Here is a 125,183-nt window from a genome sequence, read left to right as displayed (position 1 = left end):
TGTTGTGCTCTTTCTGAGAGATGCCATCACCTTTTTTGGAGGGGGATATGACTTTACCCAGATGAGCACCACATTCCATAGAAGCCTTTTAGTAGCGCCGGCACATCTAAACAAATCAGCTGTTAAGGCTGTCATGAGAGGCTAGTATGGAGGAGGATGGAGGAGATACAGGCCAGAGGAGGATGGAGGGGGATACAGGCCAGAGGAGGATGGAGGAGATACAGGCCAGAGGAGGATAGAGGGGATACAGGCCAGAGGAGGATGGAGGAGATACAGGCCAGAGGAGGATAGAGGGGGATACAGACCAGGACAGAGGAAAAGTCCACAATTTGTGGTTTGTCTTGAACTATCAGCCTTGGGGTCCCATTCTATGAAAACTGGTAACCAGGTTTCCAACACACTAGGGAGAAAGTCTTTAGATCAGGGCTCTCCAACCCTGTTCCTGGAAAGCTACCGTCCTGTAGGTTAACTCCAACCCTGTTCCTGGAAAGCTACCGTCCTGTAGGCTTTAACTCCAACCCTGTTCCTGGAGAGCTACCGTCCTGTAGGTTTTAACTCCAACCCTGTTCTTGGAGATCTACCGTCCTGTAGGTTTTCACTCCAACCCTAATCTAGCACACCTGATTCTAATAATTAGCTGGTTGATAAGCTGAATCAGGTTAGTTCCAACTGGTATTGGAGTGAAAACCTACAGGACGGTAGCGCTCCAGGTAAAGGGTTGGAGAGCCCTGCTCTAGATTCTAGAATCAGTACTAAAATGACTAGAGCTTTTGTAGCATCACACAAAGAAGCACTAGGACAGAGTTTGGCTTTTTCAGTCACAATAGATATGATTATCTGTTTTAAGGTCATCAGCAGAGCCATAGATTTAGATACATGGCTCTGGTCATCAGAGACATGTGGCAGTTAATGTCTCATACTGCCGTCTGATGCGTGAACGAGTCACACTGTCATTTTCAGGAATAACGCACACAATCACTTTCGAGAGTGGAACATACACTACATGACCAAAAGTATGTGGACACCTGCTCGTCGAACATCTCATTCCAAAATCATGGGCATTAATATGGAGTTGGTTCCCCCCTTTGCTGCTATAACAGCCTCCACTCTGCTGGGAAGGCTTTCCACTATATGTTGGAACATTGCTGCGGGGACTTCCTTCCATTCAACCACAAGCATTAAAGAGATCGGGCACTGATGTTGGGCGATTAGGCCTGGCTCGCAGTCGGAATTCCAATTCATCCCAAAGGTGTTCGATGGGGTTGAGGTCAGGGCTCTTTGCAGGCCAGTCAAATCTCGATCTCGACAAACCATTTCTATATGGACCTCGCTTTGTGCACGGGGGCATTGTCATGCTGGAACAGGAAAGGGCCTTCCCCAAACTGTTGCCACAAAGTTGGAAGCACAGAATCGTCTAGAATGTAATTGTATGCTGTAGCGTTAAGATTTCCCTTCACTGGAACTAAGGGGCCTAGCCCAAACCAAGAAAAACAGCCCCAGACCATTATTCCTCCTCCACCAAACTTTACAGTTGGCACTATGCACTGGGGCAGGTAGCGTTCTCAAGGCATCTGCCAAACCCAGATTCACGCTAGTCGGACTGCCAGATGGTGAATGCGTTTCTACTGCTCCAGAGAATGCGTTTCCACTGCTCCAGAGTCCAATGGCAGCTAGCTTTACACCACTCTAGACGACATTGTGCATGGTGATCTTAGACTTTTGTATATATAGTGTATTTTTGCCTCCCTGACAACAGAACAAGAGCAAAGTGTGGCTTGTTTGTTCACACTTCAGTAGCGATTTCCACCTGTGATGTCATCAGAGAGAGACATGCGTGAGCTGGTCTGTTTGGAGCTTAATCAGCCAAGAGATCAGAACCCTAATAGCTCCATAACATTTCCACATGGTCAGAGTAGGGACTTAGCCAACACAACACTGACACCCACACATCTCTACAACCTTCAACCTCAATCATATGAGACAGTCACCAACTCCTTTGTGTGAGCCGACATCACACAACTGTAGCCATTCTCATTTTATACAGTATGTTTTCATGGGAACTGGACTAAACAGACGTGCCTGATCATTCACATAAGTGCTTATGGTTGTGAGAGCTGAGGTTGAATCCACTCCTGAGATATGAGTACTTAGTATAAAATCTTGACTTGTGGAATGTAAAGTGGATATGACCATTCCCCATGGTCGTTCTTGGTGCCCCAGGCAATCATGGTTGGTACTAAGTTGTTTCAGGGGCCCTTTGGAGAGGATCCAGAAACAAGGCCCATGAGAGAGAGAGTGGTGCTTGACCTGCCTAGACCAGTATTAACACATCATTTTATAACATCAATTTGAGCATTTAATAGTAGAAATATTGTCGAAAGAGGGAAAAAATATACCCTGGATTCTCTCAATAGTGGATTTTCCATCTAGGAATAACAATCTTTTGGAATCAAATGCTGTCCTCCCGTAACTATACGTAATGGAAGAAGCTCATACATCCACTGAGATATGTGCAGGTGCCAACATGAAATAATCCAAAAGCTTTAACTGAAATATTCAAGTGAATAAAGTGGCTCTTAACTTTTAATGTACACTTTAGCATAGTAACTATATTCTCCTTTTGATAACGTCAATATGCAGGTGTCTCTCTTTTCTTTCCAACAAAAAAAGCCAATAAAAAATGTTTGTTGTACCTCTGGAAGGACGCAACATCCCTTTTCTCAGTTTTCAAAAGAATGTGTGGAGTTTTAGAAGCCACTGTGCACTTCAGAATGTTGACCTTTCAAGATAATGATTGTTATTTATGTACAGTACAATAAGCAGGGACAGACCAGCCATATCAAACACTTAGAAAAGTCCAACAATTGACTTTCTGTTCCAGCAGTTCTCAATTGCCTTGCCTGGTAACGAATAGAAAAAGGAATAAAACAACACAAATAAATTGATGAAATCAGTGACCGGGCTACAGGTCTTCCATACTTGTAGATAACTCCACAGAGGCTTGTGATCTAAACCATATTTCAGATGATTACTGACTGTAGGATCAGGAAAGGATTGTTTTCCAGTGAGCAGCTTTTTGAATTAACCAGACCGTGATAAGACTCTGCAACCAGCTGTTTATGGTCATCTTATTGATTACTACATTGTTGGGTTTAGAGCTTGCGAGAAAGGCATTTCACTTTACTTGTGCACGTGACATTAAAACTTGACAACCACAGAAACTTCCTGGAGCCATAATGAAAATGTACTCTGTTCCCCTGATGATAAAGCTCTGCTGATCCCTTATCAGGCAAATGTTTACTTGGTGTATGAGGTATGTACACGAGAGTACTGACTGGCTTGCAGGGAGCCAGAGAATGTCACTCCATCTAGGGAGCGAGGCAAACAAGGAGACACAACCATGTTGCAACAGTAGCTGACGTGGAGCTAGAGGCAGAAGCCTTGCCGGCTGCTGCAAGTCTGCAGCTGCAACCACTTAAAGTCCCAGTCTAATCATCATCATCAGTCGGTTACACATTGGAGTGATTGGTGTGTGTGTGTATATATATATGTATATATATACAGTGGCTTGCGAAAGTATTCACCCCCCTTGGCATTTTTCCTATTTTGTTGCCTTACAACCTGGAATCATCATTCCTTCAATTGTGATCAGTTTCCCAGTCCCTGCCAATGAAAAACATCCCCACAGCATGATGCTGCCACCACCATGCTTCACTGTGGGGATGGTGTTCTCGGGTGATGAGAGGTGTTGGGTTTGCGCCAGACATAGTCTCCTCCCCTGTACTGATTGAAGTGGATTTAACAAGTGATCCTCTGTAGCTCAGCTGGTAGAGCACGGCGCTTGTAACGTCAAGGTAGTGGGTTCGATCCCCGGGACCACCCATACACAAAAAATGTATGCACGCATGACTGTAAGTCGCTTTGGATAAAAGCGTCTGCTAAATGGCATATTACATTTTTTTTATTACAATAAGTGATCAGAGCTTTCACCTGGATTTACCTGGTCACCTTGTGTTCCTTATGTTTTGTACAGTCAGTGTATATAAATGTGTGTGTGTGTGTGTGTGTGTGTGTGTGTGTGTGTGTGTGTGTGTGTGTGTGTGTGTGTGTGTGTGTGTGTGTGTGTGTGCATGTGCTGAAATGTCTCAGGATTTCTCCAATGCTCCAAGCACCACGTCGTAAGCCCACCTGCCAGTTAGGATTACAAACACACACTTCACCTTATTTTGAAGTGTGTAAACCTAATCAACTCAATCCCTTGAGGAACTGTTGTCAGGCTGTGGCTTCATCACCATCATCCCCCTAGACAGCGCGAGTGTACGAGGTGACTAAACTATGCCTTCTCAATACAGGCTCATCTAAGACCTAAGCACTTCCACATATCACTCTAAGACAATAATTGTTGTTCCTGTGGTGACAGATGTCTTTGTAACGCACATTGTTGAACACTTGACTTACAGCAGCCAGTTGAGAGATGAGCATCATCCTCCTCTCACAGAGACTAAATACACTCCTATTTCTGTCACACCAACCCAGACTGGGAGACTTGGAGGGAAGTATTGTAATATTTCAGTCATAGGATGTAACAGTTTTTTTGTTTTTTACCAGATCCAATGCATTATTTATATTTATTTCCACTGTCTCAGCTGCAGTTTTGTCTGTTTTTTCTGAATCAATTGCAGACTATACACTACCACAGAGAATAGTAATTGAAAAGCATATTTAGTAGGCAGTTTTCAGCCACAGTTTCCAGTTAGCCGATACATGGAAAAACTATATGTCCTGTACCTCTCTTCCTCTCTCTCTATTCTGCACCCCCCCCCCACCCACCCACCCACCCACCCATACACACATACACACACCCCCTCTATCTCTCTCCTGGACAACATGAGGTAATATCACCTAAGCTGCCTTGTGCAATAAATAAATAATGGTTCCCTCCAAATGGTCCACGTAGCCAAACATCCACGTCCGATATGCCTGGAATCTGACCTGTCAACATTGAGTCTCAATTTCTCAAACTCAGGAAGGGAAAACATTCCTATGGTCCCTCTGTCCCACCCCTAGCCCTTAGAAATAATTACGTAATCGGTGACAATAATTTGCATGTTGGAATATTTATTAAAGCTGAATATAAAAAGTTGTATTGATATTGATAAGAACTTCCAGGAAATAAAACAGATTGAGGTCCCATTACCAACAACACAAAACATTTATCGTAATACCTTTAACAGAATCAGAACAAAACACATCAGTCAGTAGGAGCCTACGTTCGGTAGAACAGCCACGATTATTCATCAATTAAAACTTTAGAGACTGGGGCTAACTGGCATGTATATGGCTTGTATTACCCTGATGAAGTTGCCATTAACTAACCTCTCCAAGGTTGTATTACAGTGACATCTAGTGGCATTATAACAGAGAGTAGAAGGCACAATAATGGGCCAAGCACACTTTGCTCGAGGAGAGAGGTCAGGGGTTGCAAGTTTAAAGCTATCCTTTCAGACATCTCGGGACACGTCAATCAAACGGCTGTGTGCTTATGTAGGCTATTACACAGTAGGCCTACTCCACAACAGCATTTTGGATTTATCACAGTTTTAGGGGTTGGGTTCATTATTAATAGCATAAAGCTGAGCTTGAAGGGCATGAGAAACTGACAGCCTGTTCTTCAAATGATCATGTTGGAAACCGCACTGCAGCAACATCGAATCTAAGGGTGTTTTCACACGGTCCCTTTCAGGAAATGTTTGTGACCTCAGTGCGATTCGCTTAATTATTTGTGCAGTGTGAACTCTCCAAAGGAACTCAGTCCTCTCAAAAGAGCCGAACCTGCATTCACATTGTCCTAAAAAAGGGAACCGGACCGCGACATTCAGGCGAACCGAACTCAGACCACCTCTGGAGATTCAGTTCAGTTCGCTTCGGGGGCTCTTTTGAAGGGTCTGAGTTCATTTGGAGTGTTCTCACTTCACACAAAAAATTAAGCGAGTTCACATTTATTTTATTTTTTACCCGTGTTCACTTTAAAGAGGACTGAGATCAGTTATTTTAAAAACCCCTTCAGTCAATTGACGCAATTGTGAGAGATTTATTATTTTTATAATTGATGGGATGACTAACTTAGAAAGAATGCATTCTTGACTGGGCTAATATAGGTTGTGTCACCTGGCAAGCTGTGATTGATGTGAAGAGCTGTTTTAGGGGGTAAAATGAGATAAGGATTTGTGTCTCCAAATGCTAGACTATACTGGTTCTTTGTGATCTGTGAACCTTCCTTGGACGTAGGAATGGTGTCTAAGGGAGCTGGCTCTTCTCACTATGACAGGTTGTTATGATAAACGTATGCCTGGTAACGAGCAACGGTGCGCCAACGGATAGGCTGAGTAAGTCTAAACCACGCTCAAGTCTCTACTCTGATTGGCCAGCAGAGAGGTGGGAAACTCTCTCTGTAAGAGTATTTGAAGAACAATCTGAAACAATGGATTTAGTTCTCTGAAGTGCCCTGCGGGGTATTTCGGAGAGCCCGTATATACGAAACATAATATTTACCATTGAAGGTTTTTGCATTAATTAAAATAACTAGTATATCTTAGAAGTCGTGTTGACCTCTTTTGTTCCTAATGCCAGATTTGAATTGACGCAACTTTGACACAATCTAAGTCACATAATAAAAAAATCCCCATCAAAATCCATCAGTTTAAGCTAGAGATATCTGTTTTTGCATTGCATCAATCCACCGCATCCGCCGATGTCGCATTTCCGCATCTGCGGTGAAAGGTGGCAGAGCTAGAGCGGTGTTTGTCAGACCATGAGACATCCCGAAAATTGGTCTTCTCACGAAAACATCTGTAGCGTCCGAACGGTTTGACCTGCAAACTATTATGACCTACAAACCACTCTATGGAAAGGGGCGATTTTCACTAACACGATGGTCTTAAGTCGTTGAAATTTGGAGCTATTGACATTTAAAAATATTGTCCCATAGGGATATCGAATGTGCTATGGGCATGATTGCAAGTACACCCAACCCAATGAAAACTGTTACGGTAACCTACCCTTCATTCCGTGACATACTATTTTTTCCTATCATCTCGCAAATCTGAGTTTTGGATGAGGCTGACTTTATGACCAAAATTATCCTATTTACACTTTGTAGTCAACTTTGACACTAGAATAAATGTTTCTGACTCATATCAATGCCACATAGGCTGTTTTCAAAACGAGAAGTCACTCTTTAAGATTATAGCAGGAAACATCAAGATAACACCTGTTGACATCAATGATGTACAATTGAAGTCGGAAGGTTACATACACTTAGGTTGGAGTCATTAAAACTCGTTCTTCAACCACTCCACACATTTCTTATTAACGAACTATAGTTTTGGCAAGTCGGTTAGGACATCTACTTTGTGCATGACACAAGTAATTTTTCCAACAATTGTTTACAGACAGATTATTTCACTTATAATTCACTGTATCACAATTCCAGTGGGTCAGAAGTTTACATAAACTAAGTTGAATGTGCCTTTAAACAGCTTGGAAAATTCCAGAAAATGATGTCATGGCTTTAGAAGCTTCTGATAGGCTAATTGACATCATTTGAGTCAATTGGAGGTGTACCTGTGGATGTATTTCAAGGCCTACCTTCAAACTCAGTACCTCTTTGCTTGACATCATGGGAAAATCAAAAGAAATCAGCCAAGACCTCAGAAAAAAATGGTAGACCTCCACAAGTCTGGTTCATCCTTGGGAGCAATTTCCAAACGTCTGAAGGTACCACGTTCATCTGTACAAACAATAGTACGCAAGTATAAACACCATGGGACCACGCAGCCGTCATACCGCTCAGGAAGGAGACATCTTCTGTCTCCTAGAGATGAACGTACTTTGGTGCGAAAAGTGCAAATCAATCCCAGAACAACAGCAAAGGACCTTGTGAAGATGCTGGAGGAAACAGGGAAACAGGTACAAAAGTATCTATATTCACAGTAAAACGAGTCCTATATCGGCATGACCTGAAAGGCCGCTCAGCAAGGAAGAAGCCACTGCTCCAAAACCACCATAAAAAAGCCAGACTATGGTTTGCAACTCTGGTCTGATGAAACAAAAATAGAACTGTTTGGCCATAATGAACATCATTATGTTTGGAGGAAAAAGGGGGCTGCTTGCAAGCCGAAGAACACCATCCCAACCGTGAAGCACGGGGTGGCAGCATGCTGTGGGGGTGCTTTGCTGCAGGAGGGACTGGTGCACTTCATCAAATAGATGGCATCACGAGGAAGGAAAATTATGTGGATATATTGAAGCAACATCTCAAGACATTAGTCAGGAAGTTAAAGCTTGGTCGCAAATGGGTCTTCCAAATGGACAATGACCCCAAGCATACTTCCAAAGTTGTGTCAAAATGGCTTAAGGACAACAAAGTCAAGGTATTGGAGTGGCCATCACAATGCCCTGACCTCAATCCTATAGAAAATGTGTGGGCAGAACTGAAAAGCGTGTGCGAGCAAGGAGGCCTACAAACCTGACTCAGTTACACCAGCTCTGTCAGGAGGAATGGGCCAAAATTCACCCAAATGATTGTGGGAAGCTTGTGGCAGGCTACCCGAAACGTTTGACCCAAGTTAAACCATTTAAAGGCAATGCTACCAAATACTAATTGAGTGTATGTAAACTTCTGACCCACTGGGAATGTGATGAAAGAAATAAAAGCAGAAATAAACCATTCTCTCTACTATTATTCTGACATTTCACATTCTTAAAATAAAGTGGTGAACCTAACTGACCTAAAACAGGGAATATTTACTAGGATTAAATGTCAGGAATTGTGAAAAACTGAGTTTAAATGTATTTGGCTAAGGTGTATGTAAACTTCAGACTTCAACTGTATATAAATAAACCCTGGATTGCTGATGTTATGTATTGATCAATGAAAGGCGTTGAAGCCACTGGTCGGCCATATTGGCACTCCCAAGAAAAATAAGTTCTCCATAGGAATGAATGGAATTCTACAATATTTCAATGAAATGTTTCAAGGACAAAATTACATGTATTTAAGTATGTTTTTGTTGTAGTGGGGACCGTAACATTAGAACTTTCAAAAAAGTATACTTTAAGGAAAATCTTTTTATATATTTTTATGTTTAGCTCACATAATATAATTTAAATGTATGCATTTAAGTTTCTGTAATAGAATAAACGTGGCAAAAACCCATGTAGACATTAATAAATGCATTTCCATAACTTCCAAAATATTTTTTACAACGGTGGGGGAGTGCCAAGATTGGGGTGCGGTGGCTTCAAAACAGCTCCCCTGATTGTCTCTAGTGCATATATAAACTGTTGGTTGACATCAGGTCATTTCATAACGGATTAATAGGTTCTCGGAACGTTCGGAATTTCAATTAGAAAGTCTTCCGGATTATTGAAAAGGACGGACCAGAAGTGTGCAACGGCGTTTACACTCCGTCACGAAATCGAAGCATTTGTACAGTTATCTGTTAAACAGTTGGTTTTTATTTAGCTAGATAGCTAATGCCCTTAAGTAATTGTTTTATCAATGGAAGACATGGAGCATAATAAGGCACCCTCTGTTATCGATCGGTATTACACTCGATGGTATAAAACAGGTAACTTATTAGCTAACTATCCATCTTTTAGCTAACGTTACAGTGTTGACCACTAACCTTGGGTGTCGACATGAGACCAACACGTGTGTTTTGGCTTTGGGTATGGTAGCTAGCCTGACAGCCTTTGCTATGTAATTTAACAGAATGTGCAGTTGACTAATTTCTGTAAGAGCTGGGCTGGTCCAAAAACATCAAACCTGTATCCCTCCGTGGACGTGGTTGCGGACCACTGGCTTATTTTTCTTAACGAATGAACAAAGTTGTAACTAAAGTGGTATTATTCTTTGTGCTTAGATATCAAGGGCAAGGATTGTGAAGACCAGTGCGTTCTTCAGCATTCAAACAGGTAACTTGCTAAGAGAAGGTGTTCATTTCCTACTTCAAATTGACAATGTGCAGCTCATCAACAAAACAGTTACTCATCAACGCGTTGCTTTGGGACACAACATCGGGAATCAATACAGACTCCTGATGTTGTCCCAAAACTGATCAACGCTTTGCTACCTCCACAGACTACATTATTTATTTTCAGTAAATTTAAACATGGCGTTAATGTGTTCCTGTGGATCTCTTTTGACAGAATCTGTGTCATCACCCTGGCAGAGAGTCACCCAATCCTTCAGAACGGGAGGGCAATCAAGAGCATCAACTATCAGATCAGTGCTGGCTGCAGTCGCCTGCACAACAGAGTGTCTGGGAAGTCAAAGAGAGTATGTACTAATGATGTATATAAATCCTGGATTGTTGATGCTATGTTTTGGCCATGTAGAGGCTTTAAAGCCACGGGTCGGCCATATTGGCACTCCTCAGAAAAGCAGTCCTCCAAATTTCATTTAAATGTTTCATTTAAAAAAAACATTTTAGTCATTTTAGACATTTACATTTTAGTCATTTAGCAGACGCTCTTCTCCAGAGCGACTTACAGATAGTGAGTGTATACATTTTCATACTTTCAAGGACAAAGTTACATGTAGGCTATTTAAGTATTTTTTGTGTTGTAGTGGGGACGGTAACATTAGTACCCAAAAACATACTTTAAGGAAAACATTTTAATATACAGTATTATTTCATTAATGTTTTGTTTGTCGCACATAATATAATTTAAAAGTATGCAATAGAATAAACGTGGCCAAAAAAAAGTGCTGAGCAATTAGTGCATCTTGAGGTAGGTTCGGTTTCGATTATTTGGGTTGAATGCTGTAACACAGAATAAAACAATTAACTGCTTATCACTTAACCATAATTTATTCACATTACTTTTATAAAATATTTCAGTTGTGTATATTACATTTGTTTTATTTGATGACTTTACTATTTCATTCCAAGTCATCATCTCATCTCTATAGAGCTGCTGACTGACATAATCACTGTTTTGTAGTTCTTCAAAGTAAATAAGGCATACTTTTATGACTGCTGAATACCAACTATCAATCACTTAGATAATGTATTTTCTGGTAGAGATACTTCGCGAAGCAACAGCTGCTCTCTATATCCCCTCACGATCGCGCATTCTTCTCTCCGTGTCTGCACCACACTAACCTAATGTAGCAGGCTAAAAGAAACAGACCGGACAAGTAGATGTGCAGTGGATTATCGTCATTGTAGTTAATTATCAAGTTTTAAGCGTTAAACTACAACTCCCTACTACATCTCACAGTTCAGGCTGGATCTTTTTTTATTTTTTTTGTTGTAATTTTTTAAGTTTTTATTTATTTAACAGTAACATGTAAAACACAAAAAACAGAACAGCCAGAGGGAGTACACACAAAAATAAGGAAGAGAAGAAAAAAAAAATACAAATCCACATTATATCAAATCAAATAAAGACATGTAACGAATACATTTTTTTGACATTTTGTTTTGTATGCATTTTAGATGATAGAGCATGATAGAGCATGGCGTTTGCAACGCCAGGGTTGTGGGTTCGATTCCCATGGGGGGCCAGTATAAAAAAAATAATAATAATAATATTCACTAACTGTAAGTTGCTCTGGATAAGAGCGTCTGCTAAATGACTAAAATGTAAATGTAAATGTAAATAGTCCCACTAATGCTAACTAATTGTCTGACAAGGACAATGTTTTTCGAGAACCAGTTACAGTAAAATAACCTCTTGTTTCTATGTAATATCGACCCATTATTCCATATAAACATCTGAGGTGAAAAGTTGTGTTTATACAGCAAAGCCCAGCCCATTAAAGCCTGCTTGTGAAAAGCCACCAATTTCACAGGAAGTTTTCCCACAATATAGGGACATTGTAGTAAAAAATTAAGCCCTCTGAGCTTCTGAAAAACAAAATGAGGTATAATATTCCAGAAACTGAGGATTTTTTAAGTACCTTTTTAACCCAGTTGACTTTTGATATCTGATTAAAGAGAAAGTGAAGTCTAAGACATTTAGACCGCCATCACAAACCCTGTTGGTGATAACATCTCTTTTTATCTTATGTGGCTTGTTTTTCTTTTCCATATGAAGTTGGACAATAGCCTATCTAAGGTACAGCAAGTGGGTTTGGGAATGTCAATAGATAGCCCCTCAGCTTTGGATAAAAGCACCCTCCCTTGAAGACTTAAATCCCTCCCTAACCATGAGGAAAATATATTTTTAATAGATTCAGTTACAGGATTCAAATGAAGATCATTCACAGCCTTAAGATTTTTGGTGATCTTTACACCGAGGTATGTTACAGTATCTTTAACAGAGATGTTACAATCTGCTGGATTGAAATTTTGGAGAACTGCTTCACAATATCCAATGCTAATCTAGCTTGTGACACATTATTCAAAAAAAGTGAGGTGTCATCCGCCAGTTGGACTATCTTGATCTCTCTGGCCTGGAATGTAATGCCTTCAAATTGACTTTGATAAACTAATGAGCATAAGGTTTGAGAAACTAAAAAAAAAAAAAAAAAAAAGGTGAGATTGGACAACCTTGTCGTATTCCTTTGTAAATGTTAAACCTTGAGGATGTTCCATGACAGAGTTTGGTACAGCTATTGCCACCATTATACAGAGTTCTAATAGTGTCAACAGAAAATATTACCAAACTTAAAATGCTTAAGACAATCAAAGATAAAATTGTGACTTACAGTATCAAATGCTTTCTGAAAATCCAAAAATAAGATAACAGGGGAGTCATCCAATGGCTAACAATACTCAACCAAATCTAACACCAGCCTCAGATTATTAGATATATGGCACCCTTTCATAAATCCTGATTGACATTCATCAATTAGATCATTCAAGCACAACTTTAACCTTTTCGCAAAGATTGAGGCTATAATTTTGTAGTCGTTTATTTAGGAGTGTGATTGGACGCCAATTATCAATAATTAAGAGATCCTTTTGTGGTTTAGGTATAAGACTAATAACCTCTTGTTTCAGAGAGGCAGGTAGTTCTCCCTTCTTTATAGCCTCTTTAAGGGTTTCAAGTAAGAATTGTGCTATTTCTTCAGAGAAGGTTTTGTAAAATTCAGAGGTTAATCTATCACAACCTGGAGACTTGTTATTTTTTAACTGATCAACCTCATATTGGATGTCCATAATGGATAAATATTCACAAGACTGATTTAAATTCTTCACTAACAGAGTTAACATTCTCTATAGAATCAAGGAGATCCTTAGTCACTCAAACTGTCATTCAATTTAGCTTTTTCATTAAGATCAAGATGCTCGATCTTTGTGACATCAGCAATTTTCTTAGAGAGCTCAGCTACATTCCAGTAAACAGAAATTAGATTCTTAATCACATTTTTAAAATCATCATGCAATAACAATGAGTTATTCAATTTCCAATAACCACCAGAATATTTCTTGTCATCATTACTGCACATTCTCACAGTCAGCCATATGACTTCATGATCCGTCAGGACTACAGGCAGTATTTTTACCTCTACAGTGTTGGGCTCAAGACTAGAGGTTATCACCCACAAGTCAATTCTTGATTGTAGTGAATGATCTCTAATACTCCGTGTACTGTTTCTCTCCAGGGTTTTTAACTCTCCATATGTCAATTAAGTCCAGGCTTTGGCAGAAATTCATCAATTTGTTTACACCAATGTTAGGCCTATGGGGCAATCTATCAGTCTCATTATACTAAACCATGTTAAAATCCCCACCAACTATAATCTGACTGGATGGATATTTTCTCAGACTTTTAAGAATTTCCTCAATTTCCTCTAGAAGTAAGTTATTTGGAGACTAGAACAGTATCCAAATAACATTTTATTGGCCACATGCGCCGAATACAACAGGTGCAGACATTACAGTGAAATGCTTACTTACAGCCCTTAACCAACAGTGCATTTATTTTTAATAAAAAAGTAAAATAAAACAACAACAGTGTTGAGATTAAATAAAATAACAATAACAATATACATTACACAATATGTCCATGTGGTTGATGACCGCTACTAGCCAATGTCCATTTGAGTAAACAAAAATGTCCCTTTGAAATTGTGTGCTAAAATTGCAACCCCAGCTGAATGATTAGTTCCGTGGGCCAAGAAAATGTCACTGCGCCACTGATTTTTCAAAAAATTATAATCCTCTTTGCATGAATGTGTTTCTTGAACGAATACATGATCTGTGTATTCAGGCTGGATCTGATTTGTCTCTAGAGAAATTGTGCAATGTGCACATTGAGCTCACAGAAAAAAACGGGGAAGAAACGACAAATGGAATTCAAATAATTGAACCTACGTCTCATAACTGAAATGTTGGTTAATCGCTAAGCACTACTAAAAACAAAAGTAGACGTTAGTAAATACATTTCTATAGTTACAAAAATATTTTTTACAATCGCGTGGGAGTGCCAAGATGACGGCGCGGTGTCGTCAAAACAAATCATTGGTATGTACTGCTAAAACTGAAGTTATTTTTTTGTTAATGTAGTCTGGTATATTATTACATTTTAGTCATATCAAATCAAACTTTATTTGTCACATGTGCCGAATACAACAGGTGTAGACCTTACCGTGAAATGCTTACTTACAAGCCCTTAACCAACAATGCAATTCAAGAAAGAGTTAAGAAAATATTTACCAAATAAACTAAAGTATAAATAATAAAAAGTAACACAATAACAATAACGAGGCTATCTACAGGGGGTATCGGTACCGAGTCAATGTGCGGGGGTACTGGTTAGTCGAGGTAATTTGTTCATGTAGGTAGGGGTATAGTGACTATACATAGATGATAGACAGCGTGTAGCAGCAGTGTAAAAACAAATGGAGGGGGGGTGTAAATGTAAATAGTCCGGGTGGCCATTTGATTAATTGTTCAGCAGTCTTATGGCTTGGGGGTAGAAGCTGTTAAGGAGCCTTTTGGTCCTAGACTTGGCGCTCTGGGACCGCTTGCCGTGCGGTAGCAGAGAGAACAGTCTATGACTTGGGTGACTTTGACAATTTTTGGGGCTTTCCTCTGACACTGCCTAGTATATAGGTCCTGGATGGCAGGAAGCTTGGCCCCAGTGATGTACTGGGCCGTACGCACTACCCTCTGTAGAAAAGGTGTGCCCTCTTCACGACTGTCTTGGTGTGTTTGGATTATGATAGTTCGTTGGTGATGTGGACACCAAGGAACTTGAAACTCTCGACCCGCTCCACTACAGCCCTGTCAATGTTAATGGGGGCCTGTTCGGCCCGCCTGTTCCTGTACTCCACGATCAGCTCCTTTTGACTTGCTCACATTGAGGGAGAGGTTGTTGTCCTGGCACCACACTGCCAGATCTCTGACCTCCCTACAGGCCTACCACTGTTGTTTAATCAGCAAACGTAATGATGGTGTAGGAGTCGTGTTTGGCCACACAGTCGTAGGTGAACAGGGAGTACCGGAGGGGACTAAGCACGCACCCCTGAGGGGCCCCAGTCTTGAGGATCAGCGTGGCAGACGTGTTGTTGCCTACCCTTACCACCTGGGGGCGGCCCGTCAGGATGTCCAGGATCCAGTTGCAGATGGAGGTGTTTAGTCCCAGGGTCCTTAGCTTAGTGATGAGCTTTGTGGGCAGCAGACACTCTGCTACTTACAGAAGCAATTAGGGTTAAGTGCCTTGCTCAAGGGCACAGACTTTTCCCCTAGTCTGCTCCAGGATTCGAGGCAGCGACCTTTCGGTTACTGGCCCAACGATCTTAACCGCTAGGCTACCTGCCGTAAGGATACTCTGGCATATTAGGACTAATATTATATGTTACACTACTATTATATGCTATGGTATTGACATCCTTTGATCTGACTTGTGACTGTCAAAGTAACACGTCTTCCTCTTTTCCAGGGAGGACAGTTCCTCACAGAGTTCGCTCCTTTGTGTAGAATAACATGTACAGACGGTGAGGAGTACACCATTTACAGGTGACTACAACCTTTGCTGCTCTTGTATCATTATTTTCACCTCTGCAGATAATCCACCCTTTATGGTTAGTGCCATTCATTACTCTCATGTCTTTTTAAATTAGCCTGAAATGTAAACCTGGTTGATCTTTTCAGCTGCATAAGGGGGCGGCTATTGGAGGTCAATGAGGATATTCTTGAAAGGCCTGACATTTTACTGGGAAAGGTGAGGAGCATTTCCATAAACTTCATACCAGTTAAAACACATTTTTGGTCAATCTAATGTTCCTCAATTACATGTACCCCATTGAGATGGTAAATCACATCACCATTAGTATGGCTAACTCTCCTACCTGTCTTTCATGTGTATTTGACCAGCCTTCCACTGAGGGATACATTGCTGTCATCCTCCCTAAAATAGAGGAGAGCAAGACAGTCACTAATGGTCTCCTGAGCAGAGAGGAGTACGAGAGCGTCATCTCTAAACGGACCAGCAGCACCCAGCCAGAGCCACAGCCAGAGGCTGAGCCATGCTGAGGAATGAGGAGGTCACAGGGACTCATCACACTCTCCTCAGCCCAGCTGGAGTGACCTTTCCTGGGGCAGCTTTGTTGGAGGGGGTCCCTCGCCTCCTCAGGCCCAGCCAGACCTAGGTACTTACATCAAAGCATAGTGCATACCCCTGTCCAGATATGGACTTATGCCCGTGGTGGATGACAGTGCAGATATCTGGGGTGCTGGAGGTAATGCACTGTGCCTTTTAAGTTCTCTACCTTACCTATTGTTTGCTTTGATGTAACATGAAGAAATTCAGAGCCAGTTAAGTTTTATGAGAACTTTTTTTTTTAGCTCTTTATTATGATTGTTGATGGAACGTGAGATCTATTTTCAAAGGAGGAAGTCTAAGATATTTCCATTATGTCAGTTATGAAGTGACTATGTACCAAACAAGCCCAAGTTTTTGTTCCGAAGACTTAAATATGAATTTTCTGTGTACTGTACATACCTTAATAAATGACACAATCGACCCTGTTTTAAGAAAAATAATGTTTATTTAGATTTGTGTTCTGTTAATCAATCATTCAACTGTCAAAAGGATAGATGGTCTAAATCTGTTTCTGCACAACTGTGGTTTCTTTACTCAACAGCAGCCGACATTAGCTACACCCATACACAATCAACTCTACAGCTTTATATGGTTATTCAGTCTTCACACTAACCATTCAGGTTTAGTAGTACCAAAATCGTCACCTCTGTGGATATAGCTACAGGTAACTGCCAAAATAAAGGAAACACCAACATAGTGTCTTAATAGGGTGTTGGGCCACCACGAGCCGCCAGAACAGCTTTAATGTGCCTTGGCATAGATTCTACAAGTGTCTGGAATTCTATTGGAGGTATGCCACACCATCTTTCCATTAGAAATTCCATCATTTTGTGTTTTGTTGATGGTGGTGGAAAACGCTGTCTCAGGCGTCGCTCCAGAATCTCCCAGAAGTGTTCAACTGAGTTGAGATCTGGTGACTGAGACACACACACCCTTTAAACCCCTTATGCTCCTTTGAGACTCCTCTTTCAAAGTCACCGAGCTCTCTTCTAGCTATGGTAGGCAAAATAATGGGCAACTGGGCATTTTTATACATGATGAGATATTCATTCCTTAATTAACTTAGAAACCACACCTGTGTGGAAGCACCTGCTTTCAATATACTTTGTATCTGTTATTTACTCAAGTGTTTCCTTTATTTTGGCAGTTACCTGTATATGTTTCAAGTACCATAATAATACACAATAGCCCACAAGGCAGTCTTAGCCTGCGTCCCAAATGACACCCGTTTCCAGTGTTTCCCAAACTAGGGGTCGTGACCATTTTGAAAATGGGGTCACGAGAGAAACTGAATTAAAAAATATAAAAAATAATCATGCTTGGTTCATAGAACAGGGGTTACGTCAGTAACCTGCGGTAGCCGCTAGATGCAGTTGTAATAAACAGAGCATCTGTTATCTTCCTACAAATGTGGCTCTATCTATAGAACAGTTTAAGCTACAAAATATTTTGACCCCGTCACTGAAAGATGAGACTCTCAGGAACACCTACAATGCCCACAAGCCGCACAGAACACCCAGACCAGGCACTAAATCAGACTGGGGGGAAAATTACATCGATGATGTTCTTTTCTACACAGAAGGTCATACAAAATGATTGCCTGATAATCTTCCGAATTTCCCAATATCTTTGATGCATTTGTCACTTCAAACCATACTTTAGATTGAAATACTGTCAGACTGATTTGTAATACTGTCATAGCCCCAATTAAAAAAGTAAACATTGTCCATTGATTACATAACTTTTTTTCCCCCATGATGGGGTTGTGAAGAAAACAAATCATACCAAAATGGGGTCGCGGGCCAAAAAAATGTGGGAACCCCTGTATAGTGAATAGGATGCCATTTGGGACACACCCTTAATTACAAGTATACTTATAAGGAACAGCTATAAAACCACAGTTCATTTGATTTGACTCATGCGCTAGGCCAGCAATCTTTTAGATGTCTTCTGAAAAATGGATAAAACAGTATACCACAAACACTGAATAGGATTCAATACTCTACAGACAGTAGAAAGTCAACTGGATAAAATTGTCTCCGCCTCTGCTTAAATGGAGCAATAATAAGAGCCTTATGTTTCAGTCTATTAGCAAGCCAAGTGTCATAATGATTAAACCATCCATTTACTCTCTTATTTGGCATCAAAGTGAGAGAGCATTAATTTCACTCAATTACTAAACCATGATGGGATTTGGTTGATGTACAACAGTGAGAGAAACATCAGAAAGCTGATCTGCTACCAGATCTGTTTGGGCTGTCTTGCCAACTCCTCACGACAATAGCCATAGGAGTTGACGAGACAGCCAAAACTGATCTGGGACCAGGCAATCAGAAAGCTGGTTTAACAGCCCAAATCACAGGGATTGATAACAGGAGATTAAAAGACCTGTCAGGTCATGGCATCATGCACTGGCGATGGATTTCATTACAGCATCTTTTTTTTAATACATGTGCTGTATTTGTATTTGGCTGAGATGTGCTACAGGTTACAGTTACACCACAAAGAGAATGGGCTGATTACACTGACAGAGGCACGTGTGAGCAGGGTGGGTGAGGCTTTATGTATGTCGCCCCCTGGTGGTCGACAATGATACACTCCAATTCTGATAGGTGATACAGGTTAGGGATCAAAGGTCGCTGGACTGGACTACTTGCTCTCCAGGAAGGTGAAGTTGGCCATATGCTGCTCCAGGGATTTGACCCCGAAGCCGTTGCTGTTCTTGCCGTTGAGCACGTCGTCTTTGATGGCCGTGGATGACTGCCTGTCCCTCCAGCTCTGTGGAGAACCCAGACTGCTCCTCTCTGACTTATACTGTAGACACAGACATGGTAGAGTAATGAAAAAAACAAATTGAATCAATGTAAAACATTGGAAAATGACCACCATTGATATATTCATCTGTACTTAAAAAAAAAAAGTGTACTCAAACCCCAGTAAACATTGGTTAGAGAGTGCACTTGGACCACTTGGTAGATGAGCTGATGTCAACTGTGACCTCTCACCTTCCTGACAAGCTTATTACAGACGGGCAGGAGGTAGATCATCACAGTAATGATGGCTCTAGTGTTCTGAATGGAGGAATCCACCTAGAGACAGACAGAGATGAAGATGGATAGAATGTAATAATTATGATTACAACATAAAGATACAGATAATGGTCAAACAAATAATGGTATGCATACATGGGAAAGCTGATAGGGACTCTAGTGACAATCTAAGTTGTCTCTCTAAAGAGTGTTTCTAAACCAACACTAGACACACCAAACACACAGAGCCCCCATCTCCTGCTCCATTTAAAAAGGCTTTTCAGCAATGACCTTTGCCTGATTAAATCACCCTTAATTCCCCTGTGACAGACAGAGGACCGATCTGTCTGGCTAATGACAACTTGAGGGGAAAGCCCATGCCTGTCTAACAGATCCACATTAATCAGAGAAGCCCCATGATGTGTCCCAAATGGCACCCTATTCCCAACATAATGCACTACTTTTGACCAGAATCCTATGGGCCCTGTTCAAAGCAGTGCACACTATATAGGGAATAGGATGCCATTTGGGATGCACCCAATGTTATTCTCTATTCTCTCATCCTGATTGTAACCTCTCCCATTAGTACAAGGTGACCCGTGCCAGTTCATCACTGTCAAACAGATTTGAAGAGGTTCATTAAGCTCAGCGTCATTATAGGGTTTAATTTTACAATAATGTTTTTATGATTGACCTCTGTCTGTAAAGCAGTAACAAATGTTTGCCCAATGCCGCATGGGTTGACTGTCTCTGTCCTTTTCATTGCAGTTTATCAATACTCCTCGCAGGTTTCTTTTCAGTGCGTTGTCTCACGCTCCCTATAACCATGACCGTGTCCAAATACCTGTACTTGCGTTCTAAATAGTAGGTATTTTGGGAATGCGAAAGTTTTTAGTTTTATAGTATGTGCAATTTAGAAAATTGAGTACGCTTTAATGCCAGGATGTCGTACTGTATTTCGAGACACACGTGTGTCTGACAACAGCTGACAGTCAGCTGAGGGGACGCGCTGTACCGAAATGAACGAATGGCGGGAATCAACGCAATTGAAAATTAGATGACGCATTCTCCGTAGGATGGGCCTTGTATGCTAATATTGGTTGCTTACTGCATTCATTTTTACTAAACAGTAAGTTCTAAATAGTATGTAGTATGATTAGTACACAGTATGCAGTTTAAGTAGCAAGCAAGCCAGATTGTCTTTTGTCACATGGTAGAACTATATTTATAGTCATACAGTGGGGGGAAAAAGTATTTAGTCAGCCACCAATTGTGCAAGTTCTCCCACTTAAAAAGATGAGAGAGGCCTGTAATTTTCATCATAGGTACACGTCAACTATGACAGACAAATTGAGAGAGAAAAAATCCAGAAAATCACATTGTAAGATTTTTAATGAATTTATTTGCAAATTATGGTGGAAAATAAGTATTTGGTCACCTACAAACAAGCAAGATTTCTGACTCTCACAGACCTGTAACAACTTCTTTAAGAGGCTCCTCTGTCCTCCACTCGTTACCTGTATTAATGGCACCTGTTTGAACTTGTTATCAGTATAAAAGACACCTGTCCACAACCTCAAACAGTCACACTCCAAACTCCACTATGGCCAAGACCAAAGAGCTGTCAAAGGACACCAGAAACAAAATTGTAGACCTGCACCAGGCTGGGAAGACTGAATCTGCAATAGGTAAGCAGCTTGGTTTGAAGAAATCAACTGTGGGAGCAATTATTAGGAAATGGAAGACATACAAGACCACTGATAATCTCCCTCGATCTGGGGCTCCACGCAAGATCTCACCCCGTGGGGTCAAAATGATCACAAGAACGGTGAGCAAAAATCCCAGAACCACACGGGGGACCTAGTGAATGACCTGCAGAGAGCTGGGACCAAAGTAACAAAGCCTACCATCAGTACCACACTACGCCGCCAGGGACTCAAATCCTGCAGTGCCAGACGTGTCCCCCTGCTTAAGCCAGTACATGTCCAGGCCCGTCTGAAGTTTGCTAGAGTGCATTTGGATGATCCAGAAGAGGATTGGGAGAATGTCATATGGTCAGATGAAACCAAAATATAACTTTTTGGTAAAAACTCAACTCGTCGTGTTTGGAGGACAAAGAATGCTGAGTTGCATCCAAAGAACACCATACCTACTGTGAAGCATGGGGGTGGAAACATCATGCTTTGGGTCTGTTTTTCTGCAAAGGGACCAGGACGACTGATCCGTGTAAAGTTAAGAATGAATGGGGCCATGTATCGTGAGATTTTGAGTGAAAACCTCCTTCCATCAGCAAGGGCATTGAAGATGAAACGTGGCTGGGTCTTTCAGCATGACAATGATCCCAAACACACCGCCCGGGCAACGAAGGAGTGGCTTCGTAAGAAGCATTTCAAGGTCCTGGAGTGGCCTAGCCAGTCTCCAGATCTCATCCCCATAGAAAATCTTTGGAGGGAGTTGAAAGTCCGTGTTGCCCAGCGACAGCCCCAAAACATCACTGCTCTAGAGGAGATCTGCATGGAGGAATGGGCCAAAATACCAGCAACAGTGTGTGAAAACCTTGTGAAGACTTACAGAAAACGTTTGACCTGTGTCATTGCCAACAAAGGGTATATAACAAAGTATTGAGAAACTTTTGTTGTTGACCAAATACTTATTTTCCACCATAATTTGCAAATAAATTCATTACAAATCCTACAATGTGATTTTCTGGATTTTTTTTAATCTCATTTTGTCTGTCATAGTTGACGTGTACCTATGATGAAAATTACAGGCCTCTCTCATCTTTTTAAGTGGGAGAACTTGCACAATTGGTGGCTGACTAAATAACTTTTTTTCCCCACTGTATGTGCTCTCCTGGAAATATTGATATTATATTCTGTATGACAAATCTAATTAATAGACTAATCCTTTGCGGACTATTGTAACATAGAACTTAAATAAAAGTGGATTTCATTACAAAAACAAATCCAGTCATTGACAACACCATAGTTCCACATATTATGTAAGGCTAGTATATCAATAATAGTACCTTCTGGAAGGTGGCAGTCTTGCCCTGTACCGGTGTCCTCACCCCCATCTGTAGCTGCTGACACAAACCCATAAGCTTCTCCATCTCCGACAGCACTACCACCTTTTCTTCATCCATCAGCTGTTGAAGAGGGATCAGGGGAGAAATATTTAGTATATCAAAATACAAGTAAAAATTTGATCACAAAATAAAGACATTAAGTTATATGAAAATAAAAGTTCAAATGTGATCACCAAAAATGTAATGTAGTTTTATAAAAATAAAAGTGAAAATGTGATCATAAAGACACATTTAGTTATATAAAAATACAAGTAAAAATGTGATCACGAAAATTAAAAAGTGAGATAAAAGCACAGTAAAGGTTAGGATGGAGTAGATGCATAAAAATCTAACAGTGCCTAAAGTCTCTCATTTGGACCCCAAAAAAGTGAATGATATTATCGTACATTCGAATAGATCTGTGTCGTACCATTCACAACCTCTGGTAATAATACTAATAAAATGTTTCAATTGAAAACGTTAAGGCTGATTAGCATAAATAACTTGTGCAGCTGCACAAGCCTGCTTCATTCCAGGGTGGGGGGGGGACTCGATTAGCCAATGTTTGTTTGAAGTAATTAATCAAACGCTGCTGAGCTGAAATGCTGGATGTGTTGATTATGTATTAGTAGTTTGTGTGTGTGCCTGTGTGTGTGTGTGCCTGCGTGTGTGTGTGTGTCTGCGTGTTTGTGTGTGTGTGCACATTTGCCTGCACACGTGTGTGTGTATTAGTGTTTAGGTGCCCTCTCTGGAGAGCAGGGTTAGCAATGCTGATAACCACATTGCCACTTTCCCCAGAGACGGATGGCAGTCATTAATGTCTGTCAGAGAGGGGCATTTAATTAAACTCCAGGACCTGGGCACTTTGGAGAGAGGGAGGCATACTAACTTGTTTCTTTGATTTGAGTACAGAGGAAACAGGATTAATTTCCTGCCCTGTGTGTGTGATTTACATCCATGCAGTAGGCTACCTGGGTGGAGAATCAAATAAAATTTTATTTGTCACGTGCCGAATACTGGTGTAGACTTGACCGTGAAATGCTTGTTTACGAGCTTCCCAACGATGCAGAGTGACACAAGAGGAAATAGTAACACTAGAGCAATAAAATAAAATGCAAGAATGGAGCTACACTGAACAATAATAAACGCAACTGGTTGATCCCATGTTTCATGAGCTGAAATAAAAGATCCCAAAAATGTTCACTCTAAAATGTGCAGTTTTGTCACACAATGCCACAGATGTCTGAAGTTTTGAGGGAGCGTGCAATTGGCATGCTGACTGCAGGAATGTCCACCAGAGCTGTTGCCAGAGAATTTAAATGTTCATTTCTCTACCATAAGCCGTTTTAGAGAATTTGGCTGTACGTCCAACCGGCCTCACAACCGCAGACCACGTGTAACTACGCCAGCCCAGGACCTCCACATCCGGCTTCTTCACCTACGGGATCATCTGAGACCAGCCACCCAGACAGCCACCCAGACAACCAAAGAATTTCTGCACACTGTCAGAAACTGTCTCAGGGAAGCTCATCTGCGTGCTCGTCATCCTCACCAGGGTCTTGACCTGACTACAGTTTGGCGTCATAACCGACTTCAGTGGGCAAATGCTCACCTTCAATGGCCACTGGCACACTGGAGAAGTGCACTCTTCACGGATGAATCACGGATGAATCCCGGTTTTAACTGTACCTGGCAGATGGCAGTATGGCGTCAAGTGGGTGAGCGGTTTGCTGATGTCAATGTTGTGAACAGAGTGCCCCATGATGGCATGATAATGCACGGCTTCATTTCACAAGGATCTGTACACAATTCCTGGAAGCTGAAAATGTCCCAGTTCTTCCATGGCCTGCATACACAGACATGTCAGTCACCCATTGAGCATGTTTGTGATGCTCTGGATCGATGTGTACAACAGCATGTTCCAGTTCCTGCAAATATCCAGCAACTTCGCACAGCCATTGAAGAAGAGTGGGACAACATTCCAAAGGCCACAATCAACAGCCTGATTACATCTATGCGATGGAGATGTGTCACACTGCATGGGGCAAATGGTGGTCACACCAGATACTGACTGGTTTTCTGATCCACGCCCCATCTTTTTTGTAAGGTATCTGTGACCAACAGATGCATTTCTGTATTCCCAATTATGTGAAATCCATAGATTAGGGCCTAATTTATTTATTTAAATTGACTGATTTTCTTATAAGAACTTTAACTCAGTAAAATCTCTGATTGTTACATGTTGCGTTTATATTTTGGTTCAGCGTATATACAGGGAGTACCAGTACCAGATCAACGTGCAGAGGTACAAGGTACTTGAGGTAGATATGTACATGAAGGCAGGGTAAAGTGACTAGGCATCAGGATAGATACTAAGAGTAAACTAAAGAACAGAGTAGCAGCAGCAAATGATGAGTTTAAAAGTGAGTGTGTGTGTGTAATGTGTATGTATGTGTGTTTGTGTTGTGTCGGTATGCGTGTGTTATGTATGTTTTGTGTGGGCGTGTAAATGTAGTGTGTGTGAGTGAGTGAGTGAGTGTGTATATGGTGTGAATATAAAGTCTAGTGAGTGTGTACAGTTGGAGTCGGAAGTTTACATACACCTTACCAAAATACATTTAAACTCAGTTTTTCACAATTCCTGACATTTCATCCTAGTAGAAATTCCCTGCCTTAGGTCAGTTAGGATCACCACTTTATTTTAAGAATGTGAAATGTCAGAATAATAGCAGAGAGAATGATTTATTTCAGCTTTTATTTATTTCATCACATTCCCAGTGGGTCAGAAGTTTACAAACACTCAATTAGTATTTGGGTGAATTTTGGCCCATTCCTCCTGACAGAGCTGGTGTAACTGAGTCAGGTTTGTAGGCCTCCTTGCTCGCACATGCTTTTTCAGTTCTGCCCACAAATGGTCTATATGATTGAGGTCAGGGCTTTGTGATGGCCACTCCAATACCTTGACTTTGTTGTCCTTAAGCCATTTTGCCACAACTTTGGAAGTATGCTTGGGGTCATTGTCCATTTGGAAGACCCATTTGCGACCAAGCTTTAACTTCCTGACTGATGTTGCTTCAATATATCCACATAATTGTCCTTCCTCATGATGCCATCTATTTTGTGAAGTGCACCAGGCCCTCCTGCAGCAAAGCACCCCCACAGCATGATGCTGCCACCCCCATGCTTCACGGTTGGGATGGTGTTCTTCGGCTTGCAAGCATCCCCCTTTATCCTCCAAACATAACGATGGTCATCATGGCCAAACAGTTATATTTTTGTTTCATCAGACCAGAGGACATTTCTCCAAAAAGTACGATCTTTGTCCCCATGTGCAGTTGCAAACCGTAGTCTGGCTTTTTTATGGCGGTTTTGGAGCAATGGCTTCTTACTTGCTGAGCGGCCTTTCAGGTTATGTCGATATAGGACTCGTTTTACTGTGGATATAGATCATTTTGTACCTGTTTCCTCTAGCAACATCACAAGGTCCTTTATTGTTGTTCTGGGATTGATTTGCACTTTTCGCACCAAAGTACGTTCTTCTCTAGGAGACAGAATGCGTCTCCTTTCTGAGCGGTATGATGGCTGCGTGGTCCCATGGTGTTTACTTGCGTACTATTGTTTGTATAGATGAACGTGGTACCTTCAGGCGTTTGGAAATTGCTCCCAAGGATGAACCAGACTTGTGGAGGTCTACAATTTCTTTCTGAGGTCTTGGCTGATTTCTTTAGATTTTCCCATGATGTCAAGCAAAGAGGCACTGAGTTTGAAGGTAGGCCTTGAAATACATTGAGAGGTACACCTCCAATTGACTCAAATGATGTCAATTAGCCTATCAGAAGCTTCTACTTCTCCAACCTTAGTGTATGTAAACTTCCGACTTCAACTGTATATACATTCTAGTGAGTGTGTATATGGAGTGTATATATAGTCTAGTGAGTGTGTATATGGTGTGTTTATGGTGTGTATATATAGTCTAGTGAGTGGGTATGTGGTGTGTATATAAAGTCTAGTGAGTGTGTATATGGTGTGTATATATAGTCTAGTGAGTGTGTATATGGTGTGTATATAAAGTCTAGTGAGTGTGTATATGGTGTGTATATAAAGTCTAGTGAGTGTGTATATGGTGTGTACAGTGAGGGGGGAAAATTATTTGATCCCCTGCTGATTTTGTACGTTTGCCCACTGACAAAGACATGATCAGTCTATAATTTTAATGGTAGGTTTATTTGAACAGTGAGAGACAGAATAAAATAAAAAAAATCCAGAAAAACGCATGTCAAAAATGTTAATGAGGGAAATAAGTATTTGACCCCTCTGCAAAACATGACCTCGTACTTGGTGGCAAAACCCTTGTTGGCAATCACAGAGGTCAGACGTTTCTTGTAGTTGGCCACCAGGTTTGCACACATCTCAGGAGGGATTTTGTTCCACTCCTCTTTGCAGATCTTCTCCAAGTCATTAAGGTTTCGAGGCTGACGTTAGGCAACTCGAACCTTTAGCTCCCTCCACAGATTTTCTATGGGATTAAGGTCTGGAGACTGGCTAGGCCACTCCAGGACCTTAATGTGCTTCTTCTTGAGCCACTCCTTTGTTGCCTTGGCCGTGTGTTTTGGGTCACTGTCATGCTGGAATACCCATCCACGACCCCATCTTCAATGCCCTTGAGATCATTGACAAGATCCTCCCGTGTAGTTCTGGGCTGATTCCTCACCGTTCTCATGATAATTGCAACTCCACGAGGTGAGATCTTGCATGGAGCCCCAGGCCGAGGGAGATTGACAGTTCTTTTGTGTTTCTTCCATTTGCGAATAATCGCACCAACTGTTGTCACCTTCTCACCAAGCTGCTTGGCGATGGTCTTACAGCCCATTCCAGCCTTGTGTAGGTCTACAATCTTGTCCCTGACATCCTTGGAGAGCGCTTTGGTCTTGGCCATGGTGGAGAGTTTGGAATCTGATTGATTGATTGCTTCTGTGGACAGGGGTCTTTTATACAGGTAACAAGCTGAGATTAGGAGCACTCCCTTTAAGAGTGTGCTCCTAATCTCAGCTCGTTACCTGTATAAAAGACACCTGGGAGCCAGAAATATTTCTGATTGAGAGGGGGTCAAATACTTAATTCCCTCATTAAAATGCAAATCAATTTATAACATTTTTGACATGCGTTTTTCTTGATTTTGTTGTTGTTATTCTGTCTCTCACTTTTCAAATAAACCTACCATTAAAATTATAGACTGATCATTTCTTTGTCAGTGGGCAAACGTACAAAATCAGCAGGGGATCAAATACTTTTTTCCCTCACTGTATATAAAGTCTAGTGAGTGTGTATTTGGTGTGTATATAAAGTCTAGTGAGTGTGTGTATGGTGTGTATATATAGTCTAGTGAGTGTGTATGTGGTGTGTATATATAGTCTAGTGAGTGTGTATATGGTGTGTATATATAGTTTAGTGAGTGTGTATATGGTGTGTATATATAGTCTAGTGAGTGTGTATATGGTGTGTATATATAGTCTAGTGAGTGTGTATGTGGTGTGTATATATAGTCTAGTGAGTGTGTATGTGGTGTGTATATATAGTCTAGTGAGTGTGTATATGGTGTGTATATATAGTCTAGTGAGTGTGTATATGGTGTGTATATATAGTCTAGTGAGTGTGTATATGGTGTGTATATATAGTCTAGTGAGTGTGTATATGGTGTGTATATATAGTCTAGTGAGTGTGTATATGGAGTGTATATATAGTCTAGTGAGTGTGTATATGGTGTGTATATATAGTCTAGTGAGTGTGTATATGGTGTGTATATATAGTCTAGTGAGTGTGTATGTGGTGTGTATATAAAGTCTAGTGAGTGTGTGTATGGTGTGTATATATAGTCTAGTGAGTGTGTGTATGGTGTGTATATATAGTCTAGTGAGTGTGTATGTGGTGTGTATATATAGTCTAGTGAGTGTGTATGTGGTGTGTATATATAGTCTAGTGAGTGTGCGTAGGGTCAGAGCAAGATAGTCAGTGCAGTTCGGGTACCATTAATTGACTATTTAGCAGTCTGGCTATTTAGCAGTCTGGCTATTTAGCAGTCTGGCTATTTAGCAGTCTGGCTATTTAGCAGTCTTATGGCTTGGGGTAGAAGCTGTCTCGGAGCCTGTGTGTGGTTGCGTGAGTGTGTGCGTCCGTCCGTGGTTGTGTACCTTGGTGGAGAAAGTGTGTAGTGAAGAACACAGCTGGAGTCCCTCCTCAGAAAGCACCTGCAGAAAGAGAAAGAGATTAAAACAGAAGGATACAAAGAGAGAAAAACATGACTAACTTCACAGGCAGAACATTCTGAACACTGGTCTGGCAAATCTATCAGCCAAGTCTTGTCAATTACACTCATTGGCTGTATTGAAAGTAGCTGGGAGGATGTGAACAAGACCAGAACACACTGTAGGTTTTCAAATTCAAAAGCCAATTACGATTTATTTTTTATTTTATTTCACCTTTATTTAACCAGGTAAACCAGTTGAGAACAAGTTCTCATTTACAACTGCGACCTGGCCAAGATAAAGCAAAGCAGTGCGATAAAAACAACAACACAGAGTTACATATGGGGTAAAACAAAACAAAAATCAAAAAAAATACAACAGAAATACAATTAATATACAGTGTGCAAATTTAGCAAGTTATGGAGGTAAGGCAATAAAATAGGCTATAGTGCAAAATAATTACAATTTAGTATTAACACTGGAATGATGTGCAAGAGATGATGTGCAAATAGAGATACTGGGGTACAGATGAGCAAAATAAATAACAATATAGGGATGAGGTAGTTGGGCGGGCTAATTTCAGATGGGCTGTGTACAGGTGCAGTGATCGGTAAGGTGCTCTGACAACTGATGCTTAAAGTTAGTGAGGGAGATAAGTGTCTCCAGCTTCAGAGATTTTTGCAATTTGTTCCAGTCATTGGCAGCAGAGAACTGGAAGGAATTGCGGCCAAAGGAGGTGTTGGCTTTGGGGATGACCAGTGAGATATACCCGCTGGAGCGCAGACTACGGGTGGGTGTTGCTATGGTGACCAATGAGCTAAGATAAGGCGGGGATTTGCCTAGCAGTGATTTATAGATGGCCTGGAGCCAGTGGGTTTGGCGACGAATATGTAGTGAGGACCAGCCAACAAGAGCGTACAGGTCACAGTGGTGGGTATTATATGGGGCTTTGGAGACAAAACGGATGGCACTGTGATAGACAACATCCAATTTGCTGAGTAGAGTGTTGGAGGCTATTTTGTAAATGACATCGCCGAAGTCAAGGATCGGTAGGATAGTCAGTTTTACGAGGGCATGTTTGGCAGCATGAGTGAAGGAGGCTTTGTTGCGAAATAGGAAACCAATTCTAGATTTAACTTTGGATTGGAGATTCTTAATGTGAGTCTGGAAGGAGAGTTTACAGTCTAACCAGACACCTAGATATTTGTAGTTGTCCACGTACTCTAGGTCAGACCCGTCTAGAGTAGTGATTCTAGTCGGGTGGGCGGGTGCAAGCAGCGTTCGGTTGAAGAGCATGCATTTTGTTTTACTAGTGTTTAAGAGCAGTTGGAGGCTACTGAAGGAGTGTTGTATGGAATTGAAGCTCGTTTGGAGGTTTGTTAACACAGTGTCCAATGAAGGGCCAGATGTATACAAAATGGTGTCGTCTGCGTAGAGGTGGATCTGAGAGTCACCAGCAGCAAGAGCGACGTCATTGATATACACAGAGAAAAGAGTTGGCCCAAGAATTGAACCCTGTGGCACCCCCATAGAGACTGCCATAGGTCCAGACAACAGGCCCTCCGATTTGACACATTGAACTCTATCTGAGAAGTAGTTGGTGAACCAGGCGAGGCAGTCATTTGAGAAACCAAGGCTATTTAGTCTGCCAATAAGAATGCGGTGGTTGACAGAGTCGAAAGCCTTGGCCAGGTCAATGAAAACGGCTGCACAGTACTGTCTATTATCGATCGCGGTTATAATATCATTTAGGACCTTGAGCGTGGCTGAAGTGCACCCATGACCAGCTCGGAAACCGGATTGCATAGCGGAGAAGGTACGGTGGGATTCGAAATGGTTGGTGATCTGTTTGTTGACTTGGCTTTCAAAAACTTTTGAAAGGCAGGGCAGGATGGATATGGGTCTGTAACAGTTTGGATCTAGAGTGTCACCCCCTTTGAAGAGGGGGATGACCGCGGCAGCTTTCCAATCTCTGGGGATCTCAGACGTTACGAAAGAGAGGTTGAACAGGCTAGTAATAGGGGTTGCGACAATTTCGGCGGCTAGTTTTAGAAAGAAAGGGTCCAGATTGTCTAGTCCAGATGATTTGTAGGGGTCCAGATTTTGCAGCTCTTTTAGAACATCAGCTGTCTGGATTTGTGTGAAGGAGAAGCGGGGGGGGCATGGGCAAGTTGCAGCGGAGGGTGCAGAGCTGGTGGCCGGGGTAGTGGTAGCCAGGTGGAAAGCATGGCCAGCCGTAGCAAAATGCTTGTTGAAATTCTCGATTATTGTAGATTTATCGGTGGTGATAGTGTTTCCTAGCCTCAGTGCAGTGGGCAGCTGGGAGGAAGTGCTCTTATTTTCCATGGACTTTACAGTGTCCCAAAACTTTTTGGAGTTAGTGCTACAGGATGCAAATTTCTGTTTGAAAAAGTTAGCCTTTGCTTTCCTAACTGCTTGTGTATATTGGTTCCTAACTTCCCTGAAAAGTTGCATATCACGGGGGCTATTTGATGCTAATGCAGTACGCCACAGGATGTTTTTGTGCTGGTCAAGGGCAGTCAAGTCTGAGGAGAACCAGGGGCTATATCTGTTCTTAGTTCTGTATTTTTTGAATGGGGCATGTCTATTTAAGATTGAGAGGAAATTACTTTTAAAGAACAACCAGGCATCCTCTACTGACGGAATGAGATCTATATCCATCCAGGATACCTGGGCCAGGTCAATTAGGAAGGCCTGCTCGCTGAAGTGTTTTTGGGAGCGTTTGACAGTGATGAGGGGTGGTCGTTTGACCGCGGACCCGTTACGGACGCAGGCAATAAGGCAGTGATCGCTGAGATCCTGGTTGAAGACAGCGGAGGTGTATTTAGAGGGTAAGTTAGTCAGGATGATATCTATGAGGGTACCCATGTTTACGGATTTAGGGTTGTACCTGGTAGGTTCGTTGATAATTTGCGTGAGGTTGAGGGCATCTAGCTTGGATTGTAGGATGGCTGGGGTATTAAGCATATCCCAATTTAGGTCACCAAGCAGTACGAACTCTGAGGATAGATGGGGGGCAATCAATTCACATATGGTGTCCAGGGCACAGCTGGGGGCTGAGGGGGGTCTGTAGCAAGCGGCAACAGTGAGAGATTTATTTCTGGAAAGGTGGATTTTTAGAAGTAAAAGCTCAAACTGTTTGGGCACAGACCTGGATAGTATGATGGAGCTCTGCAGGCTATCTCTACAGTAGATTGCAACTCCACCCCCTTTGGCAGTTCTATCTAGACGGAAAATGTTATAGTTGGGGATGGAAATTTCAGAATTTTTGGTGGCCTTCCTAAGCCAGGATTCAGACACTGCTAGAACATCAGGGTTGGCGGAGTGTGCTAACGCAGTGAATAACTCAAACTTAGGAAGGAGGCTTCTGATATTTATGTGCAGAAAACCAAGACTTTTACGGTTACAGAAGTCAACAAATGATAGCTCCTGGGGAGTAGGAGTGATACTGGGGGCTGCAGGGCCTGGGTTAGCCTCTACATCACCAGAGGAACAGAGGAGGACTAGAATAAGGATACGACTAAAGGCTTTAAGAACTGGTCTTCTAGTGCGTTGGGTACATAGAATAAAGGGGTCAGTTCTCCGGGCGTTGTAGAAAAGATTCAGGGCATTATGTACAGAAAAGGATATGGAAGGATATGAGTACAGTTCAGGTAATCCTAAGTGTTGGGTAACAATGAAAGAGATAGCGTCATTGGAGGCATCGATTGAGCCGGTCTCGGCGTGTATGGGGGGAGGAACAAAGGAACTATATGAGACAGTTTGAGAGGGACTAGGGGTTCTACATTGAAATTGTATAATAAGAACTAACCCAAACAGCAATAGGCAAGGCATAATTGACATGGGAGAGAGGCATAAAGCAGTCACGTGTTATTAGAGAGAGCTAAGACACAACTGGAAATAGCGATAACGTTTGGGCTAAGACTAAACAGAATAAACAGGACAGAGTACCGTGTAAAGGAACAGTCCAGCAGGCATCAGCTGTGCAGCTGAGTGATCATAAGGTCCAGTGAACAGCAATATGTGAGTCCGAGAGCAGTTCAGATTGGTGCTTCAGCACAGCTAGCAGGGAGCTAGCAGGCTAGCTCAAGGCTAACTGGTGCTTGCTATATGGCAATGGTAATCAGCCAACAACAGGTTGCAGCTAGCTAGCTGGTTGTGATGATCCGGCGCTAGGGTCCAGTGATTCCGGCAGAAAGTCCAATAAGCTATGGGTCGATAGCACGCTGGGTCGATAGCACGCTGTGCAGACTGGCCGACGAATTGTCCAGGCTAGCTAGAGCTGGCTGGTGGATAGTGTAGGCCACGGACAATGGTGAAGACGCTAACGGTGACTAATAACAGGTAGCCATTTAGTTGCAGCTAGCTAGCTGGTTGTGATGATCCGGCGCTAGGGTCCAGTGATTCCGGCAGAAAGTCCAATAAGCTATGGGTCGATAGCACGCTGGGTCGATAGCACGCTGTGCAGACTGGCCGACGAATTGTCCAGGCTAGCTAGAGCTGGCTGGTGGATAGTGTAGGCCACGGACAGTGGTGAAGACACTAACGGTAACTAATAGCAGGTAGCCAATTCAGATTGCGGCTACACACGTTTCAGCTTACGGTTCTTGATGAAAGTTATAAAGAAATAATAGAATCCTTTCCACGTTGGGTGAGGCGGGTTGCAGGAGAGTATATTTAGTTAAAGAATGAAAGTAAAAAATTTAGAAATATAGACAAAAAACAAGAAACGGGATATTTACACAGGACGAAAAAATAAAAGCGACCGTACTGCTACGCCATCTTGGAGATAACATTTTGATAATAATTGCAGGTTACATTTTGCTGTGTGAAAAGGTTATATAAAGTATATTTGCGTCTCTATGGTTGTGTCTCTCTGTCTCCCTCTCTCTGCCTCTCTCTCTCTCTGCCTCTCTCTCTCTGCCTCTCTCTCTCTGCCTCTCTCTCTCTGCCTCTCTCTCTGCCTCTCTCCGTCTCTCTCCTGCTCTCTTTATATTAAGCTCAGGCCGGGGCACTCTGCTCCCCTACTCATCCTCTCCTTACCACAGACAAAGTATTGTCTTGGGCCTTTTAATAGTGTATTGATTCTGTCTTCTCCCAGGGACGTGGTTGTGTTTAATGGTACCTGGGACATATTCAATTAAAGCCCTGTATGAAGTAGAGGGGGATGAAGGGAGAGGAGAGGGATGAGTGGAGAGGAGGACAGGGGACGTGTACAGTACTTTACCTCAGCCTGGTGGAACAGATCTGTGGTTGTCTTCAGTAGGCCCTCCCCCCTGCACAATCGATACAGGAAATGAACGAAAAACAGAACTGAGTGAATTAAATATTACCTGATGACACAACTGATGAAGTACACTACATGGCCAAAATCATAGACATTAATATGGAGTTGGTCCCCCTTTGCTGCTATAACAGCATCCACTCTTCTGTGAAGGCTTTCCACTAGATGTTGGAACATTGCTGCGGGGACTTGCTTCAATTCAGCCACAAGCATTAGTGAGGTTAGGCACTGATGTTGGGCGATTAGGCCTGGCTCGCAGTCTGTGGTCCAATTCATCCCAAAGGTGTTCGATGGGGTTGTGTGCAGGCCAGTCAAGTTCTTCCACACCGATCTCGACAAACCATTTCTGTATGGACCTCGCTTAGTGCACTGGGGCATTGTCATGCTGAAACAGGAAAGGGCCTTCCCCAAACTGTTGCCACAAAGTTGTAAGCACAGAATTGTCTAGAAGGTAATTGTATGCTGTAGCGTTAAGATTTCCCTTCACTGGAACTAAGGGGCCTAGCCCGAACCATGACAGCCCCAGACCATTATTGGTCCTCCACCAAACTTTACAGTTGGCACTAAACATTGGGGCAGGTAGCGTTCTCCTGGCATCCGCCAAACCCAGATTTGTCCGTCGGACTGCCAGATGGTGAAGCGCGATTCATCACTCCAGAGAAAGCGTTTCCACTGCTCCAGAGTTCAATGGCGGCGAGTTTTACACCACTCCAGCCAACGCTTGGCATTGCGCATGGGGATCTTAGGCTTGTGTGCGGCTGTTCGGCCATGGAAACCCATTTCATGAATCTCCCAACGAACAGTTATTGTGCTGCCGTTGCTTCCAGAGGCAGTTTGGAACTCGGTAGTGAGTGTTGCAACCGAGGACAGCCGATTTCTACGAACTATGCGCTTCAGCACTCGGCAGTCCCGTTCTGTGTGCCGTTGTTGCTCCTAGACGTTTCCACTTCACAATAACAGCTCTTACAGTTGACCCGGGCAGCTCTAGCAGGGCAGAAATTTGACGAACTGACTTGTTGGAATGGTGGCATCGTTGAAAGTCACTGAGCTCTTCAGTACGAGACATTCTACTGCCAATGTTTGTCTATGGAGATTGCATGGCTGTGTGCTTGATTTTATACCATAGCTTATCCACTAATTTGAAGGAGTGTCCACATACTTTTGTAAATTAACTATGCACATCATAGCAACAAGATTTGTGATAGCATCTGTGTCCTCTACTTCTATATCCATACAGATGTAGTCAATACCTGGCTGGTGATCAATACCTGGCTGGTGGTCAATACCTGGCTGGTGCAAAGTACCTTGCGGTAAAAGGAGTTGCAATCTTCTGTGACACAAAACCAACCAGACAGACAGACAGACGGTCTACCTGGTGAAGAGGTATATGGAGTAGGCCATGCTGGACATGCTCTGGCCCTGGCGGATGATGTCATGCTCCTGGTCCTCCCACTTCTCCACCTCCGTGTCCACATCTGAGGTCAACAGACGCAGCTCTAGACCCAGCTTGGCTATGGTGCTCTGCTCCTGAAGAAAGAAAGAAAGATAATGGGTCCCTTATTAGTTAATAATTCCATCCGAAAGTACAGAACAAACCAGGACCCAGTTTTTTTTTTTTGCGATGGAATTTAGGCTTAAGAGTGTTTTAACGATGCATCTTTCCTACAACGGCCGAAGCATGCGTTTCCCAAAACACCACGCAGAGAGAACGTTTACTAAGTGCGTCGTTGAGGCATGTGTCGATACTGATAGGATCGAAAGAAAGACAGCACTGCTCTCGGATCAGCCTTCTCCCTTTCAAATCATACCTTAACATTAGAATTATTCCATAATACTGACGACGGATCAGCTCCTAAGAGATATTATCACCTATGGCTACAAATATTGAGGCGGCTTATTATTCTAATGCTTACCCTATAATAATGCACTAAATCAAGATTTGAAACATCATTGCGCGCATGTTGTTACACATCATGAAATATATTGAGGCAAAAACTACAAACAGTAGCGTACAAATAGCTAAATAATAAAACTCAATTGAATGAACAAGAAATTGATTTCAATATGATTGAAATACACTGCTCAAAAAAATTAAGGGAACACTAAAATAACACATCCTACATCTGAATGAATGAAGTAATCTTATTAAATACTTTTTTCTTTACATAGTTGAATGTGCTGACAACAAAATCACACAAAAATTATCAATGGAAATCAAATTTATCAACCCATGGAGGTCTGGATTTGGAGTCACCCTCAAAATTAAAGTGGAAAACCACACTACAGTGGGGAAAAAAAGTATTTAGTCAGCCACCAATTGTGCAAGTTCTCCCACTTAAAAAGATGAGAGAGGCCTGTAATTTTCATCATAGGTACACGTCAACTATGACAGACAAATTGAGAAAAAAAATTCCAGAAAATCACATTGTAGGATTTTTAATGAATTTATTTGCAAATTATGGTGGAAAATAAGTATTTGGTCACCTACAAACAAGCAAGATTTCTGGCTCTCACAGACCTGTAACTTCTTCTTTAAGAGGCTCCTCTGTCCCCCACTCGTTACCTGTATTAATGGCACATGTTTGAACTTGTTATCAGTATAAAAGACACCTGTCCACAACCTCAAACAGTCACACTCCAAACTCCACTATGGCCAAGACCAAAGAGCTGTCAAAGGACACCAGAAACAAAATTGTAAACCTGCACCAGGCTGGGAAGACTGAATCTGCAATAGGTAAGCAGCTTGGTTTGAAGAAATCAACTGTGGGAGCAATTATTAGGAAATGGAAGACATACAAGACCACTGATAATCTCCCTCGATCTGGGGCTCCACGCAAGATCTCACCCCATGGGGTCAAAATGATCACAAGAACGGTGAGCAAAAATCCCAGAACCACACGGGGGGACCTAGTGAATGACCTGCAGAGAGCTGGGACCAAAGTAACAAAGCCTACCATCAGTAACACACTACGCCGCCAGGGACTCAAATCCTGCAGTGCAAGACGTGTCCCCCTGCTTAAGCCAGTACATGTCCAGGCCCGTCTGAAGTTTGCTAGAGTGCATTTGGATGATCCAGAAGAGGATTGGGAGAATGTCATATGGTCAGATGAAACCTAAATATAACTTTTTGGTAAAAACTCAACTCGTCGTGTTTGGAGGACAAAGAATGCTGAGTTGCATCCAAAGAACACCATACCTACTGTGAAGCATGGGGGTGGAAACATCATGCTTTGGGGCTGTTTTTTCTGCAAAGGGACCAGGACGACTGATCCGTGTAAAGGAAAGAATGAATGGGGCCATGTATCGTGAGATTTTGAGTGAAAACCTCCTTCCATCAGCAAGGGCATTGAAGATGAAACGTGGCTGGGTCTTTCAGCATGACAATGATCCCAAACACACCGCCCGGGCAACGAAGGAGTGGCTTCGTAAGAAGCATTTCAAGGTCCTGGAGTGGTCTAGCCAGTCTCCAGATCTCAACCCCATAGAAAATCTTTGGAGGGAGTTGAAAGTCCGTGTTGCCTAGCGACAGCCCCAAAACATCACTGCTCTAGAGGAGATCTGCATGGAGGAATGGGCCAAAATACCAGCAACAGTGTGTGAAAACCTTGTGAAGACTTACAGAAAACGTTTGACCTGTGTCATTGCCAACAAAGGGTATATAACAAAGTATTGAGAAACTTTTGTTATTGACCAAATACTTATTTTCCACCATAATTTGCAAATAAATTCATTAAAAATCCTACAATGTGATTTTCTGGAATTTTTTTTCTCATTTTGTCTGTCATAGTTGACGTGTACCTATGATGAAAATTACAGGCCTCTCTCATCTTTTTAAGTGGGAGAACTTGCACAATTGGTGGCTGACTAAATAAATTTTTTCCCCACTGTACAGGCTGATCCAACTTTGATGTAATGTCCTTAAAACAAGTCAAAATGAGGCTCAGTAGTGTGTGTGGCCTCCACGTGCTTGTATGACCTCCCTACAATGCCTGGGCATGCTCCTGATGAGGTGGCGGATGGTCTCCTGAGGAATCTCCTCCCAGACCTGGACTAAAGCATCCACCAACTCCTGGACAGTCTGTGGTCCAACGTGGCGTTGGTGGATGGAGCAAGACATGATGTCCCAGATGTGCTCAATTGGATTCAGGTCTGGGGAACGGGCGGGCCAGTCCATAGCATCAATGCCTTCCTCTTGCAGGAACTGCTGACACACTCCAGCCACATGAGATCTAGCATTGTCTTGCATTAGGAGAAACCCAGGGCCAACCGCACCAGCATATGGTCTCACAAGGGGTCTGAGGATCTCATCTCGGTACCTAATGGCAGTCAGGCTACCTCTGGCGAGCACATGGAGGGCTGTGCGGCCCCCCAAAGAAATGCCACCCCACACCATGACTGACCCACCGCCAAACCGGTCATGCTGGAGGATGTTGCATCTGTGAATTTGCTAATCTTGGTGTTCTCTGGCAAATGCCAAACGTCCTGCACGGTGTTGGGCTGTAAGCACAACCCCAACCTGTGGACGTCGGGCCCTCATACCACCCTTATGGAGTCTGTTTCTGACCGTTTGAGCAGACACATGCACATTTGTGGCCTGCTGGAGGTCATTTTGCAGGGCTCTGGCAGTGCTCCTCCTGCTCCTCCTTGCACAAAGGCGGAGGTAGCAGTCCTGCTGCTGGGTTGTTGCCCTCCTACGACCTCCTCCACGTCTCCTGATGTACTGGCCTGTCTCCTGGTAGCGCCTCCATGCTCTGGACACTACGCTGACAGACACAGCAAACCTTCTTGCCACAGCTCGCATTGATGTGCCATCCTGGATGAGCTGCACTACCTGAGCCACTTGTGTGGGTTGTAGACTCCGTCTCATGCTACCACTAGAGTGAAAGCACCGCCAGCATTCAAAAGTGACCAAAACATCAGCCAGGAAGCATAGGAACTGAGAAGTGGTCTGTGGTCACCACCATTCATAATTTCCACCTGTTGTCTATTCCATTTGCACAACAGCATGTGAAATGTATTGTCAATCAGTGTTGCTTCCTGTTTGATTTCATTTGCACAACAGCATGTGAAATTTATTGTCAATCAGTGTTGCTTCCTGTTTGATTTCACAGAAGTGTGATTGACTTGGAGTTACATTGTGTTGTTTAAGTGTTCCCTTTATTTTTTTGAGCAGTGTATATAGGTCTATGTAGCCTATACTGTATCTGTTAATACAGTCATCTCGGTATATCCTTCGCTTGTTTGTAACAATTGCCTAGACATTGGCAACTTTCTATTTGTAGTCACATTCGTTCTGAAGTTATCGGTGGTCACAGAAAGACAGATAAACATCTAACCAGGCACTTAGCTGTTCTACTAGTGGTCTGAGGCAGTCGTTAATTAACAAGCCTTTTCAAGTGCAATTTCAGAAACAATGGTTTTTGGAAAAATATTGGAGATTTAACGATGTTCCTACGAAGGTTCAAACGAAGAACTTCGCCTTAAGATGCTTTTGGGAAACCTGCCCAGGCTGCTTAGGTATAAGGTCAGGCAATATTGGGTGGTCCTTGAGCAATAAGTAGATTACTTTATAGATATCATCATTCATTCATTATCATCTGTGTTAGTGATTCACGATCATTCATAATCATGCATTATCAGTTTGAATATAAAACTCAGTTCTGCACTTCACCTCTCAATGTCATGCATTATCAATCAGCCACAATATTTCCTAATCATTTCCAATTATTGATTATCATATTGTGTACTAAGTTACACATAAAACACTCTAGACCCTGCATTCCCAGTCATGACTGACAGAGTCCTGCTAAAATCTAGCAGACCATGGTTCCTGCAATATCGCCATGATTCCGCAATAGTGTGTTTGAACAGTTATTAATTTCCTGCAGAATGAATTCACCTGTCAGGGTGAGGAAGTAGAGGTAATAGATGCGTCCCAAATGGCACCCTATCCCCTATATAGTGCACTTCTTTTGACCAGGGCCCCTGGGGGGGAATAGAGTACATTTGATTTGGGACACAGCCTATGTGAGGTGTATTGTGCCATTGATGATTAAGTTATACCTCCGCATCTAGCTTGACAGCCTTCACCGTCTTCAGGTTGGCTGAATGTTTCTGGGGGGAGAAAATGTTTGACAGGATGAGTGATATTAAAGGAGGAAATTATGGAAAGTAATTTGAATAAAATAAGAAATATCCACCAGTCATAACATTGAATATTCTGATACTCACCCCTGGTCTGGGAAGCGACAAGTAGGCTCTCTTATCACCTGTAATTAATCAGAAAGAAAGAACGTATTTTGAGGAAATATATTTTTTAAAGTCATATTCTAAGCATTGGATCACAAGGTTAGTTTGGTAAAATCATTTTCCAGCTAAATTATTGTGTGCCTTTTGAAATGCCCTATGTACTTTTGTTTCCTGTATTTTCAAATGGTTTCCCACCATTCATTCCAACCCATGAAAATATACTAAAAGGGAGGGATTCAGTTGATTATCCCTAACACATCCTCTTTCATACTACAGTTGATTATCCCCAACACATCCTCTATCATACTACATTTGATTATCCCTAACACATCCTCTATCATACTACAGTTGATTATCCCTAACACATCCTCTATCATACTACAGTTGATTATCCCTAACACATCCTCTATCATACTACAGTTGATTATCCCTAACACATCCTCTATCATACTACAGTTGATTATCCCTAACACATCCTCTATCAGACTTCAAATGGAGTGCAACCAATCAACTCAACTGATTTCTTGTCAGGTGCTGAGATCTTCAGCCTCACTCTCTAAGTCCCGGTAAAGGGACATTTCAGTAGAATTTACAGGGGTGGTGAGGGTGTGATAAACATCACTGACGTGTTTAACGGCTTATGAGGCACTGCCGTAAAAGGAGCATTACTTCACATAAAAGCTTTGCAGCTTTTTGGAGGGCTTGTCTGTGTCGCTTGAGTACCACACCCCTCCACACGCACGCGCACACACACACACACACACACACACACACACACACACAGATAAAACACACACCCCTACCAGTTGTACCAGAGGAATAATAGCACTTTTGCTATGTGAGAGCCACGACTCGAGGGAACAGTGTGAAGTTCATCGTTAAACTTCCACCAGGGAGGGACATTTATCCTTGTTCCTCCTCTATTCAATGGCTTTAGCAGGGGGACGTCGTCTCTCTCGCTGCTTGTCATTAGGATCGTAGCCCATAAATACTGGCACCGTGACACGCCACAGAGGTTACGGATGATAGGAATCACGCTGCGGGCTGGGAGAGAGCTCTGAGAAACGTCTGGCATCACCACGCTGGGACACAAATGCACAAACGAACGCGCGTGCGCACACACTGGCTGTCAGGCATGTAACAGAACGGTTTGTATCTCCGACTCGATCAGAGGTATCCTGCTGATGGTGCTTTAATCTGACATCCCCTCCCTGACAGAGATTGTGTCAGATAATACAAACAACTACGGTTATAGACATTCAACTGTCTATGAATAGGATCAATACATATTAGACTACCGCAGATCAGCGAGAGACAGAGAGTAAAAACAACCACGGCTTGTAGTGAGTTGTCCTACGACAACCCTCTCCTGCGACCAGGATCCCTCTCCCCCTCTCCTACCACTGGCAGCCCTACCTCGGCGGCCCTCGAACACGTCGTTGATCTCCCTTAGCAGCACGGCCATGTCGCAGAGCTGGGACTCCCAGGCCTCACAGAACACATCCAGGTTCTCCTTGGCAATCTTACTGGATGGGTGAAGAGCCAGCGTCTGGGCTGCAGAGATGATCTGACAGGAGAGAGAGAGGGAGTGAGCAGAGGGAGGAGCTATGTTTTACACTGTATTGGACTGTTAAAGTGTTTTGATAAGGTTAACAAAGTTCTACCTTAAGTCAGGGGTTCCCAAACTTTTTTGGCCCACGACCCATTTTGATATCAAATTGTATTTGTGACCCCACCATGTAACAAAAGTAATGTAATCAACGGCCAATGTTAACTTTTTTATTTGACAGTCTATTACAAATTAGTCTGACATTACTTTTGACAGTATTTCAAAAGTACTGGTTTGAAGTGACTGAAATGCATCAAAAAGGTATTGGGAAGTTCAGAAGATCATCAGCTAATAATTTTGTATGACCTTCCTGTGTAGAAAAGAACATCATCATTCATGACCTTTTTCCCCCAGTCTGATTTAGTGCCTGGTCTTGTCCACTCTGTTCTAATGAGGCTTGTGGCCATTGTAGAAGGAAACAGACACAAACGTGTTCCTGAGAGTCTTATCTTTCAGTGATGGGGTCATAACATTTTGTAGCTTAAACTGTTCAAAAGATGTGTAGGAGGAAAACAGTTTTACATTTTTTGGTTCTACATTTTCTTTCACCATTTCTCTCGCGACCCCATTTCCAAATCAGGCGACCCCACACGGGAAACGCTGCCTTGAGTGGAGCTATTACTGTGTTACTCAACCTATCCAGAACAGTTGATTCTTTGAGGGAAGACCAACAAGGGGCCCAAGAAAAGGAGATTGTGATTTGAGGTAGAGTATCTCATGATAAGCTGTAGAACACACTATTTACCAAGAGAGATTTCATCTATATTTTTCGTAGCTGTCTATTTACCACCACAAACCGATGCTGGCACTAAGATTGCACTCAATGAGCTGTATACATGTATGCATTCACTAACTGTAAGTCGCTCTGGATAAGAGCGTCTGCTAAATGACTAAAATGTAAATGTAAATGTATAAGGCCATAAGTAAACAGGAAAACGTTCATCCAGAGGCAGCGCTCCTAGGGACTTTAATGCAGGGAAACTTAAATCCGTTCTACTTAATTTCTACCAGCATGTTAAATGTGCAACATGAGGGAAAAAAACTCTAGACCTCCTTTACTCCACACACAGAGACGCCTACAAAGCTCTCCCTCGCCCTCCATTTGGCAAATCTGACCATAATTCTATCCTCCTGATTCCTGCTTATAAGCAAAAACTAAAGCAGGAAGCACCAGTGACTCAGTTAATAAGGAAGTGGTCAGATGACGCAGATGCTAAGCTACAGGACTGTTTTGCTAGCACAGACTGGAATATATTCCGGGATTCTTCCGATAGCATTGAGGAGTACACCGCATCAGTCACTGGCTTCATCAACAAGTGCATTGATGACGTCGTCCCCACAGTGACTGTACGTACATACCCCAACCAGAAGCCATGGATTACAGGCACCATTCGCACTGAGCTAAAGGTTAGAGCTGCGGCTTTCAAGGAGCTATGCCCTCCGACGAACCATCAAACAGGCAAAGAGTCAATACAGGACTAAGATCGTACTATACCTGCTCTAACGCTCGTCGGATGTCGCAGGGCTTGAAAACTATTACAGACTACAAGGGAAGCACAGCCAGGAGCTGCCCAGTGACACAAGCCTACCAGACGAGCTAAATCACTTCTATGCTTGTTTCGAGGCAAGCAACACTGAAGCATGCATGAGAGCATCAGTTGTTCCGGATGACTATGTGATCACGCTCTCCGTAGCTGATGTGAGTAAGACTTTTAAGCAGGTCAACATTCACAAGGCCGCGGGGCCAGACGGATTACCAGGATGTGTACTCCGAGCATATGCTGACCAACTGGCAAGTGTCTTCACTGACATTTACAACATGTCCCTGACTGAGTCTGTAATACCAACATGTTTCAAGCAGACCACCATAGTCCCTGTGCCCAAGAACACTAAGATAACCTGCCTAAATGACCACCGACCCGCAGCACTCACGTCTGTAGCCATGAAGTCATTTGAAAGGCTGATCATGGCTCATATCAACACCATTATCCCAGAAACCCTAGACCCACTCCAATTTGCATACCGCCCCAACAGATCCACAATAATACAATCTCTATTGCACTCCACACTGCCCTTTCCCACCCGGACAAGAGGAACACCTACGTGAGAATGCTATTCATTGACTACAGCTCAGCGTTCAACACCATACAGTCGTGGTCAAAAGTTGAGAATGACACAAATACACATTTTCACAAAGTCTGCTGCCTCAGTTTTGATGATGGCAATTTGCATATACTCCAGAATGTCACAAAGAGTGATCAGATGAATTGCAATTAATTGCAAAGTCCCTCTTTGCCATGAAAATGAACTTAATCCCCAAAAAACATTTCCACTGCATTTCAGCCCTGCCACAAAAGGACCAGCTGCCATCATGTCAGTGATTCTCTCGTTAACACAGGTGAGAGTGTTGACGAGGACAAGGCTGGAGATCACTCTGTCATGCTGATTGAGTTAGAATAACAGACTGGAAGCTTTAAAAGGAGGGTGGTGCTTGAAATCATTGTCCTTCCTCTGTTAACCATGGTTACTTGCAAGGAAACACGTGCCGTCATCATTGCTTTGCACAAAAAGGGCTTCACAGGCAAGGATATTGCTGCTAGTGAGATTGCACCTAAATCAACCATTTATCGGATCATCAAGAACTTCAAGGAGAGATGTTCAATTGTGGTGAAGGCGTCAGGGCGCCCAAGAAAGTCCAGCAAGAGCCAGGACCGTCTCCTAAAGTTGATTCAGCTGTGGGATCGGGGCACCACCAGTGCAGAGCTTGCTCAGGAATGGCAGCAGACAGGTGTGAGTGCATCTGCACGCACAGTGAGGCGAAGACTTTTAGAGGATGGCCTGGTGTCAAGAAGGGCAGCAAAGAAGCCACTTCTCTCCAGGAAAAACATCAGGGACAGACTGATATTCTGCAATAGGTACAGGGATTTGACTGCTGAGGACTGGGGTAAAGTTATTTTCTCTGATGAATCCCCTTTCCGATTGTTTGGGGCATCTGGAAAACACCTTGTCCGGATAAGACAAGGTGAGCGCTACCATCAGTCCTGTGTCATGCCAACAGTAAAGCATCCTGAGACCATTCATGTGTGGGGTTGCTTCTCAGTCAAGGGAGTGGGCTCACTCACAATTTTGCCTAAGAACACAGCCATGAATAAAGAATGGTACCAACACATCCTCCGAGAGCAACTTCTCCCAACCATCCAAGAACAGTTTGGTGACGACCAATGCCTTTTCCAGCATGATGGAGCACCTTGCCATAAGGCAAAAGTGATAACTAAGTGGCTCGGGGAACAAAACATAAAAAATGTGGGTCCATGGCCAGGAAACTCCCCAGACCTTAATCCCATTGAGAACTTGTGGTCGATCCTCAAGAGGCGGGTGGACAAACAAAAACCCACAAATTCTGACAAACTCCAAGCATTGATTATCCAAGAATGGGCTGTCATCAGTCAGGATGTGGCCCAGAAGTTAATTGACAGCATGCCAGGGCGGATTGCAGAGGTCTTGAAAAAGAAGGGTCAACACTGCAAATATTGACTCTTTGCATAAACTTAATGTAATTGTCAATAAAAGCCTTTGACACTTATGGAATGCTTGTAATTATACTTCAGTATACCATAGTAACATCTGACAAAAATATCTCAGCGAACTTTGTGAAGACCAATACTTGTGTCATTCTCAAAACTTTTGACAGCGACTGTAGTGCCCTCAAAGCTCATCACTAAGCTTAGGAACCTGGGACTAAACACCTCCCTCTGCAACTGGATCCTGGACTTCCTGATGGGCCGCCCCCAGGTGGTAAGGGTAGGTAACAACACATCTGCCATGCTGATCCTCAACACGGGGGCCCCTCAGGGGTGCATGCTCAGTCCCCTCCTGTACTCCCTGTTCACCCATGACTGCATGGCCAGACACGACCCATCATTAAGTTTGCCGACAACACAACAGTGGTAGGCCTGATCACCGACAACGATGAGACAGCCTATAGGGAGGAGGTCAGAGACCTGGCCATGTGGTGCCAGGATAACAACCTCTCCCTCAACGTAATCAAGACAAAAGAGATGATTGTGGACTACAGGAAAAAAAAAGAGGACTGAGCACGCCCCCATTCTCCACAATGGGGCTGTAGTGGAACAGGTTGAGAGCTTCAATTTCCTTGGTGTCCACATCACCAACAAACTATCATGGTCCAAACACAGCAAGACAGTCGTGAAGAGGGCACGACAAAGCCCCCTCAAGAGACTGAAAAGATTTGGCATGGGTCCTCAGATCCTCAAAAAGTTCTACAGCTGCACCGTCGAGAGCATCCTGACTGGTTGCATCACCGCCTGGTATGGCAACTGCTCGGCCTCCGACCGCAAGGCACTACAGAGGGTAGTGTGTACGGCCCAGTACATCACTGGGGCCAAGCTTCCTGCCATCTAGGACCTCTATACCAGGCGGTGTCAGAGGAAAGCCCTAAAAATTATCAAAGACTCCAGCCACCCTAGTCATAGACTGTTCTCTCTGCTACCACACGGCAAGCGGTACCGGAGCGCCAAGTCTAGGTCCAAAAGGCTTCTTAACAGCTTCTACCCTCAAGCCATAAGACTCCTGAACAGCTAATCATGGCTACCCGGACTATTTGCATTGCCCCCCCACTCCACCCCACCCCACCCCAACCCAACCCCCTCTTTTACGCTGCATAGTCACTTTAACTCTACCCACATGTACATATTACCTTGACTAACCGGTGCCCCCGCACATTGACTCTGTACCGTATAAGTTGAATGCACCAATTTGTAAGTCGCTCTGGATAAGAGCGTCTGCTAAATTATGTAAATATAAATGTAAATGTGCCGGTACCCACATGTACATATTACTTCAACTACCTCAACTAGCCAGTGCCCCCGCACATTGACTCTGCACCGGTACCCCCCCCCCCCTGTATATATAGCCTCCCTACTGTTATTTTATACTTTTATTCTCAACACTTTTTTGTTGTTGTTTTATTTTACTTTTTTATTAAAAATAAATGCACTGTTGGTTAAGGGCTGTAAGTAAGCATTTCACTGTAATGTCTGCACCTGTTGTATTCGGCGCATGTGGCCAATACAATTTGATTTGATTTGATTTATATAGCCTCCCTACTGTTATTTTATTTTACTGCTGCTCTTTAATTATTTGCAATTTTTTATTTTTTACTTATCTATTTTTTACTTAACACTTTTTTATTTTCTTATAAAACTGCATTGTTGGTTAAGGGCTTGTAAGTAAGCATTTCACTGTAAGGTCTACTACACCTTGTATACATCTGGCCCTTCATTGGACACTGTGTTAACAAACCTCCAAACGAGCTTCAATTCCATACAACACTCCTTCAGTAGCCTCCAACTGCTCTTAAACACTAGTAAAACAAAATGCATGCTCTTCAACCGAACGCTGCTTGCACCCGCCCACCCGACTAGAATCACTACTCTAGACGGGTCTGACCTAGAGTACGTGGACAACTACAAATATCTAGGTGTCTGGTTAGACTGTAAACTCTCCTTCCAGACTCACATTAAGAATCTCCAATCCAAAGTTAAATCTAGAATCGGTTTCCTATTTCGCAACAAAGCCTCCTTCACTCATGCTGCCAAACATGCCCTCGTAAAACTGACTATCCTACCGATCCTTGACTTCGGCGATGTAATTTACAAAATAGCCTCCAACACTCTACTCAGCAAATTGGATGTTGTCTATCACAGTGCCATCCGTTTTGTCTCCAAAGCCCCATATAATACCCACCACTGTGACCTGTACGCTCTTGTTGGCTGGTCCTCACTACATATTCGTCGCCAAACCCACTGGCTCCAGGCCATCTATAAATCACTGCTAGGCAAATCCCCGCCTTATCTTAGCTCATTGGTCACCATAGCAACACCCACCCGTAGTCTGCGCTCCAGCCGGGTATATCTCACTGGTCATCCCCAAAGCCAACACCTCCTTTGGCCGCAATTCCTTCCAGTTCTCTGCTGCCAATGACTGGAACAAATTGCAAAAATCTCTGAAGCTGGAGACACTTATCTCCCTCACTAACTTTAAGCATCAGTTGTCAGAGCACCTTACCGATCACTGCACCTGTACACAGCCCATCTGAAATTAGCCCGCCCAACTACCTCATCCCTATATTGTTATTTATTTTGCTCATCTGTACCCCAGTATCTCTATTTGCACATCATCTCTTGCACATCATTCCAGTGTTAATACTAAATTGTAATTATTTTGCACTATAGCCTATTTTATTGCCTTACCTCCATAACTTGCTAAATTTGCACACTGTATATTAATTGTATTTCTGTTGTATTTTTTTGATTTTTGTTTTGTTTTACCCCATATGTAACTCTGTGTTGTTGTTTTTATCGCACTGCTTTGCTTTATCTTGGCCAGGTCGCAGTTGTAAATGAGAACTTGTTCTCAACTGGTTTACCTGGTTAAATAAAGGTGAAAAAAATAAAAAAATAAAAAAAAATAAACCTGTTGTATTCGGCGCATGTGGCAAATAACATTTGATTTGATTTGAATGGAAGCAGGCCTCAGTCTCATACAATGTTTAACTATTCTATGAGAGAGCAGAGACACAGGAGTTATACCGGATCATTTCCTCTCAGTGTGGGGGTGGATTTGTTCCATTTCACACAATCTTCAGCGGGGCATCAGTTTTGTCCCCCACTTTTCTAATTATGTTTGGTCTTCCAGGCCGTTGGGAGGGTTATTATCTGCTGCTGGGGGTGTAGTGTGAAATGTGATGATCCGCCCACGGTAATGTCAGACGCTGCATGACCCCGCAGTAATGACTGAGCTCATAGGCTCAAAGGTCAACCAATCAATAAGGTCACAGAGGGGGAGCCACCGCCCAGCAGTGAGGGATGATACTGGTGTGTGCGTGTCTTTCAATGATAATAAAGGGACTCCCACGGGTAATTGCCAATTAAATGCAGCACACTGGGGGTGATGCACTCTGACTTGTGTCATGTGGTCTGAGTTATTTCTCCATGTATCAGATGAAGTCATCTTAATGTCTGTTTCTGCAATGGTTGGCTATGTTTAATGGATGGGGGTGAAGCTACAGGGGATCAAGATGGCAGAGGATGTGCTGACAAACTGAACCTTGATAATGGAGAGGTTATACAGCTTATCAAGTTTCTGTCACAACATGGATTGTATCAGACATGAAGACATGATCAGGACTATAGCATGTGTCTTGTTTTGGCCCTTCAGGGCCCCGTCCTCAGTGTGTGTTACCTGTCAGTGTGTGTGTTACCTGTCAGTGTGTGTGTTACCTGCCAGTGTGTGTGTGTGTGTTACCTGTCAGTGTGTGTGTGTGTTACCTGTCAGTGTGTGTGTGTGTGTTACCTGTCAGTGTGTGTGTGTTACCTGTCAGTGTGTGTGTGTTACCTGTCAGTGTGTGTGTGTGTTACCTGTCAGTGTGTGTGTGTGTGTTACCTGTCTGTGTGTGTTACCTGTCTGTGTGTGTGTGTCTGTGTGTGTTACCTGTCAGTGTGTGTGTTACCTATCAGTGTGTGCGTGTGTTACCTGTCAGTGTGTGTGTGTGTGTTACCTGTCAGTGTGTGTGTGTGTGTTACCTGTCAGTGTGTGTGTGTGTCTGTGTGTGTTACCTGTCAGTGTGTGTGTGTGTGTGTGTGTGTGTGTGTGTGTGTGTGTGTGTGTGTTTACCTGTCAGTGTGTGTGTGTGTATTACCTGTCAGTGTGTGTGTGTGTGTGTTACCTGTCAGTGTGTGTGTGTGTTACCTGTCAGTGTGTGTGTGTTACCTGTCAGAGTGTGTGTGTTACCTGTCAGAGTGTGTTACCTGTGGGCCGATGACGTGGAAGGTCTCCTCAGCGTGTATACAGGTGATCTCCAGAGGCTCTGTCCCTGAGACGTGACACAGCAGACGACACGTCTGGAACAGGACAAACAACATTGGCGTCTAACATCAATATGACTGGATATGAGCAGCAAACATAGACCTACATGTAGATGCCAACAACAGATCAAGATACTTATCCAGATATTTCAATTGGAAAAATACATAAAGGCTTCCAAAGCCAGTAGCCCACATCACACATCCCATGTCCATATACTCAGGCATAGAGATGGATATGAGGTTGGATTTTTGTTGATTGAATTGAATACTTTATTGTGCTTCAATGGTGACTTGAACAAGGAGATTCAACAGACTTAAGTCAACCTCCCCAGCCCAGTGAGCTTCTCTCACCTCCACCAGCTGTTCTTTCTGTTCGCCAAGCGTCCGGGCGTACTCTGCCACGGCCTCCAGGTTGCCCTCGCCCCCCGAGGCCTTCAGGGCCCGCAGAGGCAGGTGTTCCGCATGCAGCTTCAGCAGGTCCGCCGCCCTCCCCACCGCCACCTTATGGAGCTGGACGGGAGAGGGAAAGAGAGGGGGTGAATATGTGTGAACATTTTGTATCTTTTGTACGCCTGGCTGCACAATGGAAAGAGAAAAGAATAGTAAGACAGAAAGAGAGAAAGAGGAGAGAGAAAGAGGGAGAGTGTCAGAGAGAGAAAGAGGGAGAGTGTCAGAGAGAGAAAGAGGGAGTGTCAGAGAGAGAAAGAGGGAGTGTCAGAGAGAGAAAGAGGGAGAGTGTCAGAGAGAGAAAGAGGGAGAGTGTCAGAGAGAGAAAGAGGGAGAGTGTCAGAGAGAGAAAGAGGGAGAGTGTCAGAGACAGAAAGAGGGAGAGTGTCAGAGACAGAAAGAGGGAGAGTGTCAGAGAGAGAAAGAGGGAGAGTGTCAGAGAGAGAAAGAGGGAGAGTGTCAGAGAGAGAAAGAGGGAGTGTCAGAGAGAGAAAGAGGGAGAGTTTCAGAGACAGAAAGAGGGAGAGTGTCAGAGAGAGAAAGAGGGAGAGTGTCAGAGACAGAAAGAGGGAGAGTGTCAGAGAGAGAAAGAGGGAGTGTCAGAGACAGAAAGAGGGAGTGTCAGAGAGAGAAAGAGGGAGAGTCAGAGAGAGAAAGAGGGAGAGTGTCAGAGACAGAAAGAGGGAGAGTGTCAGAGAGAGAAAGAGGGAGTGTCAGAGAGAGAAAGAGGGAGAGTGTCAGAGACAGAAAGAGGGAGAGTGTCAGAGAGAGAAAGAGGGAGTGTCAGAGAGAGAAAGAGGGAGAGTTTCAGAGACAGAAAGAGGGAGAGTGTCAGAGAGAGAAAGAGGGAGTGTCAGAGACAGAAAGAGGGAGAGTGTCAGAGAGAGAAAGAGGGAGTGTCAGAGACAGAAAGAGGGAGTGTCAGAGACAGAAAGAGGGAGAGTGTCAGAGAGAGAAAGAGGGAGTGTCAGAGAGAGAAAGAGGGAGAGTGTCAGAGAGAGAAAGAGGGAGTGTCAGAGAGAGAAAGAGGGAGAGTGTCAGAGAGAGAAAGAGGGAGTGTCAGAGAGAGAAAGAGGGAGAGTGGCAGTGTACACTCTAGAGGATAAAGAGAAGAAGTAAACAGAGAGAGAGTAATGTGGGCATATCAAAGACAAGGGATACAGACAAACTGTGATGGAGAGTACAGAAATGCTCTAGGACTGAACCCCTTGGCATGCCAGACAGTGATGCATTCTGAGTAGGAGCGCAGGGTTACAGGATTCACCTCTCTACGGAGTTCGTAGACACTTTGGCAGGTCTTCAGTATAGACAGCTCCATCTCCTCCGTGGCCTCTCTAGCATTAAGAGAGTGCTTCTTGAAAGAAAGACAAAAAAATAAAAAAGGGGAGGGAGGGAGAAAAGATAAAGAGTGGTCACATAAATCATGCACATGGACTGCTGCCTTGGACGTGGCCTGTCTCTGCAGAGGAAGGAGGAGTCAGTTTCTGACCCACACAAGATCACACAGCCCTGCTCAGGCCCTGTCAGAGAGAGAGAGATCCCTTCTGCTTCACCAATAGCCTGTGAAACATGACAGTTTCAGACACAGGTTCTTAGGCCAAGGAGACAGGTGGGCAGTACCGACCGTGCACAGAGAGGATTACAGCAGGGTGTAAAAACACTGTCAAACAAGCAGGAAGCACCAGATGATTTGTCTTTGAACCATTCACCACACCCTCTGTTTCTACTGAAATAAGATAAGGAACATACCTCATCTCACTCTCTCGGTTTCCACTTAAATGAGTGGAGTAACACACCTTCTCCCACCCTCTCTGTTTCTACTGAATTGAGTAGAGAAACACGAACAGACCCTGGGATCCAGCTAGTGACGCACGTTGTGGAAATGTGTCTCTATAGGGAGCCAATCCTTCAACGTGTTGTAGCTCTGATTCCATTCAATCTGTCAGTGGAACTGTGGCCTCTACTTTCACATCGTTATAACGATAGAAAAACACATTGTATAAAACCTCCAAGTTTGAGTCCAAGGAGAATCTTTTGAGTGAGGTGTCGAGAGAGACAGAGAATACAATGTGTTCCATGTAATCAATGGAGTCAAGTGGATAGCCATTCATACAACGAGGCTGACTTCAAGTTAGATCCAACATCTATGTACTGCTTTTCGACTGCAACACCAGTGTTACACTAGTGTATACACCCTTATGTTATACTAGGGACATTGTGTTTCCATAGCTAGGGCTGACAATGAGAACTTGTGAAGAGAAGAATCAACAACCTCTGCATAATCAAAACCGTTGCTTTGTGAGAAGGTGTTAAAGTTCTGGAAAAGTACCAGTGGCCTGGTTTTGGCCCCAAGTGACAGCAGGTCCGCCGGAGCTATGGTCCAGTGAGACACGGGTACTGGCCCGCGTAGAAGTCTGAGACTTTTGGGTAAAACACTGGGGTAAATCCTGTATGGAAATAGGCCTATAGTGAATGAAGGAAAATAGTACTGTATAGTATTATGTGGGAGGGTAGTGTGAAAAGGCTGGATATTCTATACTTCTCCTCCATATTATCTGTAAACCTAGCAACAGTACACAAGGTAATGTAGCTACACTCCTGCAGTGTGATCCATTTGTCACCCAGAGAATCACTTGACAGCTCAAGAACATTCACTGACAATATAGAAAGGAGATATAGTGAGAAAGTGAATGTGTGTGTTCCAGGTGTCTCTTGAACAATCGATTTTTATCTCAACGAGACTAACCTGGTTAAATAAAGGTTTAATCAAATGTGCGTGCAGAAACAAAAGTCTGGGGGTATTTATACGTGTAAATGTGCATATTCATATGTGCTAAATCATGACATACTGTATGTGTGCTCTTAAAATCAAATCAACCTTTATTTGTCACATGCGCCGAATACAACAGGTGTAGACCTTACAGTGAAATGCTCACTTACAAGCCCTTAACCAACAATGCAGTTCAAGAAAGAGTTAAGAAAATATTAACAAAATAAACTAAAGTAAATAATACTAAGTAACACAATAAAATAACAATAACGAGGCTATATACAGGGGGTACAGGTTAGTCTAGGTAATTTGTACATGTAGGTAGGGGTAAAGTGACTATGCATAGATAATAGTCCCCTGTAGCTCAGTTGGTAGAGCATGGCGCTTGCAACGCCAGGGTTGTGGGTTCGTTTCCCACGCGGGGCCAGTATGAAAATGTATGCACTCACTAACTGTAAGTCGCTCTGGATAAGACCGTCTGCTAAATGACTAAAATGTAAAATAATAGACAGTGGGTAGCAGCAGTGTAAAAACAAATGGAGGGGGGGTGTCAATGTAAATAGTCTGGGTGGCCATTTGATTAATTGTTCAGCAGTCTTATGACTTGGGGGTAGAAGCTGTTAAGGAGCCTTTTTCGTATGAGTCCATATCTATCACATATCTGTGTGAGTACATGTATACATGTTTGTGTGTCCCTGTGTTTCTCTGTGCTTGTGTGTATGCATGTATGACTGTGTGCATGTATGCCCTGTGAATGGCCACATACCGCCTCCATCCAGGCTGCGATGAGCTGGTCAGTGTCCTGGCGGGCTAGCTGGGAGAGCTGCAGGATGCCCTCTCGGTGCTCATGGCTGGTGTAGGCCGAGTCAGTGAAGTCCTCAGTCCTCTCCACCACCGCATCCAGCTGGCCAGACAGAGCCTGGTGGGGCAGCGAGTACAGACCCTCACGCAGACCTTCCACGTTGGACTGGGATCAGAGACAGAGACACAGACAGACACACAGAGACACAGACAGAGACAGAGAGACAGACAGAGACAGAGACACAGACAGAGAGAGACAGAGACAAAGACAGAGACATAGACAATAGTGAATACAAAAACTATTTGCCATGCCAATGATTGAATTGACACAGGCAGAGACACAGACACAGGCAGAGACAGAGAAGATCATTAGAAAGCGCTATGATCTCTGGTGCAGTCTATTATCTAGTTCAAAAACAAGCTACTGGCATTTCAGGTTGTCTAAGGATAATTGACTTATTCTAAAGAAATCGCAAAGAACTCCTAGCATGCTTCATCTTTGTATGTCCAGGCCTAAAGCGGCATACTGTATTAACACAGGCAAGTACAGTGTAATAACACATTGTTACTTAGAACCTTGTTACAATACAAAGTGGAACAAAAGACAACAACATATGGAAGGAGCCCCCAGGCTCGGTCCTCCCCTGTCGTCCCACCTTGAAGTCCTTGATGCCGGTGTAAATGCTGAGGGGAAGGACCTTGGTCTCCCCGCAGGGCCGGGTGTCCGTCACGATCTCGATGACCTGCTGCAGGGCGAAACGCATGCGGTGAAACACGGCGTCTTTGTTGATACGCGCCGACTCGCAGTCAGGGTGTCTGAGACACGTCTACAGGGAAGAGAGAGACTCATGATTTTATCTGGCACATGATTTGAAAACCAAGCAGCAGAAGAAGAAACAGTCCATATTTGGAATCAATTGTAGTAATACAGTCCCTCTATCTCATATATATATTTAACACAAAAACTATGTTTTAAGTGAGGTTAGGCTGGTTTGAATGCGAAAAAGAATGAAAATTCACATGACCACCACAAGGCCTAATTTCACCCATGCAGTACTAAGGTTTTCCAGCTCACAGCTTTGACCTACTACATTAGCAGTAGTGGTAGGATGTACATACCTTGGATGCAGTGAGCAGCATCATGGTGCATTTCTCCAGCACTGCTCTGGCTGCTGCCATCCTGGCCTTCTTAGTCTCATCCTTCAGGTCCTAAAGGACAGAGACCAACACTGGACATTTAAGCCATGTTCACATTGGCAGTTTGAAGTGACTCAAGTCCTATTTATTTGCATATCCGATTAGAATCTGTTGTTTTTCCTGCAGTCTGTACAGACGAAAAGCACATGGAATCTAATATTTCAAGCCACATTTCAAACCACCTTCGTAGGTGGTTTGAAGTCAGATACAAATCTGATTCCTGCCCATGTGACTTGTGTCTGAAAGGTCAAATCTGATTTATTTGCCCTCAAGTGGTTATTTGGAATATCTTGTTGCTTGCTAGCTACTCTGTTGACAGTTTGACAAGAACATATGGCAGCTAACTAGCTTGTTAATTGTTTACAAACAAATTAGTGAACGTGATAGAAAGTTAAACAGCTACCTAGCTAGTTAGTTGACTGCTGTGGCTGGCCAAAAAGCATTCATTTTGAAAGTTGGATCATCTTATCCTTTGAGGCTTTAAATGTGTTCAAAACACTCCGATTTTGAACGTTCAAAGCAACTGGGAAACGTCCATGGCAGGCATTGTTGTCACCTTAGCTTGCTACATAACTTCTGAGTGATAGGAAGCACGTGAACCACCACCAATCAGCCTATACCACTGCGTACACACCCATTGTTACTAAATCAACTAGTGTAGCAATGTCAGCAAATGACTGCTGTCTGAACACACACAAATCCGATTTGGTCACGTAACTTGCTGTTTGGACAGTCAGTAATCCAAAACTGATTTGAAAAACAAAACTGATTTTGAACATTAAGGCCTACAGTGTGAACAAGGCTTAAGAGAAGAAGCTTCTCATCAGGTCCTAAAGGACAGAGACCAATACTGGACAGTTAGAGAAGTAGCTGGATCCCAAACTTCTCTGAATTGTGAGTGTGACCCAGTTAAAGCCTTTTGATCTTGTGAGCCACCGAATAGACAGAACCATTTCTCAAGCTACAATACAACACAGTCTTGCTAAGAACTGACAGTGACCTACCAGCACCAGTGGGCTCTGACGCAAGTCTCAAACCCGCTCTGACTCAGTGGGATCTGACCCTACCAGTGGTCTGGACTAGTGGACCAAGGTCACATCCCAAATCGCACCCTATTCACTATGTAGTGCACTACTTTTGACCAGAACCTTATGGGCCCAGGTCAAAAAATAGTGCACTAAATAGGGAATAGGGTGCTATTTGAGACACAGCCCAAATCATGCCAGTACAAGGGTCAGACACTTCCTAAAGAGCATCCTGAATACATATGGACCACATGCCTATGATGGGAAAGATATGTCAGTTATTAGGCTAAGTTTAGTTAAGGCCTAGTTCTCAGGTCATCAGAGTTCTTACTCATAGATCAACCCGGTGAAGCACGACTCAATGCAGTAGATAACATTACGTAGTCGGCAGGAGACTAGATGTCTCAGTAATATCCACGGACTCTCTCTCCTCTCTCTGTGTTTCAAAGACTCAGCCTCCAGTAGGGATTTAGTGTGTGTGTGTGTGTGTGTGTGTGTGTGCGTGTTTTTCGGGAGAGGCTGAATCGACTTCTCTCCAGGCGCAGAGCCATGGATTACAAAGGAGATGTGATGATGTGTTATTATATTCCCCTGCTCTTTGATAGGTTAGTCTCTCAATAGATGAGCCAGGCGATATCCAAACGGAGAGCGAGATGGGGACGTGGCATGTTTGTGAAACACCCCTTTAAACAAAAAGAGGGGAAGGAAAGCTGAATATTATCCGCTCTCTCCCTATGGCACAGCGATAACACTTTTCATCAGCTATCTAGCGCAGTCTGTTAAACCATAGTCTGTATCCCAAATGGCAACCTATTCCCTGTCTAGTGCACTAGCCATGGGGCTTTGGGAATAGGGAATAGGGTGCCATTAGGGATGCACACAAAGAGACTGTGTATGAATCAAAGCAGGATTAGCAGATGCTGACACTACAGGGGAGGGGAACACCAGAGTTTTTCTGGCCTCATTATTTCTGTAAAGTTTTGTTTTATAAATATGACATGTTGCACTTGATATTTTTCAAATAGAGAGTTTGTTTGATTTGAAGGTTCAAACCATATCAAGGCATATCAACATTCTGCTTTCATGATGTAAACGCTCCTTTGATATGCAAGTCAGATCTGAGCCTTAATTTTTTCCTGCTGTTTGTCTAAACACACCCACACTCTCCTTGGTGGTGCAGAGGCCCTGGAGTGTGTCTCTCTGTGTGTCTCTCTTTGTGTGTGTGTGTCAGGGCAGCAGTGGCTCGTCAAACACACCCTGCTATCTGTGTCATCTCGCTGTCTAAGTGGATGTGGAGCCAACATGGCTCACGGCACTGTACACAATCTGGAGGGTCTCACTCTCCCACTCCAACACTCTCTCTCTCTAGAAAGATTGTGTTTATCAACAATGAGAGCTGATGGGGAGTGGAGAGGCACATAGTGTTTGGTAGGATGACAGCGTTTGGTAGGATGGGGGGGAAAGAAGGATGACTTTGGAGAATACACTTTCAGAGAGGGATGGTACTCACATTCTGTCTGTCCCCGGTCAGGTGGGCGAACTCCACCATCTGGTTCCCAAACTGGCTGAAGATCTGGACAAACTCCTGGAAGGTGCTCACTCTCTCCAGCTGCTCCAAGGTTACTAGCACCTGGGAAGTTCAGGAACACTATTACAGTAACACCCGCTGGCTCCCACACATTACACACAACAACTCTTGAATTAAACACAAAATACCACACACTGAACTCAAAGATGGCTCATTTTTTCTGCCAGAACCATGTCTTGAGGGAGAAAAGTTGCTGTGAGAGATGTTACTGCTTTGAAACCTCAGACTGCCTTTGCTGCTGGCAAAATCCTGCTTTAAGATATGTGTCTGAATGGAGTTACAGATACAGAATAAGGTAGTAAAGCAAATTCTTAATGTGGGCCTCGCCATACAAGTGATGGCCATTCATTTCACTTTCCACGCTTTCCAGCCACAGTGTTCAGTAGAGCAGTTTGTCATGACTGACTGACTGAGACGACACGGAGGACCTGTCTGTTGAAACAGGAAAAGGTCATAGTGACAAGAAGTGGTATTGTCTCCCAATCGTCTGGTGAATGAGGAAATAGGAAGGAGGATTAATGGTGATGTCACCATGTCTCAGGAGTTATCACTCTGGCCTTGGGGCTGAGTGGGGCATCTGAGAAACCAATCAGATCACAATGATTTACCCCAATCACCTCTACTGTACACAATGGAACACACATGGTGGGGTAAGGGGTGACCTGGGATCTCTCTGCAAGACGGACGGAACAGAACTCTGTGTTGCATGAAGGTGTGTTAAAAGCGTAGTCTGGGATCTGTCTGCAATACAGACAGAACAGAATAGAGCCCATGATGTATGAAGGTGTATTCATGTACAGTGGGGGGAAAAAGTATTTAGTCAGCCACCAATTGTGCAAGTTCTCCCACTTAAAAAGATGAGAGAGGCCTGTAATTTTCATCATAGGTACACGTCAACTATGACAGACAAAATGAGAAGAAAAAAAATCCAGAAAATCACATTTGAATTTATTTGCAAATTATGGTGGAAAATAAGTATTTGGTCAATAACAAAAGTTTCTCAATACTTTGTTATATACCCTTTGTTGGCAATGACACAGTTCAAACGTTTTCTGTAAGTCTTCACAAGGTTTTCACACACTGTTGCTGGTATTTTGGCCCATTCCTCCATGCAGATCTCCTCTAGAGCAGTGATGTTTTGGGGCTGTCGCTGAGCAACACAGACTTTCAACTCCCTCCAAAGATTTTCTATGGGGTTGAGATCTGAAGACTGGCTAGGCCACTCCAGGACCTTGAAATGCTTCTTACGAAGCCACTCCTTCGTTGCCCGGGCGGTGTGTTTGGGATCATTGTCATGCTGAAAGACCCAGCCACATTTCATCTTCAATGCCCTTGCTGATGGAAGGAGGTTTTCACTCAAAATCTCACGATACATGGCCCCATTCATTCTTTCCTTTACACGGATCAGTCGTCCTGGTCCCTTTGCAGAAAAACAGCCCCAAAGCATGATGTTTCCACCCCCATGCTTCACAGTAGGTATGGTGTCCTTTGGATGCAACTCAGCATTCTTTGTCCTCCAAACACGACGAGTTGAGTTTTTACCAAAAAGTTATATTTTGGTTTCATCTGACCATATGGCATTCTCCCAATCCTCTTCTGGATCATCCAAATGCACTCTAGCAAACTTCAGACGGGCCTGGACATGTACTGGCATAAGCAGGGGGACACGTTTTGCACTGCAGGATTTGAGTCCCTGGCGGCGTAGTGTGTTACTGATGGTAGGCTTTGTTACTTTGGTCCCAGCTCTCTGCAGGTCATTCACTAGGTCCCCCCGTGTGGTTCTGGGATTTTTGCTCACCGTTCTTGTGATCATTTTGACCCCACGGAGTGAGATCTTGCGTGGAGCCCCAGATCGAGGGAGATTATCAGTGGTCTTGTATGTCTTCCATTTCCTAATAATTGCTCCCACAGTTGATTTCTTCAAACCAAGCTGCTTACCTATTGCAGATTCAGTCTTCCCAGCCTGGTGCAGGTCTACAATTTTGTTTCTGGTGTCCTTTGACAGCTCTTTGGTCTTGGCCATAGTGGAGTTTGGAGTGTGACTGTTTGAGGTTGTGGACAGGTGTCTTTTATACTGATAACAAGTTCAAACATGTGCCATTAATACAGGTAACGAGTGGAGGACAGAGGAGCCTCTTAAAGAAGTTACAGGTCTGTGAGAGCCAGAAATCTTGCTTGTTTGTAGGTGACCAAATACTTATTTTCCACCATAATTTGCAAATAAATTCATAAAAAATCCTACAATGTGATTTTCTGGGGAAAAAATTCTCAATTTGTCAACAAATCTTTGGAGGGAGTTGAAAGTCTGTGTTGCTCAGCGACAGCCCCAAAACATCACTGCTCTAGAGGAGATCTGCATGGAGGAATGGGCCAAAATACCAGCAACAGTGTGTGAAAACCTTGTGAAGACTTACAGAAAACGTTTGAACTGTGTCATTGCCAACAAAGGGTATATAACAAAGTATTGAGAAACTTTTGTTATTGACCAAATACTTATTTTCCACCATAATTTGCAAATAAATTCAAATGTGATTTTCTGGATTTTTTTTCTTCTCATTTTGTCTGTCATAGTTGACGTGTACCTATGATGAAAATTACAGGCCTCTCTCATCTTTTTAAGTGGGAGAACTTGCACAATTGGTGGCTGACTAAATACTTTTTTTCCCCACTGTATACAATAGTTACAGGAATGACTATTGCCATGATGATGTAGAAATCATTAGCTTACTACTGCTTCAGCTACTTAACATATAACATACGTACCTAGATAATATGCTACCAGTAAACTGTATTGCATTTAGATACAACTTGGTCTGACACATGCATCACTCAACAAAGTCAGCCGATGCATAATGCATCAAACCTTCAGCACCTATCAGACCCCTCCAAAACATCATGAAATATGAATCTATTATAAAACAATGTGATCCATCTATCCGGAGCAGAGTGTGTGTGTGTGTTCATGTGTGTGCGAGAGAGTGGCTTGGCTCTAGGAGGGTAAACAGTAGTGACATCCTGCAAGCCAGGCAGGAGCTCTATGCTGTTATCAGACAGAGACAGGGTTCAAAATTGAATTGTGCTTGCCAGTAATGGGAGCAGCCCTGTCGCCCGTCTGTCCAAACAGGCCTTACTAGACGTGATTAGGCCCTTACCCTCTGTGTGTGTGTGTGTGTGTGTGTGTGTGTGTGCGTGCCCCCTCGCCTCTAACAGCCATACACACACACACAGCACATCCCGTTCCTGAAAGCAGCAGGAATAGAAACAGGCCCTGGACCTTTTATGTGAATGTGCTGCTGCTCCCGCTCCATTCTCTCCACAGCAGCAGAGGACTGACTTCTCCTGTACTGTCTCATGGAGCTCAGATAAGATCTGAAAGACTGGAAGGAGGATGGAGTTGCCAGTGCTGGGTACTGGGTGCTGTGTGTGTGTGTGTGTGTGTGTGTGTGTGTGTGTGTGTGTGTGTGTGTGTGTGTGTGTGTGTGTGTGTGTGTGTGTGTGTGTGTGTGTGTGTGTGTGTGTGTGTGTGTGTGTGTGTGTGTGTGTGTGTGTGTGTGTGTGTGACTCCGTGTGTCCCTACTTTGTTCTGTGAGTCTGTGTGCATCTATGGCCCTATATCTATACTGTGTGGTCGGAAGCGGTACCTATTTGATTATCTGTTTGATGAAGATGGGTACCTACTTTGTTGCGTGAGGTGATGATCTGTTTGATGACGATGCGGTCTGCGAGGACCAGGACTTTGGTGACGGAGGAGAGGAGCATGCGGGCGGCCTTCACCATTCCTGTCCGGTCACTGAACACAGTTGTGCGTCCGTCCACAGGTGGCGCCACTGCAGTCCCAACTTCTGTCAGCTGGGCTATGGCATCCCCTAGAGGACAAAAAGGACAGAGGATGATAATGGTTTTTAGAGCCCGACCGATATGTTTTTTTGGGGTCTGATATTGATTCCGATTTTTGGGGCACAAAACTTACTGATACCGATATATCTGCTGATATACTGTTTTATTAAAACGTTTTATTTTCCCGCACTGAATTCTCATAAATTGCCATTCAGAAGAGGAATTGTCCTTAGAAATATGCTTCAAATGTTGATTTCTTACATTGTGAAATTAATGAAATATCATGAGATTGGCTGCAAGTGTTCAGATAAGCATGAGATTCCCTTTTTTCATCCTATTTATTGAATATTGGTTATCGGTAGAATTATCGGCCGATACCGATATAGCGGTAAAAGGCCAATATCGGCCGATAATATCGGTGAACCGATATATCAGTCGGGCTCTAGTGGTTTTGATGATGATGATCAGGAGGAAGAAGAGGAGGAGAAGGGGGAGGGTGATGATGATGATGATCAACTCTATAGGAATTGTTCTATATCATTCAGCATAGAAACACCATACAACATATTCAGAGGTACCATGTCTAGTTCATTATCACTTTATCTAAATGTTCTAATACTTGGTCATATTGCTTCTCAGTGGTTTCATGCAAACCCCATTATCCAAAAACTTGTTCAAAAGTTGCATAAACTAAAAAGTGACATCCAGAATTCAGCTCCAGTTTGTTTGAGAGCTAAAACCCTTTAGGTTCCCTTCCCATGGTGCCCTACGTGACAGTTGAGAGGCTCCTCCCCTCCCCTTCTCTTCTCCTCTGCTCTCCTGTCAGTCAACAGTAGCACCATAAACCCAAGTGGGTGCCCTTTGTGACAGTTGAGAGGCTCCTCTCCTCTCCTCTCTTACATTTACATTTTAGTCATTTAGTAGATGCTCTTATCCAGAGCGACTTACAGTTAGTGAGTGCATACATTTTCATACTGGCCCCCCGTGGGAATCGAACCCACAACCCTGGCGTTGCAAGCGCCATGCTCTACCAACTGAGCTACACGGGGCCTCTTCTCTTCTCCTCTGCTCTCCTGTCAGTCAACAGTAGCACCATAAACCCAAGTAGGAAAATCTTGTCCTGGATAGGCAGGCAGGCACTGGGGGATTATATTCAGCTCGGTGGCACTGCAGCAATGTAATGCCAGCCAATGCCAGGGCCCAGTTGGCACGTCCTCTGAGAGGCATGACCAGGCCATTTCAAACTGAGAGGCTGGTACACTGGAGTGTCGCTAGTTCGTTCACGAAACTCCAAAACAACCCTGGGTGGACAACGGAAAAGGAAAACCAACACACAAATACTGGCCTGAAGAACCATAACCAAAATAGTCTCGGGCAGGAGAGAGAGAGAGAGAGACAGAGCGAGAGCGAGAGCGAGAGAGAGAGAGAGAGAGAAAGAGCGAGAGAGAGACAGAGAGAGAGAGCGAGAGAGAGAGAGAGAGAGAGAGACTTGTTTCACGTTGGCTGCATGGTTTGGCTCCTTGTTTGGGTTGGCTTGCAATCCAAAAGAAAGTGCACTGACGCACTGATTGCATCCGACAGCCCCTTGTCGATGCCAGAATCCCCCAAACCAGCCTAGCTCACAAAGAATGCTGCTGAACATCAGAATAGGGTCCAGAAGTTGCATGGAGTATGATTAAGCTATGCCAAATTTCCCCCTCCATGCTTCACAACAGTTTTGTAACAGTGTTGCTCATTCGTGAACTTGTTCTAGGCCAGACTGTTCACAGGGTGTGTTTTTTTCACAGGGTGTGTTTTATCATGATCTTGTTTTCTAGTGTTAGATGTGTTTTAGTTGTGCAGAGAACAGCAATTTATTGAGCAAGTCTCTTTATTGCTAAGCTCTCTTTTTATGGGAATTGTTTGTTTTCTGCTTCTTGGTATTTGAAAGGGGCGAACACTTGACTTGATTAAAACCTGTGGAGTCTTGTAACTACCTGCAGGTTGCACTGACATACCCAGTTTGAGAGATACAGGACCTAGGTGCCCTTTTACACACTCACTATCCAAAACTCAGTATTTGTCTCCTAAAACCTTAGCTAGCGACATACATTTGTTTGGGCTGGTCAAGCAGAACAGATTGAAACCAAACAACTCTGCCTAATTGCACCCTCTATATGACGTCACCCCATGATGGAGATCACCAAATTAAAGTAATGTAATCACCTTTTTTATTTATTTCATTACGCTGCCTGCCTGCCTGCCTGCCTCTGTTCCTCCCTGCCTCCCTCCCTGCCTGCATCTTTCCCTCCCTCCCTGCCTGCCTCCCTGAGTCTTTGCCTGCCTCCCTCCTTCCCTCCCTGCGCTGGAGGAGGTCCGCTTAGTCTCGCCCTCCCGCTGGCTACACTTTAAGAGGCCGTCAATCCTTCTCCTCTTCCCGTAGATTTAAAGCTTTACCTTTTTTTCCCTTTCTTTCTTTTCATCACAGAGAAGACAACTTCATTCCGTCCCAGAACGACGGAGGGAAAAGTTCACTTTCTCTCTTTTTAACGGTGAAAGTAACGGAAGAAAGGAGGAGTGGAAGGAATAAAGTGGCCATAGTGGGGTCTGGCTGACGCTTCCCACCAGCTCTCTTTTGTTTGGGTTCAGCCCTTTTCAAATCAGCACACTGGGGGATTAAACGCACTGTTACACATGCCGGTTTGCTCCAAAATAAACCTATTATCCCCTGTGTTGGGGTCTAAATTCTTACCCTGTGAGATTTTGTTTTGGACTTAACATATCAACAGGATAAGACTGTGATTGGGCTTCAGGCCTCAGGCTTCGACACCCTATTCATCCTGCTATTTTTCACTTGATAAGAGTTGCAAAGCCGGATCAAAAATATATTACTCTGTTCGTTTGAAAGAGTGTTGATAGCTGCAGTGTAGATATCCTCCTCCCACAGCTTGTGGTAGTTATTCTGAGATTGACTGGACAGTTATGATGGAGAGATAAAAGGTTGGCATTGGTAGGTATATTTAGTTGCATGGGCTCATCATGGAAAAGTGTTGAAAGAGGGGGGCACAAGGTCACAACTTCTCTCTAAGCAAAGGATGCAACTGCCGACAGCTGAGAACAGGCGAGACTCTCTTTCTCTATCCCTCTGAGCGAGAGAAGATACTGAAGATGAGTGAACTCTGTCCAGAAGACAGAGCAGGCAAACCTCAGAATACCCTTCATTACGCCTGCAGCCCTGCCTGCCTGCCTGCCTGGTACACAAACACTTCAGCCTCAAATGACACAGCTCCCTCCTTTTCCAAACCTGACTCACACTGTTCTGTTCTTTGTCTCTGCATTTCATCCCTCAGGAAAGAACATAACCAACTTCACTTCCCTCTAGCCTCTAGTCTTGCAAACTTAAACTAAACTTCACTCAAAACTAACAAAAACAACAAAGTCTTTGACTTCTGAATGCCTCCAGTGCAAATGTGTTTCTGTCTAGACAGAGAAAATATGTTTAATTTATTTATGATGAAAACAACAGCAAAAACACTCCCTTAGTTGGACTGCATCCAAAATGGCACCTTATTCCCTTTATAGTGCACTAGGATGCCATTTAGGATGTAATTTTATACGCAGCCCCAGTTACCTGCTCTGCGGGCCTCGAAGCAGGCCATTCCCATCTCCTCCTTCAGCTCCTCATTCTCCACGGCGATGGCCTCGCCCACCGCAACGAAGCGACCCACAGCAACACTGACCGCCTGGCCCACCCTCTGGATGGCCTGCTGCGTCCGCTCCGACTTCTTTGGCTTGTCTTTGTGATTGATCAGGGTGGTGACCTAGGAGGATACAGAGACAGAGACTAATCAGTGAGGTGTGCCTTGTGTGTTTGTAATATAGGTGTACAGCAGTGGTCTCCAACCGGTCAATCGTGATCGACTGGTCGATCTCCAAGCCATTCCTGGTCGATCACCAAGCATTTCTGTGAAAAACCAAACCGCAAAGCCTTGCGTTCCTATTATTTTGTTTTGTTTCGCGCTGTTGACGGTAGGTGCACTTGATTCAGCAAACCTAGCGCCGGGAAGGCAAAGTGTTCCCATTTTGAACCATTTCATGTGTCTGAAGGTAGAACACCGCCTACCCAGCAGGTCCAGAGAGCAAATCAAGTGCACCTATAGGCCTACCGCTGGCCAATCAGATAGCTCAGATCACAGTGTCTGCACAGTTTCCTCGCTCCATAGACTGTAAAAAGAAGCCTCGAACTCACAGCAAAGTTGATAATGTGGGATTTCAAAATGTTTAAAACCATGAGTAGAGAGAGACTCAACGAATACAGCGAAGAGCTGCTGTTTTTATGACATTTACATTACATTATGAGTACATTAAATGTAAGTTGTTATTCAGCGCTGTCAACACTTTGTTCAGCAATTTTATAAGCCATAAAATGCGCGTTTCGAAAAGCTTGCGTTGTTATTATTTGCAGCTAGAGTCCTTTTAAATATCGAGGAATATTTAACTTTCTCTGGTCATAGGAGTAACAGCATTAATTGGTTCATGAGGCAGAAGTAATGCAGTGCGACTTAAGCCTCACCATCAGCTGGAAGACCATGTCGCGCGAATGTTGCCGGAAATAGAAACACAATTGCAACTAACTCGCCACGATCACTGTGACGTTCCAGAATAAGATGAATAGGAACCGTGTAAAGGAATCATATTTTGCGGTATACAAGCAATGCTATCATAGCTGGTGAGGAAATGGTTAAGTCATCTGAAGATTGCTGGTTTAAATTCCAGCAATTCCAAATTCTAATTTTCCATTGCACAGTGTGCTGCTGTGCTCAACTGACTCAGCATACCAACCAATTTCACTGTGGAACAGCATGTTTCCCCAAAACAAATCTGTCTATACAGTAGCGGTGGGTAAAATCACTGGGGAAGCCAAGCCAGGAAAAATAGCCATATTACAACCTATGTGTTGTGATAATTGCGTTGTTTGCTCTATAACCTGTTAGTTCATATGCCTTGCCATGTGATATATTCAGCCACACCTTTGTTTCGTCACAAAACCGGAGAGCAACATCTGTCCGGTGAAGTCCACAAAGCATATTGCACATAACAACGTTTTCAGGCTACTAAACAACTGTTGTGCTCCCGAGTGGTGCAGCGTCTAAGGCACTGCATCTCAGTGCTTGAGGCGTCACTGCAGACCCCCTGGTTCGATTCCAGGCTGTATCACAACCGGCCGTGATTGGGAGTCCCATAGGGCAGCGCACAATTGGCCCAGCGTCGTCCGGGTCTGGCCGGTGTAGACCGTCATTGTAAATAAGAATTTGTTCTTAACTGACTTGCCTAGTTAAATAAATGTTTTATTTTATTTTATTTACAACACCAGAGAGTTACCGCAAGTCGCAAAGAAAACAGTAGCTGCTGCCACTATTTCAGCACCATTTCAACATCATCAAATCACCTATGCTTAGTCTAATACAGTGAAAACTTAAAGATACCAAAAACAATTTAGTCCAATCAACATAAGCTAAATATGATGTAGCTGTCCATGGTACGAATGTGTGCGTGTGTGCTTGCAACTAGAGTGGTTTCTTTGCAGCAATTCGACCATGAAGGCCTGATTCACACAGTCTCCTCTGAACAGTTGATGTTGAGATGTGTCTGTTACTTGAACTCTGTGAAGCATTTATTTGGGCTGCAATTTCTGAGGCTGGTTACTCTAATGAACTTATCCTCTGCAGCAGAGGTAACTCTGGGTCTTCCATTCTTCTGTCGGTCCTCATGAGAGCCAGTTTCATCATAGCGCTTGATGGTTTTTGCAACTGCACTTGAAGAAACTTTCAAAGTTCTGGACATTTTCCATATTGACTGACCTTCATGTCTTAAAGTAATGATGGGCTGTCGTTTCTCTTTGCTTATTTGAGCTGTTCTTGCCATAATATGGACTTGGTCTTTTACCAAATAGGGCTATCTTCTGTATACCCCCCCTACCTTGTCACAACACAACTGATGGGCTCATCCACAAATTAATTTTTGAGAAGGCACACCTGTTAATTGAAATGCATTCCAGGTGACTACCTCATGAAGCTGGTTGAGAGAATGCCAAGAGTGTGCAAAGCTGTCATCAAAGCAAAGGGCTTCTATTTGAAGAATCCAGGGTACAGCACGTAAACACAGGTCGTGTTTCCACCACTTTCCCCAAGTGAGTACACAGAAGAGAGACAGAGAACTGATTGCTGATTTCCTATGGAGTAACAAGTGGAGAGAGTCGGCAGTGAGACAGCATGAGAGAAGAGGTGTCTCCTGTAGCTCAGCATCTACACACACACACACACACACACACGCACAGTCGCACACACCGACACTTGGGCTGTGAATGTTTAAACGAAACTGGAATCGTTAACGTTTAGAATTATTATTATTTTTTCCTCACAAAATAAAAGTCTCAGTGCAGTTATCACAAAACTACCACTAACAGGTCTCGATCATCAACATAAAGAGAAAAATACAAATTATAAAAATACAGTGGCTTGTGAAAGTATTCACCCTCCTTGGCATTTTTCCTATTTTGTTGCCTTACAACCTGGAATTAAAATTGATTTACACAACATGCCTACCACTTTGAAGATGCAAAATATTTTTTTGTGTGAAACAAACAATAAATAAGACAAAAAAACAGAAAACTTGAGTGTGCATAACTACTCACCCCACCAAAGTCAATACTTTGTAGAACGTCCTTTTGCAGCAATTACAGCAGCAAGTCTCTTGGGGTATGTCTCTATAAGCTTGGCACATCTAACCACTGGGATTTTTGCCCATTCATCAAGCCATAACTGCTCCAGCTCATTCAAGTTGGATGGGTTCCGCTGGTGTACAGCAATCTTTAAGTCATACCACAGATTCTCAATTGGATTGAGGTCTGGGCTTTGACTAGGCCATTCCAAGACATTTAAATGTTTCCCCTTAAACCACTCGAGTGTTGCTTTAGCAGTATGCTTAGGGTCATTGTCCTGCTGGAAGGTGAACCTCCGTCCCAGTCTCAAATCTCTGGAAGACTGAAAGAGGTTTCCCTCAAGAATTTCCCTGCATTTAGCGCCATCCATCATTCCTTCATTTCTGACCAGTTTCCCAGTCCCTGCCGATGAAAAACATCCCCACAGCATGATGCTGCCACCACCATGCTTCACTGTGGGGATGGTGTTCTCGGGGTGATGAGAGGTGTTGGGTTTGTGTCAGACATAGCGTTTTCCTTGATGGCCAAAAAGCTCAATTTTAGTCTCATCTGACCAGAGTACCTTCTGACCAGAGTCTCCCACATGCCTTTTGGTGAACACCAAACGTGTTTGCTTATTTTTTTCTTGAAGCAATGGCTTTTTTCTGGTCACACTTCCATAAAGCCCAGCTCTGTGGAGTGTAAGGCTTAAAGTGGTCCTATGGACAGATACTCCAATCTCTGCTGTGGAGCTTTGCAGCTCCTTCAGGGTTATCTTTGGTCTCTTTGTTGCCTCTCTGATTAATGCCCTCCTTGCCTGGGCCGTGAGTTTTGGTGGGCGGCCCTCTCTTGGCAGGTTTGTTGTGGTGCCATATTCTTTCAAATTTTAATAATGGATTTAATGGTGCTCCGTGGGATGTTCAAAGTTTCAGATATTTATTTATAACCCAACCCTGATCTGTACTTCTCCACAACTTTGTCCCTGACCTGTTTGGAGAGCTCCTTGGTCTTCATGGTGCCGCTTGCTTGGTGGTGGTGCCCCTTGCTTAGTGATGTTGCAGACTGGTGTATATATACTGAGATCATGTGACAGATCATGTGACACTTAGATTGCACACAGGTGGACTTTATTTAACTAATTATGTGACTTCTGAAGGTAATTGGTTGCACCAGGTCTTATTTAGGGGCTTCATAGCAAAGGGGGTGAATACATATGCATGCACCACTTTTCCGTTATTTATTGTTTAGAATTTTTGGAAACAAGTTATATTTTTCATTTCACTTCACCAATTTTGACTATTTTGTGTATGTCCATTACATGAAATCCAAATAAATATCCATTTAAATTACAGGTTGTACTGCAACAAAATAGGAAAAACGCCAAGGGGATGAATACTTTTGCAAGGCACTGTACCTAACGCAACAATGCTGTAACGCTACTTTATGCTACAGACATAAAGCGCTCAGCATGTCATCGTCGTTAACGGTTGAAAAAATGTCAGTGAGACAGGGAAGCAACAGCAGCGAAGTCCTGTATGACAATACTTTGACAAGTTAAACGAGAAGGTGGTGAAATGCAAGGTGGAACTGAGCTACAGTGGCAGTACAGGTGCAATGCTTAACCATCTAAAAAGGGGGGCACCATGAGACCCCAAAAACAGTGCAGGCCACTAACAACAGACATTACAGGTTCACACAAAAGAAGTGCGAGAAGGAACGGACTGAGAAAATCACTGCTCTGATTACGGAAATGATTGCAGATGATATGCAGCCATTGTCAATGGTAGAGGATGTCGGCTTTAGTGCACTGATGGCATATGTAGAACCAGACTACAAGATGCCATGTCGAAAAAAAATGTGACAGCCCGGATGGAAAATTTTACAAAGATTGCTCTGCAAGTACAAAGCGCGAGCTCTCAAACACCCCATGCGTGGCGTTAACAACAACTTGTTGGACGTCTATGAACACGCTGTCATACATCACTGCAATGAGTCATCACATTGATGAGAAGTGGGACATGAAGTCCCCTGTACTGAAAACCAGTGGCGTTCAGTGCCGTTTATAATGAGGGAGGACGATTTGTTTTTTCATGAGCATGGCCTTGTTTCTATTACAGCATGTTGGATGACTGTCATTCATATTCCATTCACCCAGTTCAATGTAACATCGATAGGTTTAGGCTACTACATGATACTCAAATTTTCCATATTCTCATCATGCTACAACCTAGCCTATGAATGAAAGTTTACAACGTAGGTGCACACAAGTCGAGAGAAAAATTTGAGATGACAGACAGTGACACATGGACAGACAGTGACACATTCAATACCGCCTTGCACAATCTTGCCTGCATCTAGCTTATCTAGGGTGTAATCATTAGTCCAACAGTTGCAAATGAGAGTTTCTATTGGACAAATTCAGGTATTTTTATCCCTGTTTCGTTTGCTTGATTAAGAAACGTTTTTCAACAGAATCGGCGGAATGAATACACCCCTGATTATGCATAAACACAGTTCACTTTCATAGAAGCCACGTTGTATTCCTTCTCGCCTCTATGCACTCTCCTCCTCTCACCTTTTCCCTTCGTTTGTGGACTTCAATGAACAACACATCAGCTGTATGTGACCAGGCGAAAAAACCTTTCCAAGCCAAACCATGTCATAACCGCTACACACAGCCTACATCGTTGTCCCCATATTAGCTAAAGTAATGTCCTAGTCAACATAGCTAATATAACTAATGCGTTAGTAAACCCGCTACAATCATGCAGTAACGTTACAGTGTATAGTCAGTAAGCAGTTACACCGTCGGGCCCCGGTGGCAATAAATTAATAAAACCAAAAGCTTACCTTGACTTGAAAGAGTTCCAGTGTTGTGTTGGATAGTCATAGCCAGCTAGCTAACATAGCATCACTATGTTTTAGCCGGGTGCTTGAGTAACTAAACTAGCCAGCTGCATTTGCTAGCTAAGTAAGTGAAGAAAAAAAAAGACAATCTCTCTCTATCGCTCTCTCTCTCTTGCTTCTCCTTCATTTTTGAATAAATTAATTTGTTGAAAACTGTTCAACTATTGTCTTTCTCTCTCTTTGAGTCAACTACTCACCACATTTTATGCACTGCAGTGCTAGCTAGCTGTAGCTTATGCTTTCAGTACTAGATTAATTCTTTGATCCTTTGATTAGGTGGACAACATGTCAGTTCATGCTGCAAGAGCTCTGATAGGTTGGAGGACGTCCTCCGGAGGTTGTCATTATTACTGTGTACGTCTATGGAAGGGGGTGAGAACCATGAGCCTCCTAAGTTTTGTATTGAAGTCAATGTACCAAGAGGAGGTTTGAAGCTAGCTGTCCTCCGGCTACACCATGGTGCTACCCTACAGAGTGCTGTTGAGGCTACTGTAGACCTTCATTACAAAACAGTGTGTTTTAATCAATTATTTGGTGACGTGTGAGTATATTTAGTATAGTTTTATCTAAAAAGGATAACTTTTTCAATGTTTTACCATTTTTATTTTTATGAAATTCACTGAGGAGGATGGTCCTCCCCTTCCTCCTCTGAGGAGCCTCCACTGCTGAAGACTTAGAGCATGGAGGAGAGGCACACAGCAGACCTAAAAACGGAGACCCATTAATTACCATTGTTGCTGAGTGGGTGGGGGACAGCAGTAAGGTGATGACTGCAGCCCCCTAGCGGTCATACGCAGGACCATATCTGCATTGTGAATTCACATGTAATTAAAATGATACATTGTTTAAACGATACAAAAAATTGCAGTCTAAATGTTAAGAATTGCCTCCCGAGTGGCGCAACGGTCTAAGGCACTGCATCGCAGTGCTTGAGGCGTCACTACAGACCTGGGTTCGATCCCAGGCTGTGTCACAACCGGCCGTGACCGGGAGTCCCATAGGATGGCGCACAATTGGGGGTTTACTTGGCTCATCGCGCTCTAGTGACTCCTTGTGGCGGGCCGGGTGCTTGCATGCTGACTTCGGTTGTCAATTGAACGGTGTTTCCTCCGGCACATCAGTGCAGCTGGCTTCCGTGTTAAGTGAGCGGGTGTTAAGGAGCGCGGTTTGGCAGGCCATGTTTCGGAGAACGCGTGACTGGACCTTCGCCTCTCCTGAGCCCGTTGGGGAGTTGCAGCGATGAGACAAGATCATCATTGAAATCGGGAGAAAAAGGGGGTAACATACACCAAAATAAGATTTTTAACTTTTTTTGTTAAGAATTGTTTTATATTTGTTACATCCCTAACTGACGCACGCACGCGCACACACACACACATACACAGGCAACTAAGATCAGAGTCATCTATTATGTATAGGTTTGAACCAATTACTATCAATTATTCAATGATTGTTTCCATTCAGGTAACTACGGCATTCCCATCCAGACCATACCAGAGCACAGTTGGTGAGTGAGCAGTCAGGGAAATTCAAATTGGTACACAACAAGCAGGTGGTCCCCTGTGGGACTGTGCAGGTCAGTGCATTCTCTAGGCCCACTAACACCTGGTGTTTGTCCCTATGGCATCCTATTTCCTTTATAGCACACTACTTTTGACCATGGCCCACTATAAAGGGAGAAGGGTGCCATTTGCAAGGGTGCCATTTGCAACCCTGTAGTCAGGTATCTATACTGAACAAAAGTATAAATGTAAAGTGTTGGTCTCATGTTTCATGAGCTGAAATAAAAGATCCCAGAAATTTTCCATACGCACAAAAAGCTTATTTCTCTCAAATTTTGAGCACAAATTTGTTTACATCCCTGTTAGTGAGCATTTCTCCTTTGCCAAGATAATCCATCCACCTGACAGGTGTGGAATATCAAGAAGCTGATTAAACAGTATGATCATTACACAGGTGTACTTTGTGCTGGGGACAATAAAAGGCCTCTCTAAAATGTGCAATTCTGTCACACAACACAATGCCACAGATGTCTCAAGTTTTGAGGGAGCGTGCAATTGGCATGCTGACTGCAGGAATGTCCACCAGAGCTGTTGCCAGATAATTGAATTTTCATTTCTCTACCATAAGCCGCCTCCAACGTCGTTTCAGAGAATTTGTGAAGTGCACCAGTCCCTCCTGCAGCAAAGCACCCCCACAGCATGATGCTGCCACCCCCGTGCTTCACTCCCTCTTAAAGGGAGTGCTCCTAATCTCAGCTTGTTACCTGTATAAAAGACACCTGTCCACAGAAGCAATCAATCAATCAGATTCCAAACTCTCCACCATGGCCAAGACCAAAGAGCTCTCCAAGGATGTCAGGGACAAGATTGTAGACCTACACAAGGCTGGAATGGGCTACAAGACCATCGCCAAGCAGCTTGGTGAGAAGGTGACAACAGTTGGTGTGATTATTCGCAAATGGAAGAAACACAAAAGAACTGTCAATCTCCCTCGGCCTGGGGCTCCATGCAAGATCTCACCTCGTGGAGTTGCAATGATCATGAGAACGGTGAGGAATCAGCGGCCTAGCCAGTCTCCAGACCTTAATCCCATAGAAAATCTGTGGAGGGAGCTGAAGGTTCGAGTTGCCAAATGTCAGCCTCGAAACCTTAATGACTTGGAGAAGATCTGCAAAGAGGAGTGGGACAAAATCCCTCCTGAGATGTGTGCAAACCTGGTGGCCAACTACAAGAAACGTCTGACCTCTGTGATTGCCAACAAGGGTTTTGCCACCAAGTACTAAGTCATGTTTTGCAGAGGGGTCAAATACTTATTTCCCTCATTAAAATGCAAATACATTTATAACATTTTTGACATGCGTTTTTCTGGATTTTTTGTTGTTGTTATTCTGTCTCTCACTGTTCAAATAAACCTACCATTAAAATGATAGACTGATCATGTCTTTGTCAGTGGGCAAACGTACAAAATCAACAGGGGATCAAATACTTTTTCCCCTCACTGTATGTAAACTTCCGACTTCAACTGTATGTGCCCACTGCCCATAAAATGAGGTGGAAACTCAGCTGCACTTCCTAACCTCCTGCCAAATGTATGACCATATTAGAGACACATATTTCCCTCAGATTACACAGACCCACAACAAATTTGAAAACAAATCCAATTTTGATAAACTCCCATATCTATTAGGTGAAATACCACAGTGTGCCATCACAGCAGCAAGATTTGTGACCTGCTGCCACAAGAAAAGGGCAACCAGTGAATAACAAACACCATTGTCAATACAACCTATATTTATGTTTATTTATTTTCCCTTTAGTACTTTAACTATTTGCACATCGTTACAACACTGTACATAGACATAATTTGACATTTGAAATGTATTTATTATTTTGGAATGGTAATGTTTACTGTTAATATTTATTGTTTATTTCACTTTTGTTTACTATCTATTTCACTTGCTTTGGCAATGTTAACATACATTTTCCATGCCAATAAAGCCCTTAAATCGAAATCGAATCGAATCGAATCGAATCGAGAGAGAGAGAGAGAGAGAGAGAGAGAGAGAGAGAGAGAGAGAGAGAGAGAGGAAACTAAGGAGCTCATCAACTGTTCACTCCCCTTCATCCACCTGCTTTTCACAGCCCACTCTTCAACCAGAGCAGAACCACTGCCCACTCTTCAACGAGAGAAGAACTACAGCCCACTCTTCAGCCAGAACAGAACCACAGCCCACTCTTCAACCAGAACAGAACCACTGACCATTTTTCAACCAGAACCACAGCCCACTCTTCAACGAGAGAAGACTACAGCCCACTCTTCAGCCAGAAGAGAACCACAGCCCACTCTTCAACCAGAACAGAACCACTGCCCACTCTTCAACCAGAACAGAACCACAGCCCACTCTTCAACCAGAACAGAACCAAAGCCCATTTTTCAACCAGAACCACAGCCCACTCTTCAACGAGAGAAGAACTACAGCCCACGCTTCAACCAGAACAGAACCACTGCCCACTCTTCAGTCAGAACAGAACCACAGCCCACTCTTCATCCAGAAGAGAACCACAGCCCACTCTTCAACCAGAAAATAACCAGTGCCCACTCTTCAACGAGAGCAGAACCACAGCCCACTCTTCAGCCAGAACATAACCACAGCCCACTCTTCAACCAGAACAGAACCACTGCCCACTCTTCAACCAGAACAGAACCACAGCCCACTCTTCAACCAGAACAGAACCAAAGCCCATTTTTCAACCAGAACCACAGCCCACTCTTCAACGAGAGAAGAACTACAGCCCACGCTTCAACCAGAACAGAACCACTGCCCACTCTTCAGTCAGAACAGAACCACAGCCCACTCTTCATCCAGAAGAGAACCACAGCCCACTCTTCAACCAGAAAATAACCAGTGCCCACTCTTCAACGAGAGCAGAACCACAGCCCACTCTTCAGCCAGAACATAACCACAGCCCACTCTTCAACCAGAACAGAACCACTGCCCACTCTTCAACCAGAACAGAGCCACATCCCACTCTTCAACCAGAACAGAACCACAGCCCATTTTTCAACCAGAACCACTGCCCACTCTTCACCCAGAACAGAACCACAGCCCACTCTTCAGTCAGAACAGAAGCACGACAGAAGAGTGGAAGGGGGGCGGCGGGTGAGTGGGTGACGCCACAGTGTAGCCGAGTGGAATGTGGTGATCGGTTTAATGACGTGTGTCCCTGAAGAGGAGGATAAAACAGAGCATATCTCTTAGTGTTTCCCTCCCTCACTCACTCTCTTTCTCTCTATATTTCCCTCTTTTTCTTTCTCTCTCCCCATCTCTCCCTTTCTCCCTCTCTTTCACTCACTGTCCTTCTCTTTCTCTTCTATCTCTCTCTCTCCTTCCCTCCCTCTCTCTCTCCTTCCCTCCCTCGCTCTCTCTTTCCATGCGTCACAACAGCGCTGCCTGGCCAGGACTAGATAGCCACTAGTTACACTGCCTCCAAACCAAGGAGCACTTGCTGACTCACCCACAGAAAAAAATAGGCATTCTATAGGAAAAGGGAAATCCAATTTCTGTCCTGAAGCCTGAATACTGTATAAGTTATACTACAGTATATGACAGTATAGGCCCATGGTGATAGAGTGACCATATGTCACACTGTACTCAACCTCTGTAAAAGGTTAGAATGTTTGGCCTGAATTCAAATCATGACATTTACATAAAAGTCATGGGTTCAAAGTCTCTGCCCCTGTGTGTTTGTGTGTGTGCATGCATGCATGTGTATGGTGTGTGTGTGCGTTCCTGTGTGTGTGTGTATGTGTCTGTGCATGCATGTGTATGGTGTGTGAGTGCGCATAACGTGTGTGTGTGCATGTGTTTGTGCATGTGTGTGCATGGTGTGTGTGTGTGTGTGTGTGTGTGTGTGTGTATGTGCGTGTGCGCGCACGTGTGTGCGTGCGTGCATGGTGTGTGTAAATAGTGTGCAGATCATTAAGGACCTGAATCAGGGGTGGCTGGTATTCATGACACTCAAATGCCCTCTCACGCTGGCACTCACCCAGAAAAGAAGGGTGAGACAGAACCTCAGGAATCTGAACGGTGCCTCTGGGGATGTTCCAAATGGCAACCTATTCCCTATATAGAGCACTGGTCAAAAGGGAATAGGGTGTAATTTGGAATACACCCTATGCCTTTTAGCAGCATGCAGAGAATGTATCTTTCAGGGCAGGAATCTCTTACAACGTATGATTGAGAAGGAGCGTGTGTGTGTGCGCGTGTGTATTTCTGTTAGAGAAAGATACAATACCTATAAATATAAGAGTGTATTGACGGTCAGTGTGTGTGTTTGTGTGCTTGCGTTAGGTAGAGATAGAGGAGAGAAATGTTGCCCTAAACTTCTTCCTGGGGGATCAACAAACACATGACTACATGGGGCTGTTTGTAAACAGGAACCTGGCAGGGTTAGGGCTACAAGGGGCTGTCTGTAAACAGGAACCTGGCAGGGTTAGGGCTACATGGGGCTGTTTGTAAACAGGAACCTGGCAGGGTTAGGGCTACATGGGGCTGTCTGTAAACAGCAACCTGGCAGGGTTAGGGCTACATGGGGCTGTCTGTAAACAGCAACCTGGCAGGGTTAGGGCTACATGGGGCTGTCTGCAATTAGGAACCTGGTTACCTAGGGCTACATGGGGCTGTCTGTAAACAGCAACCTGGCAGGGTTAGGGCTACATGGGGCTGTCTGCAATTAGGAACCTGGTTACCTAGGGCTACATGGGGCTGTCTGTAAACAGGAACGAGGCAGGGTGGAGAAACATAATATTGGTACGGGGAGGCATGAGAGAAGAGGCTACTGTGTGTGTGTGTGAGAGTGAGTGAGTGAGTGAGTGAGTGAGTGAGTGAGTGAGTGAGTGAGTGAGTGAGTGAGTGAGTGAGTGAGTGAGTGAGTGAGTGAGTGAGTGAGTGAGAGAGAGAGAGAGAGAGAGAGAGAGAGAGAGAGAGAGAGAGAGAGAGAGAGAGAGAGAGAGACTATATGGGTCTAAGGCCAAGGTCTAATGATCTGACTATAGGCCATAGATCCCTATGGGCCCTGGTCAAAAGTTGTGCAATTTAGGAGGCAGTCTATGCCCAGTCTAATTAAGCAAGCCATTCAGTGGATGTTTTTTCTTCTTCAACAGCAGCAGAATATGTGCTTGCCAGGGGTCAGGAAGAAGCACTGCAGAGTGTTATTCATAGCTGGGAGCACACAGATTTGAGTGTGACAAGCTACATACAAACACACACACTCTCTGCTACACAGTAAGCTCTGACACATCCCCCATGCATCCCAATGAGAACAGAACAGCATCAGAGCTGTGCTGCCTGCTGATGAAAATAAAAACCTGTCAAGGATTTAGAAAAAAACAAGACTTCAAAGAACAAACAAAAACAAATGTTTACGACACATCAAAGCACCTCACCTGTACACACACACACACACAAACACACACACACACAAACACACAGAGAGCTTTGGCGTAATCAGCACAGAGGTGGACAGCTAACCGTTTCCTGCTTTTGACCAGACACAGACAATCACCTCATTTGCAGCCACTAAATCCATGCTGTTATCCATATTGTCATCTACAATTACACACACATCACACTGCTCCAACAACAACAACCCACAATGGAAACCGAGGAGGATAAAGAATAGGCAGTGTTGTGTATGGGTTGTGTTTGGGCTTACAGGAAGCATATTCCTGAAGGAGACACTGTCTGACTATAAATCTGACTTTTAACAAAAGATGGAAACACTTGAGGCTGCCTTCTGTGGTTGCTGACAGGTTGTGTTAAAAGACAGCTCAACAAAAGACTCCGTTTGGCATTTTGTCTTTCTCCCCTTGGTGTTTTGTTTAGTGTGTGGGTGCACGCATGTGTTTGTGAGTGTGTGCGTGTTTTTCTATTGTATTCTCCAAACTTAACAAGCAATCTTGAGACGTTCCAGTTATTGGGAAATCCCATTGGGAAAATCCAGTCACTTCTTCGTAACACTGTGGCTCTGTCCCAGATGGCACCCTATTCCCTACGTAGTGCACTACTTTTAACGAGTCAAGGGAATAGGGTGCCATTTGGGACATGTATGTAATACCCAGCAAGTGTGAACAAGAGTAACTTGGAAGCTCGTTATTTAAGCTCTTTATTTAACACACGTCTCATTGATTCCATCACGTTTAATAGCTTTTTATTAGAACAGATTACTTCTGCCCCGCTATTTCATTTTGAATCTCTTAATCTTAGAATATAATCTTATAGTAAAGCTGAGTGCATTGCCAAAAGATAAACCCCAACACTTCTCCAGCTGAAATGATTTGCTTGTTATGAGGCGTATAATAATGAGATCTAGGCCTGCTATGCTATTACAGCTAATTACAGTGTAAATAGAAACCCGGCCTACTAAATGACAAGCACATTTATCCAGTGCAATAAAGAAAATTGGCAAAACATAGTACAATATACTGAAGTGACCGAAAGTGTTTACATATTGTAATCGTTTGATGAGTAGCGTTACCTTAAACCTTAAGACTTGTGTTAGCTCCCCAAGCTAATGCCTAGGCTTTAGCTCAGCGCGCTAACACAGTCTTGTGGTGCCAGAAGACCTGAGTTCGAACCCTGGTCAGTCACGCAACAACTATAGAGATAGTCTGAGAATGTGTAGGGCTGTACAGCAAACCTCCCTTTCAGTTTTTAGTATTTTTTAAGGATCCCCAATTAGCCGTTGCCAAGGTCCAAACAAGAAACAAAACAACAAATAAAAGACGTAATATAATATACATAACACTACATAATACTACATCATCTCCTGCCTCTGCCTCACGCTTCAGAAACAGGAGATGGCTCCTGCCCTATGAGCCGTTCTGGCTCGCACAAGCCAAGGCTCGTGCAAGGCCACCCACCTACATGATACAACACATAATACAGTGTAAATTACAATGCAAAATATATCAAAATGACTGTGTCTCTTCATGTCCCCATTGTGCTGTAAGGTGTTATTTTATCTGGTTTTATTGCTAGCTTGAGTTACCTGGGGTGGCAGAGTTCCATGTAGTCATAGCTCTATTTAATACTGTGTGTTTCCCAGACGTTGTTCTGGACCTGGGGACTGTGAAGAGACCTCAGATTGCATGTCTTGTATTGTACCGATGAGTGTCCGAACTGTGTGCCAACTGATGCAGGCATTTTCTCCTCAACTTTGAGCCAGGAGAGACTGACATGCATGTTACTGACATTCGCCCTCCGTGTACATCTAAGTGCAATATGTGCCATGTACATCCAACTGCAATTTACCTATGTCCCTCTTTGCCTCACATGACCACACAACTGGATAGTAGTCCAGGTGTGACAAAACTAGGGCCTGTAGGACCTGTCTGGTTGACTGAGATATTAAGAAAGCAGAGTAACGCCTTACCATGGACAGACCTCTTCCCATTTTAGCAACCATTGAGTCTAGATGTTTTGACCATGACAGCTTGCTATCTAGGGTTACATCCAGCAGTTTAGTCTCCTCAACTTGTTCAATCGCACACATTAGTTGAGCAGATGGACATTTACTTGGGGGTGGCAGCAGACTTAGGTTTGCACCCTAGTCGGTCACATAATGACAATAGGGATGGTCTGTAGACTGTTTAGACTGTAGACTGTTTAGACTGTAGACTGTTTAGAATGTAGACTGTTTAGACTATAGACTGTTTAGACTGTAGACTGTTTAGACTATAGAATGTTTAGACTGTAGACTGTTTAGACTGTATACTGTTTAGACTGTAGACTGTTTAGACTATAGACTGTTTAGACTATAGACTGTTTAGACTGTAGACTGTTTAGACTGTAGACTGTTTAGACTGTAGACTGTTTAGACTGTAGACTGTTTAGACTGTAGAATGTTTAGACTGTAGACTGTTTAGACTGTAGAATGTGTAGATTGTAGACCCCTCAAACTCAACTTTGGACCTCAAAGCCAGTTCCACTGCATTTTTGTAATTGTTCCCCTCTAATCAGGGACTGATTTAGACCTGGGACACCAGGTGGGTGCAATTAATTATCAGGTAGAACAGAAAACCAGCAGACTCCGGACCTCGTAGGGTAAGAGTTGAAGACTGTACAGCAAACCTCTCTTCCAGTTGAGCAGATGGACATCTGAATTAAAGGATTGTGGGGTTGCTTCTCTAATTGGGGGATAGGCATTTCAAAAACAGGAGCACTAATCAACATGGTAATTAAAAGATGCTTCGAAAACCTTGGTAACACTCAACGCTTTTTCTCCACTAAAACAAAGGCCATTAAAATGAATCAGGCAGTTACATAGACACTACCATAACCAAGGGCTGTAGCTCTGCACTCTGCTGTAAAGCTCTCAGGTCGCTAACATGACACAGTCCCATACTATCACAGAGATCATTTTGTCACAGAAACTCCATCCTCTTCCATCTTATCCAATTATATGGCAGGTTAAGGTAGTAGAAAGGACCTGGGTACAGATGTATATAGAACATTGCCCTCAAACTGGCAACTGGCTGGATGCTTTTATTTTAACCAATTTAATGTTTTCTGCTGGGTTTGACTTTTTTTCTGGAACCTGAACCAAGGTGCCCTTGAAACAGAGGTCTTTCTGCTATGTGATGCTGCTGAGGTGTGGCTGTTCTGTTCGCAGGGGGATGGTGGCAAAAATAAGAAAGTCGTGCTGAATATGCGCTTTAATGGAAGAACAAATGAATTCCAAATTGTCTGTGAGCACATGAGGCTCAGTACGGTGCGCTGGTCGCTAGCCAGAGAGAGAGAGAAAGAGAGAGTGAGAGAGAAAGAGAGAGAGAGAGAGAGAGAGGGCAGATAATTAAGATCAGAGTGGAATGGGGACAGTATGTCAGGCTTAGGAGAGGACACATTTACACAAGGGCCCCTGGCCTGCTACTGTCTATGGGTAAGAGAGGACATCTCTCTCCTTTCCCCCATCTCCATTTTTCAATTCAAATGGGCTTTATTGGCATGGGAAACATACACTACATGACCAGAAGTATGTGGACACGTGCTCGTCGAACATCTCATTCCAAAATCATGGGCATTAATATGGAGTTGGTCCCCGCTTTGCTGCTATAACAGCCTCCACTCTTCTGGGAAGGCTTTCCATGATATTTTGGAACATTGCTGCGGGGACTTGCTTCCATTCAGCCACAAGGGCATTAGTGAGGTTGGGCACTGATGTTGGGCGATTAGGCCTGGCTCACAGTCAGAGGTCCAATTAATCCCAAAGGTGTTTGATAGGGTTGAGGTCAGGGCTCTTTGCAGGCCAGTCAAGTTCTTCCACACCGATCTCGACAAACCATTTCTGTATGGACCTCGCTTTGTGCATGGGGGCATTGTCATGCTGAAACAGGAAAGGGCCTTCCCCAAACTGTTGCCACAAAGTTGAAAGCAAAGAATCGTCTAGAATGTCATTGTATGCTATAGCGTTAACATTTCCCTTCACTGGAACTATGGGGCCTAGCCCGAACCAAGAAAAACAGCCCCAGACCATTACTACTCCTCCACCAAACTTTACAGTTGGCACTATGCATTAGGGCAGGTAGCGTTCTCCTGGCATCCGCCAAACCCAGATTTGTTGATTGGACTGCCAGATGGTGAAGCGTGATTCATCACTCCAGAGAATGCGTTTCCATTGCTCCAGAGTCCAATGGCGGCGGGCTTTACACCACTCCAGCCAACGCTTGGCATTGCGCATGGTGATCTTAGGCTTGTGTATGGCTGCTCGGCCATGGAAACCCATTTCATGATGCTCCCAACGAACAGTTATTGTTTTTCACTAAGCGCTCGGCGGTCCCGTTCTGTGAGCTTGTGTGGCCTACCACTTCGCGGCTGAGCCGTTGTTGCTCCTAGATGTTTCCACTTCACAATAACAGCACTTACAGTAGACCGGGGCAGCTCTAGCAGGGCAGAAATTTGACAAACTGAGTTGTTGGAAAGGTGGCATCCAATGATGGTGCCACGTTGAAAGTCACTGAGCTCTTCAGTAAGGCCATTCTACTGCCGTTGTTTGTCTATGGAGATTGCATGGCTGTGTGCTCGATTTTATACACCTGTCAGCAACGGGTGTGGCTGAAATAGCCAAATCCACTAATTTGAAGGGGTGTCCATATACTTTTGTACATATAGTGTATTTTACATTGCCAAAGCAAGTGAAATAAACAAACAAAACTGAGATTTTTTTTTAACAAAAAACTATTCGAAATTAACAGTAAACATTGCACTCACAAAGGTTTAATCTCTCTCTCTTTTTTATACAGTATCTCTCTTTATACAGAAACTCTGTATGTCCCTCTGTATTGCTGCTGACTTCTCACATTTCCCGCCAAAACACCTCTGGTCACAGTCATTTAACGTGCGGACCGCAGCTGAACTGAACCGGGGGCCGCCCCTGAGCTAATGAGAACCATGGGGGTAGTTTCTGTTTCTGAGACAAAAGCATGGCTCTAGTAAACCAGGGCGGTCATTACCGACACAAAGCCTCAGTGAGTGTAACATACCGGACTGGCAGCCAGGCATACAAACCCCCCTCCACCCCCTTCTCTCTGCAAGCATATCCCACTGCATGAACCACAACCCTTATCCAGGAAACAGACTTGAATCGTTTCATGCTGATTGAACTGGCTACAGAGACAAAGAGGGGGTCATGGAGTCAGCTAATGGGAAAAGAAAGGGGTTTCTACCTTACTAAATTACAACAACAAGCTCCATATATATGGCAGCTTCTTCGTGTGTTTAAAGACTGAACAAAGCTGAACGGAGTCGTGCCACATGTGGGGCTCTCTGTCCATGCATTCTTAACAATTACCGTGAACATACAGGCCTATCTTTCATTCAGCTCTCACAGAGTGAGGCCTCGCTATGTTTTATTTTCCATCCTCTGCAGGAACTGTGAGCTTAATCTCTTTACACTACTCCTAAAACCAACAAGCGCAGCACACAGTTAACACACTGCTACCAAAATATTGAGCTTTTTCATTTCAGCTATAACAACTTATTGAGGAAGAATTTGAGAAGAAACTCCTAGCATTCAGTAAACCTTGAACACCCCCTGCAAGTAAACCTTTCTACTTTCAAAACTGAAAATGGAAATTTTACATCTGCTCTTCCAAAGACACTAGTCTGCTGCTGTAGTGGCAGTCCATGATCTCCTAAACAAGTGACACATTGAGAGCAATGCATCACCATTATGAAGGAGCTGGGTACTGGGCACAAGATAAGATGGGCTGAGTGAGGCTGCCTCTTATCAGAATGGGCAGACTGGTCCTGGGCTGATGAGCCTGGTGGAGGCTGGAGGACTGTAGAACTATTGCTTATCACAGTACACACAATTTTCCTTACACAGTACACACACACTTTTACATTAACATTTTTGACATTTAGCAGACACTCTTATCCAGAGCAACTTACAGGAGCAATTAGGGTTAACTGCCTTGCTTAAGGGCACATCGGCAAATGTTTCACCTAGTCGGCTCAGGATTTGAACTAGCGAACAGGTGGCTCTGGGCTGCAGTACAGGACGGCTGCACAACGAATGGCTCCAGAGAGAGGGCAGACTCAAAGCCGTGCCCATAAAATACCCAGTGAGATGCCAGGGAAAATAATGCTAATTGATTGGGTGAGCTTTGAGAGCCCTAAGGAATCATTGACTAACTGGCTACATACAACGACTGATGGATGTCAAATACAACATCAGACAGGAAGGGGAAGAAGTGCTGAATGGGAGTGGTGTGTGACTTAGAGCTTGACACGGAACAGGACTCTTGCGGGTCCCGTGGGATTCTGGCAGGAATGGGAGTCAAGTTCTAGTCAAGTTCGGGACAGGACGGGACAGGATCAACAGTCCACAGGAACAGGCAGTACAGGAATAGTTATAAACTGAGTTTTTGGGGTGGAAATACACTACATGGCTCGTCGAACATCTCATTCCAAAATCATGGGCATTAATATGGAGTCGGTCCCCCCTTTGCTGCTATAACAACCTTCACTCTTCTGGGAAGGCTTTCCACTAGATGTTGGAACATTGCTGCGAGGACTTCTCTCTCTTCACTCTCTCTCTCTCTCACCCTCCCCCTCTCTCTCTCTCTCCAGCACTCCCCTCTATCTAGTTTCAAGTTTTAAGGTCACATGCACAAGTACAGTGAAATGCCTTTCTTGCAAGCTCCTACCCCAACAATGCAGTAATCAATTACAATGTAATCCTAAAAATAACAAGGTAGAATAAAAACACACAAGCTATAAAAATAAGAAGAACACGATAAAGTAAGTAAGCTGTATACAGGGTCAGTTCAGGGTCAGTTCCAATACCATATTTACAATGTGCAGAGATAATGGTTCGACAGAGGTAGATACACTACGTTACCAAAAGTATGTGGAAACCTGCTCGTCGAACATCTCATTCCAAAATTATGGCCATTAATAATGAGTTGGTCCCCCTTTGTTGCTATTACAGCCTCCACTCTTCTGGGAAGGCTTTCCACTAGATGTTGAAACATTGCTGTGGGAACTTGCTTCCATTCAGCCACAAGAGCATTAGTGAGGTCGGGCACTGATGTTGGGTGATTAGGCCTGGCTCGCAGTCGGCGTTCCAATTCATCCCAAAGGTGTTCGATGGGGTTGAGGTCAGGGCTCTGTGCAGGCCAGTCAAGTTCTTCCACACCAATCTCAACAAACCATTTCTGTATGGATCTCTCTTTGTGCATGGGGCATTGTCATGCTGAAACAGGAAAGTGCTTTCCCCAAACTGTTGCCACAAAGTTGGAAGCACAGAATCGTCTAGAATGTCATTGTATGCTGTAGCTGAAATATTTCCCTTCACTGGAACTAAGGGGCCTAGACCGAACCATGAAAAACAGCCCCAGACCATTATTCCTCCTCCATCAAACTTACCAGTTTGCACTATGCATTAGGGCAGGTAGTGTTCTCCTGGCATCCGCCAAATCCAGATTCATCCGTCGGACTGCCAGTTGGTGAAGCGCGATTCATCACTCCAGCGAACGTGTTTCCACTGCTCTAGAGTCCAATGGCGGCAAGCTTTACACCACTCCAGCCGACGCTTGGCATTGCGCATGGTGATCTTAGGCTTGTGTGCGGCTGCTCAGCCATGAAAACCCATTTCATAAAGCTCCCGACGAACAGTTATTGTGTTGACATTGCTTCCAGAGGCAGTTTGGAACTTGGTAGTGAGTGTTGCTACCGAGGACAGACGATTTCAATGTGGTACGCGCTTCAGCACTTGGCGGTCCCGTTCTGTGAGTTTGTGTGGCCTACCACTTTGTGGCTGAGCCGTTGTTGCTCCTAGACGTTTCCACTTCACAATAACACCACTTACAGTTGACCGGGGCTGCTCTAGCAGGGCAGACATTTTACAAACTGACTTGTTGGAAAGGTGGCATCCAATGACGGTGCCACGTTGAAAAACCACGGTGTAGGCTAGGCCTAATATAGTTTACATAATACAAATCTGTAAAAAAAAAAAAAAGGTCATTTCCCCCTCCCTCTTATGTCAGCTCACTCTCACGCCTCGCTCCACTTGTAGCCAGTCACTATGCTACCTCAGATGCCAACCTACGTCAGTAGGCTAAACGATGAAGCCTTCAATAGAGGAATTGCAACGTCTTGTTGCAGCCAAGGACTCATCACTAACATTAACATTAGAGCCAAGGAAAGAGTGACGTTTTAGCTACATTTGATGGAGTTGTCTTTGACAAAGAAGGAACCGAGTACACGGCTTGTAAAAAATGCTGCGGTTTAATCAAATAGGCTACCAACCAGAGAGCGGGACAAGCGGCCTGAAGCGGCATAGCTGCTCATACTCCCAACAACTTTACCGTCAAGCCCAATTGTTTGAGTATTTAACTAAACTCGTACCATCTGAGGTGAAGAGTGAAATAAAAATAGATTGACCTATGTAGTACTGCCACTCAGGTTTTTGAAATGTTTAATGTTCATGTTGTAAATGTTAATGTGTTGTAAATGTTCATATGTGCACAGTGCTCAGCTGTAGGCTACAGTGTTATGCCGGTGCTTTGCTGAGCTGGGGTCTCTGTCCACAGTGTTATGCCGGTGCTTTGCTGAGCTGGGGTCTCTGTCCTCAGTGTTATGCCGGTGCTTTGCTGAGCTGGGGTCTCTGTCCACAGTGTTATGCCGGTGCTTTGCTGAGCTGGGGTCTCTGTCCACAGTGTTATGCCGGTGCTTTGCTGAGCTGGGGTCTCTGTCCACAGTGTTATGCCGGTGCTTTGCTTGAGCTGGGGTCTCTGTCCTCATCCTCCAGCCTTAATCAATCTACATTTAGCTCATTTAGAATATGCTCTTATCCAGTGCAACTTCGGCCTACAGTCAGTTCATTTAACTAAAATAGGTAAGACAACCACACCGTCGCATAATGCATTAATTACATTATTTTCAATACTTCGTAAACAAACACAATAGTCTACATATTTCTGTGTGCAAAAATGAGCACGGGACAGGAATGTTCTGGGGGTGTAGAAAATAATTTACAGGACAAGATGGGACAGGAATTAATTTTCACTCCAGTGTCAACCTGTAGTGTGTGTGTCGCAGGCAGTTATTCCACTCTATATTATCAGATCTGACCCATCACAGCACTGAGAGAAAAGGCCATGTATGGGTTTTTTGTCAAATTGGCCCAGCAATCAGTTGACATTAATGCAGCGGTAAACAGAGTGAAACCTTGGTGACCTCCAGAGCCAAGGAGCCAGAGAGGTTATTAGGGTCAATGAGGAATAACTAGAGCTGTCACAATCACAGTGTGCATCAACACCACTCAACAGTTGTTCTGATCTCCCCTGTTGTTTTTGACTCACTCTACTCGTGAAAGGACAAAACAACAAAAAGGATAAACGCCTAGACAAAAGACAACTGTGTCGACCCTGTGTGTGTGTGTGTGTGTGTGTGTGTGTGTGTGTGTGTGTTTGTGTGTGTTTGTTTGTGTATATGTGTGAATCAAATCAAAGGATGCATTCTACTACAGTACTCTTCATAATCCCTGAACATGACATGCATAAGCATACATGCACGTGTGTTTACTTCCCATGCATATGATCTTCCTAATTGAAACATTAGTTAACATAAGCCCATTAAACATGTCACTCCTCTCCGGTGACAGCTGAAAGGAGAGAGAGGCATCTGAAGGCTGTGTCCTCAAAGCACCTGAGGGCTGGCGTGCCATTTGGTTTTGAGCTCGTCTTCGCATTACAGCGAGTCCTCACTGCACACACACACACACAGCTCACATTCAGCACATTCAGCAGAGCACACAATACCTTCCTTTCATTCTGTCCTGTGCGCGTGATTATCGGGGGGGTGTAGAGTGCCTAGAATGCAACGTGACTGACTATTTACAGTATCCAGTGAAACTCACTCTCTCTCTGCCTGCTGCGTGAATGATTCCAGGAGGATCACTGTTCGTTTGTTCACCTGACCTTTCTCTGCATAGCCAGAGAATACCATGAATGTAGATCCATCAGAGATGAACATGTGAGAGAGTCCAGGAGGCAGGTATGCAGTCCACCTGTCCTGGGAGATTATAGTTATATAAGTCTCGCCTTGACAGCTTTCTGAACCTGGTGCGTAGATGTAACGTTGCTACGTCTGACTCACTTCGTTGCAGTGCCTCCATTTCAAACTGAGGAGCTGTAATCTCAGGGGTGAGGGAGCACTGTCCACTCACTCTGTCCCTAATTTACCCAGCGCTCCCACTTCTGGTGGCAGCGGTAGCCTTGAGGTTAGAGAGGCAGGCAGTTAACCAGAGGGTTGTTGGTTTGAATCTATGGACTGACAGGGACTGGCGGGATTCTGTTTCCTCTCTCCTCGCTCCTCCTCTATAGCCCCATGTCTGCTTTCAGCTTCTATCGCCGTGGACAGATGACAGTTACAACCTTAAGTCGAGGGAACAGGAAATCCCTTGGTGGCGGTCGGCAGCAATATCTGTTCTTGCCGTGCGTGGCACACAGTGTGGTCCCGTCAAACAATGTTACTGTCATCTTCTGTTCCACACATCGTGACACACCATGATTTGTAAGAGGCCAGTTGGAGCTGGCCAGTCGACCCTCAGGCACGGACGGAAATCCAGATGAATCAACCCTTCCTGCACCAAAGGGCTCCCTCCCTTGGAATCAAAATATGATTAAAAATGTAGCCTATATTATGTTAGGCAAGACTTTTGATGTTGGTCCACAGGTGTTCAGTACACTTAAAGGCCCCATCCCTCAACTGTTTACCAAAACAAGTGGCTGGGTGCCACTTTGTTGTTTTCTGATTTCCAGATTTCCCCTTTAATCAGTGAAAATCCACAAGCACCTCAGGATAGACAATTAGGCTTCTTATGGGCTTCTTATCTGTAATTGCTGCCTAAGTGTCGATTACTTGAGGTCTCACTCAATACACGTCTCTGTCTGAACATGCCAGGCCACAGCAAGCAGACGCATGCCAACCCCTACCAGACTGACAGCCAGGCAGGCACACTGAAAACTAACCTCTAAACACAGCACTTAGGTTTTACATAGCACTATTCAGTGTCAAATCAACTTAAAATATATACCTATTACGATATTCTTCCTTTGCATTATGGCTTGGCATCGTGCATGGTGCTCTATGCCACAGTTCAAGTCAAGTCCATAGACATTAATGGAGGACTGCTAAACAAGTATGAGGAGGGCGAGCAAAGAAGGTCCTATGTTGCTCAGTTGGTAGAGCACGGCACTAGCAACGCCAGGGTCGTGGGTTCGATTCCAGCTGGACCACCCATACAAAAATGTGTTCACTCACTGATAATATAATATATGCCATTTAGCAGATGCTTTTATCCAAAGCAACTTACACTAATGCGATCATACATTTTACGTATGGGTGGTCCCGATAATCAAACCCACTACCTTGGCTTTACAAGCGCCATGCTCTACCAACTGATCTACAAAGGACCACATAAGTCTGAGGACTGATGTAAGTCGCTTTGGCTAAATGGCAGATGTGAGCAAGGAAGGAAAAACCTTGCTTCCGTTTTCCATATAGCCTTCCACATTAAGCTTCTAATTCGTCTCTTGGATGGTAGTAGAAGTCTTGTCGTTCATTCTCTTGAGTGGTGGGGAGTTTATCATAAGAGCAGTAGTAAGAGCAGGAGAGAGAGGAAATGGCCTGGTTTACCTGGTGCTCCATCTCTGCTGTCTGAGCCGTAATGGGAAATCTATCAGGTATTAAGTGGAGCCTGTGGAGCACGGCTGAGCAACAAGCACTCTTCATGAGTCACTCTGACCGAAGCAGCATACATATTCTGCGTCCTAAATGGCACCCTATTCCATAAGTAGTGCACTACTTTTGCCCAAGGCCGATATGGCTCTGGTCGTAATAGGAAATCTATCAGTTATTAAGTGGAGCCTGTGGATTACATAGGGAATCCTAGTGAATGATGATGGATCGTTTTTTTTCTTTTTTTATGTCCAAATCAATCCTGTTCTTTCAACATATACCCTCACAGACGACTATACAGAAGGGCAGAGCATCCTCATTCAATAGGATTTAGTCTAACCCATAGTCTAGCACATATGATGGATGGTTTCTAATATTGTGTCCCAAATAAATCCAGTTTTTCACCATATAGGCTTATATGCTACCCTCACAGACTACTAAACAGTAGAGCAGAGCACACTCAATACAGCACACTCGTCCCGTGTAGCTCAGTTGGTAGAGCATGGCGGTTGCAACGCCAGGGTTGTGGGTTCGATTCCCACGTGGGACTAGTATGAAAATATATGCACTCACTACTGTAAGTCGCTCTGGATAAGAGCGTCTGCTAAATGACTAAAATGTAAATGTAAGACGGAGAGCATCATTGGGTACTGTTACTGTAAGCACTGCACAACAACATACAGCAGATGATGAGACTGGGTGATAAGTGCACAACCCAGTGATAGTGATGCTCTCCGTGCATCTGCATTGCTTGCTGTTTGGGGTTTTAGGCTGGGTTTCTGTATAGCACTTTGTGACACCTGCTGATGTAAAAAGGGCTTTATAAATACATTTGATTGAAATTTGATTGATGATGAGACTGGGTGATAACTGGGTGATAACAACATACAGCAGATGATGAGACTGGGTGATAACAGCACAACAACATACAGCAGATGATGAGACTGGGTGATAACAGCACAACAACATACAGCAGATGATGAGACTGGGTGATAACAGCACAACAACATACAGCAGATGATGAGACTGGGTGATAACAGCACAACAACATACAGCAGATGATGAGACTGGGTGATAACAGCACAACAACATACAGCAGATGATGAGACTGGGTGATAACAGCACAACAACATACAGCAGATGATGAGAGGGGGTGATAAACAAGGGAAGAGCAGATTGTGAGCCAGGTGTGATGAAGATATATACTGTCAGAACAGATGTTGGGAAACAGGAAAAAGGGGAGTTTTCAGGACAAGAAAAATAACAAGCTGGCACTTAACGGGAAAACTTACATCCAGAGGCTGCTTTTCTGGTAATTCTGCGTCATTAAGACACATGATGCTGAACTTACATCAACACGTCTCCCTCGCTACTAGGGGCGATAAAGTGTTATAAAGTGTTATTCTACCCACATGCAAGCATACAAGGCCTTCCCTCGTCCGCCATTCGGCAAATCAGATCATGACTCCATACAAGCAGAAGCTCAAACAGGAATTACCCGTGACTCGCTCAGTTGAGAAATGGTCTCCAGAATCAGAGATTATGCTACAGAACTGCTTTGCTAGCGCTGATTGGAATATATTTCAGAACTAAACACCTCAGTCATGGTATTCCATGGCGCGTTCTCAGAGCTTGTGCAGAACAGCTGGCAGGTATATTCACAGTCATTTTCAACCTCTCCTTGTCCCAGTCTGTAATCTCCACATGTTTTAAGATGACCACCATCATTCCTGTTCCCAGAACTCTAAGGCTTCATGCCACAATAACTACCACCCTGTAGCACTCACATCTGTAAACATGAAGTGCTTTGAGAGGCTGGTTATGGCACACATTAACTCCATAATCTCAGACACCATAGACCCACTTAATTTGCATACCGCCCCAACAGATCCATAGACGACGCAATCTCAATTGCACTCTACACTGCACTCACCCACCTAGATAAGAAGTATACCTATGTGAAAATGCATTAACTACAGCTCAGAGTTCAACACCATTGTCCCCTCCAAGCTCGTCACTAAGCTTAGGACCCTGGGACTGAACACCTCCCTCTGCAACTGGATCCTAGACTTCCTGACGGGCCGAGCCCAGGTGTTGAGGATAGGCAACATCACCTCCACCACACTGACCCACAACACGGGGGCCCCACAGGGGTGTGTGCTTAGTCCCCTCCTGCATTCCCTGTTCACCCATGATTGCATGGCCACGCACGACTCCAACACCATCATCAAGTTTGCTGACGACACGACGGTGGTAGGCCTGATCACCGGTGACGATGAGACAGCCTACAGGGAGAAGGTCAGTGACCTGGCAGTGTGGGACCAGAACAACATCTTCTCTGTCAACGTCAGTAAGACCATGGAGCAGATCGTGGACTACAGGAAACGGGGGAGGGGAGGGTTGCTGCAGTGGAGCGTGAGCGGGTCGAGAGCTTCAAATTCCTCGGGGTCCAAATCACTAAGGACTTAAAATGGTCCACACACACGCACACATTCGTGAAGAAGACGTGACAGAGCCTCTTCCCCCTCAGGAGGTTGAAAAGGTTTGGCATGGGCCCTCAAATCCGCCAAAGGTTCTACAGCTGTACCATTGAGAGCATATTGACTGGCTGCATCACTGCTTGGTATGGCAATAGCACTGCCCTCGATCGCATGGTGCTACAGAGGGCGGTGCAGACAGCCCAGAACATCACTGGGGCCGAGCTCTCTGCCATCCAGGACCTCTATACCAGGCGGTGTGAAAGGAAGGCCCGTAGAATTGTTAGACTCCAACCACCCAAGCCACGGACTGTTCTCTCTGCTTCCGCACGGCAAGCAGTACCAGTGCATCAAGTCTGACACCAACAGGCTCCTGAACAGCTTCAATCCCCATGCCATAAGACTGCTAAATAGCTAACTAAATAGTTCACCTATCTGAGTTGACCTTTGTATTGTCTCAATGCATACTCACAGGGCCCTACACACTACACACACTGATACTCCAACACACACACAAACACTCACTCCATCATATGCTCACATACTGACTCTACACACACCCACTGACATACAATCATCACATACGATGCTGCTACTCTGTTTATCATATATCCTGATGCCTAGACACCTTACCCCTATACATACACTATACAGTTGAAGTCGGAAGTTTACATACACTTAGGTTGGAGTCATTAAAACTCGTTTTTCAACCACTCCACAAATTTCTTGTTAACAAACTATAGTTTTGGCATGTCGGTTAGGACATCTACTTTGTGCATGACACAAGTAATTTTTCCAACAATTGTTTACAGACAGATTATTTCACTTATAATTCACTGTATCACAATTCCAGTGGGTCAGAAGTTTACATACACTAAGTTGACTGTGCCTTTAAACAACTTAGAAAATTCCGGAAAATGATGTCATGGCTTTAGAAGCTTCTGATAGGCTAATTTACATCATTTGAGTCAGTTGGAGGTGTACCTGTGGATGTATTTCAAGGCCTACCTTCAATCTCAGTGCCTCTTTGCTTGACATCATGGGAAAATCAAAATAAATCAGCCAAGACCTCAGAAAAAAAATTGTAGTCCTCCACAAGTCTGGTTCATCCTTGGGAGCAATTTCCAAACGCCTGAAGGTACCACGTTCATCTGCACAAACAATAGTACGCAAGTATAAACACCATGGGACCACGCAGCCGTCATACCGCTCAGGAAGGAGACGCGTTCTGTCTCCTGGAGATGAACGTACTTTGGTGCGAAAAGTGCAAATCAATCCCAGAACAACAGCAAAGGACCTTGTGAAGATGCTGGAGGAAACAGGTACAAAAGTATCTATATCCACAGTAAAACGAGTCCTATATCGACATAACCTGAAAGGCCACTCAGCAAGGAAGAAGCCACTGCTCCAAAACCGCCATTAAAAAGCCAGACTACGGTTTGCAACTGCACATGGGGACAAAGATGGTACTTTTTGGAGAAATGTCCTCTGGTCTGATGAAACAAAAATATAACTGTTTGGCCATAATGACCATCGTTATGTTTGGAGGAAAAAGGGGGATGCTTGCAAGCCGAAGAACACCATCCCAACCGTGAAGCACGGGGGTGGCAGCATCATGCTGTGGGGGTGCTTTGCTGCAGGAGGGCCTGGTGCACTTCACAAAATAGATGGCATCATGAGGAAGGAAAATTATGTGGATATATTGAAGCAACATCTCAAGACATCAGTCAGGAAGTTAAAACTTGGTTGCAAATAGGTCTTCCATATGTGGAAGTGGGCTAAATCAGGGTCACACAGAGTGTTTCTTGGTAGTCTTAAACAAATCTACTTTGAAACAAAAGTATACACCTCACACACATGGTTATTGGCTTTTAAAAAAGAAGACACCTGTACCATGTCAGATATAGTTGAAAGATAGAGTAGAAATGTATTCAATTTTGAGTTTGCATCCCAATATTACACTGGGCGGCAGGTAGCCTGGAGGGTAGGAGCATTGGGCAAGTAACTGAAAGGATGCTGGATCGAATCCCTGAGCTGACAAGGTAAACATCTGTCGTTCTGCCCCTGAGCAAGGCAATTAACCCACTGTTCTCTGGGCGCTGATGACGAGGATGTCGATTAAGGCAGCCCCCCGCACCTCTCTGATTGAGAGGCGTTGGGTTAAATGCGGAAGGAACATTTCAGTTGAATGCATTCAGTTGTACAACTGACTAGGTATCTTCCCTTTATATACAAAAGACTTCTCAACAGCTTCTACCCCCAAGCCATAAGACTCCTGAACAGCTAATCATGGCTTCCCGGACTATTTGCACTGCCCCCCCACCCCATCCTTTTTACGCTGCTGCTACTCTGTTAAGTATTTATGCATAGTCACTTTAACTCTACCCACATGTACATATTACCTCAACTACCTCAACTAGCCGGTGCCCCCGCACATTGACTCTGCAACGGTACCCCCCTGTATATATAGCCTCCCTACTGTCACTTTATTTTACTTCTGCTCTTTTTTTTCTCAACACTTTTTTTGTTGTTGTTGTTTTATTTTTACTTTTTTGTTTAAAATAAATGCACTGTTGGTTAAGGGCTGTAAGTAAGCATTTCACTGTAATGTCTGCACCTGTTGTATTCGGCGCATGTGACCAATACAATTTGATTTGATTTGATTTGATTTGAACACTGAAATATAACAAAACCATTTGACATAGAAACACTGGATTTTCAGCGTAAAATAAATAAATATGTTTATTAATTATTAAATTAGGAAAGAATATGAATAACATTCCACCCATGTGGCCACTAGGTCATTTGACTGCAGGAAATGGTTACATGAGTGGCGAGCCATGACTCAAACCCCCGTTGTGGTTCACCAACCCACCCTGTTAATCTTAGCCGACAATGCCATGATTGGCAGGCATGCCGAGCTTGTGGGAAAATACAGAATCCTGTCTTGGCTATTGGGGAAGCATGGGAGGTCCTCATTGAATTCATTGTACTGAAATGTAAGTAAATACAGTATGTTAATATCATCGAGTACATTTTATTATGTTTATAACCATGTTATCATATTCAAGTAAACAGAAAATTCTCCCCCATCAACATAATCTACTGCAGTAAATTTGATGATGATCATGTTTTCATTGACTTGGAAACGGGCCAACTGAATTATCTAAGCCAGGCTTGTCTTATGTAACCAAACATCGTCATCATTGGGGAGAAAAGATTCCATGAGTACTCCTTCTGCTTTCTCCATCAGAGTTTTTCTGCGTTTTCTTAACATCAAGGTCACACGAGTCAAAAGGTTGAAAGCTGGTGTTTTCTAGAACAGGTTGAGTAAATACAGGTGAAAGCCCTGCTGAAGAGCTGGTCATTTATTGATAAGCAGGTACTTATATAGCTAGCTTTACATTCATATTTAATGTGGTGTATAAATTATGGAGGACAGTTTGACATATGCAGATGATGCACCGCAAGTGTTACAGTATCTCACAAAAGTGAGTACACCCCTCACATTTTTGTAAATATTTGAGTATATCTTTTCATGTGACAACACTGAAGAAATGACACTTTGCTACAATGTAAAGTAGTGAGTGTACAGCTTGTATAACAGTGTAAATTTGCTGTCCCCTCAAAATAACTCAACACACAGCCATTAATGTCTAAACCGCTGGCAACAAAAGTGAGTACACCCCTAAGTGAAAATGTCCAAATTGGGCCCAATTAGCCATTTTCCCTCCCCGGTGTCATGTGACTCGTTAGTGTTACAAGGTCTCAGGTGTGAATGGTGAGCAGGTGTGTTAAATTTGGTGTCATCGCTCTCACACTCCCTCATACTGGTCACTGGAAGTTCAACATGGCACCTCATGGCAAAGAACTCTCTGAGGATCTGAAAAAAAGAATTGTTGCTCTACATAAAGATGGCCTGGGCTATAAGAAGATTGCCAAGACCCTGAAACTGAGCTGCAGCACGGTGGCCAAGACCATACAGCGGTTTAACAGGACAGGTTCCACTCAAAACAGGCCTCGCCATGTTCAACCAAAGAAGTTGAGTGCACGTGCTCAGCGTCATATCCAGAGGTTGTCTTTGGGAAATAGACATATGCGTGCTGCCAGCATTGCTGCAGAGGTTGAAGGGGTGGGGGGTCAGCCTGTCAGTGCTCAGACCATACGCCGCACACTGCATCAAATTGGTCTGCATGGCTGTCGTCCCAGAAGGAAGCCTCTTCTAAAGATGATGCACAAGAAAGCCAGCAAACAGTTTGCAGAACACAAGCAGACTAAGGACATGGATTACTGGAACCATGTCCTGTGGTCTGATGAGACCAAGATAAACTTATTTGGTTCAGATGGTGTCAAGCGTGTGTGGCAGCAACCAGGTGAGGAGTACAAAGACAAGTGTGTCTTGCCTACAGTCAAGCATGGTGGTGGGAGTGTCATGGTCTGGGGCTGCATGAGTGCTGCCGGCACTGGGGAGCTACAGTTCATTGAGGGAACCATGAATGCCAACATGTACTGTGACATACTGAAGCAGAGCATGATCCCCTCCCTTCGGAGGCTGGGCCGCAGGGCAGTATTCCAACATGATAACGACCCCAAACACACCTCCAAGACAACCACTGCCTTGCTAAAGAAGCTGAGGGTAAAGGTGATGGACTGGCCAAGCATGTCTCCAGACCTAAACCCTATTGAGCATCTGTGGGGCATCCTCAAACAGAAGGTGGAGGAGTGCAAGGTCTCTAACATCCACCAGCTCCGTGATGTCATCATGGAGGAGTGGAAGAGGACTCCAGTGGCAACCTGTGAAGCTCTGGTGAACTCCATGACCAAGAGGGTTAAGGCAGTGCTGGAAAATGATGGTGGCCACACAAAATATTGACACTTTGGGCCCAATTTGGACATTTTCACTTAGGGGTGTACTCACTTTTGTTGCCAGCGGTTTAGACATTAATGGCTATGTGTTGTGTTATTTTGAGGGGAAAGCAAATTGACACTGTTATACAAGATGTACACTCACTACTTTACATTGTAGCAAAGTGTCATTTCTTCAGTGTTGTCACATGAAAAGATATACTCAAATATTTACAAAAACTTTTGTGAGATTCTGTATATGCCTCAACTGACACGAGTCGTGTGTGTGCGTATGTGTGAATGTGCGTGCATGTGCGTGTGGCAATGAGTCACAATCACTCTCAACCAAGTACATTGACCATTTCAGAGGCGTATTTCCTTTAAAGGCCAAGAGGAAAAACAAATCTCTTTTACATCGAAATAGAGGTAGGTAATTAGTTCCTTCACATCTTTGTTCCCAGTCCAAAGTAATGATGGTGGTGGCCTATTGACACATCTCACACCTCCCTACTGGTTATCCTGCTTCCAGTGTAGAGTAGACAGCAGAAACCTTTAGCAGAGACACAGATAATGTCCCAAATGGCACACTATTCCCGATTTAGTGCACTACTTTTGAACAGGGTCACCTTGGAGTCCCAATCACACTTTACTTTTCTTACTAGCACTAACTTTACTGATAGCTGCTTTATTTAGGAAAAATGTGCTTACTATGACGGAGATATGTGGTTGTCTCACCCTGAAGAAGGCAGAGTGATGCCGAAATGTTGGTGGTTTACCCAATCAATTACTAGGAGCGTGCGACTCTCTTTATTTATTTTTATGTCTCACCTAGCTACCTTAAGATGAATGCACTAAGTGGCTTTGGATAAGAGTGCCTGCTAAATGACTAAAATGTAAAATGTAAAAAAAACCACAAAAAAAACAGTTAAAACAGTCAGTACAACACAATAAAACACACATTGACAGATAATAATGTATATAGAAGGTAGACATTTCAGGACAAGACAGAGTTCCATCCCACCCACCTGTAAATGTACACCGTACGCATTTCCATAGTGTAGTGGGGGTGGGGTACATTTAAGCAATAAGGCCTGAGGGGGTGTGGTATATGGCTAAAGGCTGTTCTTCCGCACGACACAACGCGGAGTGCCTGGATACAGCCCTTAGCTGTGTTATATTGGCAAAATACCACAAACCCCCAAGGTGCCTTATTGCTATTATAAACTGGTTACCAACGTAATTAGAGCAGTAAAAATAAAATGTTTGTCATACATGTGGTATACGGTCTGATATACCACGGCTGTCAGCCAATCAGCATTCAGGGCTCGAACCACCCAGTTTATAATGTATAACATACTGCCTCTTTGTTTTTAACTGTTATGTTATGTTTCTCTAACAGCATGGTTATGGCTCGGGCTCATACAAAGACTCCCTCCCTTGCCTGATGAGGCTTCATTGTACCTCCACTTATCTCAGAGAGAAGGATAATTTGGCAGTGAGCGAGCGGAGCAGTGATTGATGGAAACCAACCTGCCACCCCTCTCGGCCCGAGATCGTACACAAACGCACATACACACACACACCCTCTCGGGTGGGTCGGCGCATCGCTAAGAGTGTAAATCAATCCGGTCTACTGTGGTAACTACCTCAGGTACCATTATCATCTAACAGGGTTTTGTTGGACGGGGACCATGCTGAGAGCGGAGTGGAGATCAGTCACTGTAATTAGCAGCTCTGCATCTTTTCATCATCAGTATCTTAGAGTCATCTGACTGATGCCTCACACAACAATGACTCCGATAAGAATAAACTGCCAGTTTAAACTCCTGTGGCGTTTTGGCCCCAGAAATGGGCCACGAGGAATATTGCTCAGGCTGCTGCTGAGGTGCACAGTAACGGCTGACAGAATGGAACCAGGGGCCGTATGGATCAAGCGTCTCAGAGAAGGAGTGCTGGTAGGTGGTCCTTTGTAGCTCAGTTGGTAGAGCATGGCGCTTGTAACACCAGGGTAGTCGGTTTTTTGATTGCTGGGACCACCCATACATAAAATAAAAGCATCTGCTAAATGGCATATATTATTATTGTCACACCCTGATCTGTTTCACCTGTCTTTGTGCTTGTCTCCACCCCCCTACAGGCGTCGGCCATCTTCCCCATTATCCCCTGTGCATTTATACCTGTGTTCTCTGTTTGTCTGTTGCCAGTTCGTCTTGTCTCATCAAGCCTACCAGCGTGTGTTTCGTACTCCTGTTTTCTTGAGCCCTGTTTTCTATTTTTCCTGGTTTTGATCTTTCTTTCTTTCTGCCTGCCCTGACCCTGAGCCTGCCTGCAGCTCTGTACCTTACGGACTCTGCCCTGGACTACCAACCTCTACCTGCCCTTGACCTGTCCTTTGCCTGCCCCCTGTATATTTAATAAACGTCCGTTATTCAAACTGTCTGCATCTGGGTCTTTTCCTGAGCCGTGATAGTACGAACTGGCCATGACGGACCCAGCAGACTCGGACCAGCTCCGCAACGCCGTCTCCTCCCAAGGAACCACCATTGGAAGGCACAAGGAGTTGCTTCGTGGGCTTATGGAACTGTCTGCATCTTGGTCTTTTCCTGAGCCGTGATAATTATGTAGGATCAGTTTGGTCTTTTAGATCACAATGAATAACATAACATGGGCAGGGGGGACCTGATCCTTGATCAGCACACCTACTCTGAGTCCCTTGATACATTTGGCCCCAGAAGAAGAGCTAGGAAGGTCATCGTGACCAGGTGTAGTGGATGTGAGTTAGCTAACTTTGCCTGGGACCTATACATGTATTTGCCTTTCAGCATCACACTGAAGTATTAGCAAGACAGGAAAACCCAGCTATGAGCCATCTTGTTCTGGAAAATAACTTCCATAGATGATTTCAATTTCCAAAAAGCAAGTCGGTTGGTCGCTAGCGCTAAACCAAACCGGGGATCCTAAGGGGAACCTGTCCTCTGGCAAAATAACAATTTTTCTAATATTGTTTTCACCCAGAGCTGTATCTGATGATTTGGTAATTACACCAACCCTTATGGGAGGATAATCCCAAATCCCAGCCAAGTAAACCGCAGAAATACCATCAGTCTTCATGTAAATGTTCAAGTAATGGCCAAATAATACAGAGCTGGGGAACAGTGTGTGAAAGTAGCTTCACATAGCTTCACATAGCTTCACATAGCGTCACATAGCTTCACATAGCGTCACATAACATCACATAGCGTCATATAGCTTCACATAGCGTCACATAGCGTCACATAACGTCACATAGCTTCACATAGCGTCACATAGCTTCACATAGCGTCACATAGCTTCCCACAGTGCTAACAGGGCTAATGACCACGGCCCTCAGCCACATGGCTGCAGTCAAAAGCTACATTCATTCGGATGCTAATCTAATAAAAGAAGCTGTGTGACTGCTGAATGGATGGCAAAGTAAAGGGGAAACATGGTTTTCAGTCAAAGAGAGAGAAACACCATTGAGGTGAAATCAAATACAAAAACTCAAGTGTCACATGAAAGAGTTAGTCTTGACTTTCTCCAAGGGTAGGCCTGACAGCCAACTGAATTACGCTCGTGAGTAAGTGAGCTGTGGTGTGGCTTTCTCATGAGTCACAATCACTCTGCTTTCAAATGATTCTTCAATGATCAAACAAAGAGATGGAAGAGAAGATGTGATGTCAACATGATTACATGTTCTTTCCTGAGGGAAAGAAAAACTGAGATTGCTGTTCATCATGCCGTGTTGTCAGTGACATTTGAGAAGAAAAAACACTCACAAAATTGAATGATTACATCAATAAATCACTTTAAAAGGGGTGTCATGCCAAACATCAAAAAGCAGAAGCTTAAGTTGAGGGCAAGCGGGATAATTCATTGATGAATTCAGACAGTGATTTAATGCAGACTGGAGAGGCCTGTGTGAATCCTGCGTGTGTGTCTCGCCCTAAGAGACTCTGGCCTTTGACCTCACTGGAGATGTCCCCTCCTGTCACAGCACACACACACTCAACACACACAAACAAAACACACCACATGCACACACACTTTCGCTGGAGGGTGGAAACACAAGCCCTGTCTCTGGAGGAATGCTGGCCCCCCTGCACGTCTGCACAAAATAATGTGTCTTGTCACACCACACACACAGCAACCTGCTTTCACTACATGACACACAATCATGTTCTCCAGTGTTTTTAAAGTAACTGTCCAGTGAAAATCTCACTTTTAAAAGTTCATATTCTGTTAACTCATACCCAAATAATGTTGTTGACTCATTCTATACTCATATTGGTGGCCAAAGCATAAATTGGTGAGAAAAAACACCTCAAAAACCCCACCTCAAACTTGTATCTCAAACAGACCGTTTTTAAAACGCTCGCTATTTCCTCGTAGATGATGATGTCATCCTCCTAAGGAGGATGAGCTGGCCAATCAGCAGTCTACGCCCATGAATATTTTTAATGGAAAACTATTTCAGTCATATTGTATTCAATTATTAGTCATATTTCATAGAAATCTGGACAACCTGGACAGTTACTTTAAGCACCCATATTTCCTTCAAGGCCATAGCTATCTGCAGTCAATCTGTAACCCAAGCCTGACACTGAAGCCCCTATATGTACACAGTGCTTTACTTGGGATGGAAGAAGTGTAGGAGCTGCCTTTTTCCAAGTCGGTCCATTAGACTATGTTCACCGAAATTCACAAATGATATTATGCTATAGAGACCTCTGATTATTCACTGTTAAAGGTTTATGCACATTTTTCATTACTTCTCCATAACTTTTAACCACATTTTCATGACTATTATTATTATAGCCTACATGAAAAAGTAAGCATTATTGACACTGGAAAGCTGCTGTGTCTGATCCCATGTAGACCTACTACCTCCTGCCGTTGTGCCCTTGATCAAGGCACTTAACCCCCCACATAGAACTGCACTGTTAGTCACATGTTGTCAACTGGTGGTCAACCCTCCATCTGGAGAGCTCCTGGGTGTGCAGGCTTGGCTTTTTCAACATTACAACCAAGTACTTCTGTCTGTATTCCCTCATTCAATGAATCAGGGATCAAATGGATGAGGTAGGCTACTTCAAAGCAAGGTACAAACTAGTATTTATATACAAGGCTAAAATATTCATGTTTCAGGGGAGCTCTATGCACAGCAAGTTATTTGTTAATTAGGCTATTCTGAGAATATTTTTAACGTTGTTGCAATTACATGAATACTGTTTAATAGAGGGGAATCCCAGCTTTCCAACAGTGCAGATGTATTTATTCTCTACAGTGCCGGTGGAAAGGCAACAAAGAAATGAATGCTTAGTTAGCTATAGTTAAGTAGTGAGGTAACTGCTAAAAGTTATGTTTTGAATTGGTGATGTAGTTAGTTAGTCTGGCTGTTATTATTTTATACATGCTGCTGAAATGTCGCGCTCTCTCCTCCGGCAACGGCCCACTCGCACTGGCACACACGCAGCACCACAGATATGCACTGAAGGGTCATTCTGATAATGGCTGAGATGTCGTTTTTTTTATTGATTGATCATATTTAAAAGTGTGCTTTCATGAATGACTCAACAATTATTAAACTAATTTCCATGATTTTTCATGACCATACAAACCCTAATTTGACAACTTGGAAAAGCGCATCACGCCATTCAGGCTGGCACATTTTCAATCTGCGCAATCTCAAACAGCCTACTGTCACTCACAGATTCACAAACTGAATCAGGAAATGAATGCCCACTCCATTGCTATTCAATGACGATCCCGCCTTCATTCTGCTTTGATCAACCTTTTTTGACTCAATGTGTGAATCTGGGCCAGCGATAGGCTACTTTGTTTTTATAAAATTAGAAGTGCCGGTACGGCGTTCCAGACAGCTCCGACCCAAGTCAAGCACTGTGTGTACATAAAGAACCAAACCAACCAATATCCGCTGCATATTATTGAAACCAGTCTAAAACATCTTTACAGTTAGACTTCCATACCCACCAGTCCATTACTCACATAAGGCTACATACAAAAACATTTCAATAACGGATGTGGTCTTTCTTCTTGGAACCAGACTGTTTATTTATAGTGGTCAGTGGTAGGGCTAATGTTAACTTATTAATAGGAAGTTTCATCACTGTGTAAAAGTCACCTTACTGTCACTCTCACTCACCGCCACCTGTCACCACACTGGCTCCAGCCACCCAGAAGCACTGAGGCCATAAAAGGCACAACACTCACTGTCCCTTCCGGCCGGTCAATGCTCCCAGACACAGATGCACACATACAGTGGGGGAAAAAAGTATTTAGTCAGCCACCAATTGTGCATGTTCTCCCACTTAAAAAGATGAGAGAGGCCTGTAATTTTCATCATAGGTACACGTCAACTATGACAGACAAATTGAGAAAAAAAAATCCAGAAAATCACATTGTAGGATTTTTCATTAATTTATTTGCAAATTATGGTGGAAAATAAGTATTTGGTCACCTACAAACAAGCAAGATTTCTGGCTCTCACAGACCTGTAACTTCTTCTTTAAGAGGCTCCTCTGTCCTCCACTCGTTACCTGTATTAATGGCACCTGTTTGAACTTGTTATCAGTATAAAATACACCTGTCCACAACCTCAAACAGTCACACTCCAAAATCCACTTTGGCCAAGACCAAAGAGCTGTCAAAGGACACCAGAAACAAAATTGTAGACCTGCACCAGGCTGGGAAGACTGAATCTGCAATAGGTAAGCAGCTTGGTTTGAAGAAATCAACTGTGGGAGCAATTATTAGGAAATGGAAGACATACAAGACCACTGATAATCTCCCTCGATCTGGGGCTCCACGCAAGATCTCACCCCGTGGGGTCAAAATGATCACAAGAACGGTGAGCAAAAATCCCAGAACCACACGGGGGGACCTAGTGAATGACCTGCAGAGAGCTGGGACCAAAGTAACAAAGCCTACCATCAGTAACACACTACGCCGCCAGGGACTCAAATCCTGCAGTGCAAGACGTGTCCCCTGCTTAAGCCAGTACATGTCCAGGCCCGTCTGAAGTTTGCTAGAGTGCATTTGGATGATCCAGAAGAGGATTGGGAGAATGTCATATGGTCAAATGAAACCAAAATAGAACTTTTTGGTAAAAACTCAACTCGTCGTGTTTGGAGGACAAAGAATGCTGAGTTGCATCCAAAGAACACCATACCTACTGTGAAGCATGGGGGTGGAAACATCATGTTTTGGGGCTGTTTTTCTGCAAAGGGACCAGGACGACTGATCCGTGTAAAGGAAAGAATGAATGGGGCCATGTATCGTGAGATTTTGAGTGAAAACCTCCTTCCATCAGCAAGGGCATTGAAGATGAAACGTGGCTGGGTCTTTCAGCATGACAATGATCCCAAACACACCGCCCGGGCAACGAAGGAGTGGCTTCGTAAGAAGCATTTCAAGGTCCTGGAGTTGACTAGCCAGTCTCCAGATCTCAACCCCATAGAAAATCTTTGGAGGGAGTTGAAAGTCCGTGTTGCCCAGCGACAGCCCCAAAACATCACTGCTCTAGAGGAGATCTGCATGGAGGAATGGGCCAAAATACCAGCAACAGTGTGTGAAAACCTTGTGAAGACTTACAGAAAACATTTGACCTGTGTCATTGCCAACAAAGGGTATATAACAAAGTATTGAGAAACTTTTGTTATTGACCAAATACTTATTTTCCACCATAATCTGCAAATAAATTAATGAAAAATCCTACAATGTGATTTTCAGGATTTTTCTTTCTCAATTTGTCTGTCATAGTTGACGTGTACCTATGATGAAAATTACAGGCCTCTCTCATCTTTTTAAGTGGGAGAACTTGCACAATTGGTGGCTGACTAAATACTTTTTTTCCCCACTGTACATGCAGGCACACACACACACACACACACACACATTGTCCCTTTCTCCCGGTCTCCCAAGATGCTGAAAACTTTCACACAAGTTTATGTGGTAAGGACAGTCATACATTTTTGTAAACAACAATTAAAGTTAAAAAAAGTTAAATATGTGGTTATCTTTTCTGTTTTGAACTGTAAACAAAGGTTTACTGTTGGAGTGAGTCCAAGAATGCATTCTCGCCATCTACACCAATGCTGTGTTTTGTTATACCTGCCAACAAACCTGGATACGCTATCGATTTTGATGGAGTAAGCACAATCCATTCCAGAGGTTAATGTTTTAGCGGCTAGCTTCCATTAGCGTTAGCCTCATCTGTTCTTATCTGTCTGACGGAGGGGCACTGAGCGCTAGGCTGAGTGCTAGGCTAATCCATGGGGCCCAAACCAGGGACATGATTGATGGAACTAATTACTCTGAGAAGCTGCTTTTGGAACCCAACTCAGCAGGAAGGAAGTATAGAATGTACACACTGGAACAATCAAAGGAGGATTCACACTGGTGTGACTTCTCTTCTCTGGGCTACTAGCTGAAATTTCTGCTCAGTTTTTTCTTTGAAAAAGTCGCTTGTGGGGTTTTTTCCAGACATTTTCACAGTGTTCACTGAAATTTAGGTGTGGAAAGTTGTTTTGAAAGCGACAGAATGTAGCCAAATCTCAAACAAATACGCCAGGCTCATCAATCTCATTCTCATAACTGTCATACGACAATAATTTGCAATGAAAACGCTTCAGCATCGAACGTTGATCTTTTGTTTGGCGAGGACCTTCAAATCTATCAAAATGACATATCTGTGCCCTTCCTATTCAAATTAGGTTTCTGTGAAGTAAACACTGTACTGACTCGCCACGTGACAACAGCAACATTACACACAAAACATGATCAGAATACCGCAAGCTCCTACTTGGTTCCATGTAGGCTACTCAATCCCGAGTGAGAAGAAATTTTTATGTGGGCGGTTGCGTCCCAAATGGCACCCTATTCCCTTTACATTGTACTACTTTTAGCCTAGTTCAAGTTCAAGTTGCATTGTCACACGCTCTACCCAACAGTGCATAGGGTTACAGACTTCCAGGCCAGCTCTGTTCTTTAGAAGGGATGGGTGGGTATTATCAAGTCTCAGTTTACACATTTGACTCACAGAGAAAGGGTAGAAGAAGTAGGAGCTGGGTCATTGTGGACACGACAGGTTCATATTACCTCAGTGTGCTAGCTACCTGTAGCCTGGGGCTAAGCTTTCAATAGTATGTATAATTAATGAACCGAACCTGTGAGTCTGGGACACTGGGTTCTCAGGTGAGAGAGAGAGAGAGAGAGAGAGAGAGAGAGAGAGAGAGAGAGAGAGAGAGAGAGAGAGAGAGAGAGAGAGAGAGAGAGAGAGAGAGAGAGAGAGAGAGAGAGAGAGAGAGAGAGAGAGAGAGAGAGAGAGAGAGAGAGAGAGAGAGAGAGAGGAGACAGAAGAGAGATAAAAGGAGAGAGAGAAGAGAAAAGGGGGGAGAGACAGAGAGAAAGAGAGACAACTAAACCACCCTAACAAAGAGGTATAGAGTAATATATTAACACACCAGTCATCAGCCCCCTGCAATCACAGGAACAGCTCCCAACTCCACTGGCCTGGATGGAGGTCTCTGGACCCATCCATACCTACAGTTCCATCTGGCCTGACAAGCAACCTCTGCAGCAGGTCCCACACCTGTGGTGTGGGGGCAGAGGGCTGTGAACACTATCAAAAAGACACCTGGGACACCTGCCAGAGGTAAAAACACCTCAACTTAACAGCAAACCTTGAATGCCCCTGTAACACACAAGGAGGCATAAAACTTGGGAGGCATCAACTTTTACCACAATTTTGTGATGGATTTCCACTATCAGGCTTAGCTACAGTGTTTGGGCAATTTTTTTTGCCTTTCGTGTTTCCACCTCCGAGGCCTGGCCCAAAAATATTCTTCAAGTTCCTGTCCTGCTGACAATGGATATGCATTAACAAGCATTTCGCTACACCCGCAATGACATCTGCTAAACACGTGCATGTGAACAATAAAATTTGATTTGATTTTTTCCTGGCTGTCCTTTTTTCTTAAAAGTCCCGGCTTTGTTCTGTTATGACAACTTTCAATTCGCTATCAAGCTGCTCACAGGGAAGCAATTAACACATATAACTAATAGTCTGGTGTGATTCTCTCTCTGTGGTCCAGTCAGCTGAGACAGGGATGAGTGGGGCTAGTTATAGAAGAGTAATAGGAGACTGATAGACTGATACATGCCATCCATCGCTGGATGTTTGTTTGCCGTTGTCCAGGCAGCAGAACTAATAGATGTATACTAGGAGAAACTACTGCATAGCACTAACTGTCTGTCTGTCTGACTCCAACCCAACCACCAAGTGTTGACAACAACCTCCAAACTGTGTGTGGTAGGCTGACACAAATGAAGACTCAGTCAGCTTGCTTGGAGTCTACAAATGGCATGTCATAAGAGAGGTGGGGGAGGGAGAGAGAGAGCAGGGAGAGAGATCAGAGAGAGAGAGAGAGAGAAAGAGCCTCCAGTATCTATGCTGCAATATTCTACGTGCCGGGGGGCTAGGGTCAGTCTGTTATCCTGTATCTGGTGTAATTCTCCTGTCTTATCTGGTGTCCTGTGTGAATTTAAGTATGCTCCCTCTAATTCTCTCTCTCCTTCTCTCTCTCTCTCTCTCTCTCTACCTCTCTCTCCGTCCCCTCCCGGAGGACCTGAGCCCTAGGATCATGCCTCAGGACTACCTGGCCTGATGACTCCTGGCTGTCCCCAGTCCACCTGGTCGTGCTGCAGCTCCAGTTTCAGAAGTTGAACCCTGACCTGTTGGTGCTACCTTGTCCCGGACCTGCTGTTTTCGACTGTCCCTCTCTCTCTCTACTGCAACTGCTGTCTCAACTTCTGAATGCTTGGCTATGAAAAGCCAACTGACATTTACTCCTAAGGTGCTGACCGGTTGCACCCTCTACAACCACTGTGATTATTATTTGACCCTGCTGGTCATCTACGAACGTTTGAACATCTTGAAGAACGATCTGGCCTTAATGGCCATGTACTCTTATAATCTCCACCTGGCACAGCCAGAAGAGGACTGGCCACCCCTCAGAGCCTGGTTCCTCTCTAGGTTTCTTTCTAGGTTTCTGCCTTTCTAGGGAGTTTTTCCTAGCCACCGTGCTTCTATATCTGCATTGCTTGCTGTATAAGCACTTTGTGACATCTGCTGATGTAAAAAGGCCTTTATAAATTACATTTGATTTATTGATTGATTGATCGACAGAGAGAGAGAGAGGTGGGGGAGGGAGAGAGCAGGAAGAGAGAGAGAGAGAGAGAGAGAGAGAGAGAGAGAGAGAGAGAGAGAGAGAGAGAGAGAGACAGAGGGGGAGAGAGAGTGAGAGCGAGAGAGAGACAGAGGGAGAGAGAGAGCAAGAGAGACAGAGAGAGAGAGACCACCAACTGCTACTCAATACTGAACATCACCAAAGCCCAGAGATCATAAGCAGCATCAGTGACAGTGGATGTTTTGTATTCTCTATTCATAGAGCGCTCCTCTTTTCTCCCATGCTGGATTGAAAAGGGGGGAGGGGGCAACCCAACACGACAAGCCCCACCATCACCGACAGAGATCGCTTCCTGCTCCCAGCACGCTAACAGATAGAGATATCACGCCTCCATGACATAAATACGGGTTGCTGGAAGTAAACCAAGATGCCACCTGATCCTGGTGTAGGAACCCAGAGCAGGAGCAGCCCTGGTCAGGCCTGAGAGGGACAGGGAACCTCTCGTCAGTCCTCACCTCCCCTCAGTCAGACCCCCAAGGCTGCTATTCACAAAGCATCTCAAAAGTATGAGTGCTGATCTAGGATCAGGTTCTCCCTGTCCATATGATCGTATTCATTATGAAAACGGGCCCAGGCCCCCAGGCTTGGGTCTCCTCTCCCTGGCTTGGGTCTCCTCTCCTCTCGCAGTCTGCGGCAGCAGGCAGACAGTTAGCTCCACTTCAGATAATGAGTCTGCTATCAGCCACCGGCCAATAGATAACCACCAGTGAGGGTGAGAGACACTCCACTTACCTCCTCATTCTCTCAGGTGAGAGATCCCTTCTGGGTAATGACTCCTTCTCCTCTTATCTCTCAAACCAACGAGGAGGAGGAGGGTGAAATGGCACCACACACACGCACACACAGAAACAGAAACACACACATAAACTGTGGATGGATAGATGGATGGGATGCCCTCCATCCCCCCATTCCTCTCCTCCCCCTCCTCCTCCCCCTCCTCCTCCGTTCTCTCCCTAGGGAGGTGTTGGACTCTTATCTGGGAGAGGACAACTGATGGACACCCTTTTAACACCTCTTAAAAAGACACGGAGTGGTAATGACTCCCTTGATAGCCGGAGTGGGAAGAGGCGGAAGAGGGTAAAAGAAGGAAGAGGGTAAAAGAAGGAAGAGGGGAAGAGATGGAAGAGGGGAAGAGACGGAAGAGGGGAAGAGGGGAAGAGACGAAGAGACGGAAGAGGGGAAGAGACGGAAGAGAGGAAGAGGCGGAAGAGGGGAAGAGACGGAAGAGCGATAGAGGGATGAGAGAGGGTGTGGTCATAGGAAGGGAGGCCAAGATTCCCTAATAGGACCAAACCACCTGACCAACTACTACACGTTGGCTTCCCACCCCAAATATTAGTGGGATCTGTGGTTTTATTTAGTATTTTATTCAACCTTTATTTATCCAGGTGAATAAATTAAGAACAAATTCTTATTTACAATAACGGCCTAGAAATGTGTTGCATCGAAACAAAATACATTGTTGTTCATTCACACAACAACGAGTCTGCCCTAGGCTAGCGCATGTGTTTTCATAGCTGATCGGATGTTATCTTACACCAGACCATTTACTCTGCCTGTTCTGTGCCTCATGGTTCATGATGTGTGATGCACACTGCCTGCCTGCATCATTCTCCACAGTGCAGAGCAGACTCGCTGGCTTTGGCCTCACACAGAAGCCTATTATGAGGAAACCAACAAACGGAGGCCTCAACTCACATAGCTAGCCTGAAGTCGACTGTGAAATAATTGATCAGATATTTCCCTGGCCCTGGCCACCCGTGTTAAGCTATAGCTAAACAATCATCATGCTGAGGGAATGCAACCGCTTACCACAGGCAAACACACTTGACCACACAGCACACCACCACACACACACCTTTGTCTCCTATCCCAGGAGGTGTTTGGTGTGGTAATCCTTCGTGGTTTGCCTTTAAGCCATGGAGTCACTCATCTTCATTACAGTCATGGCTAGAGGAAGCAGATCTGTTATGCTCTCAAACTAGGTTAATGCCTCTACTGTCTGTCTGGGAATAAATAACTACTTTTCCACCTGGGTGTTTATCATGTCATTCCACTGCTGGGATGGGGACATTACTAGCCTGGAATCCACACTGATATGCTGGTGAAACAGAGCATATCCCTTTGGATTCTAGGCTAGGACATTACTGCACAGGGTGGTTAGTTACCCAATAAAACTACATTTTCATTTTAGCATTAAACATTCAGGAATAGATGGGACTGGAGCACTCAGATACCAGAGAAAAAGTTGCAGCATTTTCTCTTTATTCTGAGGTGTTGTCAGAGTGGTTATTTGACAAAATAGGTAAAGTTATCAACAAATGACTGAAAGCCTGCCACTGAGGTTTTGTTATGGTAATACATATTTTATCTTATTCCAGATCGTGAGTAAAATAAACCAAAAACTCTCCTCTCTTTCTCAGACCTTTTGAACGTTCAGAAAAACTGCAAGTGGTGCAGAAGTTACGCAAGCATGACAACTCAACTTAACCAACTTGGACAGAGAAAGGATTTCGCAGCCCCCAATTATAAGAGAAAATATTTTAAGAAACTGTGCTTAGTCTGGCAGAAAAACGACAGAGCCAGCACAAATATGTTATAACAAGGCTTTGGGTGTCACAGGCATTTAAATGTTCCCAGATCAGATCAAAGTCTCAGGTGTCATTTATTAGCCAAACCTCCAAACAACACCACCACCTCCCCCCAACCATCCAGTTAAGACAAAGACCACCATGTTAGATCTATACTCTACACAGTAACTTTTGTTTAACTAAATGCACACCTCAATTATATAGCCAAAGACCAGAACTATTTTTGACTAATCATGGCTTCAAAACAGTAATCGGATGTGAAAAGCAAGCACAAAAGCAGAACTAGATTATGCCTAATTGCCCACCAACCGACTGTGTGGACCACATCACAGGTAAGGCTGCACAAAGGGCTGGTTGTGTCACGCCCTGGCTCTGGGGACTATGTTATGTTGAGCCAGGGTGTGTAATTCTATGTTTGATTTTCTATGTCGGGCTGAGTGACTCCCAATCAGAGGCAACGAGTGTCAGTTGGGTGTCTCTGATTGGGAGCCATATTTAACTGTCTGTCTTTCACTTTGTGTTTGTGGTTTCTTGTTCATTTCGGTTTGTGTTAAACTGTAGACGTCACGTTATCGTTTATTGTTTTGATCGTGTGATCAGTAATAAAAAGATATGTTCACCTTCAACGCTGCGCCTTGGTCCTCATCTCTAACCAACGATCGTGACAGGTTGAGACACATTTAGGGCTGTTCCCGACAAAAAAAAATCTTGGTCGACTAAGAGTCGTCTGTTCTTTTGACCAATTGGCCCGAAATTTTAAAATGTGTATTTTTCCATATATAGACACATCTTATGTGTTTTAATCAAATCAACTATATGCACTGAGCTTGTCTGATGCTTTAAGCAAACTGTTTGATGAAATAATGAAGACACACAAATGACTAGAGGGAGTGACAGACTGCACTGTGTAAAAAATAAATGAAAGCGAGTGACTGTGTGACTAGCACCCGTTGTCTCTCTCTCTCTTCCCTGCTGCAGCGACCACCACAGAACATCAACAGTGTGTATCGCGCTGTCCGTGTTGCTGAAGCTGCAACATAATTACAGCCATTTCTGACTGAAAAGTTCTGTTACCAAAATCCCTCATTTGTTTAGGAAAAACATTCCCTATTCCCTCAACCCTTGCTCTCTTTATGTGACACATGTATGCATCTCATGCACGTGACCAATAGGGCCTGACCTATAGCACATCGTAATCACATCAATAAATTGGTTAGAACAAACTCTGAACACCGTAACACGTGACAGCAAAATGAATGCAGAGGATGTGACAAATAAACTCGAAATGGGGGAATGTTTACTGGTTGCTCAATAAATTTGACTAGTTGAGGAAAATACTGGAGCTCAAGAAAAATAAAGTAAGGAGCAAGCACTGCCTGCATATTATGTGTGCCAAACTGGTGCTGTTAGATTACAATATAAATTTTCTGACCGTTTGGAACAATGTAGACAACACTAGATAAATTATAAGCGTACCAGAGAGTCTGTTGTAATGTTTTTTTGTAAAGCCTTTATTACAGCAAAGACTAAAAACAGTCGCATTCATTCGTGAATGCAATTCCCGAAATGGAACGGTTCAGGCCTATTTGTTGTTTACGCTAATTATTCAATGGTGGCTTTATTTTATTTTAAAAATAAAATGCTTGATTGCATTTCACATCATGAATGACTCGTATGCTGTGTGATGACATTAACAAATAGATGATTGATTGATACAGCAGCCTATATACTGTACGTTTTGAAATATAGGCCTAAGTATGTTACGGTATTAAGACTAAACAGGATGCGCTCTTAAGCCTACAGCTCGATGGTGGTTATACAAGGCTGCTATACTAAGCCTACTAATGATAATGACATTACTTATTATAATGATCATAATAGTAATAATAACAATAAGAAGGAGATCTGCTGCCTCCTCCACATTGTTCTCAACACCAATATGCTGGTTAACTTTGCTATTATGCACATAGCAACATGGTCTAGGAAAAGGCGCCAATTCAACTACGCACCGATGTGTTTCAGAACCGCGGACAGCGACTACTATCCAACGCGGGAGAAAGCGCATTTTTTATAAAATAATTAACTTTTTATTTGTGTTGCACCATTGTTCTTACATAATATAACCATATACAATTTCAGTAGCACATGTTTTAGACTGACTGACTGATCGCCACGGCCTCCACAATGAATCAGTCCACTCAGACAGGTGCCAATCAGACAGGTATCTTGTACACCATGAATGTGGCTACTGTTCGACTAAAGAAATCTCGGCCGACCAACAGCCTGTCGACCAAACAATCGACCAGTCGACTAAATGGGGTCAGCCCTAGACACATTAATTTAGCTTTCCTTTGCTTCCCTGTGCTGTGTATGATGACAGGTGAATTTGAACCCTCTATCAGAGATAGGCTATTCACCACCATTAATTCATTACACCATTGGAATAAAAAAAGGGTTACCTACAAAACAAATCTATGTCTATGTCATTGCATATATATGAGAGAAATACTGTTGAAAGATTTTTAAAAAAGGTATTCTTAGTTTTGACCAGGTCCTGAGTGGCCACAGTGAAGGAGGGTACAAAAAGACAGGCGGACGGACAGACAGACAGACAGACAGGCAGGTAGACAAACAGATAGCCAGGCGGGCAGACAAACAGACAGGCAGGCTGGTTATTGTAACCTTGTGTGTGCATGCATGGTGCAGGACCATAGAGATAGAATATTGTAGCCATAGAGACACAATATAGCAATGTTCTATATTATATTGTTCTGAGAGTGTATAAAAGTGTTCCATTTCATTATGTAGTTGTAGACGTACTCCTGGGCCTGCCCACAACCGCACACATCTCCCTCCCAGCTACTAGCCCTGAGATTACATGCTGGTGGGAGTGGAGCTGATAACAGAACAGAGGCTGTGAGAAGATCAATGTCACAGTGTACAGACAGGGGTGGAACGAGCACCAGAATAATGTTCCCAGGACTTTTCTCAGTGACACAGACCTTTCATTGCCCCCCTCCAACAACCCCACTCCCAAAGGAGAGCCCACACAATGCAGGCAGTCAGATAATCATCCAGTACCCCCCTCTCCAACCCCCCAACACCACTCCCAAAGGAGAACCCACACAATGCAGCGAGTCCCTCACAATCTACGTCTGCCCTCTACACAACAGAAGCCTCTCACTGCAGGGAAACTAGTGTATTACATTTACATTGTATCAACAACACCGTCTGGTGCATGATTATCCCCAATGACATCATGACTTCAACAAGAAATATGGAGAAAACATTTAGCAGAGATTATCTGCGTCGCAAATGGTTGCTATGGGGATTCTTACACGGGCGGGAGAGGAAAAAAAAAATTGTTGAGCAAACATTTTGTCCTTGACGCTTTTGTTACATCTAAAACAGCAAGATTGTGAATGTCATTATAGCACACCCACACACGACGATCTTTCCTCACCACCGGAGAGAATAGAGGGAACTTGAAACAGACCTTACATCTTGATTTTGCATCACTGTAGGCTTAAATTCAGTAAGTCGGCTGTCCAATGGGCATGAATGATACAAATCAAATCAAACTTTATTTGTCACATGCGCCACATGCTTACTTACAAGCCCTTAACCGACAATGCAGTTCAAGAGAGAGTTAAGAAAATATTTACCAAATAAACTAAACAATAATAAAAAGTAGCACAATAAAATAACAATAACGAGGCTATATACAGGGGGTACCGGTACCGAGTCAATAACTCTGCTAGTTTTTGAAATTAGTTGGTATGAAGAAGTTAAGCTAGAGAAGGCCTTGAATCTTTTCAGCTTTCCTTGAGCAAGGCAGAAACATTGATTTTACAGGTCATTTCATCAATAAACTAAAGGATGTACATTGCAATTTCTTACACATGCGCAACCTGCTTCTTCACTTCAGATACATGGAATCAAAAAGCACACAACCCAGTGCTAAATGAATGCATTGGAATGACAAGAGTATCCTAGGCCTATGTCATGCAGCTATCCTCGTGATAGGTGTATCCACAAGGATGACACTAGTGGCCTTATCTTTCAAATGAGCCAGTGCCAATGGAGGGAGGACCCAGGCTTTGACACCCCTCTGAGGGGGAAGGGTCCTGGACAGAGACCCCCCTCACCACTGTATTGTCTGGGGCTCTGTAAACCCTCATTGGATAGGTGCCCCACTGCCTCTCTTTCCACTGTAGATGAATAGAGACACAACAGAATATATTACATGTCTCACTCTGACCCTTCTCCAATAGCCACTACCTCTTAAACAAGGGGACATTAGCATTTATGTGATTCTCTCTCTCTCTCTCTCTCTCTCTCTCTCTCTCTCTCTCTCTCTCTCTCTCTCTCTCTCTCTCTCTCAGCCCAGAGGTCACACAAGAGCATAATGGGTTAGTTTTACACATGCTAAAACAGGAGCTATTTATGAAAATCTGATTATGTTGTTGATCTGATCTGGACAAATCCTATTTCTCAATGGGGATAATAGACATACATTGCTTGTAGCTTTCTCTATAGAACTGTAACAGCCTAATAGTTAGAACCATCTGACCAGCCCTAGACCATATGCTTTTAAACTGCAGAATAGCAGGTACTTTTTGTTATCTGATGAACACTGATTAATCTGATTAATCTAAGACTTTGAAGAATGGTTGGTATGCCAAATTAGAGTTGTAGATTGAAAAACAAAACAAGTGTGTCAAAGTAATTAGAGGGGGTTGGGTCAACACTGTTCTGGAAGTCAGATTGCTGGGGCAAACTGGGTAAAACTATTGATATTCAGAGAAACTTTCTCTGCAGTCTTGCATGGCAATAGGGTATAGGCTAGTTATCATAATGTTCTCTGCAGTATTCTAGTGAGGGGAGAAAAGTTACCGTAAATTCGGAGCATATAGGCTATTTGTAACTTTTCTTCTACATTTTGGGGTCAGCCCCGTTGTGCACTAATTAGAAGGGGAAAAAAGCAGACAATTGGATACATGTAATGGCAACAAATGCTACACCATAATGAGAAAATGTAACTTACTGAAAATCAACAGTTTCAACAATAGTTAATCAATGAGCAAACGACACATTGTAGTTTTAGTAGGCTACCCTTTGAAACTTCCTTGTGATCATGTCAACACATTCTTTCCCAAGTTGGGCCCTATGCAATTAAATAATTTGAGACCGTTCACGATAGAATTGAGACCATTTAACTATTTTTTTTAAATCGTGGAGCCTTTACAGCAGTTGGATATTTCACTGGGTTCAAATTCCACTCTTACAAAAAAAGATTGCAGTAAAAGTGCAGTAACTGCAGTCAACTGTGGTATTTTGGACGCAGTAATTGCAGAATACTGCACTCTAACTGCAGTTACACTGCAAAATTACAGCAGTAAAAAAAAACGTATTTTGGACGCAGTATTTGCTGCATACTGCAGTTATACTGCAGTGTACTGCAGTTATACTGCACTCTGACTGCAATCTTTTTTCGTAAGGGCAAAACTTCTCAACAACATGAACATGCGGCGGCCTCCACGTAAACAAACATGAACAACGCAGTTATTCCAATGCACCGACATTCAACCGCCTCTATCAAACTTTCACATTTACACAAAAGTCTGAATAGATTAAAAAATCGACGACTTGAGAGTGAAAGTGCAATGCAGTCTCCTTCAATCTACAACACACTGCGTTATCTTGGTAAATTAAACAAAATAACAATTCGTTCTTTAAGAATGTTCATGGACAAAGTTTCACTTGGCTAGTTCTCGCGCACAACAACTCACCTGCGAGACCAATGGGATAAGTGTTTGTTCCACCGACCGAGTTTTGATTTCCAGTCCGGAATCAAAGTTACCACTGCTGCAAGGAGATGAAGCCATTCCAGCCGATCGCTCTTTATTACACAATGCACTACTGAGTTACCTCTACCTGGCGTAACGTTTCAGTAAATTAGGGTAAACTAATGTCTGAACGTATTTGGTGTTTCTTCCTCTAGTTACACAGTCGACTGACTGACCCTCTAAAGAAGCATGCCGTTTTAATCCACTCGTGTTCGGCTGTGCTGCATTCTGTGCGCCCGCTAATGTCTATGTAGTTTACTCAACTACGATAGACAGAGAGGAGTCTGCAGCAACTAGCTCGAGAGAGTGGGTTGGCTATCCAGGACTAGAGCCGTACGGATAGGAACTGACAGGCAGACACACACACACACACACAGAGAGACAGGTTGTAACGACAGAGAGAGAGAGAGAGCACACTGAGGACATGGACGTTTTAGTCTCTTATTTACAGACATAATTTCAGTTTGTCTTAAACTCGTGCAAAATGGTTCATTGTCAGCATAGCCTTTAGCCTACCCTTAGTGTTTTGTTATGACATGGTAGGAACCCTTGACTTTAGAAGCCACTATCTGATTTCATATTCTATCACTCTCACCTCGGACAGTTTTACGGCATCCAAGACAGCTCTCTCTATACCTTCTCAATTCACATATTAACTTCATAGCAGGCGATCAAAACCTGCTGTATTGAAGAATGAAGACACATGTATGTAACAAGGTGCTTGCAGGAATGTAAGTCTTTGATGTTGGGTGTTAGCTATCGCTTTGGTGTTTGGCAGCCTCATAGGCTATACAGTATATATATATATATACACTACTGGTCAAAAGTTTTAGAACACCTACTCATTCAAGGGTTTTTCTTTCTTTTTACAATTTTCTACATTCTACATTGTAGAATAATAGTGAAGACATTCATGTAGTAACCACAAAAGTGTTAAACAAATTAAAATACATTTTATATGAGATATTCTTCAAATAGCCACCCTTTCCCTTGATGACAGCTTTGCACACTCTTGGCATTATCTCAACCAGCTTCACCTGGAATGCTTTTCCAACAGTCTTGAAGGAGTTCCCACATATGCTGAGCACTTGTTGGCTGCTTTTCCTTCACTCTGCGGTCCGATTCATCCCAAACCATCTCAATTTGGTTGAGGTCGGGGGATTGTGGAGGCCAGGTAATCTGATGCATAATTCAGATTGGATGGCGTATCGCTGCAGAATTCTGCAGTAGCCATGCTGGTTAAGTGTGCCTTGAATTCTAAATAAATCACAGACTGTGTCACCAGCAAAGCACCCCCACACTATAACACCTCCTCCTCCATGCTTTACGGTGGGAAATACACATGCAGAGATCATCCATTCACCCACACCGCGTCTCACAAAGACACGACGGTTGGAACCAAAAACCACAAATTTGGAGTCCAGACCAAAGGAAAAAATTACACCGGTCTAATGTCCATTGCTCGTGTTTCTTGGCCCAAGCAAGTCTCTTCTTCTTATTGGTGTCCTTTAGTAGTGGTTTCTTTGCAGCAATTCAACAATGAAGGCCTGATTCACACAGTCTCCTCTGAACAGTGGATGTTGAGATGTGTCTGTTACTTGAACTCTGTGAAGCATTTATTTGGGCTGCAATTTCTGAGGCTGGTAACCCTAATGAACTTATCCTCTGCAGCAGAGGTAACTCTGGGTCTTCCATTCCAGTGGCGGTCATCATGAGAGCCAGTTTCATCATAGCACTTGATGGTTTTTGCGAATGCACTTGAAGAAATTGACTGACCTTCATGTCTTAAAGTAATGATGGACTGTCGTTTCTCTTTGCTTATTTGAGCTGTTCTTGCCATAATATGGACTTGGTCATTTACCAAATAGGGCTATCTTCTGTATACCCCACCTACCTTGTCACAACACAACTGATTGGCCGAAACGCATTAAGAAGGAAAGAAATTCCACAAATTAACTTTTAAGAAGGCACACCTGTTAATTGAAATCCATTCCAGGTGAATACCTCATGAAGCTGGTTGAGAGAATGCCAAGAGTGTGCAAAGCTGTCATCAAGGCAAAGGGTGGCTATTTGAAGAATCTCAAATATAAAATATATTTGGATTTGTTTAACACTTTTTTGGTTATTACATGATTCCATATGTGCTATTTCATAGTTTTGATGTCTTCACTATCATTCTACAATGTAGAAAATAGTAAAAATAAAGAAAAACCCTTGAATGAGTAGTTGTGTCCAAACTTTTGACTGGTACAGTATATATACACAGTGGGGAGAACAAGTATTTGATACACTGCCGGTTTTGCAGGTTTTCCTACTTACAAAGCATTTAGAGGTCTGTAATTTTTATCATAGGTACACTTCAACTGCGAGAGACGGAATCTAAAACAAAAATCCAGAAAATCACATTGTATGATTTTTAAGTAAGTAATTTAAATGTTATTGCATGACATAAGTATTTGATACATCAGAAAAGCAGAACTTAATATTTGGTACAGAAACCTTTGTTTGCAATTACAGAGATCATACGTTTCCTGTAGGTCTTGACCAGGTTTGCACACACTGCAGCAGGGATTTTGGCCCACTCCTCCATACAGACCTTCTCCAGATCCTTCAGGTTTCGGGGCTGTCGCTGGGCAATACGGACTTTCAGCTCCCTCCAAAGATGTTCTATTGGGTTCAGGTCTAGAGACTAGCTAGGTCACTCCAGGACCTTGAGATGCTTCTTATGGAGCCACTCCTTAGGTGCCCTGGCTGTGTGTTTCGGGTCGTTGTCATGCTGGAAGACCCAGCCACGACCCATCTTCAATGCTCTTACTGAGGGAAGGAGGTTGTTGGCCAAGATCTCGCAATACATGGCCCCACCCATCCTCCCCTCAATACGGTGCAGTCGTCCTGTTCCCTTTGCAGAAAAGCATCCCCAAAGAATGATGTTTCCACCTCCATGCTTCACGTTTGGGATGGTGTTCTTGGGGTTGTACTCATCCTTCTTCTTCCGCCAAACACGGCAAGTGGAGTTTAGACCAAAAAGCTATATTTTTGTCTCATCAGACCACATGACCTTCTCCCATTCCTCCTCAGGATCATCCAGATGGTCATTGGCAAACTTTAGACGGGCCTGGACATGCGCTGGCTTGAGCAGGGGGACCTTGCGTGCGCTGCAGGATTTTAATCCATGACGGCGTAGTGTGTTACTAATGGTTTTCTTTGAGACTGTGGTCCCAGCTCTCTTCAGGCCATTGACCAGGTCCTGCCGTGTAGTTCTGGGCTGATCCCTCACCTTTCTTATGATCATTGATGCCCCACGAGGTGAGATCTTGCATGGAGCCCCAGACCGAGGGTGATTGACCGTCATCTTGAACTTCTTCCATTTTCTAATAATTGCGCCAACAGTTGTTGCCTTCTCACCAAGCTGCTTGCCTATTGTCCTGTAGCCCATCCCAGCCTTGTGCAGGTCTACAATTTTATCCCTGATGTCCTTACACAGCTCTCTGGTCTTGGCCATTGTGGAGAGGTTGGAGTCTGCTTGATTGAGTGTGTGGACAGGTGTCTTTTATACAGGTAACGAGTTCGAACAGGTGCAGTTAATACAGGTAATGAGTGGAGAACAGGAGGGCTTCTTAAATAAAAAAATAACAGGACTGTGAGAGCCGGAATTCTTACTGGTTGGTAGGTGATCAAATACTTATGTCATGCAATAAAATGCAAATTAATTACTTAAAAATCATACAATGTGATTTTCTGGATTTTTGTTTTAGATTCCGTCTCTCGCAGTTGAAGTCTAAAAATTACAGACCTCTACATGCTTTGTAAGTAGGAAAACCTGCAAAATCGGCAGTGTATCAAATACTTGTTCTCCCCACTGTATATCCCCCAGAACACCTTGTTATGGTTTCCCAACCAGAGACGTGTTCTTGTAATGGGTGGTATTCTTGCTTTGAACCGCAATTCCATAACCGGTTCTGTTCAACCAACCAAAGCATATTTTGGTTAGCCTGGTCAGTCGTCATACCATACTGAACGCTGTGCTCACCATTATTTTACTTAAAAGTGAAAAAACTTAGCAAAGTCATTTTGGATGCCATGCAGGCTTTATTTTGGCCACTGAGGTCTGAGATAACTACATGGCCAAAAGTATGTAGACACTCCTTCAAATTAGTGCATTCAGCTATTTCTGCCACACCCATTGCTGACAGTTTGTATAAAATCGAGCACACATCCATGCAATCTCCATAGACAAACATAGGCAGTAGAATGGCCCGTACTGAAGAACTCAGTGACTTTCAACGTGGCACCGTCATAGGATGCCGCCTTTCCAACAAGTCAGTTCATCAAATTTATTCCCTGCTAGAGCGGCCCCGGTAAACTGTAAGTGCTGTTATTGTGAAGTGGAAACGTCTATGAGCAACAACGGCTCAGCCGCGGACTGCCGAGTGCTGAAGCGGGTAGCGTGTAAAAATCATCTGTCCTCGGTTGCAACACTCACTACGAGTTCCAAACTGCCTCTGGAAGCAACATCAGCACAATAACTGTTCGTCGGGAGTCTCATGAAATGGGTTTCTATGTCCGAGCAGTCGCACACAAGCCTAAGATCACCATGTGCAATGCCAAGCGTCGGCTGGAGTGGTGTTAATTTCACCGCCATTGGACTCTGGAGCAGTGGAAACGCGGTCTCTGGAGTGATTAATCACACTTCGCCATCTGGCAGTCCGACGGACGAATCTGGGTTTGGCAGATGCCAGGATAATGCTACCTGCCCGAATGCATAGTGCCAACTGCAAAGGAGGAATAATGGTCTGGGGCTGTTTTTCATGGTTCGGGCTAGGCCCCTGAGTTCCAGTGAAGGGAAATATTTACACTACAGCATACAATGACATTCTAGACGATTCTGTGCTTCCAACTTTGTGGCAACAATTTGGGGAAGGCCCTTTCCTGTTTCAGCATGACAATGTCCCCGTGCACAAAGCGAGGTCCATATAGAAATGGTTTGTCGAGATCGGTGTGGAAGAACTTGTCTGGCCTGCACAGAGCCCTGACCTGATCCCCATCGAACACCTTTGGGATGAATTGGAACGCCGACTCAGAGCCATGCCTAATTGCCCAACATCAGTGCCCAACCTCACTAATGCTCTTGTGGCTGAGTGGATGCAAGTACCCGCAGCAATGTTCCAACATCTAGTGGAAAGCCTTCCCAGAAGAGTGGAGGCTGTTATAGCAGCAAAGAGGGGACCAACTCCATAGTCCATATTAATGCCCATGATTTTGGAATGAGATGTTCGATGAGCAGGTGTCTACATACTTTTGGCCATGTAGTGTATGTAGCTATGTATTCTGCTTGATAGCATAGCCACGTGAAGTAGGGGTGCTGAGGGTGCTGCCCCCTGATTAGTATTTTTTTTAAATTTTGTTACATTTTTTAAAGGAATATTTTATTTTTATACATTCCACCAAATTAGGCCTTTATTACTCCTGTATGAGCAGATAAAAAAATCTACTCTGTTTATATAGCGGATACAGAACACCCACAGCTCTCAGATCAGTGCTTTGGTTCTTTACTCTGTTTATATAGCGGATACATAACAACAACCATAGATCTCAAACCAGTGCTTTGGTTATATTTTCTGTTTTTATAGCGAACACAAAACAACAACAACAACTGATCTCAGATCTCAGCAATCAGAGATCATTAGGCTGCATTAAATTCCAGTAGGATTGGTTTCTTAAACACTGGATTGTGTGTTAAACTTTGATGCCAGGCTATGCTTTTGTTAATTTGCCTACTCTGCAATTCAGGGGTTATTATAGAGTTCAGTTATAGACTACACTTGACATTTATCAAGAACAACATATCCTGCTTTCACAAGTGATCAAAAGCAGACTAACACGTTTCGAAGCACTGAGACACTAGCAATTACAATGTAGTCCACAATGTTGCCATATTGTATTTCCATTTCTTTTTTTCTAATCTCCCTTTGACAGATTGAATGTTCTGTTTTCTTTGTCAGACATATTTTCTATGGAAAACAATCGGACTCAGAGAACTCAATTTTTTTTGTGTAAGCGTATCCACACTGTCCTAGCATGTGTAGGCATTGTGGGATTGTCTTGCTAACAGCTGCCGCTTAAGTTTTTATACTCGTCAGAAACACTGACTGCTATTTCACTCTCTGTATCTTTCCTCTTGGCTGTGTGGCTCTTGGGAACAGAACTGCTGAGCTGAATGTAAAGATCATGAATTGAGGGTGATTTTGTGCACAGTGAAACGTGGAATAAGCTGCATACTCAATCATTTCCCTGGGATATGCAGATTAAGGGATGGCTTGCAGTGGGATTTTGAAGTATTTTCTCAGGCATATTGGGTTCATGGGCGGCATATGATGATTAGAATAATCCACCAACAAAGTTTGAGTGGTAGTTTTCCCTAATAAAAAGTAGTGGTGTCAGATCTTTTCTGAAATAGAGTTCAAGAAATGTACAACAGATATCATATAGTATTTCCTGTAACACCCATGTGTTTTGCGTTCCAGAGGCATTCAGGTTTTGAGCTAATGACATTGGACGGGCCCTGCAATAACTATAGACTATAAAAACATAGTTGTTTTTCTGTTTCCAGAGAGTGGATACTTTCACCTTCAGAAAGGGCATGGTGGAAAGATTCACTTACCTCTACCATTAAACCCCTTTTCCCTGGCATTTGAGACCACAGGTGCAAGCTGGTGCTCCCTCTGGACATCAGTGATTGTGACTGCCAGTGCCATATGCCCAATATGCCTATACCACTGCTGGCCAGCCTGCCACAGAGAGGCCCTTAGGGGCTAGGATCATTTAATTGCCTGTAAACAAAAACAGGCTGCAGAAAGTGACACAGAGGCTGCTGCCAGTAATCTTGCTGTTGTGTTCTGTTAAAGCATTTCCGCTGTCGTGACATAATCATGGACATTTAAATCCCACACACGCTCATTAATACTCTCCGAGCCTCTCTCTTTATCCTGCACCTTAAACTACAGACCGTCTGTTTGCTCTGCAAGCTGATGCGTACAGGTAGGGATAATATTACGCACAAACACACACTTCAGGGGTTGCGTCTTCCTTGTGAACGACAGGGGGTTGACCTCTGCTGGACATAGTGATTAGCTTGACCTGCTCCCCAATCTGTCCGGTGCTGGGAGAGATAATGAGTTGATCATTTCTGATGCAGAATGTGTCTGTGACTTATATCAGAGAGCAAGCACAACAAAGCCTTCAGAATGGCTGGTGCCATAGTTCGTGGCTGTGGGAAATAGCAGGGGAGTTACTACTACTAGTACTGGACTAGACTAGTGAATACGCCTTACCACACATGGGTGAAATTGCCACGGAACAGGTCGATTTGTCACACCCAATCATTTCTTTAAACATGCACTATGCAGAAATCGCTCCACCATTTCCTGGTTGCTACAATTCTAATAGTTCGCCTAATTTCAGTTTATGTGACAAAACAAGCAAGTATAGTGTAGAGAATCATTGTACCATATAAACAGTTGTGAAATATGTTTTCCATAACCAAAAATATTTTATTTTCAGCAGTTTGAAGCGGGTGTACAAAACCAAAAGATTTAAGAAAACAATTTAAGAACGCGAAGCATAGAAATAGTGCACATAGAACAGATTTACTGCTTCTTAGACTTGCTTTTAATGAGAATGACAAATGTAGAAACACACATTTCTATGTGAATTTGGTCGGGTCGCCCAAAAAGTTACATATTGCAGCTTAAAATAAATAAATAATAAATGTGCATATGAACACGTCATTAGCAATGGCAAAATGTGTAGAATTGCAGGAAATTTGCTTCAACGGTCGACTTTGGGCACAAGAAACTGTCCAACTCCTCCTCTTTCTCAATTTTCAAACAGAATTGGGGTGTGCCTTTGGTGGTTCATCGATGTGACATTCTGGTCATGTGCGCCGCGACTGACGTAGTTAGTTCGTTAGATAAGATAACTACTTATAGCTAGCCAGTAACTCTTCCAGTATGTGTTGACGTAATTTCACAGGATTTGTTTTTGGAAGGAAGCTGTAGAGATTGGTAAGAAATGGCACTTCTGTAGCCAATTATCTTATTCATAAAGAAAATTCAGCATTAAATGACGTGGTATGATGGTTAATTGATCAGTTCTACAGTTTAAAGCCGTTAGTTTTGCGGT

The 125,183-nt window shown here is 43.7% G+C and overlaps 2 protein-coding genes across 3 annotated transcripts; one reads left to right on the top strand and one right to left on the bottom strand.

Moving 5' to 3' along the window:
• The first annotated feature begins 9,412 nt into the window (after nt 1-9,412).
• abitram (actin binding transcription modulator) lies at nt 9,413-16,986 on the top strand. Its single transcript, XM_041883507.2, has 6 exons — nt 9,413-9,632; nt 9,927-9,978; nt 10,213-10,342; nt 15,904-15,980; nt 16,116-16,185; nt 16,338-16,986. Exons 1-6 carry the CDS (start codon nt 9,563-9,565, stop codon nt 16,494-16,496), a joined length of 558 nt encoding a protein of 185 aa, XP_041739441.1. The 5' UTR covers nt 9,413-9,562; the 3' UTR covers nt 16,497-16,986.
• Nucleotides 16,987-17,475: 489 nt separating this feature from the next.
• On the bottom strand, nt 17,476-117,326 carry LOC121571811 (alpha-catulin). 2 transcript variants are annotated; one of them, XM_041883505.1, is made up of 19 exons: nt 116,946-117,326; nt 65,229-65,418; nt 61,460-61,647; nt 57,704-57,823; nt 55,091-55,180; nt 54,628-54,798; nt 53,937-54,137; nt 51,665-51,754; nt 50,305-50,463; nt 49,897-49,989; nt 41,875-42,025; nt 40,441-40,478; nt 40,273-40,323; nt 35,582-35,736; nt 34,153-34,201; nt 28,851-28,907; nt 22,624-22,743; nt 19,572-19,655; nt 17,476-19,380 (listed from the first exon to the last, which is right to left on the bottom strand). In XM_041883505.1, the coding sequence occupies exons 1-19, from the start codon at nt 117,039-117,041 to the stop codon at nt 19,216-19,218; spliced, it is 2,268 nt and encodes a 755-aa protein (XP_041739439.1). In that variant the 5' UTR covers nt 117,042-117,326; the 3' UTR covers nt 17,476-19,215. The 2 variants fall into 2 exon arrangements, with proteins under 2 accessions (XP_041739439.1, XP_041739440.1); XM_041883506.1 differs by having other exon boundaries at nt 51,665-51,751.
• Between the last annotated feature and the right edge of the window lie 7,857 nt (nt 117,327-125,183).

Source organism: Coregonus clupeaformis, chromosome 8 (assembly GCF_020615455.1).
Source record: "Coregonus clupeaformis isolate EN_2021a chromosome 8, ASM2061545v1, whole genome shotgun sequence".
NCBI classification, from domain to species: Eukaryota; Metazoa; Chordata; class Actinopteri; order Salmoniformes; family Salmonidae; genus Coregonus; species Coregonus clupeaformis.
This window is presented reverse-complemented; position numbering and strand designations above follow the sequence as displayed.

Excerpts from the sequence above, each read along its gene's own strand:
- abitram (XM_041883507.2), top strand. The coding sequence starts at position 9,563 with ATGGAAGACATGGAGCATAATAAGGCACCCTCTGTTATCGATCGGTAT. Across the intron at positions 15,981-16,115 it reads GAGGAGTACACCATTTACAG|CTGCATAAGGGGGCGGCTAT; the intron begins GTGACTACAACC and ends TGATCTTTTCAG. Across the intron at positions 16,186-16,337 it reads CTGACATTTTACTGGGAAAG|CCTTCCACTGAGGGATACAT; the intron begins GTGAGGAGCATT and ends GTATTTGACCAG.
- LOC121571811 (XM_041883505.1), bottom strand. The coding sequence starts at position 117,041 with ATGGCTTCATCTCCTTGCAGCAGTGGTAACTTTGATTCCGGACTGGAA. Across the intron at positions 54,799-55,090 it reads TGCTGCTCACTGCATCCAAG|ACGTGTCTCAGACACCCTGA; the intron begins GTATGTACATCC and ends TCTTCCCTGTAG. Across the intron at positions 42,026-49,896 it reads TCCACGTCATCGGCCCACAG|ATCATCTCTGCAGCCCAGAC; the intron begins GTAACACACTCT and ends CTCTCCTGTCAG.